Source organism: Orcinus orca, chromosome X (genome assembly GCF_937001465.1).
Source record: "Orcinus orca chromosome X, mOrcOrc1.1, whole genome shotgun sequence".
In the NCBI taxonomy this organism is placed as follows: domain Eukaryota; kingdom Metazoa; phylum Chordata; class Mammalia; order Artiodactyla; family Delphinidae; genus Orcinus; species Orcinus orca.
The window spans coordinates 130,683,701-130,806,838 of record NC_064580.1 but is presented as its reverse complement, the minus strand read 5'-3'; the positions used below and the strand labels follow the sequence as shown (position 1 = coordinate 130,806,838).

Sequence of the window (123,138 nt, the reverse complement as noted above, 5' to 3'; positions counted from 1 at the left end):
TGCCCTGCAGCTCAGGGAGTGCCCTAGCGCTTCTGGAAGGCACAGGCTTCCTTCCCTGTTTGGGGACCCCACAGTGCCTAGCCCTCAGAAGATGCAAAGAAGTGTCTTTTGACCAGATGAATACCAGGCGGCTGCGGGAACTCCCAGAGGTTCCATTCAGCACAGCAAACCACTGGGCATCTGCTCAGTGTCAGGAACCCTGCTAAGTCCTGGCTGGGGCCAAGGCCCCAAAGACAGCAACTCCAGGGGTACCGTCTGTGCGGTGAGCCCTTGAGTAGGCGCTGTCTCCTGAAAAGACACAGGATGCTGCCAGCACATTAAGTGGGTGAGGATACATTTAAAAATTCTCTTGAAAGAGCAATGTAGACCTCTTGTTAATTTTGCTAACTTGCCGAGATTGGCGTGAGCAAGAAACCTGAGCCTGTGTTCCCAGAAGCGGAGTGCCCTGCTGTCTGAACAGCTGGGAGGGAAGACCCAGCACGTCACACAGAACACCAGTGGCTTCAAGGGAGGAAAGGGCTTGTTGATGAAAAGGGGCAAACACGAGACACCACCTTCCTCTTGCCCCTCAGAGGCCTCTGGAGCGGGGGGCTAGGAACATCAACTCGTGACCGGCCCCGTTCCTTGGGAGGGGACACTCCACATAGGCCCCTGTGAAGGATGGGTTCCCAGGACCCAGCCCCTCGCAGAAAACTGGCTGCGGTTGGAGACTAAGGCCGCCTGCTCCCTGAGCACCCCTCTCTGGCTGCTGGGGGCTCACTGTGATGGCGCTAGAGGCACCTTGCTTTTGCTCTGGGGTGGGGGCCAGGACAGGCCCGGATCCGAGGGTCCCTCGGCTGTGTGAAGGCCGGTGCTGGGGCTTGGCTCTCACTGGCTCCGGGCAATGTTGACACCAGGAGATCTGGAAGCCCTTGGCAACCGGCGCACTGGACCAGGAGTGGTGGAGCTGGGATCAAAAAGAGCCGCTGGGTGGCCAACAGCTGCCACTTTCCCCCTTAAAAGGAGGAGGAGCGGTGCTCAGCCAGCAGGCGCCACCCGAGCTCCCACCAGCCCTGTCTGGGATGCAGAAAGCGCCTCAGCCAGCAGCTCGCGCCTGGCCTGGTCTTCAGGGGCCCCATGGTTCCTGTTGTGCCCGTTTTGGGAGCGAGGACGGGGCTCTTCCCTAGAGCCTCCCTATTCCTGCCAGCCACCCATGCTGACCCGCTTCGCTTGGACTGAGGGTGCGGGGCAGGGAACAGCTGGCGTCCCCTAGCCTGGAGAAGGTCCCCAGGCAAGTCCCTCCACACTCCCGCGGAGGACAAGGCCCAGAGGAGAGCCCCACCCACTCCCGTAGGCTCTGGGCCTCCTTTGGGGTGCAGCCTCCCTGGACGCTGATCCCAAGGACCCCTCACGACAGCCTGGAGGAAGCCAGGTCACCCTAGGGCCCCTCACCTCTGCAGTCACCAGGTGGCAGCAGGGACGCTGGGCTGGTGGGAGGGCTGCGGGCTGACGTGGAGCGTGGAGCCTGCACAGGGATGCCCGCCCGGTTTCTCGAGAACATCAGTGCTCAGAGAGCGGGTTCGCTGGAGGGAAGGGACACAGCTGAGCTGCAAAGGGCTAACGATGAGCTCCTGGGAGGCTTGGGGGTCCAGGTCCTCTCTTGTGCCTTTCTCCGTGCCCCACCCGACACCAGAGGTGAGAGCATCCTGGGAGGCACCACGCTGGAGCGGAGAGCTTGGAAGGACCACCCCCCTGGACAGCTACCTGGAGTACTAGCTTCGACCGCATAAGCGCCACAGGGACGCCTGCAGCGCCCCCCAGGAAAAGCACAGGAAGTACTTCAGTGTGTGGTTCCTGCCCAGGGCCCTTGCGAAGGCCAGGAGGGGCCGTGGCTACGTGCACTGCTGACTGCTGGGTTTCGGGGAAGCTCCCCACGCCACCTGCCCTGGGCAGTCGCCCTCAAAATGGCAGGTGGTCAGAGGGTCCTTCCCTAAGCGGGCCCAGGCAGGAGAACAAGGCCACTCTTTGCCAGAGATTGGGGGGCGGAGGGGAGAGACAGCCCCGTGCCCCGCCCGGAACCAGGCAGGCAGCCCTGGGAGACGGTGGGCACTGGGTATTAGGGGGCTGAGAAGGGAGCGCTAACAATGGCCAAGAGTAAAGCAAACGTACACAAGGAGGAAGGGGACCTCCAGACCTGCCCCACTCGGTGCCTGTGCCGTCTAGGCAGGCAGAGGGATGCCGGCCACCCAGCTCTGCCCGTGTGTGTGACACAGTCCTGGTGCTTGGGATAGCTGGTAACTGTTTATTGGAAGAAGCAGGGGGGCGGGGGGGCATCACCCTCAGGCCTGGATGTGGCTCTTGGCGCTGAAGGCCAGGTAGTAGATCACTAGGCCGATGGCAGCGGCCAGTACCTCGGTGGAGACCCAGGGCCCATTCCAGGTGCCCTGCAAGAAAGGAGACCAAAGTCATTCTCGGGGGAGGGACAGGCGAGAAGGCCGGCCGCTCCAGCCACCCTCCTCCTGGGGCGTGAAGACACACTGGTCCACTTGGCTCAGCCCCCAGCTCTCGCTAAAACGCGAGGCTTGCCACCGGCTCCCTCCTTCCCCTGTGCCAGGCCAGCCCCTTCTGGCCACTCACCCGATGGTCCACGCTGACTGTGAACAGAGGTGGGATGATGGAAATGTCCTCGTTATTTCTCTGAGCCTGTGAGGGAGGTGCTGGGGTCAGGGGGTGATGCTGGGTGGGGTGGGAGAGGAAGGAACACCGGCCAGAGTCGTGGAAGGAGAAATGCGGGTGAAGGAGCGACACGGAAGGCACAGGGCCAGGTGGGGTGGGTGAGCAGGAAGGCGCCCACCGGCCGTCCTGCTCCAAGTCAGGGTGGAGCCAGCTGGGGCAGCGGCTATGCCCCCCCTACCGCAGGCCTGGGTGGCCTTCGGGGACACTCACCTTCCTCAGGAGGCTGTAGGACTCCTCGTCAAAGAATCTGACCTCGTAGGTGCCTGCGTGGGCGCTCTTGTGGTCTAGGCTCCAGGACACCTGGGTGGGGTGTGTTCGGCAGGGGGTGGGCAGTGCACATGGCGCCACGGCCAGCGCATCGAATTCAAGAACCCCAGCCCTGCTGGCCCGGCCTTCAAGCCACACCCGTGAACGGGTGGCCTCCCGCGAAAGTGACCACCACAGCATCCCTTACCTGGTATCGGCCCACGTCCTGGCCCCGGGTAACAGGAAACTGTTTTCCACTGACGTCAGCATAAAGAGCCATGTTCTGGGGGAGGGGATAAAAGGAGAGTCACCTTCTCCCCTCTCTGGCTGCAGGTGAGGCCCCGCTCTGCCACCCGGAGTAGCACCCTCCGCCTGTGTGTGGGTATGGAGGCCGCCGGGCACAGCCGGGGACTGCGGTGTGTCTGGCGGGGGTACTCTCCACGTCTGTCTCCCTCCTTGGGGGCCACATCTCCCCTATGCCTGGCCTCCCTAACGCACGGCAAGCCTGTTAACTGGACACGGGCGGGATGAGTGAAGTGTTCTTGTTTCTTCTCTGAGCCTGGAAGGGGGTATCACGGTCGCGGACACCCAATGAGCTGCCTAAAGCAGACTGTACCTACAAAGGCCCAACTTCCTTCCTTCTCTGGGCCTTTAGGTTGCAGAGGCTGAGGCCAGGGCTGCTTGGTCTTGAAATGACGAAACACACATGTGGACACACACTTCAGCAAAGAGCAACCAGTAAAGGGACGCAGAAGCCTGGGGGCTGACCCTGGCTGTCTCTCCCTTCACACGTATACTCTTTGCACACACAGCAAGATGCCTGTCTATATCACCGCACATAGATGCAGCGGAGCAGGCAGGTGAGGGGAATGTTCTTTAAATATCTGCTAGAATCTGGCCTGGCTGTGCCCTGATCTCTCCTACACCTGGGAATCAAAACCCTGATTCTCCCTGTCCACACGGACCCCCAGGTCTGACCCCATCCACTGCCAGTGAGGGCCCCAGGTCTCAGCCTCACTGCTCACCTCTCGCCCCCGCACCCTCCTGGCTGAACCCCCGCTGCCTCACCTGGACCCTGTTCTTGCAAGTCAGGGAGATCTCCACGATGAAGACAGTCTCAGTAGAAATGACAGCATCCGAGGTGGTATAGTAAGAAGGGGTGATCTGGGGCTCCACACAGGCCTCTGCTGCGGAGAGGCAGAGATGAACGGCTAAGGCCTGGCTTGTGCTTGCTGGGTTAGGGCCAGAAGGGACCACCCTAACCCCACTTCCCAGAGCTCATCAGCTGAGCACACAAAGGGCCCTTTGCACCCTGCCAGGTGGGGTCTGGGAGACAGATTCAAATGATCAGTCAGAACTACAGTGGTCTTGAAGGAAGGCAGGGGAAGGGAGACACGAAGGCTTTGTACAGGTGGAACCTCAACGTACAGGCAGAACAGGTGAGTGTGTGTGTGTGGGGGGGCGTGCTGCATGAATTCACTGCACGACTCGAGTCTGTGCCTGGACCTGCAGACAGGGAAGCCGTGCAATGGTTTAGGGATGCAGTCTGCCCTGGAGCACCCTAGAAGCCCAGGGGGTGGCCAGGCTGACCTCAATCCAGAGCCATGCATGGCTCTGGACAGTTTACCGAAGGCATCTTCTGCAGACACAAAGCATGGTGCTGCTGGCAACCTATGGGGCTTTTGATATGAAGGAAAGGGTCTCTGCCCCAGACAGTTGACAGAAGACCACGACTGGCCCCAGTGTTTCCGGAGGGAAAGAAATGGCAGAGGGTCTGGGTCCATAAGCATAACCTGTCCCCTTGAACAGGGCTGCACTGAGAAAAAGGATGCTGCCGTAGTCATCTCCACACTGCTAGAGGCTAAAGGGAAGGAAAGGTGCCACCTAAATCACAAGGCGTCCACTGCTCTCCAAATGTGGTGTCCGGGCAGGGCCGTGACTTAGGCTGAAGCAGTCAGAGGCCGTGGGACTGGAATGGCGGGAGGAAGATGCCTGGGAACATGGGTGGGAGGCAGTTCTCAGGAGCCACATCCCCCAGATCCTTCCACGCTCTGCTAGACTTGACCTTTTTCCTATGGCCACGGGGGAGCACAGAGGGGCTTTATAGTTAGGTCTGTCCTTTCCAGGCATCACTGACTATAGCGTGGGGGGGTTCCTGAGGAGCAGGTGAGCAGGGTGCAGGCGGGGAGGCCAGTTAGGCTGGTGAAACACTGCAGGCATCAAGGGCGCTGGCCTGAGGTAGGGCAGGTAAAGTGAATGCACTGAAAGTGGCCCTGACCCAGTCCAGGCCCCCAGGCCCGGGTGGGGGCTCCTGCAAGGACCTCCTCCTAAACAAACTTCTGGACTCCAGTCTGAGCTCAGCCCTGCCACTAAGTGTTAACAACCTCTCAAGAACGTGAAACCATCTGACTCCGCTGAAAAACCCTATAAAGATATGGCAAGGCCTCGGGGGAAACAAATCAACCGCCTGATCTAGGCACTCTAGGCCCACTCATCTTTCCCTCTTCAGTTCCTTTCTAACTCGCCCGCACTCCGGGCCCCTCTGCCTGGACCGTCCCTGCTCCCTCTTCACTCAGAGCTCTCTTCCTGGAGAGGCCTGGCCCCACCGCACCGGGTCAGGTGGCTCCTCTCCACCGGCCCAGTTTCTCGCTCCGATCGCCCGGCGCTGCAGAGCTTTGCTCCTGTCCGACCCCCCTCCGGGACCGGGAGCTCCTGGAGTGGCAGCAGGGACGTGTGTCATTTTTCCTGCTGGAGCTGGGGCCAGGCGCACGGGAGAGGCTCTGGGACTCTTCCTCGCGGAAGTAGACGAGGGACAGACTAGGCTGTTTCTCCCAGCAGCCCAGCTGCTTGGTAAACGTGTGTGATGCAAGAGCGCGTGGTGGGCTCGGCTGCCGCGACCAGAGACCACCTGCCTCTCTCAAGAAGAAAGCCCAGACCCCCGCTTCGCCCGCACCCCTCCTCCCCCCACGCACCACCAGTCGTGGGTGAGAGGCTCGCCAGAAACGAGCTCCGGCCAGGCCGCTACCTGAGCAGCAGGAGAGGCCGGACAGCAGGAGTAGCGCCAGGGCGCCGAGAGATGCCAGCGCCGCCATCGCCTCTTCTCTGCCGAGGGAAAAAGAGAGCGACTCCCCTGAACACGAGGAGCAGACGAGGAAGCGCGACGCGTAAGCGGCCGCAGCAGCCAATCAGGGGCCGGCGGGCCGGGCGGGCCTGTGACGTCGCCAGCGGCACTGACGTGTCCCCTCCCCGGACCAGGGGCCCAGCGGGCCGCCCTCCCCCGCAAGATGGCGACGACGATGGCGACGGCGGCGGCGGCGGCGCCGCTCTCGGCGCCGGAAGAGGGCGTGAAAACCGGCGCGGCCGTGTGCGTGCGCACTGCGGGACCACGCCCCCTCCCGGGACTTCGCGCCCCGCCGAACTCTCGCGAGAGCGGCATCTGCGAGTCGGAACCTGCGGCAGTTCTCACTTTTCATCATGGCGCTGAAGGTGGCGACGGCCGCGGGCGGCGCTGTGAAGGCAGTGCTCAGGCCGGCCCTCCTCTGCCGTCCTTGGGAGGTGAGAAGCAGGAGCGGGCCACGGGAACAGCCGCGGCGATCGCTGAGGGGTGCTTGCACCTCGTCAGGGTTAGGCCGGCGGCCGCCGCTCTCGGAGCGTCCTGGGGCCCGATTGGCTGCGGGTCCCGTGAGGGGAGGGGAGAGCGCTGCGGGCCAGGGTTGATTGGCCACCTTCGCTGTCACTGAAGGGGTTAGCCAAAGTTGATTCTGGTCTGGCTTCTCAGGGGTCTGCATCTTGTGGCGGGGGAGCTCCCAATGGGCGGGGAGAGTGGACCCCGGGGGGCAGTGTCAACTCCCTAGTGTCCTTGTGGGAAACCCCTCCCCTAAGGCGGTCACGTGGCCGGCCCGCCTCGCTCTTGCCCTCTTGGGAATCGGTTCCTGGCCGCCCTGCCTCTTCAAGTTTCCCTTTTGTGGACCGCTTTGCCACCTCTCCCAGTGGAGGTGGTGAATCGGCCTTTGCTGGTGCCCCAGAGCCTCCCCCGCCCCCCCACCGCAGGCGCCTGGAATGGGAAGGAGCTAGGATTCTTGAAGCTGGCGGGTTGCGAGGCCGCGAGGGCTTTGCTTCCGTTGTTCTCTGTTTAGGATCTTGGTTATTCAGGTCTGATTCCTCTCTCTTGACACGCTTGAATGAGGATAATTTAGTCCCTGGGTGGGTTGGAAGCCATCTGAAGCGTCATCGAGTCAGGACTGGCCCTGAGGGACGAGAGGTCTGACCTCTCTGGGTTCCAGTTTCTCCTCTGTCTCAAAGGATCCACCCAACTCTGACCTTCCAGAACTCTGTGACTTTGCTGACACTACTTGTGGACATGTCTTCAGCCATGCTTCCCCCCTCTGAGCCCTGGGGAAGACTGCCCTGTAACAGCTTCTGGTTTATGAAATTATGTTTAAAATGCTGACTCCTCCCACTTGCTCGCCAGAGGCTTTCCAGAGGTCCCTGGCAGCTAGGCTCTTGCAGGATCTTGGTGGGGACATCTGTCTCCTCCCTGACTTCCCCTGTGTGTGTGCTTGTGTCTATATTGGGGCAGGGATGGGGGGCAGTGAAAGGTTGCTAGCTGGGCGATGCCTTGCCCTGAGACTGGTTGTCCTGGGTATGGGAACCTTTAGAGATGAAGCCCAGATCTTTGGTCCCACTAATTGGGACCTCGTGGGAAAATATGCCGCCACCATTGGTACTTGATCCAACAGAAACATGCTGATGAGAGAACCCTCACTAAAATGTGGATCATGGGAGCCCTTAGGCTGGGACACGTACCATTCTGAACTCCTTTCTTTCTGTGGCACTATCAAAGGACGAGGGTAACAGTCCACCTTCCTGCTTGATGAACAAGCTGGAGACCAATGCATATATCCCATTCTGCCTCATACTGGGCTCCTTTGATAGGTAGCTTCACAGAACCTTTGTAACCTCCTGAAGGAAGGTGCCTGAATGTGTCCAGAGCAAGGTCAGGGAAGTCACTATCCTGAGAGCTCTCCGGGTCTTTGGCCAAAGCTGGATGGAACATCTAGCATTGGGACCAGGTGAGAGAGACGTTCGGCCCTGGTGGTAGTGATGGGGTCCAGGGTCTGGTGGGGTGTGGTTGTGCAGATGCAGAGCCAGGCCTGGTGTGAGCGCTGGCTCACCGGCACAGCCAGGTTACCTGCCAGGTGCCAGTAGACCTCAGAGGGCTGAAACCCAGGAGGAGTTACTGCACAGAGCTGTAGGGGTCAGCCCAGCATCCCCTCACTGGCCAGCAGCCTTGAACACTGGCCTGAGGGGCTGGTGGGGTAAAGGGGGGCGTATGCTTTTGCATAGCCCTGTGTGCTCTTCTAGCGACTGAACAGCTTGCATACCTCTTCTTGCTTAATGTTTCCAGCAGTCAGATAAAGTAGGCACCTCTATTCTGTGGATTTCAGGTAAGGGTGGGAAGCTCAGCAAGGTTAAGCCATTTGCCAGCAAGAGTAGTAGATGGAGGATTTGGACCGAGGTCGACCTAGCCTCAAAGCCCGTCATATCTTCCTTCATTTTCTGATATGCTCATTCATTCAGTAAATGTTTTTTGTGTCCCAGCTCTGGACCAGGCATTCTGCTCGGTCTTGGGGTGACAGTAGGGGATCAGACAGACATGGTGTCCACTCTCAGGGGCTTAGGGGTAGGAGAGGGAGCACAGCAGTGATAACCTAGTGAGACTGTGGTTGAGGGGAAGGGAGTGGGGTGGGTAGGGCTTTGGGAGCCCGGGGGACCAACAGCTCAGCAGCCTTAGGGCATCAGGGAAGGCTTCCTGGAGGAAAGGCAGTCTCAATACAGACACCATCCACAAGTTTGTATTGAGAGCCTACAGATAAGATGAATCCAGATACTGACAATTGCTAGAAGGAAAACAGAAAAGCCCCAAGTATGCGTCAGACTGCAGACCCGGGGGCCCCATGGATCAGCAGAAACCCCCAGGGCCTGTTGTCCTGTTAGTCACCCCCTTCCTAACCCCTGTGCTGCCAGAGTTCTGTGCAAGGGGGAGCCTTGTGAAAACCAGCCGGGGAGACCCAGATGGGGCGGTCAGCCTCTGCGTGAGCTTTCTAGACTTCTAGCAGGAAGGCATGGCTCTTTGGAAAATGGCCACAGTGACTCTTCCATTGGCTGCCCCAGCAGGCAAGTGGCAGGGCATTCCCAAGCGATAAGGAGGACCTTGGCCCTGCCCCTGTCTCTGGATTGAAGGGCACCCAGGCGGGGCACAACAGGGAGGAAAGTGTGTGGGCCTGTAGCCCCGCTGCGGTGGGAGCTGGGACATGGGCTGCTTCTTCCAGGAGAGTGTGGGGACTCCAGATGGGTCACTCTGAGCACCTGTCCCATTTGACTCGGGTGGCTTTTGCTCTGAAGCTGTCAGGCATGGCACCGGTGTGACCAAGTGCGGCTGTTTCAGGTGGGGGGTGGGGACATCTGTCATCCATGTAGGCCACAAAGCAGTTTTGCAATCCTTCATGAAAGCCTTCTGAAAGATTGGCGTCTGCTATTCTTCTGCAAATGGTTGCATTTTTAGATTTCTGATTCTAGAGTGCTGTTCCGCATGGTGCCAACAGTGCTTATCTCTGGGTGGACGGGGCTGGGTGCTATCTTCTTCCTCCCAATCTTCGTGTTCTGTCCATATGCTGCTTTTGTAACGAGAAAACATGATCTTTAAAATGATGTAAATGATGGTCGTGGTGGCCCAGTGGTTTATCACGATTTCCCTATTGTACTACGTTTGGCGTGCCAACTTCTCCAAGTTACAGACATCACTGAGCAGGAATAATTGGCTGAAGAAGACCAGAAACAAGAAAAGGTGGGGAGGGGGATGTAAACATTTTTTAAAAAACTGACCAGGGACCTGAAGGAGGTGTAAAGCGTTGTAGCGACCGTCCGCGGTGCTCCGACGGGCTGGTCTGTGTGCTGCTGTGCGCTAGACAGCGGTGCACGGGGGAGGCGCAGGGCCTGTCTGGGCACGGTGAGGACGCTCGCCTTCCCTGCCAGGAGCTCGGCTGGCCCTTTTGCCAAATTGGCTTTCTGGGCTAGATGGCAACCACTAGCGTCTGGGTTCTCTTTGCCAGGTTCTAGGTGCCCACGAAGCCCCCCGGAGGAGCTTCTCAGTAAGTACCCACCCGAGTGTGTGCATGCACGTGCGTGTGTTGATGTTCACGTGTGCCCGCCTGTGTGTGTGCGGAGGCGTGTGTGTACAGGTGCATGTGGATGCACTCACAGGCAGGCGTGGGTGCAGAGGTGTGTGTGTGTGCGCGCGTGCACGCGCGTGTGTCGTGCCTCTGGGCTCCCTGCCCTTCTGTGTCTCTTCCCCTGAGGTGCAGTCTCCAGAGCTCGCCCACCCCTTCTCCCCTGAACCGTGCTAGACGGCGCCCCAGGGAAACAGCCCCATTCCCCAGCAAAGCTTGTTCCTCCAGCCTTGACTGATCTGTGTCTTCTTCCTTCCTGTCCCGCCTCTAGCAACAAACAATTGTGAGTGTTTTTCTCATCTGCCTGTTAGGTTGGGGCTTTTAGTTGCTTTGGGATTGACCCGGGTCCAGGTGGGGACGGGGCCTGTTTCTGCTGTTGTCCTCGCGACCCAGGAGCGCCCCCCGCCGTGAGCAGCCCTGTCTGGGGTGGGTGGGGCAGGGTGTAGGGGTGTGGTACCCCAAGCTGGCGCCTCCCAGTGGGCCTTCCCACTGGGTCAGTGCTGGAGGGGGGAAGGGAACTGAAGCCTCCCCGTCCTTCTAGCCCCCGTCGGCTAAGTATGGTGGGCGGCACACGGTCACCATGATCCCAGGGGATGGCATCGGGCCAGAGCTCATGTTGCACGTCAAGTCTGTGTTCAGGTACAGAGCCCCTGGGCCCAGCCAGGGGGACCCTGAGAACTTTGTGCCAAGAGGGGCAGTGAGCCAGTGGTGGGAGGCCTTTTGTCCCAGTGTCTGCGATCCTAGCAGGCCGGCCCGGGCACGGGGAGGGTGGAACCAGGCCCACTGACAGTGTTGTGGAGTGTAAGTGCATGCCTGTCAGCTGGCGCAGGTGGGCTCAGTCTCCCCTCAGCCAGAGCCAGGGCAGGGTGGGCAGCAGCAGGGGAGAGGCCTCTGCACCCAGTGGTCCAGGCAGGCTTCCCAGACGGAGGCCTGGGGCCGCCGCCCTGACCCTGCTCTGCCCCAGGCATGCGTGTGTGCCTGTGGACTTCGAAGAGGTGCACGTGAGCTCCAACGCCGACGAGGAGGACATCCGAAACGCCATCATGGCCATACGGCGGAACCGCGTGGCCCTGAAGGGTGAGCTCGGGGGCCAGGATGGGGCACCGCACGTGATTCCTTTCACCTCCAAGCTGACACTTGTCCCTGGGGCCCCACTGATGCTGCGATTCTGAGGTCTCAGTGGCACTAGGCTCTGCGGGAGCCTGTCCAGGGATGGGCCCCCTTCCACCCCCTTCTTCCCTCCTGAGGCAGCCCTCTCTGCTGGAGTCAGCTTTGACCCTCAGAGTCTTTCTTCACAAACCACGTGTCACAGAGATGCAATTGTAACCCTCTGCCTGCCGCCTTGGTTCCAGTTGGCACAGCTGTGCATGTTACAGACGGGAGCTTTACCCTTTCTGAGTTTGCCTTGGTTTGCTCCAGGTCCTTAAACTGTTTCCATCACTCATTCTGCAAACTTTAGACCATTACCTGCTCTGTGTGAGGAGTGAGTGAGCAAAGATGAACCCAGTTAGAGCCCCAGGCCCTGGCAGTCACGTGGAGGGGCAGCCATGTTAACTACAGGGTGCCCAAGGCACTGTGGGTGAAGGAAGTCCAGGCAGGGTGTGAGTTGGAGGGCCGGCGGCCCTGGTGGCCCTGAGAAAGCCCTCCTCTACTTGGCACTCTCTGACTGCCTTCTCTCAGCAGCTGCTGGCCCTCTGGGTGCCCTGGTCCCAGCCAAGGTAAAGCTGTGGTCTTTTCCAGGCAACCCCTGCCTGCCTCTGAGCTGCAGCTCTTGTGCTTCCTCGACGCAGGGCCTGGCACTAACCGTGGCCAAGGTCCCCTTGCTGGTGCCAGCCTAGCCACCAGCCTGTTAGTAAGCAAGAGTGGTCACTTTCTGTCCATTCCCCACCCAGGGTCTAGCAAGACCTGGCCAGATGCCAACCCTTGTTCATTCATTCATTCGTTCAGTATTTATTGAGTGCATGCTACGTGCCAGGAGCCCATCAGTGAACCAAACGCATAGACACACATGCCCCTCTGCCCCATGGGGCTTACGCTGCAAGTTACGCTAGAGTGTTCCATGAAACACTTCTGCCGCCGGAAGCTGCTGTGTCCTTCTGTTGGAGTCACCCTTGGCACACATCCCCTGGGTCAGAAAGGGGGATATGGTGGTACAGCTGAGCCTGGGGTGCCCTCTCCAGCCTGCTGGTCTTGTTTCTGTCCTGCAGGCAATATTGAAACAAACCATAACCTGCCGCCATCCCACAAATCCCGAAACAACATCCTTCGGTGAGAGCCAAGTGCATGGGCTGGGGGCTTGGCGGGGGTGGGGATGCCAGCAGAGAGATGTTGCACTTGCCGGCTGCTTCTCCCTCTGTGCCCCTAGCACCAGCCTGGACCTCTACGCCAACGTCATCCACTGTAAGAGCCTGCCGGGAGTGGTGACGCGGCACAGGGACATAGATATCCTCATCGTCCGGGAAAACACGGAGGGCGAGTATAGCAGCCTGGAGCATGAGGTGGGGGCGTGTTGGCGGGCGTGAGTTCGGCTAGGGCGCTGGTCGGGGACGCCGTGCCCGAGGGGAACCTTGTGCTAGAGGGCAGGCTCGGACAGGCCGTGGGCCTCTTCTCCCTCGTCCCCTTCTCAGAGCGTGGCAGGGGTGGTGGAGAGCCTGAAGATCATCACCGAGGCCAGGTCGCTGCGCATTGCCGAGTATGCCTTCACGCTGGCCCGGGAGAGCGGGCGCAAGAAAGTGACGGCCGTGCACAAGGCCAACATCATGTATGCCCCCCGCCTCGCGCCGCCGCGCTGCCGCCTGGGCCTGCTCTCTGGGACTCGGGGCCCGGGACTACGCCCTGTTGCCCGTTTCCCAGCTGTGGCCTCACCGCAGTGCACACCTAGGGGAGGTGGAACGGGATTCTGCCCGTCCCGCAGACGGCACTGGTTGTAGTTTAGAACCCAGCCTTCTGTGGCGTCTGCGTGCCCCGTCCCTCCAGCTGACGGTTGCAGTGGCCAAGCTGGTGTCCTGCATCCCCCTTAGGAAACTGGGCGATGGGCTCTTCCTCCAGTGCTGCAAGGCGGTGGCAGCCCGTTACCCCCAGATCACCTTCGAGAATATGATCGTGGACAACACCACCATGCAGGTAGTTAGGCTGCCATGCTGCGTGGCCCCTGCCCTGGGCTCCCGGGGCTGCCTGTGCTCCAGGTGCTGGCCGTCCCCTCCTTGCCCCACAGCTGGTGTCCCGGCCCCAGCAGTTCGATGTCATGGTGATGCCCAATCTCTACGGCAACATCGTCAACAACGTCTGCGCGGGGTTGGTTGGGGGCCCCGGCCTCGTAGCTGGGGCCAACTACGGCCACGTGTATGCCGTGTTTGAGACGGTGAGTGCCACCAGCAGTGCCAGGGCCACTGGCTTTTGTGAACTATAGCTCACAAACTTCCTAGGTCACCCATTGAAAGTGTACGATTTATTGGTTTCTAAGATATTCAGAGTTGTGCAACCATCCCCACTCTCTAATTCCAGAACGTTTCCATCCCCCCAGAAGAAATCTTGTACTTGTGGCTGTCACTCTCTGTTCCCCCTTCCCAGCCCCCGGCACCAAAGTCATCTGCTTTCTGTCTCTGGATGTGCCTGTTCTGGACGCTTTGCACAAATGCAGTGTACACTCGATGTGCTTGTGTTTCCCAGCCCCCTCCTTTGCGTCTCGCCTCTTCCAGGCTACGAGGAACACAGGCAAGAGCATCGCCAACAGGAACATCGCCAACCCCACGGCTACGCTGCTGGCAAGCTGCATGATGCTCGACCACCTCAAGTAAGTGGCTTCTCGATGCCGGGCCCTGGCCCCCGGCCCGCGCCCCAGGCCGCGAGGACCAAGGTCTGCCCTTCTTTCTCAGGCTCCACTCCTACGCCACCTCCATCCGCAAGGCCGTCTTGGCGTCCATGGACAATGAAAATGTGAGGCTCCCACCCCAGCCCGGGTTGAGGGGCTGGAAATGGCGACCTGGCACCTGTGCTGCCCCCAAGGTGGGGGGGGTGTATCAGGCAGAGTGGGGGCCTTTGGGGCCTTAGCTGGTATTACTGCCCTCCTGGTGGCGCTCCCAGCCCCTGCAGGCCACGGGGCGCTGTGGGCAGCCCTGGGCTGCCTGCAGGCTAGGGCGCAGGTGTTGGCTGGGCCCCGCTGTGTGCCCAAGCTTGCCCGTCTCCTGCAGATGCACACCCCAGACATCGGGGGCCAGGGCACCACATCAGAAGCCATCCAGGACATCATCCGCCGTATCCGCGTCATCAACGGCCGGGCCGTGGAGGCCTAGGCTGTCCCCGGGACTGTCTCGGCCCACCCTGTAGACCCCCTTCACGCCCCCAGCACCCTGAGTGGCTCGGTGGGGGGACCCAGAATAAACCCACTTCTGCCCCAGCCCTTGGCCGCGTGCTTCTGTCGCTCCAGGACGCGGTGTTTCAGCCACACTTTATTAAGAAAACAGGCAGCGCGCTTCCCATTCAGAGGGCCCTCTGCGAGGGTTGGGGGCAGAACGAATTCTGAAAGGCAGGCCTGGCCCTGGTATCTGTCTGCCCTGCTGGGGGGGGCGGTGTGAGAGGGCGGGCGGGCGGTGTGAGGCACTCAGCAGGGTGGGTGGGGCGGAGCCGTCCTGCTTTCCCTGAAGGCACTGAGGGCTGGGGGTCGGGGGCAGCCAGGACCGTCCCACGCTGCCCAAAGCACCAGCCAGGCCTAGGGATTGAGCCAAGGGTGCTGGAGGCAGTCGGCCGCGCTGGCCCGCTTTTCGGGGATGTACTCCATCATGGGCAGCAGGAAGGCGCTGAACTGCGTGGCCTGCTCCAGGGGCCACTCGTACTTCTCCATGAGCACCTCGTACAGGCCCCAGTGCTTGAGGTTGTGGATGTGCCGCAGCTCTCCTGGGGGCAGGCCGGTGGGCCTTAGGTCAGGCTCCACCAGGGAGGACTCTGATCTGGGACCCCTTGCTCCCCCTATTTCAGAACCCAAGGTCCCTGCCCCGCCCCTTGCATCCAGGTGGCCTGCGCCCGCTCGGCCCCACCTCTCCGGTTGAAGAACTCCCGGGAATAGCGGCCCGAGAGGGCAAAGGCCGGGGGGATGTCTCCCAGCAGCTCCACGATGTGGGCGATGTGGTCTGTGAATAGACAGGGGGCTGGGAGGAAGCCGGGCGGCCGGGAGACCCCGAGGCCGAGCCCAGGGCCTGCCTCCCCCTACCCTCGTCACGACTGTAGTCTTCTCCGGAGTGTGGCTCGAACAGGTAGTCGCCAGTGGCCAGCTCGAAGGCCTGGAAGGGGGAGAGGGTGAGGCTGCGGCCGGTGGGCCAGCTCTGGGCGGGGGTAGCCCAAACGGACGTACCATGCACGCCGTGCTCCAGATGTCGGCCGGGGGCCCGTACTCGGCGCCGATCAGCACCTCCACGGCCCGGTACTGCCGTGTCTGGATGTCCTCGGTGAAGTGCTTGTGCTGCAGGCAAGGGGAGCCCTGGGGAGGAGCTGGGGCCATGGCTGGCCTCCCCTCACTGCCCCCCTCTCGTCTCCCACCTCCTCTGGGCCGTGCACCCGCGGAGCACAGTGGGGCTCACTCTGAGCCTCAGCGTCCCTGGGTGTCCCGAGGGTCTGGCCAGACGACCTGAGGCTGAGGCTGGCCACTTCCCTGTGGCCCCCCACCCCCTGCCGTGGGCCCAGCTCTGCTGACCAGGCGGGCCGGTGCTGGTTTCGGCTCAGGCCTGTGCCGCCTCCTTCATAGCAGGGCGCCCGCTCGTACCACCCAGCAGGCGTTGCCCAGGTCTGCGATCTTGATCTTGATCTTGTCTGCATTTTGGGGCTCTAGGGGGTTCACCAGGAGGTTGGAGGCACCAAATGGTGCTGGGGAAGCAAGAGAAGGGAGACAGACTGAGCTGGCCTGGACCTGCCCTGCCCGGCCCCGCCCACCTGTGCCTGCCGCTGCCTGACTTACTGCTGGGTGACAGGAGGCCCCCGGTCTCGCGTTGGTTGGAAGAGCCTGAGAGGATGGAGCACGAGGCGGGGGAGAAGAGGGAGCCCGAGAAGCCTGAGGTCTGGGAGCTGGGGCTGAGGCTGCGGCTGCCCCCGGGGGCAGGGGAGGAGGAGGCCGGGGAGGGGCCGGCCGCGGCCCCCCCAGGGTGGCAGCCGGAAGAGGAGGTGGAGCCGCTGCCCCCCTCTAGTCTTGAGCCAGAGTCTGGGGAGACGGGCAGAGGTGGTGTGTGAGCAGACGCCGCTGCGGCACGTGCCAGGCGGCCCTGCGCCCCCCTGGCCCCTCACCCTCGGCCTGGGCGGCTGCCTCCATGGCCTCCAGCCTCTGCAGGTCCCGAAGCCGCTCCTCCAGCAGCCGCTTCTGCTGGTTCCGTTTGCGCCTCATCTTCTTCCTCTTGTTTTTGGACAGCTTACCGGTCTGCCGTTAGAGCCAGGGTCACTCCGGGGTGCCCGTCACCCATCCCCGAGCAGCCCGAGCCTCTGCCCGTGGCCTGCAGGCCCGGGGGCTCCAGGGACACCAGACGTGGCAGTGCCCCCTCACCCGCCTCCTGTCTCCCCTCCTGCCCGCCACTCCCCAGAGCTTGAGGCTGGGGAGGAACCAGCAGGCCTGCCTGTGGGTGCCAGCCTCCCCTAGGGGCAGCTCTGGCCCCTCCCAGCCTCGGATGCAGTGTCCTTCCACTGAGACGGGGGCGAGCCCAGCAGCCACCCAGGGCAGTTTGGGGCACGTGGCCCACTCTGCGTATCATCCGCATCCGGGCCACCCAGCCGCTTGGAAGCACCACTGCAGGAGTGCTGGGGAGGGTGAGGCCCAGGAAGAGGGGCGCCCCCACTTACCAACACCTCCTGGGGGGCACTGCTGACTGGGGGTGGGGCCGGCAGAGCATGGAGTGACAGAAAGGAAGCGAGACTCAGGCAGGGGCTGAGGCCACGGGCCCCGCCCCGCCCCGCCCCGCCCCGCGCAGGCTCTCGGTACCTGTGGACCGGGATGGGGGCGGGGCCCCTGACCGCTGCCACTCCGTGGCCTCCGCAGCCAGGCGCCTGATGTAGGCGTCGCCCACACACAGCAGGATGTTTTCAGGCTTGATGTCCGTGTGGATGACCTTGCACTTGGTGTGGAGGTAATCCAGGCCGCGCAGCACCTGGGGAGAGCCACGCCTGAGCTCCCCCGGCGCCGCCCAGGCCGCCTCGCAGCGCTCTTCGGCCAGGCGCCTGCTGCTCACCTGCCTCACGATGCTCTTCACGCAGGGCACGGGCAGGCCCTGGTAGTTGGACTTGATGATCCACTTGAGGAGCTGGTGGCCTAGGACCTCCAGTACCATGCACACGTCTTGGGCCGGGAGTGAAGGGCGGTCAGTGGGCAAGCAGCTGGGGCACAGGCCCCGCCCACCCTCAGCTGGGGCGGGGGAGCAACGAGCCTCAGGCAGTGCAGAGCTGGGTCTGGGAGGTCCCGGTATTGCTACCATCCCGGTGTCATAGTGTCCCTGTCACTCTAGGTGTGCCAGTTGGGACAGTACCTTCCACGGTCACCCTAGGGAGAGGGCACTGGAGGAATAGGCGGGTTTCTCAGCCCATCCCCAGTCCTACGCCCAAGTCTGCCAAAGAGCCTACGGACAGCCCCCCGAAAGGGAAGGCACTGCCACGGAGGTGGGCCCTCCCACCTGGGGGTAAGCCAGCAACACCCGTGGATAGCCAGTGCCAACCTGGTCATCCGCTCCCTGCCCCCCACACAGAAACACAAATCCCCAAAGTGGTGATGGAGATATTGCGCAGTGTCACTGGAAGGGATAAACCCCCATCGTGCAGATCAGCAAACTGAGGCCCTAGGAGCTGGGAAGGCATGAGCCAGCTGGCCCCTGCGCTGCCACACTGCTTGCTCAGCCTACGAAGGATACGGACTCCATTGACCCCTGAGATCCTGAAGTCGTCGATGAGCTGGACAATGGTTTCTCTTTTGGGGTCACTGGGGTCACTGTCTCGGACCTGGAGCAAAAGCCAAGGGGCCACAGACGGCTGCAACCTGCCCCTCGCCAGCTGCTCCCCGGGCGGCCCCTCCGGGGTGGGGGCCTCCCTCCCGCCCCAGCTGGGCCCCGCTGGAAGAAAGGCTGCCGGCCCGCCCTTGCCCGCTCCTCGGGTCCTCCCACTCCACGGAGCCAGCTGGAGCCTGCCCCTCCGGGAGCCCTGCCCCCACCCCCGCGGAGCCCCGGCAGGCCTTGCACCCACATTGCCAGGCCCTGGGCGGCTCCTGGGGCGCTGGGAGCGGGTAGGGGAGGCGCCTCACACATTTCAGGAGCTTGATCTCATCCACAGCTGTCTCCGTGTAATGCCCTGCGCTCTTCACCACTTTGAGGGCCACGAAGCGCTTGCGCCTGCAACACCGAGACCCGCGTCGGCTGCCGGCACCGGCCAGACCCACGGGGCCGTCACCGTGGCCTCAGCGGTGCCCAAGGGCGGGACCCCAGCTGGCGTGGGGCCTCGGGGGGTGGAGGGGGCACTCACTGGATGTCCCAGCAGAGCCAGACGGTGGAGAAGTGGCCCCAGCCCAGCTTGCGCACCACGTGGTACCGCCCATTGAACAGGTCCCCGATCTTCACGGGGTAGTAGCCACCTGGGGAAGGGAGCCCGTCGGGCGCGGTGGGGGTGTTGCCTTCCCCGTGCCCGGGACAGCGCGGCCCGCCGGCGCCCGGCCCACGTGGGCTGGCCCTGGCCCCTCCCCGCGGGCGGCGCCGAGGCAGGCCTCACCCTTGCAGTAGTCCTTGGCATCCTCCTGCTCCTCGTCGTCGGAGCCCAGTAGCCCCCGTAGTATCCGTGGCGCCGGCGCGGCGGGGGCCCGTTCGGAGCCTGAGGACTCGAGCCCACAGGAGGCCTGCGAGCTGTGGGTGGGGTGGGTGGGCTGTGAGCGCGCGCGCGCGCGAGGCGCCAGGGGCCCCGGGCGCCCAGGCCGAGCCCTACCTGCTGCTGCTGCTGCTGCCACTGTCCCCGCCGCCGCCCAGCGCGCTGGTGCTCATCCCGGCAGCGCTGCCCGCGGCTCCGGCGCCCGGGCGGCTGCTCCTGTGGGGCCCGGCCGCGGCCTGCGCATTTATAGCCTCGGCCGCTGATCTCACCGCCTTTATAAATAGCCTCCCAGCTGCTCGGCTGTGGGCAAGGTATGCAGCGGGGAGGGGGCGGCGGCGGCGGCCCTGGAGGGCCCGGCCCCCAGGACGAGGCCCCCGCCCCCCGGGGCTGGCAGAGGGGACCCCTCCACCGACACGGTGTGACGCATGGCTGTGGGCAAGGTATGCAGCGGGGAGGGGGCGGCGGCGGCGGCCCTGGAGGGCCCGGCCCCCAGGACGAGGCCCCCGCCCCCCAGGGCTGGCAGAGGGGACCCCTCCACCGACACGGTGTGACGCATCCTCCACAGTGAGCTCCCTCGCACCCCAGGGCCAAGGGGGACGCCCACGCTGGCATGTGACGAACCGGGCCCCAGGCTGAGCCCCTGCGCTTCAGGGCTGGCAGAGGGGACCGCTGAGTGGGCCTGTGGCGGTGACCTGGTCGTCAGACTGAACCCCTGTACTCCAGAGCCCGCTGATGGGGACAGCCACACAAGGGCACTGCGGGCATGGCAGGCCGGGCTTTCACCCCTTCTCACATGCCCTAGGGTGCCGGTGACACTCTGGGAACATTCTCTGGCTTCCTGTTTGGCCCTTGGGGGAGCCTTCCCAGAGGCGATCCCTGCATTCCCACGGGTACCTCATTCCCTGCCCCCTCTCTGCTGGGTCCCCGCTTTTCCGATGGCTCCTTGATCCCCAAGACAGGCTGGGGCCCTCCTGTCCCTCAGTGTAGCGTCGCTGGGGGCCCTGGCCAGGCAAAGGTCAGGGGCGTGAGCTGCGGGCAGCTCTTCCCACCACAGGTGCTGGGCCTGAGTGACGGCCTGGGGACGGCCCGCCTGGGACTCTACTGCTGCACCGTCTCTCCCGGCTCCCTGCGGCCCAGCCCTGCCTTGCTTACTGGCTCCAACACGTGCACATATCCACGTAGGAGGCGTAGGGAGCTGTTCTTCCGGGCCCCGCCCTCAGGGGTCCTCGAGTGGGAAGCAAGTAAGCCCACAGCTCTAGTGGGCTGGTGGCAGAGATGTCCGGGTCAGGCAGAGAGCCCTTGGAGCTCGTGACCTTGGGACCCCATCCAAGGGACCAGGAGGAAGAATTGGGTCCCCAGAAAGGGGGTGGGTGGGGAAGCCTCCAGGGAGGCAGCAGGATGGGGTGGAGACCTCCATGGCTGGTGTGGGTGGGGAAGACGAGGGGAGGCCTTGGGCGGCCAAGGAGCCCCCCGAGCCTGTGGGCGCTACCGTGGGCTTCCGGCAGAGACCGGTGGGCACCTTGGCTCTTCAGAAAGAACACCGGCTGCTCCCAGGAGGGCTGGGGGGCGAAGAGGGGAGCCAGGAGGCCAGCTGGGGACTGTCAGAGTCAGAGGGAAGCGGAGGGGGCCTGGCGGTGACTGGCGACGCTTGCTTCTACGTCCCTGTGCCGAGGAAAGGACCGGGAGGATGGGGTGGCATAGCTGGGGGCCTGAGGGCAGGGGCACCTTTCCCGCAGGGGTCGGGGAGGGAGGAGAGCAAGGCCTCGGAGTCCTCGTTTTCTCAGGTAGTAGAAGTCGTAGCCCTGGGCCGAGGGGAGGGCTGTGCTGGGGCACTGAAGAGACTCACAGGCGAAGGTGGGGCTGGGCATTGGGCTTCTTCTAAAGACATTTCTATTTTATTTCCAGATGTGATGCTCCAGCAAACACATAAATACAGTGGGGAAGGGGGAGGGAGAAAGGATGGTTATAAGTTAGAAGCCCAGGCGGGGAAGGAGGGAAGCGGAGGGGGCGGGGGGGGGGGGGCGGGTAGGCAGCAGGGAGCCGCTCCCGCTCTCTGCCAGCCACTCCTGTGTCACCGGCTCCGTCCAGGCTCCGTCCAGGGCATTGAACTGGCAGACCCTGCTGCTGCCCAGCTCACAGGTCAGTCACCTTGTTCTCCACCAGGGCGGCAACCTGCTGCAGGCGGCAGGCCAGTTGCATCTTCTGGCCCACAGGGTCCTCCTCCAGGGCACTGATGATCTACCAGAGCAGAGGAGGCCGGCCCGCCTGAGGCCCTGGCCCTCGGCCCACCGGCCGCCCTGCCCTGGCTCCATCTCAGTAGCAGCCTGGGGAGCCAGAGCTCCCTGAGGAATCTGGACGGATGCCGAGCCCCTTCCCCAACCTGGGCCTTTCCTCTCCTCTGCCCAGATTGGGCCTGGACACTGCCTCTCGCCCCCAGGGAGACTCCTGGGGCCTCCCTGTGGGCTCTGGGCTCCGGGCTCTGGAGGCATGCCCCTCCCCCCCAGAGTGCCCCAGGCCTCACCTGGTCGTAGTACCTGTGGATGTGGGTGTAGAGTTCTTGCAGAGCTTCCAGACAGTGGGGAGCGGAGGTGTAATTCTAGGGGTAGCACGCGGGGGTTGAGGCCCCAGCCCGGGCCTCGAGCCAAGCCTCCCCTTCCCCTCTGCCCCCCTCCCCCGCCCCAGGTGTGGAAGGGTGCACCCTCTGGGCCGGGCCTCACCCCCGAGAGCTCGGCCAGGGCCGAGTTCATCTCCTGGTAGCTCGCCGGAGAGCTCTGGCGAATGTCGGAGTAGTACCTGGAGGAGGGGACGGAGTTAGAGGCAGGCAGCGCCCATTCCCTCACCCGTGATGCCCCGACACCTACCTCTCCACCATCTGCTTGTAGCGAGGGATCTCCCGGGCGTAGAGTAGTTTGTTCACGGGGGAATCCTGTTCTGGGCAGGGGTGGGCGTGAGCGGGAGCTGGGGAGCTCTGCCCTGGCTTTCTGACTGTGCCACTCGTGCCCCCCCAGCCCCACCCAGGGCTCTTCTCCGAGCCCCCGTGGCTCCCCCGCCAGGCTTTCTTCCTCTGCCCTCACCCGGCCCACTTTATGCTCCGAGATGGTGCAGGAGTCCATGAAGGTCTGGGCAATGACGGTGAGGACGGCGTCCACGTTGTCCGACACCCGCACGTCAAAGATGAGCTGTGGGTTCTTCAGGGTGTTCACCCAGAACCTCAAGAGCAGGCTGGGGACACGGGCCAGCCGCGGTGTGAGCAGGCTGCCCCAGCTGGCATCCTCAGCCTGGTCCCCGGCCCTGAGCTGTGCGGGGAGCTGGCCTGCGAGTCCGTGCCGGGGCAGCCGGGAACCCAGGGCGAAGGCCGCCGGGCCTGGGCTTCTGTCCCGGCCCTGCCGCCCCCGCCCTGGCAGCGTCCTCTCTGCACGGGGGCAGCAGGCGAGGCACCTGTTAGTCTTCCAGATGTGTAAGGTCTCCAGGTCCTCAATGCCGTGCTTCTCGGCCAGCTCGTCCAGGAAGTCAAACAGGTACTTGACAGCGATGGGCACAGGCCGGTTCACGCTGAGGATGGCCTGGAAGGCGTCGTCCACAAACTTCTGCAGTGTGCCCTAGAAGGCAGGCGTGGGCGGTATGGGGGGGCAGGGCGTGTGCGCCTCGAAGCCGCGGCCAGCCGCGGCCTGCCTCAGTGGGTGGGGCCGCCCCGTCACCCCAGCTCCCCGGCCCACCTACCTTCATGGACAGCAGGCGGGTGAGGTAGATCTCCGGAATGGCCTTGGCCCGCGTCCGCTCCCGCTCCGGCTCCCTCAGGCTGCTGCGCCGCGCCTTCGCTGCTTCTGGCTCATCGGCGACTTTCACCAGGTGCCAGAGGCGGACCCCGCCGTCCTCACCGTCCTCCAGCGCGGGGACGTCTGAGGGCACAGAAGCCGGCCCTCAGTCCTTTGCACTCTCATGCCGCTGGCCGGGAGGCCCAGCCTGCTTCCCTGGTGAGGTGGGGCAGGGTGGGGGGCGCCGAGGGCCGCAGGGTAAGAGAGATGTGGAGGACAGGGTGGCAGCCCAGGGGCTCGCTCGGCCCAGCACCCCACGGCCCTGGAGCTCCCCGACCCGGACGCACTGCCGCCCTCGTCCACCCCGGGCCCCTGGCTCAGCCTGGAGTTGTGGCTTCCCCGCTGGCGAGGTTTGGGGAGACCCGGACACGGCAGACGGCATGACCAGGACTCCGGCCTGCCCACCTCGAACTCGGGGGCAGGTTGGTGCGGCTGGGCCACGGGACTCACTCTGCCCAGAGGGGCAGCTCGGGGCCGGGCTCTGGGAGATGGCGCCTCCGTTGTGCAGCTGGGGAATGAGCCTCACCGTGGCTCCATCCGGGACCTGGCGGGGAGGGGAGCAGAGGCTGGGCTCCCTCCCTGGCTGACCCCGAGGCGGGAGCCTGCCCCCAGCGCCCACCTGCCCGGCACCTTGTAGTGCTGCAGGGTGTTGAGTCTCTTCCAGCGGTTCTGTGTCACTGAGGTCAGGTCCTCGTCCGACAGGGTTAGGTGACCAGCCAGGCCTGAGCGCCACTCTTGGGGGGACCCAGGGAAGCCGGTCAGCCCACGGCCTGTTCCCGTAGGGCAGAGCCGAGTGGCCACAGGTGAGAAGAGCCTCGGGCGGGGCGGGAGGGGTAGGTTCTCACCGAGGTCTAGGGCGTGCACTGAGGGCCTCTGGGAGAAGGGGGTGCCCTTGTAGACTTGGTCCAGCACCTTCTCCTTGACCTGGGTGATTGTGTCCGTGTCGAGCACCCGGGCAGGCACGCGCTGCACCATGCTGCCCGCCGCAGCCCCGCCAACCCCCGGGCCAGCCAGCACCGTCAGCGTCAGGGTTCGGAACTCCACGTCCTCCCGCAGCAGGCGGCTGTCGTTCAGGGTCCGTTTTGCCTTGCCTGTCACGGCGTCCACAGGGCCCTTGTCCACCTGGTACTGGATGGCCCGCAGGAGCACGTAGAGCGGCTCACCCGCTACCTCCTGCAACCACCAGGAAGGGCTGGCGTCAGCTGGGGGGCGGTGGGCGGTGCGGGCAGGGAGGGGCGGCCCGCTGCACGGAGCGAAGATGGACGGCAGGCAACGCCAGCGGCCTCTGCTTCACATCCAGCCGGGCAAATGTTCGTAGCCTGCCCCTCACCGACACCCCGCCCTCGAGCCCAAGGCCCCTGGGCGGAATGGGGGCGCAGATCAGTGAGGCCAGAGGCAGCAGCCCCAGAATGGCGTGAGGGGAGAGGGGCCCTCACCCTCAGGAAGGTGTAGAGACAGATGGACACCCAGTTGGTGAGCAGCTTCTCCACCATAGTCTCCGTCCTGCAGGGAGCAGGCCCCGGGTCAGAGGGGCTGCTGCAGGGCCACCCTGTGTCCAGGCTGAGGCAGGCGGTAGCAGGAGGGCAGAGCTGCTCCGCCTGGCCACCCTTTGTGCCCGGCTCGCCGCTCAGGATGCCCATCTGCTTCCCCACCAGCGGCTCCGGACCCAGCCCGCATCCCAGGGCTTCCCAGCCCCACCCACGCCAGGACAGGGCTGGGTGGAGCCAGCTCCCCTGCTGCTGGGACCGGTCAGGCCAAGGCCAACCTGCGTAGCATGAGCTTGGGGTTCTTCTGCACGTAATGGGCAGCCAGGTCTCCGAGCAGCGTCCTCACGATGTCGGTCAGGTACTCGAGCTTGCCGTGCAGTGCCAGGGACAGCAGCGAGGCCACGAGGCAGCGGTCCCGCTGGGAGAAGCTGGGCTGCTCCTCCAGGGTGTGGATGAGCTAGGCGGGAGGAGGGGGTGCTGGCACCCACCCCGGGAAGCCCTGCGCCCCACACATCCTCCCACGCCTGAGCCCACGCCTGCTGCCTGGCCCGCCCCCCGCCCCCGCGGCCCTCACCGTAAGGAGGAAGGGCTTGCTGTTGAGCAGGTTGGAGAGCTGCATGAGGCCCTGGCGCACCGGCGCGCGGCGGCCCTCTTCCCCGGGCCCCTCGAGGGCAGGCTGCAGCGGGCAGCTGCCGCACCCGGGGAAGAAGACGCGCTCGGCGTATGTGCGGTAGTCCAGGAAGGGGATCCCGCTGGCCTCCAGGTCGCTGCTGAGGTCAGTCATCTCCGTCATCAGGTCTGTAGGCCAGGAGCCACCGAGGTGTGAGCTCAGGCCCAGGTCCGCCCTCTACCCCCTCCCCACCGCCCTCTCCCGACCTGTGAACTCCTTTCGGCACTGGTCGCCTACGCCGATCTCCAGGTTCTCCAGCTGCACCAGAACCTTCTGGTAGTCCCGCAGGGCCTGCTTGCTCTTGTGCCTGCGGCCCAGGGGCCAGGTGTCAGCCATGGGACCAGAACTGCCTGGGCCGAGGCCACTGAGCCAAGATGGCCGCCTGTGCAGAGGCCCGCCGTGGGCCACCCTTTCCAAAGGTGAGGAGGGGAGTTGGCGCGGGTGCACGCGTGGCAGGGCGGCCCCCTCACCTGTACACGAGGGTCAGGAGGAGCACGGCGGCGATCGGCACGGCCACGCCCAGGCCCAGGCCCGCCTGGGCCTCCACGGGGAAGGCAGAGAGCGCGGGCTCAGCCTCGTACTGGACGGGGCCCAGTGGCAGCCGCACGTTGCCCATCTGCACCTGCGGTGGGGACGCAGGGCTCTTGAGCGCCGGCCTGCAGCGCTCCGCCCGCCCAGCCCGGCACCCGGGGCCCAGCCTCACCACGAACTGCGGCAGGGGTCTGGAGCCGTTGGTGGGCTGCGGGGCCCGCGCGGGCGGCTCGCAGTACAGGTGGGTGAGCGTGAGAGTCTTCACCAGGCACTCGCCGTCGCCGATGTGCACGCGCACCTCCTCCTTGCTGATGCCCAGGTTGAGACCCTCACCCTGGAAGCCGGATCCGGGGCCTGAGTCGAGCCACCCAGCTGGTGCCCGCAGCCCTCGCGCAGCGGCGGCCGGCAGAAGGCCTCACCTCCACATCCAGGATGTGGCCTGGCTTGAGGCGGTAGGGGCGGGCGCGGCTGAGCGGGGCCAGGCGGGGGTTGGGCTGGTACAGGAAGTCCTGGCCCCCACTGGCACGGGCGAAGTCCACATGCACGTTGTCCAGGGCGAAGAAGACGCGCCGAGGGCTGGCCCCGTCCGGCACTGCAGGGCTCCGGCACAGGAGGAGGCTGGACGAGTTGATGGAGCAGACGGTGGAGCACTGTGAGGCGGCGGGGCCAGGACGAGGCAGGGTGAGCCAGGGCTGCCCACTCGCTCCCAGGGACGTGGGGGCCACCCCACCCCCTCGCGGGGCACGGCGTCACCTGCTGGTGGGGCCTCACCTGCAGCAGGCCCCCCTCAAGCTGGGTGCAAGCCTGGGGCGCTGCGGCGGGGGCCCGACAGCTCCCCCTGGGGGTCGGGTCCCGGGGCTGCACCGCCACAGCCGTCTCCTCCGCGGCCTCCAGCCACACGGACAGCAGGGGCCGCTCTACCACGTCCAGGCCCGTGCCCCTGACTCGGATCAGCCGCCCGCCCCTGCGCCAGGATAGCACTCAGCAGGACCAGGGGCGGCGGGCAGCCCAGTCCAGTCCTGGCTGCCCGCCCTCCCGGCAGGGTGCACAGGTTGCCCCAGGTGGATCAGGTCCTCACCCCCGGAAGCTGACGCTGGGCTCCGCCGCCACGAGCTGGGGGTCGGCGGTGTAGTGGAAGGGGCTGGCGAGCAGCGTGCGCTGGGCACGGCCGAAGACCACTCGAACCACAGCTTCTCCTGGGCTGGCCTGGGGCGTGGTGTGGCACACGATGGCCTCAGGACACACTGGCTCCCTTCTGCAGGGTGGGGAGGTGTCTGGCATCTTGGGCTCTAGCCTCAGCCCGGCCTCCCCACCAGAGGCCTGCTTTGCCTCCCTCACCAAGGGCAGAGACCCCTGGGGTGGGCACGGCAGCCGTGGACCTGGGACTTTCACGGGGGCCTTGGGGAGCCCTGAGCTCATCGCCCGCATTGTACGCAAGGGGACGCTGGGGCCCGTAGGGAGTATCCCCAGCTGACAGCGACCAGCTGGGGCCAGGAGGAGGGACTCACATACGACAGGGCTGGCTGCCCACAAAGGCACTGATGTTGCCTCCCGTCTGCAGGTGCTGCCCATGGATGGTGAGCTGGGTGCCCCCTGCCTGGGGGCCCCACTGGGGACTCAGGCTCAGCAGGACGGGGTCCTGGGGGACAGGGCAAGCTGGGGCACGTGGAGGCCCACTTCTCAGCTCTGCCTCCTGGGCCACGACTGACCCTGCTCTCCCTCCGGAAGCCCTGTGCCCAGCTCCTGCAGCCCCGCAGCTCTCCTGCCAGCCGCCCTGCCCCACCAGGGGGTGCTCTTCTCTCCTCGCTGCGTCTCCTCGTCCTCTGCCGCGGCTTGCACCTCCCAGGCCCCCCTCCCCGCAGCTCTAAGCCCTAAGATCCAGTCACCTCCTTGGGGTGCTGCCCCTGCCCCTGCACCCACTGCTCCCACCCCGGGCTCTCTGGCTCCAGCAAGTCTCGAGGGCTCAGGCTGGCACCTGGAGGCATCCCTGCTCTCCCCCATCCCCTTGCCCGCAGGCATCCGGGTGGGCAGCAAGTCCTGACAGGTCTGCGTCCCCGAGTGGTCCCCCTGGCCATCCGGCAGCCGCTGCACTCACTGCTTCCGCTGCTTGCCTCCCTCCTGGACAGCGGCCGGTGGGCAGCGTCCTCACCATCCCGCCGCTGCCCACAGCCCACCGTCCACTCAGTGGCCAGAACGATCACTCGGATCGCGTGGCTTCCCTCCTGGACATGAGGTGACGCTTCCCACTAACCTTAGATCAGGTTGGAAATCCTCACGTAGGTGTCACTGCCCTCCTGTCCCTTCTTTCTACTGCCCCCTCTGTGGGGACCGCCCTGGGTGGGCACTGACCTGGTAGGTGAAGTGCTGGGTTGAGATGCCCGGTGGCCGACTCTTAACGGCCACTTGGATTGGGCCCACGGTGCCGTTGGGGGCAGGAGATGTCACACACACAATTCTGCAGAGCGAAGGCCCGATAGCTGCTCAGGACCCCCGTGGGCCGGGCCCTCGTCTGTCGGGAGCCACAGGCCGCCTGCCAGCCGCTGCCCAGAGCCCACCCCCTCCACTCCTCTCGCTGCCAGCCCCCCCTCCCTTCCCCCGGCCTCATCTTCCTTCGGCGCATCTGACCCGGGCCCACGTTTCTTGGCTGCGAGCCTCCCTTCTCTCTGGGCGGCCAGTCTCTGAGGGCCTCCTTGGGAGGGCGTCCCTCCGCCCCCGGCTGCCAGGATGCCTCACCGGGCAGAGATGCGGTAGAGAGAGGGGTCAGGGCTGCAGGGCCGGCCAGCCACGCTCACGGCGTCCTGCACGTCGGCAAAGTCCCGGCCCAGGTTGGAGCCCAGGATGGTGAGGGCCAAGCCGCCCTCAGGAGGGCCGGTCAGGGGCTCAATCTGCAACAGGGAAGGGTGGTGATGGGATGCCCCCAACCTGCTCCTCCTTTGCGGTGTCGGGGGGTGCCTGGCCAGCCAACCAGACTGAGGTGGGACACAGCTGCTAGGGTTTGGGGGCCTGGGGCAGGGCTGCGCTGACCCTGGTAAAGCTGAGACAGTGGGGGGCAGGGCGGGGCCAGGCGGACCGCGATGGGGGATGGCGGATGAGTAAGAGGCTGGGCCGTGGGGGAGGGCTGGGGGCTCACCGCGTTGATGCTGGGTGCGGGACACAGCAGCTCCACGGCCCCCGGCGGGCACAGCGGCCCGTAGCGGCAGGTGGGCCGGTCGTGGCTGCACCACAGGCAGCCCAGGCTCCCGCTGGCCGCCTGGCAGTGGCTGCAGTCGGGGTGGCCCACCGCGCAGTCGTACAGGGTCACTAGGGAAGGCCAGGCGGTGCGCTGAGGCGCCTCCCCCAGCTGCACACCCCGCCCTGCCTGCTGTGCCGCCCCCAGGCTCACCATGAAGAGTGCGGGCATTGTCCAGCCTCTGGCCCTCGCCCCGGGTGACGTAGATGGGCACCGGGAGCTCCCGCTGGGCCATGGAGGGCTGGAACTGTGGGTGGAGGGCGGGGTCAGGCCCGACCCAACTCGGGACACCCCCTGACCGCCCCCCCCCCCCCCCCCGCCTCCTCCAGGACGCTCCTCCCAGAATGCGTGCCATTGTTCAGGCCCCCCCGCCCCCCCCCCGCCCCCGCCACCGCCGCGTCTCCCAGCAGGGGCTGTGGGCGCCACGTTCCTGTGCACGCCCAGGCCTGCCCACGGCAGGCCTCCTGAGTGACGACAGGCTGAAGGGGGCGAGCCCCTGAGGGCCCGCGCGTCCAGTGGCAGGTGAGGCTATGGGGCAGCTGCCCACCTGCTGGGCCTGGCAGTGGATGAGGCCGGCGTCCCCGGCCACCTCCTCCAGGGAGGCTGGCAGCCTCTGCAGTTCTCCGGGCAGCTCCAGCCAGCAGTGGTAGGAGGCAGGCAGGCCCTGGGGGTGGGCTCTGTCAGCATCCTGGACGCTGTCAGCCGCTACCACTGCTCCTCCCCCACTGTCGCTGTCCCCCACCCACCGGAATGCTCACCCGGAAATGCTGAAGGTTCCGCACGCGCAGGGCCAAACGGCTCTCCCAGCCCACAGGCACCAGGAGGGGGCCTACCAGGCCCTCGACCCGGGGACAAGCCCCTGGGCCCCGCACCTGGATGTCCACCTGGGGGAAGGAGACCCCTTAGCGCTTCAGGAGTCGAGGGGCCTAGGCGGGCCCGGGGTAGGGCGGGCGCACGGCGGAGGTGAAGAGAAGCCAGCAGGCTGGGCCCGCCCACCTGTTGGGCACTGTAGATGGTCCTCTCGCCCTCCGGGCAGCGTTCCCCGTACACACAGCGGCTGCTCTGGGGGCACCAGTGGCACCTCCAGCGGCTGCCCACACAAGCACTGCACCTGGGGGGACGGGGGGACGCTCAGGCGGGGCGCCATCGGGACTCACCACCCCCACCCAGCAGCTGGGCCCGGCACTCACGGGGCAGCCGCGTCCAAGGCCTGCACGGCACCGCAGTCGTAGAAGGAGAAGTTGGCGGTAGCCACGACCACGTCCTCGAACATCAGGGCCAGGGGCAAGGTGATGTGCTCTGGGGGGCATATGGTGGTGGCAGGGGCGGCCATGTGGCTCCTGCCCCTCCAGCTCCCCCCTTGCCCCTCGCCCCGGGGGCCCCTCACCTGTGCCTGGAGGGTTATGCGGCAGCTGGTCTTGGGGAGGGGTGACGCAGGCCGCGTGGGTCCCTTCCACGTGAGCCAAGCTGTCATAGTTCCCAAAGGCACAGTGGAAGTATTCGTCCACGGTGAGGGTGGGCAGCCGGGGCACAGACAAGGTGACCTGCGACGCATGCGAGGAAAGCACAGCAGGCGGGGGCCTCCTGGGGGGCCCAGCTCGCTGAGGGAGAGGGATCCAGGGCAAGGGAGGGCTGGGAGCGGAGGCAGCGGGAGAGGAGGAAGACGGGGCAGCCCCCGCCCCGGCAGGTGGCGGCAGGCGGCGGCAGGCATCTGACCTGGCCCTGCTCCTGGCGGGGATGGTGGGCCGGCAGCAGGCTCTGGATGTGCAGGCAGCGGCCGTCCTCGTAGCTCCATAGCCACTGGTTGGGCTGGGCTGCCCGCCCGCATTGGCCCTTGCGGGTACACCTGTGGGGCAGGGGCCCGTTGGGTCCCTGTGTGGGACTCAGGCTCCCTGGGTGATTTGCGGCAAGGGGCTTGGGAGGACGGCCCAGCTGGAGCGCAGCAAGCAGTGGGGGTGAAAGGGACTCTGCTCAGAGAGGAAGGGGCCAAGTGCATGAGCACGTGAACCTGACTTAGGGTTGCCGTGAGGGATTCCTGAGGCTGCTGTGAGGAGCGTGGGCTGGAGAGGAGCTGGAGTGGGCCAGGGGACACCTGAGAGAGGTGACGGAGGCCTGGCCCAGAAGGGGCTGGGGGGAGGAGAAGTGGACAGGCTGGGCAGTGGGGGGAAGGAGATGCCCACCAGATTCTCGGTTGGGCACGCAGGGCAGGATGGGGGAACTCAACGACGGCCCTGCATCCCACCTCGGGGACACGACCCGGCCTCCTGGCCCACCTAGAAGTGCTCCGGGAGCGGCCCCCACTCACCTGCCCTGCAGGACGCACCAGCCGCACAGGGGGTCCCGGGCCTGGAGGCAGCTGCTGCAGTCGGGGAACTGGGGGCAGGCTGCCACGGGTAAGCGGTCCACCTGGACAGGCGGCGGGGTACGGAGGTGGTGGCTGCGGGGCCTCGGGCCTCGTGTGCTCACCCCCCACCCCCGGGACAGCCCTCACCTGCTGGGAAGTCAGCACGTAGAGGTGGCTGCCGCTGCTGTCCACCAGCAGGTCGGGGCTGATGGCCGAGCCCGGGGGCCCCACTTGTTGTGAGTGGTACACCTGGCCTCGGGTGCCATTGAGGAAGACCTGGGGGGATGACAAGGGCAGGGCTGGGCCAGCCCGCCGAGCCAAGGCCCGCTCTCAAGATGGCCGCAGGCTAACCGTTCGGAGGAGGTGCTGTCCCGGCTGGGGTTCCCGGGGAGCATCCCGGCCCACAGAGCTGTCTCCCCTTCTTGCCGGCCCAGGGCGGCCAGGCTGTGCCGTGGAGGGTGGGGCAGGCCCACGGGCATCCAGCCTGCCCATGTCGCCTCCCCCTTCAGCCTCACCCAGCTAGGGGGGCAGAGCCACCCTGGGTGGGGCCCTTGGGTGCCAGGGGAGGAAGGGCAGTTGTGGAGAGACAAGCAGGTCATGAAAAGGCAAGAGTCTCCTCTTATCGGCCGGAGAAGTGGGGGCCGCCTGGGAGGCGTCCTGAGCCACACATCTGGGAAGCAGCCCTCAGTGTGTGGCCTGGCTTTCCGACCTGCCAGCAGGGTACAGGCCGAGAGGTGTGGAAGGAACCCGCGGCTCACGGGGCTCCTGTGAGCCACCACAGGGCAGGAGCGCCTCCAGTCAGGCCACTGAGGCCGGGCCCGGCCTGGCAGCATTGAGGCTGGGACCGGGGGTCTGGCCGAGGCCCGCCCTGCCTTCATCAGGCCCTTACTTTATGCAGCTGGCCCTGGACGTCCCCCAGGAACGCTATCGTGTGTCCGTCTGCCTGGAGGGCTGCGACTGCGCTGATGGAGTTTCTGAGCTGCAGCAGAGGCCCCGCCTCCAGGGGCTGGCGGCCCGCAATGGGGCTCGGGGTGTGTTCGTCGCCACAGGGGTATGACTCGGGGGAGTCCTGCAGGGGCGGAGAGGGGGGATTCAATTCCTGGAAGAGGCACGAGTTACCTTCCCTGGGCCCAGATCTGCAGTCAGCCCAGGATGGCAAGGCAGCAGGCGAGAAGGGCTCAAGGTTGCACCGCAGAGAGGGAGAGACTGGCCAAGGAGACTCAGACAAGCGGGCCCCTCCTTGACATCCTCTAAAGCAGAGGTCACAGGCGATTGTCACATGAGAGCGTCCAGCTGCCCTCGGCCAGGACTACGTGTGGCAGCCCCGGCCCTGGTCAGAGAGATGCTGCAGGTCCACAGAGGGACAGGGCCGGGGTGGCAGGCCGGGCAACACGAGGCCGCGGGAGAGGCGGGAGCCGCTGCCAGGTGGCGGTGCGGAAAGCCTCAGGTGAGAGGGCAGGGGTGAGGCCCGGGCCCAGCCACTCACGGGCGGCAGGGTGACGCAGCGCGATGTGACGCCGTACTCCACGGTGGCTTCCTCCGTGCCGCCGGGGCCCCGGCCGCCCGTGGTGTAGCAAAGGCGCCGGGCCCGCTCCATGGTCGCGTCCAGGTCGGCCAGGGGAAAGGCGCACAGGGCCGCCTGCGCCCCCCTCGGGCCGGCAGCAAACGCTCCCAGTAAGGCGCCTGGGGCGAGGGAGGCGGCCTGGATGAGGCCGTGGCCCCGGCAGGTGAGGGGCACCTCCACGTAGGAGTAGAGGTTGGCATCCCCCAGGCAGACCCGAGCCACGTAGGAGCGGTACTCGGCCTGTGCCCGGGCCCCACGGCGGCGGAAGACGAAGTAGGCCGAGCGAGCGTCAGCGAGGGCCGCCACGTAGCTGTTGTTGTAGTCGGAGAGGTCGCCCACCACCAAGCGGCCCAGGCCCTCGCTGGAGAAGGGCTGTGGCCCAGCCAGCTGGCGCACGGTCAGGGGTGGCACCCCGCCCGACAGCTTGCCCGCCAGGCCCCTGGCCACCAGCAGGAGGTCCTGGCCTGGCCCGGGCACCACCAGGCCCACCGTAGCCACGCCCACGGCATTGGCAGCCACGAACTGCCCGTCGCCGGGGTCCTCGGCCCGGTACAGCAGCTGCGCCACATCCTCGAGGCGCCGCTTCTCACACACTCCCTGCCGCACCTGCCCGCAGGCCACCAGCTCCCGGGCCCGGCCGCTCACCAGCAGCAGTTGGTTGGCGTTGTCGGTGAGCCGGGCCTGCGGGCACTCGGCCGGCTCCCGGAAGGGCACGCAGTCGGGGCTGTCGAGGACCGGGCCTGTGACGGCCACCGACTCGAGCCGCAGCGCGGGGCTGAGCTGGAAAAGGCGGTTCACCGCGCCCACGTAGAGCGCGCCCCGGCCTGGGGCCAGCGCCAAGCGGTTGAGGGTGGTATTGGGCGCTGGGAAGCGGTGTGCCCACGTCGGGGTGAGCGGTGGGCACAGCAGCGGCAGCACAAGCAGCAGGCAGGCGCCCAGTGGAGGCCGGGGCGCCATCGCGGGGCCCTGGGGGAGACCAGGCAGGAAGGCATGAGTCAGGGCGGCTGTGGGAATGGAGGATGAGGGGGCAGGAGGAAAAGGAGAATCCAGGAGAGACAGAGACAGAAGGGGGGGAAAGAAGGACGGAGAGGCAGAGAGACAGCAGCAGAAAGCGGGGGCAGGGAGCAGCAGGGGAAGCGGAGAGGGAAAGAGTCAGAGGGAGACAGGGACAGGGGGGTGGGGTGGGGGGGTGGTGGGGTGGGGGTGGACACGGAGAGTCCCCAGGAGGTGGGGGCGGGGTGTATGCATGCGCGAGGAATTTCCTTCGTCTACTTTAGATGCATCTAGATTGTGGAAGGGGGCAGATCCTGAAAAGCCACAGGAACACCAACAGGACTGAGTGGCAGAGAGAGGAGAGACCACAGAAAGGAGAGCAGCGCGGAGGGTGGGGAGCGCCTTTCCCCGGGCGGCGGCGGAGGACGGTGGAGGGCGAGGGGAAAGGGGACAGGAGCCCGGAGACCAGGGCCTGAGGGCCAGCGAGGGTGGGAGAGGAAAGCTGCCCTGGGAAGCCAGCGGAAGAGAGGAGAGAGCCAGACACCCCGCTGCCTGCCCCAGAGAAAGCAAGGGGCCGGTGGCCAGGGCCGAGGCAGAGGAGAACAGAGGGCTGGGAGGGCCCCAGACTGAGCTGGGGGTGCTCAGAGCGGGGATGGGGGAGTTGGGGGGCACCAAGAGACAACCCAGGGTGCAGGGGGTTGGGGGAGGCCTGTCCCTTGCCCCATCAGCCCCGGCAGCCAGGGTCCACCGGGGCTGGCACGGGGAGGGTTAATGTGGGGGGGGCGGGTGGAGTGAGAAGAGGACAGCCAGAGAGGGCGGGAGGGGAGAGGAGAGCTTGAAAGAAAGTCCTAGCCAGAAGCTGGGCATGGACTCCCTTCCCCACCCATTTGGGGCCCAAGGCTGAGCCCTGAGAGAAGGGCAGGGCCCTAGCCTCCAGAGGAGGCTCCGATCCCGGGTTCTGCTGCGCCTTCCAGCTCACCTCCCGGCCAGGGGCCTTAGCACCCGCTGCCCAGCAGCCTCCTGCAGTGCCCAGGTGACACGCGCCACGAATCCCTGGGCCGTGATGGCCCCTCACGCCTCTCTCCTCCTGACCCCGGCACAGAGCCACAAGGACGGGGTAGAAGCCAGGTCCTGAGTTGAGCCAAGGTCCCGCACAGCTGGGTGTGTGGGCGCGTGCCAGCCAGGAGTGGGCCCACTGTCATTCAGCAGCCTGCCAGCTCCGGCCCCCGTGGGCGTGCCAGCTGTGGGGAGAGCTCCGAGGACGCCCCTGGGCCCTTATCTTGGGAATACAGACAGGAAGGTCAGGCCTGGCCTGGGGACAGGGCCGTTTCCTCTGGACCCTGGTATCGGTGGCAGTGTCTGCGGCGGGTGAGGGGCAGACGGCCCACAGCTGGAGGCGCAGCGCGTGGGAGCCCAGGCTCCAGGCTCCTCCGCGCTCCTCACCTGCCTTCCCTGCCCCAGAGGGGGGTCTCTGGGGACGCAGGACTCAGGCACTTACCGCAGCGAAGGGCAGCAGCAGAGGCGTCTCCCGGGGCAGTGGTGACGGGCACAGGATGGCTGTGGGGGGCATCGTCCTGAGGAGGAGGGAGACAGGCAAGGCTTGGTTCCATTCACACTCAACCCCGGGGGAGGAGGGAGGCCAGGGGGGCCGAGGCCTGGCAGCCGGGCTCCACCACAGCTGGCAGCTTTGTCAATAGTGGCCGGGCCAAGGCAGCCCTGCCTCCACGCCAACAATGTCCCCTCTGTCCAGAGGCCCAGGCCAGGGACCCGCTATCTGGTGTTCCTATCCCCATCCAGGCTGTTCTGACCAGGGGGCTCCCTGCCACTCCCCACCCCCAGAGAGACACCCCCTGGGATCTGGGGACAAAGGGACAGGGTTTCCTTCAGCCAGAAAAATGAGACCCACACAGCCAGTCCCCCACTCCCGCCCCGTGCCAGCCAGCGTGCTCCTCCCCGTGTCCCCCCGGGGTCCCTGTGAAGGGCGCAGAGTGGGCCACGGAGCCCCCCTGCGAGGGCCAGGGCCCTGCGCCCCTGCATAGCAGGCCTCACCCTCGGTAGCCTTGGCGCCTGGCTGGAGGGGAGTCCTGACCCTCAATGCCTGCGTTTGTCCAGGCGGGGGGCAGGGGAGAGACTGGCCAAGGCAGCCCGCCTGGGAGACCTTCTCCCCTCACGCCCCCCCACCCCCAGGGACTGGAAAAGTCGTGCCAGGTACAGTCTGGTGCCAGCGGAGGATGCTTCTGGAGGGGGCTGAGGCATAGAGGATGCACAGGAGGGGGTGGGAGCCCAGCCCTTAGCCCACCCAGCCCTTAGCTTCAGACTTGGCAACTGGTCGCAGGCTGTCCCCCTCCCGCTCGCTCGGGGAAATACCATCCCAGGATGGGTCTGGATCTCCCCCTTCACGTGTGGGGTGGGGAAGAGAGTGGCAGCCGGCAGCCGGCTCCTCTGCCTCCCTCAGAGGGCACCGTCCGCACACCAGGCGGCAGGGCTCAGGCCGTGACCCGAGGTGCGGGAACAGGTGTGCTTGAGTCAGTCTCCCCGTTTCCTCCACAGGGTGCGGTAGCAGCAGGCAGGCTCCAGGGTGAGGTGACAGCCACAGGGCTCGCTGCCACCTGGCTGGGCCAGTTGGGTGGCTGTAGGAGCGGGGAGCCAGGCGGGCCGCTTCCCTACCCCGTGCCCTGCCCCGTGGCCAGAGGCGCCAGCTCTCACATTTGGGGGCAGCAGCCGCAGCCCTACCTCCCAGCGCCAGGGCCACCCATTGGCCAGGACTGGGGGGATCCGTGCCCTCAGGCATCAGGAGGTGTCGTCGCAGGACTTGGTCTGGCACCTAAGCGCTTTTGCCTGATTCGGGCTAGTCGGCCTGTGGACCCCTGGCTTCTCCTGGCTCCCAGGCGGCGCCCCCCACCCCGACCCGGCGGCCCCTGCACCCCGCGCCCTAGCCAGCCCCGGCTCCTGCCTACCTGAGCGGGCCGCCGGCCGGGCCGAGGAGCAGCTGGCGGTGCCAGGAGTGCGTCCCGGAGGAGCCCCAGTCTCCCTCCCCACAATGCAATGGCTCCCAGCCCGAGTTGTCCTGGGTGCCCCGGGAAGCCCAGCCCCTCCGCGCCCACCCCTTTGCCCGACGGCGCAGGGCAGGGCACTGCTGCCCTCTGCCGGCCTCGGTGGGCATGGCAGAGGGCCGGCCGCGCACCTGCCCGGAGGAGGTGAGAGGGGGCGGTGCCCTCCCATGGGGAGGTGGGGGCAGGCGGGCATTCCATAGCCTTCCATGAAGTGCCCTGACTGAGCGCCAGACTTGGCCCTGGCACTGGCACCGTTCAGAGACAAAGCCCACAGCCACCTGCCCCAAGAGTCTCCCGGGTCTCAGGGGCAGAACTACTTGCCAACAGATGAGACCCCACTGCCAGGACAGCCATTTGTGGAGGGCACTGTGGGTCACCAAGGAGGGGGAGTCAAGTCTAGGGCCGCTCAGGGCATCATGGAGAGCATCACAGAGGAAGTGAAGTTTAAGCTGACCTTGAACCACACCGTGCTACTCCTACTGTCATCCTCCAATGTACCAGGGCTGGTCTAAGTGTTCTGTGGACGTGAACTCATTCAGTCCTTCCAATGACCCCAGAGCGGGTGCAGTTATTTCCCCTGGTTCACGGGTGGGGAGACTGAGGCTCGCAAGGTTAGGAAACTTGCACAAAGTCACAGGGCTAGTAAGTGGTAAGGCTAAGAGTCAACCGCGGGTCCCTGCCCTTAACCATCAGGCACGAGGCCCTGAACCATGAAGGGCAGCAGGCATTGGGCAGGAAGGGAGATGGGGACTGGCCGAGGCCAAGCCTGCAGGTGACACGCCCACAGGGCATTTTCTCCTACCTGGAGCACAAGTTGGTCGAGGTGAGCTTCGAGGCTGCGGAGGGCTGGCAAACGGCTTTGCATTTGAACAAGCGCAAGCTGGTGGCCCAGGGGTGGAGAGCATGGGGGAAACCTGGGTCAGGGGGGGCTGTAGGTGTGGAGAGGGGGAGCAGGACCCAGGAGACGTGGCGGTGGACAGGGTGTAGGCGGCGAACGCAGAAGGATCCAGGAGATCTCTGGGCTCTTTCTGCTGGGGCATCACTCCCTATGGAGCACGGGTGCCAGTGGAGGGGAGGACTGAGGGGCCCACAAGGCAGGAGGAGGTGGCCAATGGAGCTGGTGGGGTCTTAGCGTAAGAAGCTTGGCTCGGGGTGAAGAGCACTGGGGGTGGGTGGGAGTCACAAGAGGGAACTGGGAGACGAGGGGCGTCAGGGGAGGCGAGCGACCCAGAACCTGAAGGCCTAGCAGATCCGGAGGGCTACACCCCCCTCCCCCAAGGGGGAAGGCCAAATGCCCAAGAAGGGGCCAGGGAAGCTCCGGGAGAGGCAGGCTGTCGGGAGAGTGATGGGGGAGGGTCTCTGAACACTAAGACTGGAAGGACTGCCCCCCCCCATGGCCAGCTGGGCCCCTCCCCTCCACCGTGTCCCTCCTCAGCCTCCACCCCAGCACACACGTGTCCTTGGTGGCTTCGGGAAAGACAGACGCCTTCAGTCCCAGCGCTGGGAACATTTGTCCTACCTTTCCACAGAAGAAAATAAATCTGTCTCCAGGCAACACAATTTTTAATAAGTATGTATGTGTATGGCCTGCAAGGGCCGTGTGCACCGGTCCCAGGCAGAAGACAGGCAGCCCCTAGTCTGAAGTCAGTGGCAACGGTGAAGGACCTTTGCAAGCTTTGTGAGTTTTAACATCTTACACAAAGGGAATCGTGTTGTTTTCCTTCTGCCAATGGCTCCTTCCCCTCGCAGCTGGCCTTTGGAGATGTATCTGTGCCGATCCATGTGGATGGCCCATTCGTCCAGCTGCATGGGATCCTTCCGTCAGTATCCCTGCGAGGGGTGGGGAGGCGGCCTTGCTGAGGGCGGGGTTCTCTAGATGCCGGAAGGGGACTCGCCGGGTCATAGGGCACGTGCGCTCCGAGTTTGCCAGGGGTGGAGGAATCGCTTTCCAAGCTGGTGGCCCACACGACACTCCCACTGCCACTGTATAGACATTTATTTCTGTTTCTCCTCACCTTCACCAGTACTTGGACTTAGTACTTTTACTTTGTGTTTCGTACTTTCGGTCAATACAATGGGTGTGAAATGGTGATGCCTTGCTGGACTTCGTTTTGGCTGCGTTGGGTCTTCATTGCTGCGCGTGGGCTTTTCTCTGGTTGCGGCGAGCGGGGGCTGCTCTTCGTTGCGGTGCGCGGGCTTCTCATTGTGATGGCTTCTCTTGTTGCGGAGCACGGGCCGTAGGCGCGTGGGCTTCAGTAGTTGTAGCACGCGGGCTCAGTAGTTGTGGCTTGCGGGCTCTAGAGCGCAGGCTCAGTAGTTGCGGCGTGCGGGCTTAGTTGCTCCGCGGCCTGTGGGATCTTCCTGGACCAGGGCTCAAACCCGTGTCCCCTGCGTTGGCAGGTGGATTCTTAACCACTGTGCCACCAGGGAAGTCCCCCCCGTCTTATTTTTTATTTTAATGTTTTAATTGAAGTATAGTTGATTTACAATGTTGTGTTAATTTCTGCTGTTCAGAAAAGTGACTCAGTTATACACATATATAGATTCTTTTTTATATTCTTTTCCGTTATGGTTTATGGCAGGATGTTGAATGTAGTTCTCTGTCTATCCCTGCTTTACTTACTACAGCTTTAAAAGCAAGCCTTGATACCGGGAGGGGGTCATCATCTTTCAAAATTCTGCCACCTATTCTAGGCCCTTTAGTTTTCCTTAGAAGTTTCAAAAACAGCTTGTCAAGTTCCAGGAAACACCGTTGGGATTTTTTTGAAGAGGTAAATGGAGATTTTGTTGAATTTTGAATCCCTTTGAAGACTAGTCATCTCTAAAATATCATTTCCCCATCTCTGAGCATAGCATCTCTCTCTAGTTATTAAGATCCTTTCAGTACATTTTCCCCTAAGGACTTGAACATCACGTGTTTGGTAGAGCTGTCACTAGGGACTTGCTTTTTAAAAAATATTTACTTATTTATTATTTGTTTGGCTGCGTCGGGTCTTAGTTGCCGCGTGAGGGATCTTTGTTGTGGCATGGGGGATCTTTTAGAAGCGGCATGCGGGATCTAGTTCCCTGACCAGGGATCGAACCCAGGCCCCCTGCATTGGGAGTGCAGAGTCTTAGCCACTGGACCACCAGAGAAGTCCCAGGACTTGCTTTTTTATGGCATTATAAATGCTATCTTCTTCTTAATTCACTTTCTGATTGTGCTGCTGGTACATAGAAACACAACTGACTTTTTAAAAAATTGAAGTACAGTTGATTTACAACATTGTGTTAGTTTCCGGTGTACAACAAAGGAAACAGAATTGACTTTGGCGTATGCATTTTGTCTCAAGCAACCTCATAAATGCTTGTATTAGGGCTAATAATTCTTTGTGGATTCTTTTTATGTTTTTCCAAGGAAGGTGACTTTTTAAAAAAATTTATTTATTTATTTGGTTGCGCTGGGTGTCAGTTGTGGCAGGCGGGCTCCTTAGTTGCGGCTTGCCAGCTCCTCAGTTGCGGCACGTGAGCTCTTAGTTGCGGCATGCGTGTGGGATATGGTTCCCTGACCAGGGATCAAACCCAGGCCCCCTGCACTGGGAGTTCACAGTCTTATCCCCTGTGCCACCAGGGAAGTCCCCTGTGGATTCTTTTTGGTTTTCTACTTACACAGTCATGCCATCTGGGAGGAATGACTGTTTTGTTTCTTCTTTTCCAGTCCTTTTAACTACAGTTTCTTTTTCTCACTTTACTTCCCTGGACAGTACAAGGTTGAATGGAAGCAAAGAGAATATTCTTAAGGTTTCATCATTAATTAAGATGTTTGCAGAGGGTGTTTACAGACACCTTTATGAGATTAAGCCAGGTCCCTTCCAGTCCTAGTTTGCTATATGTTGAATTTTATCAAATGCATTCAGAAAAAGCACTGAGTTGATGACAGAATGTTCCTCCTCTCATCAGTTAATGTGTTCAGTTGTGTTAATTGATTATCTAATGTTAAACCACCCTTGCATTTTCTGGGCTAAACTCAACTTTGTCGTGGTGTATTGGCTGGATTGGTTTTGTTGTTGTTTTTGGAGCATGTCCTCTTTTTCTGTTCCCTGGAACGATTTATCTAAGATGAGGGTTATCAGTTCCTTAAAGGCTTGATGGAATACATCTGTAAAACTATCTAGGCCTTCCTTGTTTTTGCAGCCACCAGCCCCTCTATCCATACATTTTAAATTACATTGCCGATTTCTTTAGTAATTATGGGACTGTTCAGGTTTTCTGTTTCTTCTTGAGTCAATTTTTTTTATTGTGGTCAAAAATACATAACATAAAGTTTACCATCTTAACCATTTTTAAGTGTACAGTTAAGCAGTGCTAGGTACACTCACATTGTTGTGAAACGGATCTCCAGAACTTTTTCATCTTGCAAAACTGAGATGCTATATCCATTAAGCAACTTCTGAGTCACCCATGTTGTAGCATCTGGCAGGATTTCCTTCCTTTTAAGGAGGAATAATATTCCATTTTGTGTATAGACCACATTTTGGTCATCCTTTCATCAGTCAATGGACACTGAGGTTGCTTCTACCTCTTGACCGTCGCGAATGGTGCTGCCATGAACATGGATGTGTAAATGGCTCTGCTTTCGATTCTTTTAGATACATACTCAGAAGTGGGATTGCTGGATCGCATGGTAGTTCTATACTTAATTTTCTGAGGAACTTCCTCACCATTTTCTATGGCAGTTGCACCATTTTACAATCCCACCAACAGTGCACAAGACTTCTAATTTCTCCACATTCTTGACACTATTTGATGTTTTCTGGGTATTTTTGGGTTTTTTAAAAAAATAGTAACCATTCTAATGGGTGTCAGGTAATTTATTGTGGTTTTGATTTACATTTCTTGATGATTAGTGATGTTGAGCATGTTTTCATATGCTTGTTGGCCACTTGTATATCATCTTTGGGGTAATGTCTATTCAAGCCCTTTGCACATTTTTTAAATCTTTTTTAAAATTAATTTATTTTATCTTTGGCTGCGTTGGGTCTTCGTTGCCACGCACAGGCTTTCTCTAGTTGCGGCGAGCGGGGGCTACTCTTCGTTGCGGTGCGTGGGCTTCTCATTGTGGTGGCTTCTCTTGTTGCGGAGCATGGGCTCCAGGCTTGCGGGCTTCAGTAATTGTAGCACGCGGGTTCAGTAGTTGTGGCTCGTGGGCTCTAGAGCGCAGGCTCAGTAGTTGTGGCGCATGGGCTTCTTTGCTCCACGGCACGTGGGATCTTCCCAGACCAGGGAAGATCGAACCTGTGTCCCCTGCATTGGCAGGCGGATTCTTAACCACTGTGCCACCAGAGAAGTCCCTTTGCACAGTTTTAAATCAGGTAATTGGATTTGTTGTTGTTGAGTTGTAGGAGTTCTTTGTATATTCTGGGTATTAACCCTTTATCAGATATGTGACTTATATTTTCTCCCGTTCTGTAGGAGGCCTTTTTACTCTGTTTGTTGTATCCTTTGTTGCTACACCTGTCCCTACTGTCAACCAGAAGACAATATTCCCAATGACTCTGAAGCCCCCATATACCCTGTTCCTCCCTTGACATAAGCAACCACTAGCCTTTCCTTACTTTTCTTACTTGTCCCACATATGCATCATCTCCAAACAATATATTTTATATTTTTAGAATTTATATAAATGGAATCATACTGGATGTATTTTTCTGTAGCCTGTTGCTTTAGTTCCATATTACATTTGCTGAATGGTTTTCCATCATATGACTGCAACATAGTTTGTTTATTCACCTGTTAATGGACACCTGGGTTTTTTCTGGCTTTTGCTTATTATAAACAATGCTGCCTGTGAACGACCTGTACGTGTAATCTGGGGTATTTGTGAAGGACATTCTCTAGGGTGTGCCCAAGAGTGACCTTGTTAGGCCATAAATATGTACATCTTTAATTCTACTAGATAACACCAAATTGTTTTCCAGAGTGGCTGTACAAGTTTGTATAGCACCACAGTGTATGACTTCCTGCTACTCCATATCAATGCTGACACTTACTATTGTCTGACTGTTTCCTTTCTATCAGTCAGTGGATGGGAATAAAAAGATATATCACTGTGGCTTTAATCTGCATTTCCAAAGACCCTCTGTTCTAACTTGCCAGGGAATAAAGTCCGGTCTTCTGCATGAGGTGGGGTAAAGATGTGAGCATCTAGCAGCTTCATATATATAAAGCTGATATATATATATAATTGAAATATATGTGATCTAGCAGCCTCTTGCACAGGTGTCCAAGCTCCCATGCTTAAGCCAGAGTCTCTCATTACGTTGGAAAGGGCTATGGTATCCATGGTTTTACCCCTCTTTTCCTCTCCTTTCATTCTTGCCAGAGCCTTGTGTCTATTTTACTAATTTCAAAGAATCAACTTTTGGTTTTCTTGATCTTTGTTTTTTCTATTTCATTAATTTCTGCTGGCTTTGTGATTTCCTTCCTTCTACTTTCTTTGGGTTTATTCTACTGTGGTTTTTCTAACTTCCTGGGTTGGGGCTCAGCTTACTTTTTTAAGGCTATACATTTACTCTTAAGTACTGCTTGAGCTACACTCCACACGTTTTCAAATGTCGCGTTTTCATTGTTGTTCAGTTCTAACATTTTTTTAGATTTTCATTATATTTCTTCTTGGACCAATCAGTTATTGGGAAGTGTATTTTTAAATTTAAATTTGTAGATTTAAATTTTCAAACATATGGGAGGACTTAATTTTAGCTTTATTATCATTTATGATTTTATTCTATTGCAGTTTGAGAACACGATCTGTATGATACCCATTCTTCTAGCATTTGCTGAGATTTGTTTTGTGGCTGCGAACATGTGGGTTTTATTAAGTGTTCAAGGTGAACTTGAAGTGTGTAGTCTCTAGTTTTGGGATGTCTGTTAATCAAGTGTGTTCAGTTTGTGCTATATTCTTCCTATTTTTGTCTGCTTGAGCTACCTATTGGAGTGAGAGGTAGTGTGATTTACTGTGGTGAATTTACTAATTTATTAATTTTCCCTTTTGCTGCTACTTTTTTTTTTTTTTTTTTGTGGTACGCGGGCCTCTCACTGTTGTGGCCTCTCCCGTTGCGGAGCACAGGCTCCGGACGTGCAGGCTCAGTGGCCATGGCTCACGGGCCCAGCCGCTCCGCGGCATGTGGGATCTTCCCGGACCGGGGCACGAACCCGCGTCCCCTGCATCGGCAGGCGGACTCTCAACCACTGCGCCACCAGGGAAGCCCACTGCTACTTTTTTGTTTGATGTACATTTGAGGCTCTGTCATTAGGCAGCTACACACACATTCAGAATGGTTAATGCTTCTGAATGGATTATTTCTTTAATCATTGGGCAGCAACCCCTTTTATTCCTAATAATGATTTGTGCCGTGAGGTGTACTTTGTCTGATGTTAATTTCTCTCCACTAACTCCCTTTTGAATGGTATTCGCTGGGTATGTCTGTTTCCATTTGTATCAATTAGGGTTTGGTGGCAGACCACAGAACCATTCTAGCTTTGTAAGTTGAAAAAAAAAAGGATTTATTATCAGGTAGGGACGGCTTGCACAATCTTGGGAAGAGAGGGAGGAACACCTCCTAACCCTCCAAATTGCCACTTGTCCTGGATCAGGAACAAATCCTAACCTCAAAACTCAGCTAAGGGACTTCCCTGGTGGTGCAGTGCTTAAGAATCGCCTGCCAATGCAGGGGACACGGGTTCGAGCCCTGGTCCGGGAAGATCCCACATGCCGCGGAGCAACTAAGCCCGTGCGCCACAACTACTGAGCCTGTGCTCTACAGCCTGTGAGCTGAGTGCTACTGAGCTGAGTGCTACAACTACTGAGCCCTGAGCCTGAGTGCTCAGCCTGAGTGCTACAACTACTGAGCCCACATGCCTAGAGCCCGTGCTCCACAACAAGAGAAGCCACCACAATGAGAAGCCCGCACATCGTAATGAAGAGTAGCCCCCACTCGCCGCAACTAGAGAAAGCCTGTGCGCAGCAACGAAGACCCAACACAGCCAAAAATAAATTAAAAAAAAAAAACTCAGAGAAAACGCCGTCTATCTCCCGTCCCCCAGATGAGAGACCAAGCACCTCGCGTCCATGCGTCTCTTCAACCACCAGCTGCCTCTCTGCTGGCCAATGCACCCTCGGACCACCCCCAGTCTGGAGCTCTCAGCCAGCCACACCCTCCTAGCGCTTACTCATCATTTCCGCTGGGGCCAAGGGCCTGGGCCCAGCAAGCACTAATCAGGCAGCACCTTCTCCCCGACCTGTCCCTTCTTCCGCAATGGATGCCATCGCCCAACCGGCCACCCAAGCCAGAACCCAGGGGTCACCTTGACTCTCACTCCACCCGTCCCCTCCCCCAGAGTCTGAGGTACCCCCCGCATGACTTTCTTCTATTCTCTCTAGTGCATCTGGGATTTCAGGCCTCAGCACGTCTGGCCTGGGTTGCGTCAAGCGGTGTGCTCCTTCGTCTATGTCTATCTCTTTACCTGTGATCCATCCATCCATCTATCATCATCACCAGTCTATCATCTCTCTTTATTATCTATCAATCATCGATCACTTCTACCTCTTTATGATCAATGTATCCATCACCTATTATCTATTTTTTGAGGCGAAATTCACATAACACAAAATTAACCCTTTTAAAGTGCACAGTTTGTTGGTAGTTAGCATACTGACAGTATTGTGCCACCATCACCTCTGTAGTTCCAGAACATTCTCATTACCCCAAAAGGAAACCTTGACCCCATTCAGCAGTCACTATCCAGCCCCTGGTACCCACTGGTCTGCTTTCTTTGTCAAGCTGAATAATACTCCATTGTACGGACAGACCACATTTTGCTTGTCCATTCATCTGTTGATGGACATTCGAGTTGTTTCCACTTTTGGTTACCATCAATAGTACTGTTAATAATGTTCATGTATGAGGTTTTTTAAAAAAAAATTATTTATCTATTATTTTTGGCTGCATTGGGTCTTCGTTGCTGCGCGCGGGCTTTCTCTAGTTACGGCAAGTGGGGGCTACTCTTCGTCGTGGTGCACAGGCTTCTCATTGCGGTGGCTTCTCTTGTTGCAGAGCACGGGCTCTAGGCGCGTGGGCTTCATTGGTTGTGGCACGCGGGCTCAGTAGTTGTGGCTCGTGGGCCCTAGAGCGTAGGCTCAGTAGTTGTGGCGCACGGGCTTAGTTGCTTCGTGGCATGTGGGATCTTCCCGGACCAGGGCTCGAACCCGTGTCCCCTGCATTGGCAGGCGGATTCTTAACCACTGCGCCACCAGGGAAGCCCCATGTATAAGGTTTTGATTGAACATCTATTTTCCATTCTCTTGGGTCCACATCTCCGAGTGGAAGTGCTGGGTCACACGGGAACTCTGCCTAGCTTTCCAGGACCTGCCACACTGCTCCCCACGATGGCTGCCCCACCTCTGTCCCAGCAGCAGTGTGTGAGCCAAGCGCAGTGCTCGTGCCTCCCTCCAAGCAACCCTCCACGCAGCCTCCTTTAAGCATGAATCCCATGTTGTTTCCATCCTGCTGAAAACCCTTCAGTGGCTTCTCGCTGCTTCTGAAGGCCAGGCTCTGGAAGTGAGGCCCCTCCCTGCCCCCTGCATCTTGCTCCTGATTTACCCCTGGGCCTCGGCACAAGCGTTCCCCCTCCTAGGAGGTCTGGAAGCACTGTGTCCCCACTGCTCCTTGCCTGGCTGGCTCGGGACTCTTCCTCCTCCGTGTACCCTGCCAGCCCATTTGGCAGCTCACTGGTTTTCTCTCAGCATCTCTCTTGGAGCTCGTCACGGGTGGACTGGACCTCGGTCCTCTCCTCTCCACCCTGGCACAAGGTCGGGCTGGGTCCAGAGTCCCCTTCCGGCTCAGCCATCCTTTTCGAGAGATGTTGCTGATGCCGCCTGCCCACGGCTGTGTCTGCCGGAGGACGCGCAGGGCAGCATCTTCGCCTGGGGGTGGGATCAAGGCTCCTCCCCCCGACGCAGGCCACTGCTGCCCGTCCCGCCTCTCCCCCAAGCCCCGACGGACAAAGACGCTGGGAGGCAGGACTGCACTTTCCACAGGAGGTTTTTACTGAGGAACTGAGGGAGGTTCCCCGACCCGAAAGGCACACGGCGGCGCGGTGGCGGGGTCTCCCCCTCGGGTGGGGGCAGTCTTTGCAGAGACAGCTTCCCCACTGACCCCTCTTTGGCACTGAACTGGCAGCCCCAGCGTCTCCGCCCCCACCCACGCCCTGGCGGTTGGCAGTGTAGGCCGGTGGGGTAGCGGGCTGGCTGGCGGCCCAGGCCACCTCTCCCGCTAGCAGGGTGCTCATGTTGACGATACAGAGGGCTGCAAAGGGGAATCCAATAAATTAGCTTGAAGGAGGGAGGGCTGGGGACGGAGGCGGACAGGGACTACATTCTCGTCATTGCTCGGTAGGAAACGTTGTGCAATTCTTTCTCCCGAAGGCTCTTTGGGATGACTGGTGGGGAGAAGGGGCACAGGTGACGGGCCCTGCCTCATCGCGGGGCCCACTTGGCCGTCTTTATGGCAGTGAGGGTGTTCCGGGGGACGGGAGCCTTGGCGGGCCACTGGGATGATGGCAATAGAGAGATGGACCGTCTGTGATGTCTCCAAGGGACTGCAGAGGAGGGAATGGGGGGACTCCAGACTTAGGAGGCGCTGCGCCGCAAACACCAAGGCTCCTGGGCACAGGCTGGCGCTGTGAGCGGGGCCGCGCCTCTGGCCCCTCTCCCCTTCTACTTGCCCAGGTCCCAGTCTGGTGGGGCTGGGAAGTGGGCACGGGTTTCGCTGGCTGTCCTCTGGGAGGCCTGGGAGGACGGCAAAGCATGCAGGGTGGGCCTGCAGCGGGGCGGTGGGGGGGAAGGCTTGGTGGGCAGGCGCTCCGTTTCCTTCACGTGATCCGAGGGCTTGGTGTGGGGCGTGGGCCAAGGGCTAAGAGCCAGGGCCGTGTGTCAGGTGGCAGCGGCCTGGAGGACTCCAGGGCCTTGGCCCAGGATCTCGCAGAGCTCCTGGAGGCGCCGCTGCATCTTGGGGATGCCCGCCAGCTGCTGCTCAAGCCGCTGCTTCTCCTCGGTCAGGCTCAGGCGGGCGGCCGAGTCCAGCTTCTCGAACTTCCAGCCACCCTCCCCGTCGAACTGTAGTAGGTGTGTGTGGTACTTCCTGTCCCAGGAGAGGGAGAGGGAGGTTGTTTGGCAGCACCGCCCCCTCCCCAGCTGCAAAGCCACGGGCGCGTCGCTCGTCAGAAGTGAGGGCACCTACCACAGGGAGGGTCGGTGGGTGATGGAGAGCAGGGCAATGCCTGCATCCTTGGCCGCCTGGAAGATCTTGCCTTCCACGTCGATGCTCACGGCACTGGTACATTCATCCAGGAGGGCGTACTTGGGCCTTGGGGGTGGGGGCTGAGTGGGTGAGCCTGTGGACCCTCCAACAGCCCCAACAGCCCGGGCCGGCCCCAGCCCCCAGTGGGGGCGGGAAGCCTGATCTGCGTGCTGACCCCATGTCCTTTCGATCCCATCCCTGCTGGGCCCTGGGGGGCAGGGCAAGGCCTCCTGGTGGCGCTGCCCTCCCCGTTTAAGGGGCTCCCAGGGAGCACAGATGCCGAGCAAGCTCCTGGGAGCACTCAGGCAGCACCCTTGTCTCTGCCGCTGGCTCGGAGGACCTCCAGTGCCCGAGGGAGCCCAACCACTCAGGACAGAGTGGCTCACCTGTGGTAGAACATGCGGGCCATGCCAACTCTCTGCTTCTCGCCCCCGGACAGAACGTCCTTCCAGTCACACACGGCCTCCCAACCTGGCAGGAGACAAAGGTCGCTGTTCAGTTCAACAAGGGCCGGGCAGCACGGGCAGAGGGCCCGGGCCCAGGCGCAGTGGCTGTGGTGGGAGGGGCCGGGCCACCAACAATAGCGGAACACAGCAGCGCACGTGACTCGGAGAAAGGCTGTCCGCTGGGGACGTGTGCTCTGGGTACCTGTCCGTCTGTGGGGACACCGGAATGGTTCAAAAGAGTTGGGAGCAGAATTACATCCCCTCCAAGAAAAGACACATGGGAGTCCTCACACGCAGGACATGAGAATGCCACTGCATTTGGAGACAGGGTCTTTACAGAGGTGATCGAGTTAAAGTGAGGTCACAGGGGTGGGTCCTCATCCGATGGGACTGGTGTCCTTATAAAAAGGGGACATTTGGAGACGCAGACACGCACAGAGGAGTGACGGCGTGAAGACACAAGGAGCAGACGGCAACTACAAGCCCAGGAGAGAGGCCTGGAACAGACCCTCCCTCACGGTCCCCAGAAGGAACTGCCCCTGCCCACAGCCCTGGATCTTGGCCTCCCGGCCTGCACAACTGGGAGACGACACGTCTCTGTCGTTTGCCCCACCCAGCCTGTGGCGCCAGCGAACTCACACAGGACCTAACGGGGTGCTAATGGGGTGCCAGTGGGCATCAAACAGTCATGGCAGAGCCCCAAGGATGGCTGCGATGGGCTCTCCAGAAGGCTTCTCACCCACAAGCGCCAGGCCTGTGCATCTCAGGAGGCGAGTGGGCGATTCATCAGAAATGCCTCCTCGCCTGCTCCCTCCACTGCCTTTCCAGAAAACTAGAGGTTTTGGCAGGGCACGTGGCCACACACAAAAGAGACAAAATCCCCCAGCTTGCTTTGATGAGAGGTTTAACCACAGGACTGAATTCTGGCCAATGGGGTATAAGTGTGTTAACACACGTGGCAGCTTCTGGAACTTTCTTTAAAGGAACTTTCTTTAAATCCCTCTATGATTTGCACCCCAACCCCGCCCCTGCCCCTTTCTCCATCCTATGGCCTGGGATACGATGTGATGCCGCAGCAGCCACCTTGGACCGTGAGGTGACCTTGGGAAAGGAAGCCACATATAGCAGAGTGACCTGGGCGCCTTTGTGGAGTGGGGCTCGGCCTCAGGGGCCCCAGGCACTCAGGGGTGTGTGCAGCCCAGGAGGAGGGGTACACTCCCAGGGCGAGCGAAAGAGGCCCGACCAGGCCAGGGGGAAGCTGGGGATGAAGCTTTGCAGGGACCGTGGCGACCAGGGCAGGCCCGGGAGGAACAGCCCCACTGAATCCACTGCCTGTGGCCCCCTTTCTGCCCAGGTGACGACACCTGGGAGGGACTCTCACGAGTCACCCGCCATGTCCTGCAGAGCCCCCATGGGTCCTGAAAGGCGCTCTTTCATTTACTGCCGGCACTGAGGTTGAGACTGGTACCTGGCCCCTTCTACAGGTGGAAAGCATCTCAAGAGGTCAGGTTTTGCTCAAGGTCAAGCTGCCCCTTGGTAGCCTAGGCAGGGCTCGGACCTCTGCCACTCAGCTTTCAGTATAAAAATCCAAACTCTGGCAGCTGGGCCGCACTCTCCTCTTCCGCCCCTCTGGGCACGATGGGCAATTAAAGACCAAGCTGAGAAGTCCCCAGGCGATGCGTTCTCTGGCCATCGGCCTGTCCCTCCCTCCTGCGGTCTCTTCCCAGGAGACACACCTCCCAGGCTCGAGCCAGACACGTGGGTGGGCAGGCGTCCCCTCCACCTCTGCTCCGCACGCTCCAGGCTGCCCTGCCCACACCCGTGCTCTGCCCTCTCGCTGAAATGCATAACTGACCTGTTCCTTCCCTGCCTGGCCCAAGAGGCCCTGCCTGCCACAGAGCCCAGAGCCTGGAGAGGGTGCCCCGTCGGATGGCCCCCGCCAGGCCTGGCTCCCTTCCCGAGTGCAGTGCACTCGGGCGGTCTGGGGCCACGCGCTTCCTGTCGGTCCTCCCCGGGGAGGGGGGGCTCCCCAGGCCACGTAGCACTTCGGACTCGCGAACGTTGGCTGGGGCAGTCCCTCGGGGACTATCCCTCGGGGGCCAGGAGGGAGGCACGGGCAGGGGCAGCAGCAGGTTCCCCAGCTGAGTCTTGGGACAAAGGACGATCGATCGACGGCGTCCCGTATGGCACTGATGAGTGGGATGCCCCTTCCCCTACCTCCTTCCCGCTGCAGGATGTGGTGCAGGTGCACGATGTCCAGAATGGCTTCCAGGTGCTGCTCTGAAAAGCCCTTCCTTCGCATGTCCTCCACAGAGTCTGGGTAGATCACTTGGTCGCGCAAGGAGCCTACAGACATGTAGGGTCTGCGGGAGAGCCACGTGTCCGCCGAGGGAAGGGCGGCCCGGCTTCCCTGCCGATGCCCTGCTCCCGAGCAGGCTCCGCATGGGCCCTGCCTGCCCGAGGGGGGCTGACCGGAAGGCCGCAGACACTGCCGCACAGCGTGCCGCGCCCACCCACTCACACACGCACGCACACTCAGGTTGCACACACGCATCACGGCACACATGCAGGTACTCGCCCACACGCACTCACGCATGCACACGCACCCCCAGCTGTGAAGCTGTTGGGCGGGCGGGGCGGGGTGGCAGCACCTTGCCGTCCTCTGCCCAGGCCTCAGGCCCTGCCATCTCCGGGACGTCAGGTTCCGCAGGTCAGAAGGGGTGGGGGCGGACCTGGGGACCCTGGCTCTCTCCCTCTTCCCCCACCCCCGCCCAGCCGCCGGTGGCCCCAGCACCCCACCGCTCACCTCTGGGGGACGTAGAACATGCGCTGGGGTGGGGGCTTGTAGAGCACGCCACCATAGGTGGGCCAGAGACCGCCCAGGATACGGAACAGAGAGCTCTTGCCGCAGCCGTTGGGGCCCGTGATGAGCAGGTGCATGCCCTCTTCCACCTGTAGAGGCAGCAGCCGTGGAAGCCGGCCCGGGCCTCCCTCCCCTTACCCACGGCCTGCCTGACAGCCTCGGAGAGGCCCCCGCACCCAGCACATGCCATCCTCCATCTCTTGGTGAGGAATGGCAGGGCCCCGAGGGTGAGCTCTGGTATCCGGAGCCCTAACCGGCTGCCTGTTTCAGGCACTGCCTTGTCCCCAGAGAGCAGGGGGCCAGCAGGAGGAGGGCCTGTTCTGCCACAGTCCAGCAAACGGGTACGCGCCCCAGAAGGTCAATGGCAGCTGCAGCCCGCTTCACCTGGAAGCCAAGCGTCAAGCGCCTGAGGCCCGCCATGAGCCGATTACATCATGTCCACTGGTGTTCTGGAAACACCTGCTATAGGAAAAAGGCCGCCCGAGCAGGTGGGGAGCATGCAGATGGCAGGGAGCCCGCCATCCTCGGGGTGGGGGAGAGCATGAGGCACGGAGTCAAGGCACGCGGGGTACAGCTTCCGCTGCCCCCCGCCATGTGTGACATCACAGCAACACTAAGGGCCTTCCAGCCAGTGCAGTCCTCGCGAGATCCCAGAGTGTGGCGGATACGCACATCCATCTGGTTTATCTCGGTCAGTGCCATGGGTTGAGCCGTGTCCCCTCAAAGAGTCCTGTGTTCGAGTCCTAACTCCCAGGACCTCAGAATGTGGTCTTACTTGGAAATAGAGTCTTTGCGGATATAATGAAATTTAGATAAGGAGTGAGGTGGGCCCCTAATCCAGTGTGACCTGGTGTCCTTATAAACAGGAGACATTTGGACACAGAGACACGTGCACAGGGAGAGTGCCATGTGAAGATGGAGGCAGGGGCTTCCCAGGTGGTGCAGTGGTTAAGAGTCCGCCTGCCAATGAAGGGAACAGGGTTTCGAGCCCTGGTCGGGGAAGATGCCACATGCCGCGGAGCAACTAAGCCCGTGCGCCACAACTACTGAGCCCAAGTACCGTAACTGCTGAGCCCGCACGCCTAGCGTTGGTGCTCCACAACAAGAGAAGCCACCGCAATGAGAAGCCCACGCACGGCAACGAAGAGTAGCCCCCGCTCGCAGCAACTAGAGAAAAGCCCACGCGCAGCAACAAAGACCCAACGCGGCCCAGAAAAAAAAAAAAAGATGAAGGCAAAACACCAGAAGCCGGGAGAGGCCTAGACACCCTGATGTGAACTTCTGTTGGCTGAGCCCCTCGTTTGCTGTTCCTCCTTCGTTAGACTGTAAACTCCCCCGGGCAGGGCCCAGGCCTACCTCCGTGCAAATGTGGGAGGGCTGGTCGGTCAGGGCCCGGCTCCTCTGTGTGTCTGGCTCCGGGGGAGCTGCGTGGCCCCAGCCAGCTCCACGGCTGCCTCCCTTGTCTCCTTCCGTGCATCTCTCTGACCGCCCCCAACATCTCCCAGCCCCGGAGCCCAGCTCCACCAGCGGCTCTGCCAGGACAGAGCTCTTGCTCAGCCCCTGGTCACCCGTTCCTCGCCTGACCTTGCTCCCTAACCAGCCACGCCCCTGCTCACCATGGCCTCTGAGCTTTGCCCAGCTGGGCTTCCACTGGGCCTGCCTGGAAGCCATTCACCCTGCAGGAACCGGCCGTCAGTGGCAGCCCCACACCCCAAGGGTGACTACTGCCCGGGGTGACGGGGATCACACCACTGGCCTGCGTCCAGCCTCCAGCTGGCTCTCAGGCCCCCTCTCAGCAGATCAAGGAAAGGTGCTCTAGGCACTGGCCCTTCCTGCCTATTCCCTGCCTGGCCGTGGCTTCCGCTGCCCTGGCTCCTCAGCGGGGCACGCGTGGCCCCTGCAGGACCTGGGCCCGAAGCCCCTGGCTCCTCGTCCCTGCCCTGGGTGAGGCTTCATGTGACCTCTACTCCCCCAGGGATGCAGACCTCTACTCTGCCTTTCCTGTGGCCCTCGCTGCACCCGGGACAGCCATCTAACCATGGATCTTTTCTCTTTTTTATTAAAGTTTAATTTGGCCACACTGGGCAGCATGTGGGATCTTAGTTCCCTGACCAGGGATCAAACCTGCACCCTTTGGCAGTGAAAGCGTGGAGTCTTAACCGCTGGACCACCAGGGAAGTCCCAAATCCGGGACCTCTGTAACGCTTTGGGTTCCCCTGATTTACCTGGGGTTTACAGTGTCCAGCCTGGAGCTCAGGGAACATTAGTTGAATGAATGAATGAATGAATGAATGACTACTGCACCCAGGACTCCCCTTCACTCTATCACTCCCTGACCCTGTCCAAAGCTCCGGCTGGGGACACAGGTCACTGGTGGATGTCTGCCCCCAGGGCATCCTCTCCACAGACAGCTTGCGTAATGGCTGAGAGCCCTCCCAGTGGGCCAGGCTGCACCCGGCACACACCCGCCCTGGGGGCCTCTCACAGCAAATCTGTGGGACCTCAAGCCCGGGTCAGTGGAAGAGAATCTCTTTCATCACAGCTGGAATTGGACCAGAGTCCCCAAGTCCTGGGCTACTCAGGGATAGGGGCGGGCGTGGGGTGCTGCCAATGATAGGGCCAGGAACCTTTGGGTGACTCCAGCCCAGCCCTCTTAATCAGCTCTGACTCCACTGCCCCAGAACTAACCGTCAGTCAGAGACACGCTGGTCTTTCACCTTGAGCTTAGCCTGCCTGCCACATAGACCTGGGGTCAATGGCTACTGGCAGTGCGGGCAGGCTGGCCAGGCTGGATGCTGAGGGCTGAGGTGGGTGCAGAAGGCCAGGCCCCGGGCCCCAGAGCTGGGCTCGGCCCTGCCCGTGCTGCCAGGTTGGGGCTCCCCTCCGCCCTTCGACCTACCCTGATGTTGAGGCTGGCCACCACTACCTCCCCCGTGGGCGTGACGATGGGGATGTTCTCACACACGATCCCCTGCTCCACATCCACCACTTGGCCTGGAGAGAGAACGTGAGGAAGGGAGAGAGGGAGCAGAGCTCTCCTGCCACCTGCCGCTGGGCGCCATGGACCCCCACCCGTGACGGCACGCCACTGTGTGGCCCAGGGGCCCTTGGGAATACAGTGCGGCTGCCCACCAGCTGACTACAGCCCCCTTGCTGTGCTCTGGGCGGCGGAGGGGCAAAGCCGGTTCCCTGGCCTCTGGAGCCCAAGCGTGGCGTCCGCCCCTGCAGCCCCTCAACGCCACACCACCTGAAAGGCGGCTGCGACGCCTGGGGCCTCTTCCCCAGCGCCCCAGCCCCTACTGGAGCTGCGCCCCCCTCTCTCGCAAAGGGAAACCCTGACCGGGGCACCTGGAAGCGACTGGGCACGTGAGCACGGTGGCCAGCGGTGGCCGCTCTGAGAGGGAGGGCTGTGGGGGCCGCAACGTGCCCAGGAAGCCCTCCGTGGGGCGCTGGGCAGCCTGCTGTGGGAGGGCCGGGACCAGGGCGGCCTCTTTGGGGAGGGCTCCCTTACCTCGGATCTGCAGGGACCCCTCCACACGGACACCAGACCTCACCACGGCCCCGGACCCTGCCTGAGTGTCCTCTGGCTCCCCGGGCCTCTTGAAACGGCAGTGCTGGACGTCTTCAAATACCTGGAACATTTCGTGGACCCGGGCTGTGTAGCCAGCCAACTCTGTCACCTGCAGGGAGGGCGACCGTGGCTCAGCCCCTGCCAGTGGGGGCGGAGAGGGAGGGGAGATGGTAGGGGCGGGGGCTGGGCGGGGGGTTACCTCCTTGTAGGACACCATGACCCGCTCGATGGCGTCCGCGGCAGCTGTGAGGAGGTTGCGGGCGATAGTGAAAGCTTCCGTGCGCTCGCTCACCAGCTCCTCCTCCCTCGCCTCCAGGGCCGCCTTCTTCGCCACCTCCGAGTCTGCGGAGCACAGTGGGGTGGGGAGTGGCGAGGACAGTGGAAAATCATAACTGACCCACTGGGGGAGAGAGCAAGTCGGTCCAGCCAATGGTGCTCGGACAACCGGGCATCCACATGCAGAAGAAGGACCCCTACCGCACACCACACACAGAAACTCACTCAGAGTGCAGCACCGCAGCGGCCTGCACGGAAGAGCTAAGACCACACAACTCTTCGAAGAAAGCAGGGGTAAACCTTCGTGCCCTGGGATTAGGTGTGGCTCCTTAAATACGACACCAGAGAGCACAAGTGACAAAAGCAAAACAGGTAAGGGAGCTTCGACAAAAGTAAAAAGTTTGGGGCACCAAAGTAAGTCATCCAGAAGGTGAAAACACAACCTACAGACTGGAAGAAAATATCTGCAGATCATATATCTGCTAAGGGCCCAGGTCCCAGGTCCCAGAATACATAAAGAACTTTTTCAATTCAACAATAAAGAGACAAACGACTCAATTAATCAATGCGCAAAGGACCTGAATAAACATTTCCTCTGCAAGATATACAAATGGCCAAGAAGCGTACGAAAAGATGCTTATTGGTCACCAGCGAAATACAAAATCAAAACTGCAATGAGACACCACTTCACACTCACCAGGATGTGGCTACAGCTGAAAAGACAGTAAAAGTGCTGGTGAGGAGACACCGCTGGTGGCGATGAACGATGCGCAGCTGCTGCGGAAGACAAGTTTGGCAGTTCGTCCAAATGTTAAACAGAGAGTTACCAAATGACCCAGCAATTCCACTCCTAGGTGTACATATATCCAAGAGTGAAGACGGAGGTCCACACAAAAAATGATAAATGAGTATGTGTAGCAGTTATTCCTAAGAGCCGAAAGATGGAAACAACCCAAACGTCTACCGATGGATGAGTGGATAAACACGACGTGGAAGCTATGTACACACAATGGAACGTTATCCAGCCATAAGAAGGAATAAAGTACTGATTAATCCTAAAGCGTGGATGAAACGTAAAAACATGATGCTAAGTAAAAGAAGCCAGATACACAAGGCCACATATTGTGTGATTCCATTTATGTGAACTGTCCGGAAGACGCAAACCCATAGCAACAGGCAGATTAGTGGTCGCTGGGGGCTGCCAGGTGGGGTGGGAAGTGACCACTAGTGGGTCTGGGCTTTCTTGCTGGGGTGGTGACAATGTTCTAGACTTAGATAGTGGTGATGGTTGCACAACTTTGTGACTACATCAAAAACCACTGAATTGTACCCATTAAAAAGGCCGAATTGTATGGTACGTTAATTATGTCTCAGTAACGCAGATGTTGTGTCCTGTACTACAACGGCAGCCCCTCCCGAGCCTCTCAAACAGGAATATCCCCTTTCAGACCTCCGGTCTACCCCGTGTCGCCCTCATCTCTCCCCTTGCTGCCGTATTCTGTGGCCGTCCTCAATGCTACTATTTCTCCCTGAGAGCCTGCTCCTGTCTTGACTTGCTTTGTTCCTTTCTGTCTCAGTTGAGACCCCGTGGTCACTCACTTCAACCCTTTCTTGTCAATGGTCTTGACTCCCTTGACCGTTGGACCCCCTAGAGGGGCAAGGTTTTTACACAAGGAATGTTCTGGAAATGGTGATGGGGAGCAAGGGGGAGGCCAACTCTGAGGGCTAACTCTATCCAGGGGCATAAATGGATCTGAGGTTGGAGCCTCAAGGATGTGATGGTGGGGGTGGGCTGGGAAGGGCCAGGGAGTCAGGTCAGGGCAGGTGCAGTGTGGGGTGGATAGGGCCAGACAGCTGGCTAGAGCACCAGGAGTCCAGGGAACTGGGCGGGGGAGGGCAGTGGTGATTCTGACAGTCTAAGGTCCCTAGGCAGGGGGGACACAAACCCTCCTCCCCGGACATCCTGAGAGCTGGAAAGGGACTGCGCACAAAGGGAAAGGGTCTGCGCGGGGGCCCTGGCAACAGTGGGCCCCTCCCTGGAGACAGCATAACCCTCTGCAGCTTTCCTCGGAGCCTTGGGGGCTAAGATGAGTACCCCAGAGCCAGACACCTGACAGCTCTTCCCGGCCAGGCCGCCATGCCGGCAGGCCAGAAAGGCAAAGGTATCTTTCCCTGTGGATAATCGCTGGCCTCCTCACCCGGTTCCCAGCGCTCTCAGTCTCCAGTTACTGGGGACACAGCAGGGACAAAACAGACAAACCTCTGGCCTCCTTGAGTTTAAAGTGGCAGAGCCTCTATAAGGCAGCCGCAGACGTGGAGTAGACGGCTGTTCAGCACTTTGAAGAGCAGCGAGGCAGGGGAGGGGGAGAGAAAGGCGGGGCGGTGGGCTCACCTAGAGGGTGCCTGTGAGCAAAGCTCCCATAGAGGGAGGGAGGGGCCACGGGGTGGCAGAGGAAAGAGCATTCCTGGCAGAGCCAGGAGGAGCAAAGGGCCTGAGGCGGAAGCAGGCCAGTGAGACAAGCGGAGTGAGCCAGGGGGATGGGAGCGGTCCACGTGTTCACAGGTGACTGGCTATAAGGGCCATGAGGGTGGGGACAGAGCCCGACACAGCAGAGGCGCCAAAAAGTCCTAGGCCTTCAGAGGAGGGAGAGGCCTCGGGGACTAGACAGGCTGAGCTGTGCCCTGTGCCAGCTTCAGAGGGAAGCGGCCACAGGCACTTCCTCACAGAAACCACGGCTGGGTTTCCTCCTGGGTCCGTTCCCATGCTCCTGGCCTAAATCAAAGCCACCCTTAGTGTAGGTCCATTGGTGGAAGCAACTACCCCCTCAATTAGATCTTTCCTCTTGGGGGTCACCCAGAGAGGGACAGACAGCTGAGGGTACGGAAGCCCCAAGGGAGAGACACCAATAGGGAGAGAATCAGAGAGACTTCTGGTTCTGAGACACGCACTTCAGGCTCTCCCTCTTTACATAGATCTGAAAACCCTCTTACTACCAAACTGCATAAAATGCAACACCTTTTAAATCAGAGCTGTGCTTGCAGGAAAGCAAGGGAAATTCCCAGGAGTGAGAAGAGAAGCCAGTAGCCAGGTGCTCCTGTGACATCCCCAGAGATGGAGAAGATAGGGCTCTAGGTGCAAGGACCAAAAGGTCTCCTCTAAGAATTTGTAATTATGTGTCTGGGCTGCAAATTAATATCACCTGCAAGTGCGGGGACCCCTCCTCCCCCAAGCAGAGAAGTTAACATGAAAGTGGCCTCCAACTGGTTCATTACTGGGCAGCCGCTTGGCTAAAACTAAAGCAAATGTGCGCAGGGGAATCCTACCCTCTAGTTAGGCTGCAGAACCCACAACGACCACGAGCAAAGAAGACCGGCAGACGGAAGATGAAGCTGGCTTAGACCCCCAAGAATTCAGACAACCGAATAGCTGCTCAGAAACCATGGAACGAGCATGATTAATATGGCCGCCGGCAGAACTTTACAGAAATAGCCATTGAAATAAAAAACAATTCAAATTAGGGACTTCCCTGGCAGTTCAGTAGTTAAGGCTCTGTGCTTCCAATGCAGGGGGCACGGGTTCGATCCCTGGTTGGGGAGCTAAGATCCCTCATGCCGCGCAGTGTGGCCAAAAAAAAAGAAAATTCAAATTAGATGCAGCCGAAGAGAAAACTAGCAAATGTGTGAGCAGGAAAATCTGAGGAAAACTCCCAGAATTCAGCATAGACAGTGCTAGATGGGGAAAAGTGAAGAGAGACGGACAGTCACAAAGGAGTGAGAAGCCCAACACATCGTGAGAGTTCCAGAAGGAAAGAGTAAAAAGAATGAGAGAGGCAATATTTGAAAAGGTAACAGCTGAGAACTTTCCAGAACGATGGAACAATCTGAGTATTCAACGGCCATACAACAAGTCTCAAGCAGAATAGACAGAAACACACAGGCAAACGCTTCCTAAAGAGACTGCAGAAAAAGAGAAAAGTCTAACCAGGGAGACCACGCAGGCTGCTGAGAGCAGTTAAGCTGGTAACAGATTTTCCAACGGAGGCAACGGGATGTTGTCAATGGGCTGAGAGAAACCGACCGTCCGTCTCAACTCCCTCACCCAACTGAACTTCAGTTCGGGGGTAGGGGGAGGATAAAATAAAGACATTTTCAGACAAGAAAATCATCTCGAAGCTCCATGATGAAAGCATCACAGTAAGGACTTCTGAAGGACGGCTGTCTGAAGGAGGGTCACTGGGCCGCGGGGAAGGGCTGGGAAGCTAAGAAAGCAGAAACTCACAGGTGAATCTGAACACGCACCAACCGGATAAAGCAACGGCAAACCCGTTGCTGGGGACATCAGCACGTCAGGCGGGCTGGCCCTCCAGCCCATGTGTTCTAAGTAAGGGCCCAGAGGAGGAGGAGCTACTGATTAACCCAGACTGTTCTCAAGTGAGCACGTTAACCTTCGAAGGGCAACCATGAAAAGACTGCAAACAGAATGAATTCCTTGCAAACCAGTAGAGGAACAAAATGCGAATCCTTCCCAGTCCCCCCAAGGCCTTGGGGAAGGGGGCTCTGCCCTCGACAACCTGCAAGAGCTATTGTAGGCGTGGGTGGGAAAGCCAAAGCCCAAGCCAGGAAGGGGCTCCCTCGACGTACTTCCCCACCCTCCCACTTCCAAGATGAGCCGAGGGCAGGGCCAGATGCGCAAGGGTGCACGCGCCTGGTGAAGGCTGTTCCTGACTTGCAGTCCCTGGGCCTGGCCAAGTGGGACCAAGAAGCATGAGATGCTGTAAAGGGGAGCCGCACACAGGGTGGCAGGCAGCGAGGAGCTCCGGGAGAGTGTGACCTGCCGGGTGCCCCCCGACCCCAGAAGTAGAAAAGTCAGGTGGGCCGGCTGAGCACTGGGGCCCCCCAAGCCTAGCCCAGCGGTGCAGGAGGACAGGCCCCCACTCACCTGACTCCGCGTGTCCGGTGGCGGTGATGATGGGGACTGCCACCATGAGCAGTCCCGAGGCGCTCCACACGTACTTCATGAGGAACTGCTCCAGCATGACGTACCACAGGCGTTCCAGCAGAATGAGGTTGATCTGCGAAGCCAGGTCCTGGTAGGAGTGCTGCAGCAGGGCCAGCTCCACCTGCAGGGATCGGGCACCGGAGACCCAGAGGCCTGGCGGTCAGTCCCACAGGGGGGACAGCGAGAGTCCCCAAGTGTCGCTCACACAGGCCATGCTGTATGATGAGCACGACAAGGCTGAGAGCCGGGGGTTAGGACCGGGCCACGTTTACAGGGGACAGGTCTCAAACTTGGGGGAGGTATGGGATCGACATCACAGCATTGGGGTACAGCGGCAGTGAAGGGGCTCACCCCCCCACCTCCCGAGGCCCATGCTCATCTCCTTTCCGTTACCTCTTCAGTTGGAGTGCTCACCACACCCCTCTTTGCCCTGGACAGCTTCTCGACATGGGCTGAGGGCAGCCACCTTGCCTGTTTCTTTGGGCAACTACTGGGGGGCTACCCTGAACTAAGCGAAGGACAGCACAGGAAAGCAAAAGGCGGTTGTTGGTTTTGAAGAACTTGGTTCAATAACCTCTACCTGCTTAGGTCCCACCTCCCTCTACTTTCCCACAGTTCCTCTGGGTGACACACTTGCACTGCATTCTCCCACCAGAACCTGCAGGGCACACTCCCAAGCCAGCTCGTGCAGGCATCGCCCTCAGTGGACAGCCCCATGCCCAAGCCAGCTGAGGACTCTGGCCCACCCGCTCAGCAGAGAGTGGGCCTCCCCTGCCCTCCCCCTCCTGCACTGGCCACTACCTGCCATCTCAGGAGAGGGACCTATGCAGGGCCTGGAGAAGAGAGAGGAGGAGAGGGAGTGGGAGAGAAAGAGGCTCCCTGTGACAGCAGCAGGTAGACGGGCGGGGGGCTGGAGTGGTCAGGAAGCAGTCACAGCAAGGTGGCCACTGGGGCATAGATTTCTTGTGGGGGGGGGGCACATGCCCGAGCCCCGCCTTCCCACCCCTGACCGACAACAGCTGCCCAGCCTGGAACCGTTTCCTCCGCCAAGTGGTTTCACAGCTGACTCTCCATTTGATTCTCACCACGTCCCACTGTGTGTGTATTCTCATGTCCATTGCAGCCCAGATAGGCAAAGTGACCTGCCCCAGCTCACCCAGCCTGGAGGTAGCAAGAGGTATGGAATTTGGATCACATTGGCTGAGCCATTAGGAGGACCAAATTCTTGTAAATGATGCTTCATGCTTCCACTTATGAAGAAAGGTCTACCTAGGCACAAGCCAATAAGAGGTTGTGTGTTTGTATGTGCGTGTCTAAATAAGCCTCCTCGAGATCCCAGCAACAGCAGAATACCCTGCTGTCTGCCCTCCAGCCAGTCACCTCCGCCCTAGCCTGTTGATCTGAGCCTGGGCATGGGGACGTCTGCCTATGGGACTGGGGTGAGCCACCTGCCTATACAGTAAGGGCAATCAACCCACCCGTGAAGGCCCATCACTCCACACTGCTTTCAGACCTTTGGCTGAGGCCCTAACAGACAGGCTGTGGACGCTCACAAGGTCCCTCCCGCCCTGGCCCGTGAATCCTCCCGGTGAGCATGCGATTTGCTGAGGCTAGCCCAGAGGAAGTCCTTCAAGGAGCCAGTGATCTCTCTTCTACCCCCCACCAACCAGGTCTGCAGCACCGCTCAGTGGCTTTGCCTCAAGCCCATCTCCTGTTCCTGAAATGAGCACCCGGGCAATCCAGGCTCGTGCTGGGAGCTGGCAGGAGCTGACAATGTAGCTACGGGGAACGTGCCAAGTGCCTCACCCAAGGCCACGGCTGCCTGCCAAGGCCCTGCGGCCCAGAGGACAGGAGAGGAGAGGGGGTTGCAGCTGCAGACCAGGCACTTTTTCTCCAATCTGGAGCCCAGCCCATGCCCGGGATGCCCCCTATCTGCTCGGGAATAAACCCTTTTTAAAAATCAGAGACAAGCCTGCCTATCTGCCTGATGTGATGCGCAGCCAGTGAGACAAGGTCTGGGGCACAAGGCCACCTGACCCGGGGACGACACATGGGCCTTCACGAGATGGATGCCATTGTGCCCCTCCCCCGAGAAACACTGGGAACTGAAACCAGAGTTGCAGAGAGCCTAGCCAGAGGCAGCCGCAACCCCAGGCGTGAGGAAGGGGAGGGGCCGAGGCGAGATAAAGGGAGCATTGGCCTGGAGTAACCTTTCCTAGGCTGGCCGTAGCTGGCCCGGCCCCCCCTGACCCGGCCTGCCGGGAAGCTGCACGACTGGGACCCAGGCGGAAGGGCGGCCACGCTGGGGGCAGGGTGGCCGCCGGGCAGGCAGGAAGTGCGTCCTGCCGCAGTGGCGGCCTGGGCCCAGCATCCTGGGCCGGGGCCTCGGAGAGGCGGCCAAGCCCACAGCCAGGCGGGCCTTCGGGCTCCAGATGGGGGAAGCCTTGACCTGGAGCGCTGAGCTCCACCACCGCTGCGGCCGGCACGCTGCGCGCTGCTCGTTAACCTCCGCTTGGGCTGAGTCATGCCCATACTGCCCGCCTGCCCAGCCGGCCAGCTGGGCCAGAGGCCAGCCTTCAAAGGGTCTGGGGGCCCAGGCATAAGGCCACGTCCCCAGATGGCAGGAGCCTCCTCTCTGTTGGCTAGAAGAATGGGGCAACCAGGGAACTCTAGCCTCAAATCGCTAGGGTCCACAGCCCTAAGGCCAAGACAAGTGAGGCGGAGAAGAAGCAGAAGTGGCCCAGGGCAGTCCCCACCCAGCCTTCCTGCCTCTTCATTACTGTGCCATCTGAGCTGCCCAAGGCCCTGGTTGGCCCACACCTCTGGCATCAGCCATAGGCAGCCCTGGCTCTCCGGCCCCTGAGCCCCCAGCTACACGCTTTCCGGTGCCCCAAGCTGCCCCACCTCGTGGCCCCCATAGAAGGCAATCTCCTCCGAGTTGGCCACCACCCGGGAGTGCATGTAGCGCAACTCCCCCTTCCGCCGCGCCTCCTCTGCCACCAGCTCCCCGAACTTGGGCGAGAAGGCTTGCAGCACGTTGGCCGTGAGGAACACCACAAGGCCAGCGATGGCCGACGGCCAGGCTGTGCCGGCCCCGCGGGAGCGGGCCACTCGAACCAGGGTATAGGTGGTCACAGCCACGTCCAGGAGCGGCTTGGTCAGGTTGGAGTAGAGGTGGGCCACGGAGGCGGCAAAGGCCACCACATCCTCCGTCAGGGACTGGTCCGGGTTGCGGAGCCGCCCGTCCATGTTGCTGACCCGGTAGTAGGTCTGCTGGGAGAAGTAGAGGCTGTAGGCGTGGGCCACCAGCCGGCTGCGGAACGCCAGGGCCAGTCGGCCCTCTAGGTAGCGGATGGCACTGTTGACGAAGGTGGCGGGGAGCGCGATGAGGAGCCACTGCAGGAGCTGCCAGCCGAAGGCCCGGGGGTCCTTGCGCACGATGCAGCGGGCCAGCCGGCCGTCCAGGCGGGCCACATACACCGACAGGAAAGTCCGGCTCACCAGGGCGGCTGAGTGCAGCGCCAGCAGCCCCGTCTCCCGGCACAGGATCCTGGGGAAGAGCAGCCGCAGGAGCCACAGGAGTCGCTGGAAGAACACCCGGTTGACACCGGCCTTGGCCGCTGCGCCCACCGTGGCCCCGGAAGCTTCCTGCGCGGACTCCCCAGCCGGCGTCTGAGGGCCCCTGGCCGGAGCCAGGCACTGCCGCACCAGGGGGTAGATTTTGTGGGCTCCATAGGCCGTGAGGGCCAGGACCACAGCTGTGCGCTTCAGCGTGGTCACCCGCGAGGGCCGGGGGGTCGAGAGCACCGTCATGTCACCTGGGCTGGACTCACGGGTCTGGGACTGGTGCCTGAGGCAGCAGAGGAGGCAGGTGGCTGGAAGGGTGGAGGCTCTGACCCCAGGCTCGTTGTCTAGGCAACTGGAAACCTCGCAGTGGTCCCAGATACTGTCGCTTTAGGCCACCCGGGTGGTGCTGGGCCCCCTGGTGCGGTGGGCTCAGGGGCCTCCAGGGTCGCGGCCTCTTCAGGCAGCCGAGGTGGAGGAACTTGTCAGTCCCCTGGCCCCTGGGGTCAGAGCCTCCAGAGGTCTCGGGCAGAGAGGGCGTCTTTTCCTCTCCACCTCCTCCTCCCCCGGGGCACCGGGCGCGTCCGTCCGCTCCGCAGCCTGGCTGAAGCGACTGTGACTCCGCCACCCGCCGGGAATCCCCACCTACCCACCCACTCTTCCCCAGGGGGAACTCGGGGGAAGGGGAGGAGGCGGAGGAGGGGTGGGAGGCGGAGCCAGGGCGCGGGGCGCCCCACCCCGTTCTCGCCCCACGGTTGGGCCCCGCCCCCTCCCCGGACCACAGAGACGTGGGAGGACCGCGCGGGCTAGAGAAGCTGCACCTCGCCTTCCCGCCAAGGCCTCGCCCCGACTCCCCGCGCGCCCGAGGCGCAGCTTCTTCCCCAGTCCTGGGCGTCGGAGCCTCGGCTCGGGGGCGGGGCGGAAAACCGCCTTGGGAGGGGCCTCCGGGGCCTCGCGGCGGTTGGGGGCGGGGCGGGACCCGGCGGGCGCTTCCGGTTCCGGCTGCGGGGAAGGGGCGGGGCCGAGGTTGAGGTGGGAGAGTTCGGCGGCGACGGGGCGTGACGGTTGACTGTGGGAAACTCGGTGAGCGAGCCCGCGCTCCCGGCCGGGTTCCGGGGTCGCCGAGGTGCCCCGGCTCCTCGACGAGGGGGGGAACGGCGGGCAGCGCGGCGAGGCCCGGGGCGCGGGGCCAGTGCCGAGCTGGGAGTGCGAGGGCAGGGCCGGGCAGAGGGAAGTCGGGGCGGCGGCGGGTGGAGCCGTCTCCGGGGGCGGGGGGCGACGGCCGAGTCCATCCGGAGGAGCCGCCGGGGTGGGGCTTGGGAGGGCGTGCCGGGTCGGGGCCACGTCGGGGTTTCTCTGGAGCGGGGTGGACGCCGTGGCCGACCCGGGCGGCCGGGAGGGGCTCCTCCGGCTTTTGAGGAGACAGTCTTCTAGAAGTTTCTCTGGATGGGGCCGTGAGGTGCAGGGTCGAGACCCGCGTTTGCCCTTGGCCCCGACTCCCGTTCTCTAGGAGTCGCTCTCCGGGGCTTTCTGAGGTACCCCGAGCCCTTCCGCCCCTTCGGAGGCGGACGCAGTGGTCGGGAGACCTTGGAGCCCCGCTCCTACCCCGGGAGGGGCTGCTGGTTCTCTGTGGGCCCCGATGGGAGGGCCGCGGGCGCCAGGGCCCCTTGGCTTCCCCGGGGGACGGGAGCGCCGCAGCTTCGGGAGAAAGCGCGAGGGCGTTATGGAGACGGGGGCTGGGGTGTGGGGGGCGGGAGCGTCTGGCGCAGCGCTCCCCTCGGCGGGCGGGGCGGGCCCGGGCCCGCGGGGCTGCGAGGACGGCCTCCGGGCTCCACGGGTTTCCGATTCCAGACGCTGCCCCGGTTCCGCAGGCGGGAGCAGCCTCCCGGACTCCACCGGGAAGGAATTGTCCGAAAAGGCGGCTCTGGGTGTGTTAGCGCCCAGACTGCCGGGGCTCGAGCCCGTGTCAGCCAGGCCTTGGAAGGCTCTGAGGTCGGGTGCGGGGGCCGCCCAGCTGTCACGACTCCCGTTTTTTCTGTGCTCCCGCAGGAACAGGCTCACATCTCCCCGTTTGAAAGCTGCTAGCAACACGATGAGTCTGCAGTGGACTGCAGTCGCCACCTTCCTCTATGCAGAGGTCTTCGCTGTGCTGCTTCTCTGCATTCCCTTCATTTCTCCCAAAAGGTATGGCCCGTGGAGCGCGCAGGCGAGCCAGGGAGAGTTGCTCCGCAGCTTATCCCTGCAGAGTTGGTGGGCCCTGGAACTGAGGCCGGATGGAAACAGGTAGAACTTGTCTGGGGTAGGGGTGGCAAGGGTTGCGTTGATTATCGCCAACCTTCCCCACAGTTCTGCTCTGTCACATCTTGCCGAGTTCCTTTCCTGTGCGCCCTGCCTTCTGGTCTTCAGAATGTCCCAGAGGGGAGAAGACCTAGTTATGGTTCTGGGAATGATGCCCTCCTGCCACCCCCTCGGGGGCCCTGGCGTTCAGGGGATGGCATTGTGGGATCTGCAAAACTTGCATCACGGGGTCACGTTGCCATTGATTTGGTGACTTCTGTTCTCTTGACTAGTCTCACTGGCATTGCGTAGTGCCCTCATGAGCATTACTCAGCCTATGAAGGCTGGAGCCATGTTTCTTTTCAATGAACAGAGGACCTGTAGAAAGTTAACTGGAAATTAATTTTAATTACATTTATTATATGAACACGTTTGGACTTAAATTGGGGCATTACAGATGAGGCTGTGTTTTTATGGATGTTTTTTTAAAAGCTCTTTTTTAATGAAAAAGTGAAGGCCCTGTTGTGATGTGATAGAAAGTATACAACATTGCTTAAGGAATATTCTTGACAAAAGCGAGATGTGAGTCACCTCGTACAGTTCACAGGAGATGCAGAACAGAGGCCCCCTTGGAGCTGCAATCTGGGAAGCTTTGTAGGACAAACAGTCTGTTTTCTGCAGACAGTAAACTGGGAAAGAAAAAAGAGCAAGGGAAGAGGGAGCCTATAGAATAAGAGAGACTTAAGATACTTACCAACTAAATGCAGAATCAGAATCTTGTCAGGATTCAAACAAACCAACTAAAAATAATTGTCTCAGTTGGACTTTGGCGTTCTGGCTCTGGAGTTCTGATGATGAGAGATCTTGTTGATATTTTTGAGGTCTGGTGATGGCATCGTGATTAGTATTTTGGAAGGCTCTTCTCTGATAGAGCTGTATCCTGAGGTATTCATGGAGGGAAACGAAGAGAGGTCTGCGGTCTGCTTCATGGTAATGTAGGGTGGTGGGAGTCTAGGTGAACCACGATTGGTCAACGGGGGAAAACAGTTTAAAGAAATGTGTACGTGGCAAGCATTTTGATACTACAGAGGGGAAAGTAAGTTTCCCATTTCCCTCCCCAGAGCCTACCAGTGTTTAAGACTGGTTTTCTAGAAATTTCTATACACGGACATGTATCTTTTTTTTCTTTTTAACACTCTTGAATGGATGCCATAAATTGGAGAATTGCAAGTGGCTGAGGCTGAATCTGTATGGGATATTCAGCCGCTGGAGACGAGTGCAAAACTGTATTTCTGTTCACAGGGCCCTGGATCCCCGGCGTGCGTTCTTTCTCTTCAGGCCTTAGCCTTTTTGTTTTCTTCACAGATGGCAGAAGATTTTCAAGTCCCGTCTCGTGCACTTGGTAGTGACCTATGGCAACACCTTCTTTGTGGTTCTCGTTGTCATCCTTGTGCTGCTGCTCATTGGTGAGTGAGCTGTGGCTGAGGGCAGCTACCTGACCTAGACCCTTTGACCAAAGTAGCCTCTGCTGCAAAGCCCCGTGCCATGTTCCGTAAGCAGTGTACAGCTTTGGCTTCTCAGAGACAGACCACTGAAGGGCGCCTGTCTTTCTCTTGGGGGAGGAGGCTCCTTTCATGCACAAAGACGGCGATGCTGGCTGCTGGCAGGGCCCTCACTTTGACCGGCGGCCTTTGTGTACCTGGCGATGACCACCTCATGTCTCAGGCAGCTCCTCACGCCCTTCCAGAGCTGAAACCAAGAGAAGCTAACTGGCTCATGCTGACCTTGGTCCAAGTAGTGCTGCTCCTTGGGCACTTAGCAGCGTCAGTCTCTTCCTCAGTGCCTGAAACAGGCCTCAGATAGGGGACTGAGCTACCAAATAGATAGGGAGCCAAGCTGGGAAAGAAGCCGCCATGTCCTGAAGTATACGGGGGGCAAGAGGTCTGATAGCATATCTAGGGGGCAAATCCCAGACCTCTCTGGATCTGGGTCAGACTTCAGGTTCCTCGAAGTCCTTCCAGTTCTGAAGTTCTATAAACCCTGCATTGAGGTACACACCAGCAGGGGCTTGAAAGATGAACAGGGGTGGGGCCTGAGGCCAGGTGGTGGCATGATTGTTTGGAGACCCGAGGAATCAGTATAGCTCTCATCTGTCTGTTAAATGTGCCTTTTGCTGCGGTAAGTGATCAGTACATCCCCCTGCTTGGTCTCCAAAGTATTGGCTCACCTCTGCCATAGACAGTGGTCCTGTCTCCAAGGTGCGATGCCTGCTTAGACTCAGAGCACTTCTGTCTCCCTGAGTCCCCAGCAGAAATGTGGCAGGGGGTGGGAGGCCAGGGAGCCATAGTTCAGGGGAATGTGCAGGGCTCCACCCACCAGCTGCAGCATTAGGCGTGTCTCCTTCCTGATGTCTCGGGGCCTGATGGGATAGGTTCAGGCAGGACTGCCTCTGGACAGGTGAGGTGCAGCCTATCCATTCCCAGCCGTGGAGGGTGGGTGCCAGCTGCGCACAGACCTCACTGTTCTTGAAGTACTTGGTAAGGCCCCAAGAGGCAGCTCTTTCCAATCAGGGTTCTCTCCCTGAGCAGCCTCTGAGTCCAGAACAGGTAGGGATTATGCGTGTCTTCCCGTGAGCAGGAAAGGCCAGGCTGCAGGGTTTTGGAATTGGGTGTGTGTGCTTTTGCTTTTGGGTGTGGGCTGGGGGCAAGAATTGGGGTGGGGAGGGACCGTGCTGAGGGTGTTCACTTGGGGCCTTGCCCCTCTGCAAACCAGACTCCACGAACTCTCCTAGTATGGCAGAGTGGGCCGGGGGGGCCCTTTGCAGAAGGCAGTAGTTGGCAAAGGTGCCATTCTTCTTTTTTGGGGGTCAGGGAACTACCTGGATGTTCTAGAGAGACGTCCTGCTATGATGATAGGCTGCTTTCTATCCTAAGGGTAAGAAGCATAATCTAGAGAGGCCTACCTAAATAAGTTGTTAGCTAGTAGCAAATACTGATGACATAACATAACCAGCTAGAAGCTGCAGGCCTGGCTGGCCCCTAGCCATCACTGGGAGGGGCCTAGGGCACATCTCACTGGGGGAGTGGGCTTAATGAGGGTCCAGGGTCAACTACCCTGGGCTGGAGGCCTGAGATAGAGGGCAGCACTCTGCTGCGTGACTTGGGCTAGTTTGGCCCAACGCCCCCATCCCCGGTCTGCTCTCTGCCATCAGCCAGAGGTGGTCCTGGAGGTGCTGGGGTTTCTGGATGCAGAAGACAGTGTAGGAAAACATGGTTTTTGTTTGTTTAAATCACAAAAATAACACATCTTTAAAAGTTCACAAATTCAACCTAGAAAGGTAAAGTCCCCCATAATCCCATGTCTCACAGGTGAGTATTGTTAAAAGTTTATGGTATGTTTCCACAGGCATTTTCTATGCTGCCGTCTTTATTAAACTAGTACATACCCTTTTGGCTTGGATTCAGATCACAGTACACACTGTTTTGGATTGTGCTTTTTCCACTTACTGTATCTTAGGCTTTTTTTCTTATACCAGTCTCATTCTTCTTAAAGATTGGGTAGTATTTTATCATATGGTTATAGTGTAATTTCTTCTTTATAGGCATCCTCATATCATTGCACATATATGCAAAACTTTCTGTAGGGTAAATTCATAGAGGTGGAATGGATGAACCCAAGGGCATGAACATTTAAAATTTTATGTCTTAGTTTGGGCTGCGATAGACCATAGACCGAGTGGCTTAAACAAAAGACATTTATTTCTCAAAGTTCTGGAGGCAGCAAGTCCAAGATTAAGGTGCTGGCAGATTCAGTGTCTGGTGAGGGCTCTCTTCCTGGTTCATAGGTGGCTGTCTTCTTGCCATGTCCTCACATGGAAGAAGGGACAAGGGAACTCTCTGGGGTCTATTTTATAAGGGCACTAATCCCATTCACGAGGGCCTCGTGCTCACTTCCCAGTGGCCCGTCTTCCTAATACCATCTGGTTGGGGGTTAGGATGCCAACTTAGGAATTTTTGGGGCCAGGAACACGCAGTCCATAAAAAGCATTGTTGTCCTGGTTTATATCCCTGCCAACAGTGTTGAAAGAGGGCTTGCTTCATGGTACAGATGTAACACAAAAACACCAGTAAAGGAGGACAGATTTTTATAATGTAAGATCAGCTTAAAAAACAAGCAGTCTCAAACCAGAAATTAAGAACCAGACAATAGCCATACAGTGATACTTTAACCCTCTCCCATGGGGGTCCATTAAGAGCCCTCTTTAGGTAGCTCTTTACGTACTGACTTAAAAAGATGTCTCAGATGTTCACTTTGGCAGCACATATCCTAAAATTGGAAAGAGAGATGATTAGCATGCCTCCTGCACAAGGATGGCACACAGATTCATGAAGCATTCCATGTTTTTTAGCACATTGTAGGGTATACAGAAGTAGAAATGTTGTACACATGAAATTTACATAATGTTACAAATCAGCGTACCTCAAGAAAAAAGAGATTTCAGGGTTGAGGGAGAAAAGCGGTAGGTATGGGATGGTTCCATTTCTTCTTTTTTTTTCTTATTTTTTTTAACGTCTTTATTGGAGTATAATTGCTTTACATTGTTATGTTAGTTTCTGCTGTATAACAAAGTGAATCAGCTATACGTATACATATATCTCCATATCCCCTCCCTCTTGCGTCTCCCTCCCACCCTCCCTATGACACCCCCCCATCCCGCCCCCTAGGTGGTCACAAAGCACCGAGCTGGTCTCCCTGTGCTATGCGGCTGCTTCCCACTAGCTGTTGTACTTTTAGTAGTGTGTATATGTCCATGCCACTCTCTCACTTCGTCCCAGCTTACCCTTCCCCCTCCCTGTGTGATGGTTCCATTTCTATTCCACAAACACATAGATGTGAATACACGGGTGAACCAGAGCGCTGTGTGGCCAGCAGCAGCTCTCCAGAGCAGAGGCTGTTCACCATTCAGCAGGTGTTTGTGTGCCCCCTGTGCGCCTAGCACTATGCTAGGCCCTAGGGGTGTAATAGAAAAGATTTCTGCTCTCGTGGCGTTTGTAGTCTAATTTGGGGGAGATGGACAATAAACCTGTAATTGGGGTAATTTCAGATGTGTGTATTGCAAAGAGAATGACATCAGGTAATGGGACTGAAAATGACTGCTTTTTAGCTAAGCTGGCCACATGTAGCAGGTCCTGCTGGAGGTGATTATGTTATGGGATTCTTACTCCTTCTGCATTTCTGCTATGTTTGAACCTTTGATAAGTGTGAATTTCTCTTGTAATCAGAATAAAACAGTTTAAATAATAAAATGGGTTATAAAGCTTAGAAATGAAAACCCTTGAATCTCTAGCACGCATGCTTCAGGTCTTGACTCCTAGGCAGCTCATGCCTCCCTAGCGGGCATTTCCATAAACAGGAGTACCCCAGCTTATCAGTTGGATGGCCCATGACCAGCCCAGTTTGAGATAAACAGAACCAAACATTGGGGGCACCATGGGAAAGGGGAGCTGCCTCTGTTGCTGGCGATGTCTCAGATTCGATGAGCATCTTGACGCGGAGAGCAGGCTCATGGCCTGTGTAGAATGGGTCCGGGGGTGACGTGAGAAAAGCTGGAGGAGAGAGTAGGTCCAAGGGCAGCGCTTCTGACAAGGCATCCCCCAAGGTGTGTACAGAAGGGGGATAGCAGGGGAGACAGATTCGAGGGAAGCAAGACTGCCCCAGCTCATGCCGCCTGTCTTACCTGGACAGGCCAGCCTAGTCTGAGCGGGAGCTAAATGCCCGTATCTCTTCTCTGCTCCGCCACAGATGCTGTTCGCGAGATTCGAAAGTACGACGACGTGACGGAGAAGGTGAACCTCCAGAACAACCCCGGGGCTGTGGAACACTTCCACATGAAGCTTTTCCGTGCCCAGAGGAACCTCTACATTGCTGGCTTCTCCTTGCTGCTGTCCTTGTGAGTGGGGAGGGCTGGGGGACTGTGAAGGGACCTAGCCCATGACTGCCTCCTCAGTCTGTGGCCTTGAACTGGAGGCCCTTTCTGTGTTAGGGGAACCACACAGTTTCCCCAGAGGCCTCTGATTTTTCTCCTGACCTCCAGAGGCAGCATGGAGGGTGGGAGCGGGCTGACTAGAAGGTCAGAAGACCACGTTCTGGCTCTGCCGTAATCTGCAACACGTTCTTTTAGGACAAATGTCTTATCACCAGCTCGCTTTCTGTACACAGAGTGAAGTAAATGACAGGCGTTACCCTCTTCTGGGAGAGGCTCTTTGGAGCCCAGCTTAAAAGGGACCAGTTGAGGGCTTCCCTGGTGGCGCAGTGGTTGAGAGTCCGCCTGCCGATGCAGGGGACGCGGGTTCGTGCCCCGGTCCGGGAAGATCCCACATGCCGCGGAGCGGTTGGGCCCGTGAGCCATGGCCGCTGAGCCTGCGCCTCTGGAGCCTGTGCTCCGCAACGGGAGAGGCCACAATAGTGAGAGGCCCGCGTACTGCAAAAAAGAAAAAAAAAAGGGACCAGTTGAACAGGGGCTTTTTGTGTATGGGGTCCTGTCCTGAGAAGAGTGGGCAGAAATGGCACGAAGGGGCTGAGACCGACCCTGTCCCCAGGGCCTTCCCAGATGTAGACCTGTCTGTCACAGGAGCATGAGGCCTATTGGAGCCTGGGGGCCAAGGGCTTCCGGAGTTATTGGGAAGAGCCTACCGTGAGGTTACTGAGAAGTAGGGTCAGTGTATGGATTCTTGGGCATTGGAATGACTGGGTTTCAGTGTTTCAGAAAAAAAGTCACTTTCCATAGTTGGAAAGTGCCGGGTGGTGGAGCTGGAAAGGGCTTTTCAGGGGGATACATTTGATCACAGGAGTGATCTGCAAGGCTGCTGTCTTCCAACTTCTGAGAGTCAGGAACTGAGAAGGCTGGGAGGAGTTGGACACATAGCTTAGAGTTTTAGGGTTTCAGGAAGCTCCAAAAAAGAAGTATGATCTTGTGGACTGAGACTCTCCTGACTGCTCTGCTTTTGTGATCTCTTCCAGAAGGAGATCTCCAGGGCAGGTATTATCTGACAAGGCCAGGGGACAGTGGGTAACCAGGTGTACCAGACGAGTGAGTGTGTGCTCAGCTCTGTCCTCTCTGCGACACTGTGAAGCGAGGTGTTCCAGCTTAATTCCTGCAGTTGACTTTAAAAAATTGACATATAGCACAAATGGGCATCTGGTTCTGTGAGTGTTTGACAAATGCAGAGTAGGATAACACCACCACCACCGTCAGGGTACAGAGTAGTTGGCAGTCTCCTAACCCAAACAGGTGAATTCAAAGAAGAGCAGTCCTCATTTATACCTCAGCTGTTCCTGAAGGGACGCGCGGAGACTGAGAGAGGAGAGTGAGATTTGGGCCCACAGGTCCCATGCTCCCTCACAATCCCACTCTGTGCTCTGTCGTGTCAGCTGCCTCCCTCACTTTGCTCTGACCTCTCCATTTGACAGGCGTGTAAGGAAGGCTTCATCGAATTCCCTTTAAAACATGTCGGGCATAGTAACTTCTTGGGCCTGGTTGTTCCAGCAGCCATACATCTGTTGCCTGTCCATCTTAGCTTGCTGTGCCTGCCATACCCTCCCGTGTCCCTCCTGGCCAGTAGCTGATCAAAAAAAGGATGTGAGGTTGGTCTTGTGTGACTTCTTAGAAAAGGAAACAGTGACCCCAAGGATCAGTGTGGATTCATCAGTTGCCCACAAATGAGCTGTTTAATTGTTTCTAGAATTTTCTGAGATGATATACTCCTCCCTAGTCTAGGGGTCAGATCCTGTATGGCGGCCGTGGCCCTTGAGGAACTTCTCTATTTGCATGACATTAACCATCCAAGAAGAAAAAAGATTACGTGTGAATTCTCTGGCCGTCCAGTGGTTAGGACTCTGCGCTTTCACTGCCGAGGGCCTGGGTTCAATCCCTGGTCAGGGAACTAAGATTCCCACAAGCCGCGCAGCATGGCCAAAAAAAAAAAAAAGAAAGAAAGAAAACAAAAGCTTATCGTGAAGACTGGATGGCCAGGTGGCCTCGCCTGTGTGCGTGTGAGCTGTTTGGGTTCTGGTTCTGCTTGAAGTCAGTAAGGACTTTAATAATTCTTCATAATTCAGTGGGCCTTTATAAATGGAAAAGGGCAGCCCAAGAGAGATGGAGCGGCCTGAGTTGCACAGGTTCTAAGTGGCCAGCCCGAGCTCACGCCGAGTTCCGACCCTCTGTTCAGATGCCAGCTAGTGTGCATCGGAGTGAGCAATTGGTGCCAGATTGTTGGTGTATAGCCTGCCTCAGACCATAGACTGGATAGTGGGCTGCTTTTTTCCCCTGGATTTTGGTAGGAAGGTGCCTGGATCAAGTACACGATCTGTACATCAGTCTTATTAGTCTAAGTTTTAGGAGTCCAACGACTTTAATCTCTTAGCTCCATTTGTACATCTGAGGATTATTAAGTAATCTGGTAGTCTAAAACCTTTGGAGGAAGTTGAGGCTTTAAATAAACATAAGAAAATACATCCTCTAAAATGCTATCATAACCACTGTTGACACATACGTTTGTTAAATATTTTTCTAGACTTTTCTATGCCTAATAGCAGCTACCACTGGTTAAGCGTTCAGTATGCCAGGCACACATTAATTTTTATAGTAGCTCTGTGAAGAAACAACTGGGGTTCAGAGACCCCAGTTCCCAGAACTAGTCATCAGCAGAGCTGAGAATTCAGACTTGAAGTGATGGGACCTCAGCAGCCACATGCTTCTTCAAAACAGGGTCAGGTTGTAACTACCACGTGGGAACATGGGTCTTCCGTTGAGTTTGTCATTAACATTGTTCTAGGACACCCCATCTGTTGCCAGCATTCTTAGGTGTCTACCAATTCCCCGCTGGTGAACATCAGGCCGATCTCCCCATTTTTCTGATATCATAAACAGGGAAAACCCCTCTCAATTGTCACTTTGCGTGCCTCTCAGCTAGACCGCCTGGTACTCTTCAAAGTGTCTCTGCCCCTCTTACTGTCTGTCTCTTTCTCATCTGTATTTGTGCAAGTCTCACTTGCAGGTACTGGCTCAGTCCCTGAACCCCTGTAGGCTGTTTGGAAAAGAGCACGTGGATCAGGGTGGATGGGTCAGGAGTGGCCAGAGAGAGGGTGGAGGGTTTTGAATGCCAGTTTCAGAGTTTGTACCCGAACTCTGTGTGGTACAGCACTGAGTTTTTCCAGTGGCGCTGCGCCATGGTCAGAGTTGCGTGTTCATACTTGGCGCCTGGGGTGGAGTAGAGCAGGAGAGCCTGCAAGCAGGGGGACCAAGTCAGAGGTCGCCGAACTGAGACATGCTGGTGGCCTGAACCTGGTTTCAGAGGTGCTGGTGGAAGAAAGGGGAGGAACTAGTGGGGATGCCAAGCCTCTGAGGTTGAGGTGGTGGTGGGTTCTCCTGTGGGCGCCCACAGAGTGGCAGCACCCAGAGGAAGGCTGCACACCCACCCGCGTGGAAGGAAGGGAGCCGGTGAGGCCTGCTGGAAGGAACGAAGAAGCCGGGGGAGAGGAGGGCGATGACTGCACCAAGGGGTCGAGGAATGGGCGACAGGGAGGTGCTGGCCGCTCCCTGGAAGTGAGATGGAGGGGAATGAAAGCAGATGCAGGGAGAGGCAAGACAGGGGGAGAGACAGCAGGTTAGTGGGCGAGGGGACCACAGAGGCAGAGAGCAATGCTCAGAAGAGAGGCTGGGGGTGGCGCTGGTTCCTCATGGGGCTGGGGTCAAGAGCACATTGGGGGAGAATTCCCTAGCTGTCCAGTGGTTAGGACTCTGCGCTTTCGCTGCTGAGGGCCCGGGTTCAATCCCGATTGGGGAACTAAGATCCCACAGGCTGTGCAGGGCGGCCAAAAAAAAAAGCACCTGGGGGGAACCTTGAGCAGCCCTCATGATTGAAAACAGGGGCCCCAGGCTTAAAGGACGCATCACGTCCTTAAACAAGTCTGTACTTCCCTGCAACAGTCTGCTGGGGAGGGGCAGGGGGCAGGGTCTGGGCTTTTGTCTTGCGTCTGCTTCGTGGTCGCCCTGACGTCGGGCAGCTTGCTACCTTCCCATGTCCTCACGCTCCTTTCTCTGTGGGCTGGGCCCCAAAGTCTGAGAACAGCTGTCTCTACTTAGAAACCTGGGGGTGCTCTGCCTCTTTTTTTTTGTCCCATGTGATCCCCTGCTCCTGTGTTTTCCTTTTTTAAATTGCGATAAAATGCATTAACATCAAACTGGCCATCTGAACCATTTTTAAGTGTACGGCTCAGTAGTGTTGGGCCCGTGCGCACTATTGTACAGGCAGCCTCCAGAACTCTTCATCTGCAAAACTGGAACTCTGTCCCCACTCCACAGCCAGGGATCTCACCTCCTGAGCCTCTCTTCCTCGTTCCCCGGGGAAGTGCTGCCACAGTGGGGCTGCATCATCCCAAGTAGGCTTCCTGCCGCTGGCTTTGGTCTCCCAGCCTGTCCACCCTGCCCCAGCCAAGTGACCTTTCTGGCATGTAAAACCGACTCCACCACCCCCTGCTTCCAGTGCCTTCAGAGCACCTTTGGCATCAAGGCTTGAAACCTACATCCTGCAGCCCTCTGCAGTCTCTGCTTCGGCTGCCCGTGTCGTGAACCAGCCTCGTGGGTCCCCTTCCCTGAGTATTTCTGTGGCCTCTGCCTGGAACCCCCCAACTCTTGTCTGCTGGTCTAGCCAAGACCTCCTCTTCATGCTTATTTGGGCCTTCCCTCCTGATTCTGCCGTGCAAGGCCCGTGCTGTGCTGTGGGCTGGCTTACAGAGCTGTCCTCCAAGGGCCCCAGCGGCCTGTGAGGGGCAGCGTGGGGACCTGGGCTCACCCCCTTTAGTCTGGTTGGCTCTGTGCCACCTTCACCTTAGGGACTGAATGGAGTGTCCTGGGCACACAGGGACAGCTTCAGGCCCATGTCCAGGTTGAACTCATCGAACTGCTGTGTCGAGTGTTTTAGATTGGATGCCCAGCTCTTCAGGTCTCCTGAGCTCTGGCAGCAGGAACGCCGGGGGGTGGGGGCGGTGCTCGTGAAGACACATGTCTGGGTGCCCCGAGGATGTGGATGTGGATGCCGTTGGTCCCAGCATTGCGTAGCGGGCCTCTGGTCTGTGATGGGTGTGGCGCAGGGCACTGTTTAGTGTGGACTCGGCAGCGCGGGCTCTGTCTCGCGGGCTCTTGCTCATCCGTTGCCTTAGTGCCTACTTCCCTGCTCTGGGAGCGCCTCTGGCGGGCATCCCTCTGGAGCTACAGGTGTGGCTGCACAGCAGCTCTTGCTGGGCTGAGTTTTGCATGTTCTGAGAGCAGTGCTCTGTTTTCTCCGCTTTTGCTAAAATGTTACTGGTCAGGACCCAAGTAGTGGTCGCCATCCAGACCCAGGAAGGTCCACCGTTGTGCGTGAGGCCCCTCGATCTGTAGTGACCTGAACTTGGTCCACAGTTAGCTCTTGTTTTCTGCCTACCTCTCTGGGGCTGGGTTGTGTCACCACAGTCAGTCCAGATGGAGCTGCCCGTGCTTTGCTACAAAGTTCCTCTGCTTAACCACCAGTGACTTGGGGGCTGGGTTGTCTCCTGGAAGGTGATCGTGCCCTTTAAACTGCTGGTGAGGCGGAATCCATCCAGACCCTCTGGGGTGAGCGGGACGTTCTGCTCTGCTTTCTTTGCTTTTGGGTCAGCCCTGCTTGCTGCCAGCGTTCAGCTCTGCAGATAGTTGGTGCCCAGGCGGCCGCTGGGGCTTGTGTTGATGGCGAGACAAGCCAGAGCCACCGTGTCCACGGAGGCCACGTGGGTCCAGCAGGCGAGGATGAACGTCCAGCCTGGGCTCTGCCGCCTGCAGTGGCCACGGGGCGCTTTCTTCCCTTGCCCAAGGGAGTATAACAGCCCATGGTGGTCCTGAGAGACAGTTGGGCGTAGTGAGAGTGGACTTTGGAATTGGCTGGGTTTGGATTCTGGGTCTGTTACTGTCTAGCTGTGTGATCTCGGGTAAGTCACTTAACTCTCCGGAGCCTTTTTCCTTACCTGTTGCGCAGGGGTTGAGGATGCCTCTTTCGAGCACTTGGTGTGAGGGTGGAGGTGACTTGGGTTATGTTCTCAGCATCATGCCTGGCACGTGGGGAGTGCTTAATAAATGGTAGTTGTTACCGGCATCACCCCAAGTAGTGAGAGAGTTTCGTGGGATTTTTCCCACTCACGTGGTAGGCTGTGCTGGGCCTGGGTAGGGAGTTGAAGAGAAAGCTGGTGTTGGCCTTCAGGGGTCTTACATTCCAGGCTGGGCACAGGGTGGGGAGAGTGGGGGCGGGAGAGCAGAGTGGGACAGAAGGACAGAGAGGACGGGTACTGCAGCCAGAGCAGAGGGTGGGGGGAGGGCTGCCCCAGGGAGAGGCCAAATAAGGGTTGGAGGCGGCCAAGCCAAGGAATCCTCAGGGCCCTGGGCATCCGGTTCTCAGCACTGGAGGCAGCATAGAAGAGCCAACCCCCTGTGGTGTCACTCAGCTTCAACATGAGTGTCTCCCTGGCCAGTCTCATTTGATTGCCCCCTTCCCCATTATTCTCTGGATTATTTTGAAATGAATCCCAAATATTATGTTTACAGGCAAAATAATATTTTGGATTATCGCTTGGAAAAGAGAGGGACTTTATTAAAAAACCGTAAGCATACTAGCATCTTGCTTATTACAAGAACCTTACAGTAACTCCTTAGTAACCAACTCAGGAGTGATTGCTCACGTTTCCCAGATTACTTTGCAGGTTTTGTTTATGCTTTTTTACTGTTTGTTTAAATCTGTGTCTAGATAAGGGAACCTAAGGGGTTTTTAAAATCTGATGCTCAGGGCCTACCCAAAGATAAAGTGATTTAAGTGGAGGACTGACCTTAGAAGGCCAGGTAAAGGGATTTTTGACCTTTGTTTCCTCTTGATCCGACGATCCATCCATCAGCTGCCATCATTTTCTTTCTTTTTTTTTAAATTAATTAATGTATTTATTTTTGGCCGCATTGGGTCATTGTTGCAGCGCGCGGGCTTTCTCTAGTTACGGCAAGCGGGGGCTACTCTTCGTTGCGGTGCACGGGCTTCTCATTGCAGTGGCTTCTCTTGTGGAACACGGGCTGTAGGCGCGCAGGCTTCAGTAGTTGTGGCTCGCGGGCTCTAGAGTGCAGGCTCAGTAGTTGTGGCGCACGGGCTTCGTTGCTCTGTGGCTCGTGGGATCTTCCCGGACCAGGGCTCGAACCCGTGTCCCCTGCATTGGCAGGTGGATTCTTAACCACTGTGCCACCAGGGAAGCCCTGCCATCATTTTCTAAGACTACAAATACAGTAGTGCTTCACAGCTCAGCACTGGGTAAGAGCCTTTTCGATAAGTCCGTTGATTTCTAGTCCCCCCCCTCCCCCAGCCAAACTCACCCCAGCTACTAGTGTGCTGGTGTCCTGTGGGTGCTGGGCCCAGGAGGGGGCTCTGATAAAGGGGGGACCGTGTTAATGCGGGGGGAGTTGCTACGAAGAGGCCATGGAAGACCATCTGACACGCATTGGCTTCTTTTAAAATATGGATTGTTTGCTCAGCTACTGGATTTTGGCCGAAGAATGCTCTTCATACTCTAAAGGCAAATGGTGAATGACCTCTTTGGGGGCAGGGTGCCAAACTACAGGGGTTCAGTCTTCCTGATTCCAAGGTCATCGGAAGCCTGATGTTCCAGGAGGGCCCCTTTCTCTGAAGGCAGAGGGTAGGGTGAGCGGAGAGCAGGGCTGGAGATGGGAAGGGCGATTGGCTCCTCCAGCCCAGCGCCATGTGACCAGTTGCCTGCAGGCTGGAGACACTCTCGCTGTGAACAAATGGGGCTGGTGTGACTGAGGAGCTGGATTTTTCATTTAATGTAATTTTAATTTATTTGAACTGAAAGGACCTCTGGTGGCCTCTGTATTGGACGGCGTAGCCAATGCCACCTCTCGTTCTTTGCTTTGTTGGTTCCCCAGCCCGGGCCAGGCCTATTTCCTGGGCTTTTTCCACAGCACATCGCCACCGCCTGCTGGTGACACTGCCTTGTTGCCTTTGGACTGGAGTACCACGTGGGGCACATCTGGGGGTCGACAGCTCCCTCCTTCCCATCCCCTTGAAGTAGCCAGGGGGCCACCAGCATATTTTAGCGTTGGAACATCTGTCTAGGTTGTCTGGCCTCTTTTGGTTGCTCTCTGTCCCCCAGTTTATACAGAATCCCTCTGCTCCCTGGTTTCAAGAAGGCAACGTGACAGGCTCGCTCCTGTTCGCTGGTTCTCTTCAGCTCTAGAGGGCCCCCCGTCCCCGCTCCCTCTAGCTGGCCTTGCTGTCCCCAGGGTAGATAGGCACCACCTGGGCTTAAGCTGGAGTTGCTGCAGGGCCTTGGCCTTTCCTCGACCCTGGCCCCCTCCCATTTTGTCCGAACTCAAGGGCTAAGAGGAAGGCCGAGCATGTGTGCTGAGATGTACTCCTGAGATGGATGGGGGCAGCCCTTGAAAGATTTTCCCTGGATCTTTCTGAGTAAACTCTCCTTCTTCCCATTCTGCTGCCTCCTTATTTTCATGACTCCAGACTCTGTAGGGTGAGAGTTTCCTGGGGCGGCTTCCACCCTGTTATTACTGGTCTGCTTTGTCCGAAGTTTTTGCTGGGGCAGCACCTGGCTTTTGGCTCCTCGCCACGGTGGCCACCTCCCCACGCCGCCGCGCCGCCGCCTCCTCAGTGTTTTTTTTGCTGGCGAGCTGGGCCGAGTTCACCCGGAGTCCACCTGCCACCCTGTGGAGCGGCGCCAGAGGCAGAGCTGTAGTCAGCCTGGAGAGTCAACAGGTGGCGCTGTGACACCAGCTTCCCGCTTCCCCAGGGCAGCAGGGTGAGGGGAGTTGCCTGCCCACCTGTCTCGCTGCGGGGCCCTGAGGGCTGAGTGACCCGAGGGCGTGGCACCTGGGAGATGCCTGGTAAATGCTAGTGGGCAGGATTGGCAAGGGGGGGCCACAAGCATAGAATATTCCTTTTGGGACTTGGGAGGACCCTCCTCCTTGCTCTCGTCCCACTTCCTGTAAAGTCCAAGTCTGCCTCCCCCTGTTCGCCCACAGGAGGGAGACAGGATCGGTGTAAATCACATGTGAAACCACGTCTCCATAGCTTGATATGGTTGGCTCTGTTTCTCCTGCCGATCCTTGTTTACTCAACGTTTTATAAAAGCATGAAAGCCCCACTCAGCGTCCAGAAACATCTTACCGAGAAAGCCCAGTTGAATTCAGGTATTTGGGGATGACGTTTGTCTGCCAAGGGCACATCTGGATTCTCTTACGGTTCGTGCACTGACTTCTCTCCCAGTCGCTGGGTGCATTTAACCCAGACCGTGGCCCCTCTACCAGCCCTGAACCTTTGGGAAATCCCTTCGGCTTGTGGCTTCTCACTTGTTGTCCAGAAATGGCTAGAAATAGTTACCTGCATAACAGTACTTGGACAGTGTAGCCGAGCACGGTGGAGGATGGCCAGCAGGAGTGGGAACAGCAGTCCATCAGCCTTCTCTCTAGGCTGACATCTCTGGGCTGTTGAAATTTGGAGATTCTGAAGCTCAGCACCTTCCACCGTATGCCCTGCTCTGTCCTGGGTCTCGGTGGAGACTCAGAACACTGAGGGGACAGACACAAAAAGGGCACATTGATGTGCCTGGGAGAGGGTGGAGGCTCTCGGGGAGTGTTGGAGCTGGATCTTGGGTGAATTGGGGACAGGCACAAGAGCATGGGGCCTAATGTGTGAGGGGCACTAAGAAGTTCTAGAAGGCCAGCTCCTGGGCAGGCCCGGTCGGCCGTGCTAGGGAATGCTGCTCTTGGCTTAGCCGGGGGCCCTGCAGGGGCACCCTTTGGACTTGGGCCGGGGCACTGGGCTTTGCCCCCAGCTTTGGTGATGAGTGTTTTCCCAAGTGCCTATTCAGCTACCGCTGCAGTCACAAGCCTGGCTGGCTCATCAACACGGGTCTGACATGGCGCCTTCCTGCTGCTGTTTCTCGTCACCCTGTTGCTCAACTGACTGGCAAGCCCCGCCCGTGTCTGCCTGTGTCCCCCTCTGTGCGGCTGGGCCGAGGGAAGGCTGAGTTTGGGGAGAGCCAGGGCCCCAGACTCACATTCTGTCCTGGCCTGAGGTGTGGCATCACACACATGGGGGACGGGGGGGGGAGTCATCTGCAGGGTCCCTTCCCAGTGGACCAGGTGGGGGGGCGTGTAGAGGTTGAAGGTGCATTCCCTGGTCTGAAGGCATTTGTGGCTGGGCAGCCAGTTGAGGAGCAAGTGACAGTGTGATGCGGGGAGATGATTGGGAGGAGAAGAGAGGAAGAACCGTGCAACCAGATGAGGGGGCACAGGGGCTGGTGTGGGAACATGTGGAAGGGGGACCTGGGAGGTTCAGGAGAGGCTTTGAGGGGAGAGTGGTAATGGAGCTAGGTCTTTATTTATTTTGGCTGCATTGGGTCTATCGTTGCTGCACATGGGCTTCTCTCTAGTTGTGGCGAGCGGGGGGCTACTCTTCGTTTCGGTGCACGGGCTTCTCATTGCGGTGGCTTCTCGTTGTGGAGCACGGGCCCTAGGCGCGTGGGCTTCAGTAGTTGTGGCTCGTGGGCTTCAGTAGTTGTGGCTCGTGGGCTTCAGTAGTTGTGGCTCGTGGGCTTCAGTAGTTGTGGCTCACGGGCTTCAGTAGTTGTGGCTCACGGGCTTTAGTAGTTGTGGCTCACGGGCTTCAGTAGTTGTGGCTCGCGGGCTTCAGTAGTTGTGGTGCACGGGCTTAGTTGCTCCGTGGCACGTGGGATCTTCCCGCACCAGGGATCGAACCCACGTCCCCTGCACTGGCAGGCGGATTTTTTAAAATGTCCCCTTTTTTATTTTTAAATTTTATTTATTTTTAATTTATTTTTGGCTGCATTGGGTCTTCGTTGTTGCAGGTGGGCTTTCTCTAGTTGCGGTGAGCGGGCACTCCTCTTTGTTATGGTGCGCGGGCTTCTCATTGCGGTGGCTTCTCTTGTTGTGGAGCACAGGCTCTAGGCTCGTGGGCTTCAGTAGTTGTAGCACGCGGGCTCAGTAGCTGTGGCTCATGGGCTCTAGAGCACAGGCTCAGTAGTTGTGGCGCACGGGCTCAGTTGCTCCACGGCATGTGGGATCTTCCTGGACCAGGGCTCGAACCCGTGTCCCCTGCATTGGCAGGTGGATTCTTAACCACCGTGCCACCAGGGAAGTCCCCTGGAGCTGGGTCTTGAGTCATCAGCGAGAGTTCTCAAAGAGAAGGGGAGACACCCCTGCAGACTGGTGGGCTGACGTGCAGTGACAGGAGATGAGGCAAGTGAGGACTGGCGTGTTCAAGAGCAGCCAGTGGTTTGGTGTTAGTAGAGCAGAAGGCCATGCGGGTGGTGAGGGGACAAGAGCCAGCTCGCAGAGGGCTGTGTGCCAGCCAGAACAGTGGGCGTGCGTCAGAGCGATGGAAGCAGAGGAGTGACATGATCAGATTGTCTTGGAGAAAGATCACTGGCTTTCCTTGGGGGCATGGATTGCAAAGCTGTATGGTGGAGGGTAGGGAGGAGGCCACTTAGGAGCTATTAAAGTCACCCAGGAAAGAAGCAGTGAGGCCACAGGGATGTCTGGGGCCCAAGGTGGCGTGCAGGCCCAAGAGCTTGGGTAGCTCAGTGACGGCGTCCACCATGGTGCGGTGCAGGAGCAGTTGGCCTGTCATGGATGGGCTGAGTCAGGCGTGTCTCGGGGCCATGCAGGAGCCACTGGTGAGTCGGCAGCTGGGTGTCAGGATCTGGCTGAGATAAACCCCTGTCGGGGGTGGGATTGGTGGGCGGTGAGGGTTGCTTGAGGCAAGGGTAGGGGAGAGTTCCAAGGGGGTGACCCGTCAGCTGTGCCAAGTGCTACAGAACGAGTGCCCCAAGGACTCCAGGGTGCTCCTTGGATTGGGCGGTTAGGGCACCGGTGATCATGCTGGTGGCATGGCCAGGGCAGGATATAGGTTGTTGGTGGTTGAGGAATGGAGGAAGAGAGGAGGGGCTTGGGCTGGTGGGAGGCAGAGCCTTGAGGGGCGAGGTTCCTGGAGGGAGGAATTACCCAGAATCGTCTGGGGCTGGGTTGGAGGAACAGGTCTAACAGGAAGGGAGAGGAAGGGGATGGATGGCGTGGATGGATGTTGTGAAAGACACGTGGTCGGGGAGGGGCATCTACCCTAGACGCTCTTGCCCTGCACTGAGTGGGAGACCCTGAGGGCAGGCAGGGGGCTGAGCGGGTTGAGGTGGCGGGAGGCCCCCTGGACAGCTCTTGGCGCTGGGTACTGCGTGTTTGCCCGGGCTCTTGTTGGCAACCCTGGTTCTCCATAAGTGGGGATGGGCTGGGACGGCACCGAGGAGAGCTCGGCCCCTGCTGTACTGCTGTGGTCCTCGCTGCCACCACCATCCTGGGCCTGGCCTCCCTGGGTAACTGGGGCGACAGCTGTGGTGGCTCACGGTGCTGCTGGAGTCCTGCCCCATGTCAGCCGCCTGCCCAGCCTCGTCGGGCGGGGGGGGCAGGCGAAGGGGGAGCGTCACCTTTGGGCTTGTCTGCTCCATCTTTGCTGGCTGGGTCTGCCAGGTGGCACATGTGCCCTCCCCCCCAACCCAGTCTCCGGCTGGGCGGAGCAGCCTCCTCCACGTCGTCAGGATCTGCTCAGAGCTGCCTGAGCGCCCTGTGCTTGCGAGCTTGGGGCTTAGTCAGACTTGCCTTTCTTTCTGGGCTCCCCCAGTGACTGCCACTCTGCCTGTGTGACTCAGGCACGTTGCTTCTCTCTGGCTCCTGGGGCACTCGGGAGCCCCCTCCACCTCCAGGGCTTCAGCCCGGTGGGGGGCAGGCTGGTGGGCAGTTGCGGCTGAGACAGGGAAACCTGAGCCCTGGGCCACGAGGTCTTGGTCGCTAATTTTAGAGAGCACATGTCACTGGAAACTCTCCCTTCCTGCCAGGAACCAGTAGCCTGGCTCTCCCGGTCCTGACAGGGGCCCCTGGAGCCGCTCCCTAAACCAGGAAGCGTGATGGGTGCCTCACAGCCCCTGCGAGCCGCTCCCCATCCGGGCTCATTCCCAGCAGGGGCTCTGCCAGGGCCTGGCCAGGGAGAGCTGGGCGCCTTGTTTGCTCTCCCATCCCTCCCTAGTCCCCTCGTCCCCTTGGGCCTGATGAGCAGCAGGTGTCCACAGGAGCCCTGCAAAGGCCAGGGAAGACGGCTCGGAGCAGGCGGCTTCAGCTGCTTTGTCTCCTCTGAGCGAGCACTTTGTTGTGGAAACGCCCTACACATGCTGAGTCCTCCCCTCGTCCCCGGGGCCTGCCTATTCTGCACCCTCCTCGGGGCAGTGGCTGGCCAGGCCCGTCCCAGACATGTGGGGAAGTGCCCCCACTGCCCCCCACTGTGAGTCCTCCCATCCTCTCTTCTGCCAGCTAACGTCTCAGGGCAGGGTGGCTGTCGGGAAATGGAGCAGCGTGTGCTCAGCTGCCACGTGCTTGCCTCTCGTGGCTGGCCTGAACCCGAGATGTGTGCCTGGGCCCTGATTTTTCATTTTCTGTCCCCCTTGCCTGGGGAATCCTCAAGGTGGTGATGTTTTCTAACAGGTGTGGTCTGGCAGCTGCCTGTAGACTGCATTTGGGAAGGGGGTGAGGAGAGAAGGGTTGTTTTCATCTCTCTCATTTGGCCCAGCTAGTGGTTCCCTGGAAATCAAGAACATGTAGTGGTTGGCAGCTCAGGCCTTGGGGTCAGACAGGCAGGAGTGCGGATTCCAGCCACATTCGTCTCTGGCTCTTGACCAGTTGCTTCAGCATGCTGAGCCTCCACATCCCCTCTGTGAAACGGGGGCAGTGGCAGCAACTGTCTCACAAGGCGGGCTGGAGGATTCGGCCGGCCCTTTGGAAGCCCCCACAGCACTGGCTGCTCTTGTGTGGTGTGTTTGTTTGTTTTGCTGCATGGCATGTGGGATCTCAGTTCCCCAACCAGGGAACTGAGATCCACGCCCCCTGCATTGGAAGCACGGAGTCTTAACCACTGGACCACCAGGGAAGTCCTGGGCTGCCCTTGTTTATCAAGGCGAGCCCAGCCTCGCAGCGAGGAAAGTGGCAGCATGGCTGCTTTGGCACGTCCAAGCCCTGCCCTGTAAAGTGCCGGGTTCGAGGCCTTTAGGCTGTATCTAGGCGTGGCCCCTTGTGTCCTATCAGGCTCCTGCTTCCTGTGCCTTCTGGGCTGGAGGAGAGCCCCAGGGCTGTGAGCGGCCTTTTGGGGGCACTAGTAATCCTTCTGGTGGCAGAGGACAGCTCCTGGCTCCATCTTTCCCCTCACGTTTGCTTTGCCTCCCTGGCAATCCAGAAGGACAGGTCTAGGCTGCAGGCAGGTATGGGGTGGGAGCAAACGAAAGAAGTTCATGCTAGCCATCTTTCCCTCTTTCTTTTGCTCACTTCTCCCTTCTTTTTGTAAACAATTACAGCTTGCTTAGACGCCTGGTGACTCTTATCTCCCAGCAGGCCACGCTGCTGGCCTCCAATGAAGCCTTTAAAAAGCAGGCAGAGAGCGCTAGTGAAGCGGCCAAGAAGTACATGGAAGAGAATGACCAGCTAAAGAAGGTGAGTTTGGCCTTCCCGACCCCCCCACGTGACATTCTTTATGGGCCACAGCAGCTGCCGTTAGCCTATCAGGCTGGGAAACGTGCAACACTGCTGTTGTCTGAAAAGCGGAGGAGTTGGGTGGAGGGACGAAGGGGGTGGGTACTGGAGGGGTCTGGGGGACGCGATGGGAAGGGGGGCGCCCTTGCTGCTCTCTTGCCTCTACCCGCTGTGCATCCAGGCCAGACTCTTCCCTGATAAACTGAATCCCTAAGGAGCCGAGCCCTGTGCTGTGCACATTGGGCAAGTTAGCACAGAAGAACACAAGATAGGATAGGACCAATCTTGGTCCCCTGAGGATTGCTATCATCTGGGGACGAGGCGGGGCAGTCCTAGAAGGCTTGTCAGAGGAGGTGAGGTGTGAGCCAAGCTGGGAAGGAGACGGATGGACTTGGATTCATAGGCAGGATAGAGTTGGATGGGCAGGGGTGAGTTGGGGGCTCCTCGGCTGGAGTGAGCTGTGGAGCTTGGGGAGAGGAAGCGATGGCATTGGTCAGTTGGGGGTCACTGGCAGCAATCCCCAGATGACAGCAAATGGAGTCGTTGGATGGACTGGTCAACTTGGAGGAGCTGCCGAGAAAGGAGGCAGGGCTGGGGGCCAGGGCAGGCAGGGCGTGTGGCTTGGGAGCTGTAGCAGGTGGCCCTGCTGGCCTGGGCTTTGCCTGGTGGCTGGGAACAAGCAGTGGCCCAGTTCTGTGCTGACATTTCAGAAGGGGCAAGTGCCCAGGGCAGCTTGAGGAATCACAGCTCAGTGGGGAGGACGGAGCTGGACTCCTTCCCTCCTTCCCTCCTCCCTCCTCCCTCCTGAGTAACCCAGGCCCTTGGCACTGTTCCTAGGAAGCTGCCGGTGGAGTCAAGTTGGATGGCAGGGACGCTGAAGTGAAGGTGGAGGAAGAGAACAGGAGCCTGAAGGCTGATCTGCAGAGGCTGAAGGACGAGCTGGCTGTCAACAAGCAAAGTGAGCACTGTCGTCGGGTTGCCCGCGGCCCCCAGAGCTCGGGAGCCTCTGCCAGTGGCTGCCACACCTTTCTTGCCAAAGTATTAATAACAAGCTCACACGCAGGCTCAGGAGCTGCGTGAAAACAAACAAATGGCTCCTTGCTCGTCCAGCCCAAACACAGCCGGGCTTGGCCCCAGCCGGTGGGGCTTAGTGGTTTAGCAGTGCACTCAGGGTCCAACCGAGGAGGGCCCAGGAACCCCAGAGGCCCATGGGCTAACTCCAGAGCATCTCATCCAGCACCAGGCATGGGGAGTGGCGCTGTGTGCCTTGTCACCAGGGGCCTGGTGGGTGGGGAAGGAAAGGCTGCATCAGAGCTGCTTGAGATGTTCCCATCTGCTCCCTTCCTGAAGGCCTCTCTCGACACACCTCTCGTTCTCAGCTTTGAGGCTGGGGTTCTGCTCCCTGCCTCCTGCTCTTACCCCCAACCTTTTCAAGATGTTTACCCCATGCTGTCAGCCTCCCTGCAGTCACCCCTGCTGAGAGCCATGCAGGGTCCCTCCATTAAAGGGGTTGGGGGGCGATCCTCAGTGTTCTCCCAGCTTTGTTGGCCAGCCCTTCCCCACTTTTGGAGGCTTTCAAGGCAGCTGGCAGAGGAGCTTTCTTGAGAGGAGTGGTCTCCCAGACACCCTCACTGGGGACAGATTTGGGGCGGCTGCATCTGCTGTCTACAGCAAATGGTGTTTTTCTCCCTAATCCTCATCTTTTAATTTTCCTTCCTTCACCACTTGCATCATCCCCAGAACTGGAGAAAGCTGAAAATGAGGCTCTGGCCATGCGGAAGCAGTCTGAGGGCCTGACCAAGGAGTACGACCGCCTGTTGGAGGAGCACGCGAAGTTGCAGGTCAGCACGCTCAGCTCGCTCTGTTGGAACCGAGCCCCCCGCACCCTGCGCAGGCGCAGAGCAGGCCTCCCACTCGCTTAGCCTCAGGGCCAACGTGTCCCCTTTGAGAGGCCTCGGCAGCAAGCTGGCTGCTTTCTCTCCCAGTCCCCCTTTTTTCCTTTGTTGCCGCTGAGTCTGGGGCCAGCATGGGCCCAACAGCCGGAACCCCTTCTGGAGCAGGAGGGGTGTGGCCTGGCAGATGGCAGCCACTTACTAAGGTCGCCTTGGCAGTCGGGTCAGCCCTCTGCATTGTGGGCCTGCCCAGCCTTGTGCCCAGCATCAGTGCCCTTGAGAAGAGCTCCTTCCCTTACACGTACCCCTGGTCCATGGTGTGGTTTACTGAAGGGCCCCATCAAGTACCGGCCAGAGACGTGCAGGGGAAATTCCACTGCTGGCTGCTGGCCTTCCCTCCGTAGGGGCTGCGGGGTGATGTGAGGCCGAGAGCTGGGGACATCACAGCCAGCTCCCACCCAGTAGGTCCGAGTCATTGCCACCACCTCCGCCCGCAGGCCCGGTCTGAGTCCCCAGGCTACCTGCGTCTGGAAGCTCAGGTGGCCTGGAAATTGGGCATGAGGGCTAGGAAAACACCCCTAAGTTCTGATGGTTTGATTCAGTGCTTGGCGGCCTGAGTTTGGGCACCGTGGAAGGTGGAGAAGGAGGGCCCAGCCCCCAAAGGGGGACCAACAGCTTCAGTGCAGGGCGGGCTCACTGGCAGGACCTGTGGAAGGTGTACAGAGTTGGGAAGAGCCTGAACTGGGACTTGGAAGGGACTCAAGTTCGGAGGCAGCCGTGGGCACGAGGGTGGGTGTGAGTGAGGCCCAGGAGAAGGTGGTGCTGCGGGGTTGGTGCTCTGAGAAAAGAGCGACAGCAGAGGCTTGTCTCCCCTCGCCCCCTCGCCCCACGCCCCCGCCCGGCTGGAGTTAGGGTTACAGCCCTCGTGGAGTGGGGCCACTCCCACCCTGGCAGACTGTGAGGTGCTGCTGGTGGGGGGGTCCCTTGCTCATCTGACCGCCTGGCATCTTCAGAAAGGGGCACCCCACTGGGCCTCTGGGGTGGAGGGGCTGGAAGGCGAAGGGGAGGAGTATGCCTGCCAACCCACTGCTTTGCAATTTCTGTCCCCTTTGCAGGCGGAGGTAGATGGCCCCACGGACAAGAAGGAGGAGTGAGGGCCCCTGCTCCCCGCCCGTGGCTGGCTGCTTCCCGAGAGCCTGGTCTCCCTCGGTACTTCGGCTCGCTCCCTTCCGCTTCCGTTCCCTCATGCCGCTTGCAGTTCACGCTCTCCCAGCATTCTGTAGGGAACTCAGTTCCCACCCAGGATGAGTAAGGCTGTGGCAGGTCTTGCTTCCCGCTGGGTTAAGCCCCTTTGTGTTGCGCATTGATGCTCGGGGCTCCAAGGCCCCTTTTCTCTGGTCCTGCAGGAGGGCAGGTGGAGCAGAAAGAGTAGAATTTCTCTTGGGGCAAAATAAACGTTGTTGTGTTGTGTCCGTGGTGCGTGCGTATAACTGAGGCCGCAGGGAGACCTCCTTGTGATCCCTTTCTCTGGAGTGGCTGGGAAGGTGGCGGCAGGCAGCTCGGACAGAGACCCCCGCTCCAGTCTTTGCCCTGGAGGCCTTCCAGACATTTTGTCTCCATTTGTTCAAACCCCTAAAGGCTCCCTCATCCCAGGCTGGGCGCAGGCTCACACTTGCCCTCTCTGCCACTCTGCCTCCTGCTCCCTAGGCCAGGCCCCGCTTTATGGCCACGTGGGGTGTGTCCATCCTGTCGGTCTTCCTGGGGGTTGGCTGCTGGGCCCGGGGAAGCTTGAGAGGCAAGGTAAACCGCTGGGGCTTCCGGGTGGCAGACTCGCCTGCCTCCTCTGGGTCCTGTTCATCACATTTAGGACAGATAGAGCATGGCAGAGTGCCACCAGTCACTCCCTGCCCCACCCCCTCCCGAAGGTTTGCAGGATGACCTCTGACTAATGCTGGCAAGAGAGGAGACTTGCCCTTGGCAGTGACCTGCGACTGGCCCAGGGCAGAGCGAGGCAGTGGGGAGGGCCTCCGGGCGGGTAAAGTGCTCCTCTGCCACCTGCGGCCCGTGAACATGTAGGTGCACCGCCCTGATCGGACAGCCTGCTCTGGCAGCGGGCTCCCCCTTGGTGGCCCCCTGGGCTGGCTTTGGCAGGTGGCCGCCATTGGGCAGGCCGTAGTGCTCATCCTCTGCTGGCCCTGAGGGCTGGGCGAGGGGAATTGGGGTAAGGTCGGAGGTGTTTTCTCTTGGAATTAAGGGGCCCCTGAAGATGGTGCTGACACCCAGCCTTGCGCACCTGCTCCTCCTGCCAGGCGCAGGCTGGTGGCTCCCTTCAGGGCTGTCGTTTCCCCACGTTCTCATGAGGAATGCCACCCCTTTCTGGGCAGCCTTCTAGGTGGTGTTTGCCGGGGAGGGAGCCCACAGGTGACGCCCTCTGGTTGCTAGGCCGAGGCTGAGGGCCAGTCCCACTTTTCCAGGAAGCGTTCCCTGACAACCTCGGCCTCCCTGAGCTCGCTCTTCTCTGAACTTCTACAGGCCAAAGTCCAAACAGTGTGCCTCTAGGTTCTTCCCTGTTCAGTCCCAGGTGGTCCCTGAACCCCCTTGGCATCAGGCCCTGGGCTGGGGACGGGAAGAGACAGTGGCAGGGGCAGCAGACTCTGGCAGGTGAAAAGCCAGGTGCTCGCCCAGCCTACACTGGAGGGCTGCCTGAGGAAACCGGCCCCCTCTGGCCCATCCTGAGGGCTGTTTTCCTCCGGCAGCCTCCATTCCGAGTGGGACTGTGCCCGACAGTATCCCCTGTCTTGCCTCCAGCTCTGGTAACCCCGTGGGCTCCACGGGTCTGGGCTGTTCCATTTCCTTGCCTGTCTCCCCCGCTAGGCTGCTGGTCACTGGGTTCTCAGCCCCTACTGGACGGACAGATTCCCAAGTGAATGGGGCCAGCCTACTGCTCTCAGGGCCCTGGCCAAGCAGCATGACCTCTGTCAAGTTCCCTTTTTTTTTTAAAATTTTTAAAATTAATTTATCTGGCTGTACCGCATGGCTTGTGGGACCCTAGTTCCCCGACCAGGGGTCGAACCCGGCCCCCCTGTGGTGGAGCACAGAGTCCCAACAACTGGACTGCCAGGGAATTCCCTAAGTTCCCTTTTTTGTGCTGTTGATGTCTTCTGAGTCTTTCTTGGCCTGTGGCAGGTGGCTTGGAGGCCATTTGGTAAGAGGTGATGAGGATCTGAGCCAAGGCATGGCGGTGGTCGGGGGAACGGAGACGTTAAGGAGTTGGTATGAGTCAGGGTGGGGAGTAGCGAGGGCCTGGGGGGTGACAGCAGGCCCAGCCGCAGGGGAGGCAGGGACTGTTGATGGAGGAGCGGATGCAGGGTGGGGGCTGGGCACCATGTGAGGGGCCTGCTCAGGAGAGCCAGGCTGCAGGTTTGGGGAGCTGCCAGCACACGGGGTTCTTGGAGTTGTGGGTGTGGCGAGAGCAGAGGTTTGTAGGGTGAAAAGTCTTTTAAGAGAAGGGTGGGACGGGTTGGGTCAGAAGAACGGTCGTCAGGTGTTGGGCCTGCAGGGCCCGGGCCACCGTCGCACCGCCGAGGCGCCTCTCCACGCCAGCAAAGGCCCAGGTCGAGTTGGGGTTGGGCCCGCTCGGCCGATGTTCCTTCCCAAGCTCTGCAGTGACCTGTGCTCTCTGGGTTCTTCTTGGTGATCATGAGAGCATGGGCTGATGGCCGTGTCACAGGCGGAGCCCATCTCCGGCTGTACAGTTGAGGGCTAAAGCCCCCTCCTCTCTAAGGGGACTGTGCCTTGCTAAAGAGAGGGACTGGCCTGGGAGGGACTGAAGAGGAGCAAGTTGTCACTTTTCTCTGAAGGGCCACCCCCTCCCTTCTGCCCAGGCTGGCATTCAGAGTGGGCAGCAGGTTCCCAACCTTGACCCCCACCCCAGGCCTGCCTCAGATGATGACCGGGCTGGTCCTGGCCACCCCACGTCTATGCCTCGTCATGCTCCTCCTCCTATCACTCGGGATGGAGCCAAGGACCTGAATGGGTTCACTTTCTCCAGGTCTTCCCCACCCCTTCCCTTACACTGGGCTAAAGTATGTGTAATCTCAAACTCTGCTTTAACCATTTTTAGGATTATCGTTGAGTGACATTAAGTACACTTACACTGTGTGTGGCCTCTCTCGCCATTAAACATTAACTCCCCTTCCCTCTCCCCCCATCTGCTGGCACCCACCGTTCTGCTTTCTGTCTCTGAATTTGATTCCTCTAGGGCCATCATAGAAGTGGAGTCACACACTATGTCTTTTTGTGATTGGCTTCCCTTCCACTGAGCGTAATGTCTGAGGTTCATCCGTGTTGTAGCAGGTGTCAGAATTTCCTTCCTTTTTAAGGCTGATTTTCCATCGTGTGGATGGATCACATTGTTTTCATCTGTTCCTCTGTCGGTGGACACTTGGGTTGCTTCCACTCCTTTTCTAATACCACTCCAATCAGACTTTGGCCCTTCCTCCCACACCAGACCTCTCTCATCCAGGTCTCCGCGATTTTGTCACCTATCTTGTCGCCAAACGCAGCTGGCGATCTCGGGCCTCACTTCCCGTGACCGTGGGCAGCACCCGACAGAGCCCATTGCTCCCTCCTCCCTGACGCCCAGGGCGGGGTTGGGGGGGTCCTCACATGTGTTCCGGGACCCGTCTGGCACTCGAGGGCCCCTCCCGAGCCTCCTCAGACTCTGCAGCCGGTCCCCCCTCTTCTCTGCCACCTTTTTTTTTTTTTTGCGGTACGCGGGCCTCTCACTTTCGCGGCCTCTCTCGCGGAGCACAGGCTCCGGACGCACAGGCTCAGCGGCCATGGCTCACGGGCCCAGCCGCTCCGCGGCATGTGGGATCCTCCCGGACCCGGGCACGAACCCGTGTCCCCTGCATCGGCAGGCGGACTCTCAACCACTGCGCCACCAGGGAAGCCCTCTGCCACCTCTTGAGTGTCCCAGGGCCACTCAAGTGCTTGGGCCACGTCTCCCTCTCCAGCTGCCCGTGGCCCCCCCGCCCCGGCCTTGGGGAGCTCATTCCAGGCTCGGGGCCATCTTTATGTAATGAGAATTTCCAAAATTCTGTCTCCAGCCCAGACTCTTTCCAGAACTTCAAACTCCTTGTCCACCTGCCTACTGGACATTTCTACTCAGTTGACACCACCGTCCCCTCCAAACCTCCTCGTCTCCCTGGTGCAGGACCTGGCAACTGCCATCGTCCCTGGCATCCCAGCCATCCAAAAGCCTGTTGGCTCTGCCTCGCAAACAGGTCCCTAACCCAGAGACTTCTCACCTGCACTGCTAGTGCCCTGGTCCCACCCAGTGATCTCCACCTTCCTTCCGGGGGCTCTATCGGAGCCTCCTCCCCAGCCTTCTCCCTCGCCTGCCCTCGGAAGGGCACCTGTTCAGTGCAGCATTTGGGCAGCCTTTGCAAACCTCAGCGCCCGGACTTCACACCCACCTTCCCCGCTCGGCGTGCTCCTCTTTAGCACGCCGATATCCTTGCTCCCCAAGTATGTCAGCTCCGTGGGGAAAAGGCTTCCTGCCGGATTCCTTCCCTGTTCCGTTCCGAGATCCCAGAACAGTGCCGGGTGCAGAGACCCTCAGGGCGAATACTTGCCCAAGGAAGCTGCTCGAGGTGGGGAGGCCTCCACCCGCAGCTCTGGCACCTGACAAACAGAGTGGGGGCAGGAGCCAGCTTTTGGAAAATGACATGTTTTTATTGCTATGTTTGCAGTGGCTTTTGAGCACAGTAAGGGTGTCCCCGCTGGACCGCCGCCCTCACCCGCCCCCCACCCCTCCAGCCCACGTCAGGGTGTGAGGGAAGCCTTTCTAGGGCCCCCTCGGCTGTCTCGGGATTGGACGTGACACAGACGTGGGTTAAGTGAAGCTGCTACGCAGAGGACTTGAGACGTGGAAAGTGCGTCAGCCTTAAGCTCGCAGGTGGGAGCCGCGCGCAGGATCCCTGGGGCGGGGGACGGATGCCCACCTCAGATCCCTGCCGAAGGGGCGCCCGGCCCAGGGCGCAGGGTGTGGGTCAGCCTGAGCATGCTGGGTGAGCAGCCCCAGGTCTGGATCCCCCCACAGAACCCTGCGTCGGCTCACCCTGCCGACCTGTGGGTAGAGCGGGGAGTGTGCAGACACCCACTGAGGTCCCCACCATGCACTTTTCCCACCCCAGTCTGGGGCCAGGGACTACACGTGCATACCCACACGACAGACTCACACACTCGACAGCTTGAAGCTTCTGTTTTGCCTATGAAAATGAGATCTATAAATTCACACTCCTTGGCTGGGGCAGAGGTGTAAGAGGGGCTGAAAGGGATGGGGCGTGGCAAGGAGAGGGACGTTGGGGTGTTTCTCTTAGAAATATACAAGCAGAAATCTCCTCAAGTTTTTATAAAATGTGCAAAATACAAGCCTCATTTGCCCACAGGCGCAGTTTACACCTGGCATTCACCGTGGCTAAGAAACAGATCTACGTCTATACCCTGTGTACTCACGCACACATGCACTCAAGCTCACACAACTGCCACTGGTGGCAACTGGCTCAGGAACTGAAGGTTCCCTTGCTGGCTGGCTCTCTAAGCTTCTAGAGGAGGGACGGGGAGAGGGGCCTAGCCCAGCTGAAATATTCGCCTTGGTTCCGCGGCCCCCCCCCCCCGCCTGCCCCCTCTGCTCTCCAGTCCCCCTGTTCCCCGAGCTGCCACTGCTGCCCCTGGGGTGAGGGGCCGCCCAGGGGTGTGCTGGGCAGAGCCTGGAGAGAGGCAGGCAGGGCCTGGTGGGGTCGGGCGAGACGTGACGGTAGCGGGCACTGGAGGGCGGGCGGCAGGGCTTGGGAAGCAGCGTGTGCACCAGCTTGCTTAAGGGGGGTGGGGGAGGCATCTATTTTTGGTGGGTTGTGATATTTTTGGCATTTTATTAAAAATGGAAAAAGTTATTTTAGTTATAAGCACTCTGGTGCTTCCTCCCCTCCCCCCCCGGCAGACCCCATAGGTGTCAGGGAAAGGCAAGCCCCCTGCGGGGGTGGGGGGCTAGAGCAGGGGCTGCTATGGCTACGAGAGGGTGAGCTGGTGATGTGAGCCGGGGCACCTGTCACATGACGCTCTCCACCACCACCACCTTGCTGCTCTCAGACACTGGGGTCAGGGTGGTCAGGCCCCTGACATCCGAGTCCTGAGCTCTGTACTCCAAGTGGTGGAGGCCCCAGACGGGCTGCGTCAGGTGCTGCCAGCGCTGCGGGAGAGAGGGACACCTTGAGTCCCTGGGGAGGGGCACCTGCTTGTCCCTGGCCTCTCTCCGCTTCCCGCCACCTGCCACCAACCTGGGGCCCGGGGCCGCGCCCCTCCTGACCAGGCCCCGCTCCCTACGCTAGGGAAATAGGGGTTCAGTGGAGGGCCGAGTGGCTGCTAGAACAGAGGCTAGGGACAGGCCTCTCCTCCGCCGCCACCCTGGAGGGCCAACTCTCCTCCCGTACACCCCCCTCCGAGCTGGCCCAGAGGCTCCGGCACAACGGTCTGTCCCTCCCGGCAGGTGGGAGAAGGGGCAGGGCGCTCTGGAGGTCACGTCTCCACCCAACGGGGGGGAGGGATGGTGTGCGGGAGACGGGGCGCGGGGAACTGACCTCAGCCACGGTCCCCTTGGCCCTGAGGAGGCAGCCCAGGAGGTGGAGGGGCACACACAGCATGGAGGAGAGCGCGAAGCCCCAGCCCATGGCCTCGCCCCACCACGGGTACACGTAGGTGTTGTTGTAGACCAGCGGCTTGTAGTACACCGTGTTGAAGATGAAGATGCCCTGCGGGCGAGAAGCCTCGCGCTCAGCCGGCAGCCACCACCGCGGGCCCTCGGTGTCCCTCGCCCTGCCCAGCCTCTCCCGGCCCTTACCATGCACACCAGCGGGGTGAAGAAAGACCAGCACCATTTCATCCAGGGGCAAGGTCGGTACCCGATCATGCAGGCCACGTCGTCCATGAAGCGGTCGGCTCCTGGGGTAACGTGAGGCCGGAGGGCCAGGGCTAGAGATGTACCACCCCTGACCGTGCCGCACCCCCGGCTTGCCTGTCGGCCCAGACCTACCATACACCCAGGCGATCACCACGCACTCCCAGAAGGCCTGCCAGAGCAGGGTGGTGCCGCTGGCTGAGTAGTAGTCAAACAGCTGGAAGACATACATCCCGCCCTGGGGATGGAGCCAGGTCAGGGAAGGTGGCAGCCGGCAGCCTGAGGCCAGGGGCATCCCTCACCCTGCCCCCACTCACATCGGTCACCATGGAGAGATCAATGACAAAGCAGAGGGCGCAGCAGAGGGCCACGGAGATCTCTCTTTGGAAACGGAAGTAGTAGGAGGCCGGGAGGAGGTCCAGCAGGCCGGTGATGAAGCCTTCCACACCTACAAACTGTGGCCGGGCAACTCAGGCCGTGCCCCTCCCCACCCACCTGCCATCTCCCGTTGCCCAGTGTGCCCTCTGCTCGCCAGTCCCCCTCCCCCCCACCTCCCAGCCCCCTCTCTTGCATCCCCCCCTCTCAAACCTGGCTGTCAAGGCCAAGCAGCAGCAGCATGAAGAAGAACAGAGCAGCCCAGAGCGGGGCCACAGGCATCAGCGTGACGGCCCGGGGATAGGCGATGAAAGCCAGGCCAGGCCCTGAGGGGGAAGGGGCAGGGTGTGGACACCTGGAGCCCCCCACCCACGTCCTGTCCCCCTCCACCCTGCACCACGGTACCAGAGGAGTGGACGATGCCAGGGCACCCTGTGGCCAAGGGCCTTTCCACTTCTGTCAAGACACTGCCAGGCCACTCGGGCCCTCGTGTGTGTGTGTGTGTGTGTCTGCACGCGCGCGCGCCATACCAGGGGCTGGAAGGTCCCCGCAAGCCCGTGGTAGACCTGTACTCATGAGTGGCGTGTCTGGCTCAGCCTTCTGTACCTGGGTTCCGGCAGCTACTGTGGTCGCAGATCACCACTGACCCAGAAAAGGCCGACCTTTCCCTCTACAACACTCAGGCAAGTGTGAGGACATACCCCGAGGCCCCTGGATACAGATGGATGGGGGCTCGGGGCTCCACGTGGCCTGGCCTGAGGTGGCTGCACAGCTGTGCCTCGCAGCTGCTCAGCCAGGCCTCCTGGCCCAGAGTGATGTGACAAATTGAGTTTGAATTGTTCTCATTTCTCAGAACGTCATTCTGTGTGCGTTCGCGTACACGGTCTGTTACGACAGCAGCTGCCGCTGCTCCGGAGGCCGGGCTGGGGCTTGGGGCGTCTTTACCTGATTCCGCCACCTTGGAGATGTGCACGCCCTGCTCTGTGGCCATGAAGCCCAGGATGGAGAAGACCACGAAGCCAGCAAAGAAGCTGGTCCCGCTGTTGATGAGTGCGAGGATGATGGCATCCCTGGGGGCAGAGGGGACCGTGTGGGCTGGTGAGACTGCCTGCTGCCCACGGGCAGGCAGGGCAGGGGTGGCAGGGCTGTAGTGCCTACTTGTAGCAGTTGTTGTTGAAGCGATTGTAGCTGCCCAGGGCCGTGAGGGCCCCCAGGCCAATGGCGTAAGAAAAGAAAATCTGGGTCCCGGCATCTATCCATACCTGGAGATGAGCGAGGGGAGAGCAGGTGTGAGGAGCGCTGCTAGGCCGGCCTGCTCCCGCACAGTGTCCCCCCACCCGACCTCCGCCTCACCTGAGGGGACGCCAGCTTCGACCAGTCAGGCTTGAGATAGTAGATGATGCCGTCCACGGCTCCAGGCAGCAGCACTCCACGCACGAGCAGCACAACGAGGACCACGTAGGGGAATGTAGCGGTGAAATACACGACCTGGGGGGCGGGGGTGCTCAGAGGGGTCCTGTGACACCCACCTCCCCCGCCTGCGCAGGGCTGCCAGGAAGGCCACCGTCCCTGCTGGCCGGTGTGCTCAGTGGTGAGGAGGGAGGCCACCCAGTGGCACCCCCTTCTACTCATCAGAGCCACGACTCCTCCCAAAGGAAGCTGGGTGCTTGGCTGGGGCACCAGCAGCCCCACGGCGAGCACAGGTCAGCTGCAGAGGGAGGGAGAGGCAGGGCCCTCCCCTGGCAGGGAGCGAGGCCGCAGCCCGCACGCAGGTCCCACGCCTCCCGTGCCGACTCCAGGTCCTGGTCTGCAGAGAGGCGGGGGTCCTTGGTGCCGGGGATTAGAACTCAGCTAGCCAGAGACAGAGGCAAGATCAAGACGGCAGCAAAGGCCTCTGCCTCCCACGCAAGCAGCGCCAAGCGGCTGCTCTGCGGACCCTGCTGGAACGCTCCCGCCCTCCAGAGACCTGGCCGTGTCCTGCGTGTCCCGCAACCACCGGCAGGCTGTCTTATTGTGTGTCTGTTCACACAGTTGTGCCCACAACCTGACAGGGAGCCCCTGAGGGAGGGATGTGTCCACGCTCCCCGCTGGGTCCCCGAGGGCAGACAGGCAGGTGAGAGAGACAGATCGAGAAGGTCAAAAGCTGACGCAGAGCCAGAACCGAGAGGAACTGGAAGGGAGGGAAGGCGAGCCAGGGAAGGCGAGCCAGGGATGCCCCCCACCCCAGGGAAGGGGCAGCCGCTGCCGGGGCCACTCCACCTCCACTCGGGAGGGAAGGCTGCCGGGCCTGGAGGCGCAGGGTGGGGAGGACTCTCCCGCCAGGGGGTGGGGATCAAGTGGCCCGGACTGAAGTCCCTGCCCCTCCTCAGGCTCTGGCCCTGGTGCCGTCTCCTCCCTCCCGTGGCAGCAGTGTTTGCTGGCAGACACCCACACCCCCCCAGGCAGTGCTGCCCCCAGCCCTGGCGTCACCCTGGCTGTACCTTTCCTGTTGACTTGACCCCCTTCCAGACACAGAAGTAGACCAGCACCCAGCAGGCCAGCAGACACAGGGTCACCTCCCAGTTGAGGGCCCCCGGAACCTCCAGGCCCCCGGAGAGCCGCAAGACTTTGTTCCTGGGGAAGGGAAAGCCCATGAGGTCTGTGCCAGCAAACGGCCAGGAGACTGGGGGTGGTCCTGGGGTGGCGCCTCCCGCCCTCCCCCCACCCCCGCTGCCTCAGCCCTTGCGTCCAGCCGGTCTCCCTCATGCACCTGGCCAGCCCGGGCCAAGCCTGCAGCCTGAAGTCGCTGCAGTCTGTGTCCCCGGAGCCTTGGAGCCCCTGGCGGTCCGGCCCCACGCCGTCCCCAGCAGGCCCAGCAGCAGCCCCCCGCTTCCCTCCCTAGGTGGGCAGGCACCGCCCGCTCCGCATCCCTGGCCTCATCCCCCCAGGGCGGGCCCCGACACACGCGCGCGTGCACACGCACACACATGCAGACTTGAGCTACGTGTGGGAGACCAGAGAGACAGGCGGGGCCTGGCCCAGAGGTGCCTGACTCACTCCCAGAACTCGATGACAGGGGACCGGCGGTCAGCAAGCTGGTCACAAGTGAGGTTGGCCAGGGTGGCATTGGCACAGTCTTCGTGGCGGAAGATCTCCACACAGTCGGGAGTGTTCCAGGTATGGCCACACGTGGCCCAGGGCAGCGTGGTGGTGAAGGACTTCACCAAATAATAGAAGCCCCAGGCCAGCACCATGATGTAGTAGGTGTTGCAATAGAAGACGATCACCATGGAGGCGTAGCCCAGGCCTGGAGAGGAGCAGAGTTTCCATGCAGGCTCTTTTCTGGCCAGTTCCCCACCGTCCCCACTATCTACATGGCCAGGCACTGCCAGCGGTCCCTGCTGGACCCCAACATCCTGCTCCCTGCATCTGCCGTCCTCCCCCTCCCCCGCCATCCGTGCAACTAAATCCTTCTCTGTTGCTGTCCAACCAGACCTCTCCAAGTCCCCTTGGAGTCTCCCTTGCACTGTGTCCCCAGCGCTAGGCTAACTCCTCAATCTGTCCCCCCAAATCAGCCCCTGCTCCCTGCCCCCACCCTGCTTCACCTCCTGCATCCTCCCCAGCCCCAAAGCAGAGCACACATCCTGCCCCCGTCTGAGAGTCAAGTCCTCTTGTTTCCCTAGTCTCACATACCTGTCCCCTTCTGGGTCCCACTGCCACCATGACGGTTGAAGGAAGGCCATGCCTCCACCTGCCCCCCACCCAATGGCCTTCCGTACCAGCAGCTGGGGGTTTTCTGGGGACCTGGGGCAGCGTGGGAGACAGTCACCCTCTCAGGAGGCAACCTTGGCCAGTCACTTACTTCACCTCTCTGTGCCCCAGCCAACGAGGACGGTAACAGTAGGACCTACCTCCTAGGGCCTTGAGCTGATGGGGGAACACTGCTCACACACAGAAGGGGCTTGGTGGTAACCCTGCCCACTGGTCCTTCCCTTCAGACCCTGAACTTTCAATGGCTCCCGTCCTAGCTCCTTAGGCTGGCCCTCTGGCTTCTCCTGCCATCGCGTCTCATGCCCAGCCACCCTCTTTTCAGCCCCAGCGAGCCAAGTATACTCGGCAGGGCCTGTCCCGGGTGCTGCTGGGACTGGGCTTTCTCGCCCTGGTGGAGAGGTCCATCCCCCACTCTAGTCTCCACCTCCCCAAGGTCAGCCAGGTGGTCTGCATGTCCTCCAGGTTCTCCCTCACAGCTTGGGGGGCATCCCAGGCCTGGTGCTCAGACAGGAGATGCTCAGACTTGAGGTTTCTCAAGTGGGTACCAGCTTTGCCCCAGTGGCGGGAAAGGGGAGAGGTCCCGGAGGGAGAGGGTGAGAGGGGCTGCCTGGGGCTGCTCACCTTTGAACAGGGGGCAGATGTTCCACACGTTGATGCTGCCGGCCTTCATGAACTGGCCCAGCGAGATCTCCAAGAAGAAAATGGGGATTCCTCCGACCAGGGCGATCAGGATGTAGGGAATGAGGAACACACCTGGGGGATGAAGCTCAAGGTGGCCACTTGCACAGGGTGGCCCCTTAGCCAGGTGGGGACTTGACCCAAACTCCTCAGCCAGGCCAGGCCAGCCAGCCTGGCTTTCAGAAGCCCTGGGAGGTGGGTGGAGCCCCAGATTCAGGCTCCGCCCAGAGCCCATCATAACTTCCCACTGAGTGAATCAGTGCAAGGGGTGGCTGCTGACTCAGGGGCCCAAGGTGAACAGTCTTGGGGAGGTGGAGTGTCGAGGGGCCTACGGCAGCCCCTGGGCCTTAGAGCCCTGTTTCCTGGGCTGGGGGTCCCCTACAAGGCTTCTGCCCCTACTCACCTACGGTGACCTAACTAACGGGCACGGAGGACACATGCACTTGTGGACACAAGCCACTCCGTGGCCGGCGCTCAGGCCCGGGGACGTGCTGAGCTTGGGCGAGGGGAAGGGAGCCCTGGACTGTGCCGGCACCCAGACTCTTTCCTGCAAGTGTGAAGGTGCAGGGGAGCAGGTGGGTGGGTAGGTGGGTAGCAGTCGTCTGCCAGTGGGCAGAGTGGAGGGTGTCTGAAAGGGCATATGAACAAGGACAGGAGACAAGGTTGGGGGAGGCTGGCAGGGACTTCAGGCTGGGGGTGGGGGAGCCCTTCTCCTCTCCAGGCCCCCTACCCTTGCCCCCGCTCGGCACTCTCCACTACTCAAAAGCTGAGCTTGGCTTCAGGTCTCAGCATCCTTCTTGCTTGTGACCTTGGGCAAAGGCCTTCTCTCTGGGCCTCAGTTTCCCACCCGTCCGTCATCTAGTCCCTGCGGCTTCCCACCAACCCTGGTGCTGCTTTGCAGTCACAGGACACACGCGTGCCCATCGCTGTTGCTAAGCTGGGCTGGGGCGGGCATGGGGTGTGCATGCAGTGTGTCCAGCGGCGGCGCCAGGCGGCCCAGGCTGCAGGCTTCCCAAGCCTGGCTCAGGCACCCAGTGTTCCAGGCCCAGGCTAGAGGGGAGGGAGGGGAGGGGAGGGAAGGGGAGAGAGGGGAAGAGAAGAGAGGAGGGAAGGGAGGGGAAAGCAGAGGGAGGGACAGAGTGGCCCATTGTGTGTGTGTTCGTGTGTGCACACGTGGGGGGCCCACACAATGTGCCACTTGTGTGCCTGACCTGTGGGGGCAGCCAGGGCTCCTCACCTCTGGAAGCCCCCCCAAGGGGGAGGCCTCGTCTTGCCACCTCGGTGGCCAATCACTTCGGGCCCAGAGTCTGTGGGGGCAGCTCGGCGTTTTCGGCAGGAGGCTCGCCGGCCCCCTCCCCCCACACGCTGCCAGGCACATGACCGGCCGGGGGGGGGGGGGGGGGGGGCGGAGACCGCCCGGCTGGGCCACCGCGCGGCGACGGCGGGCGAGGGGCCGCCCCCGGCCGTCCCGGGGGGGCCTCCCCACCCCCTGGACTTCGCACGGGCGCCCCGGCGGGGCCGGCGGCAGGCGGGGGAGGGGCCCGCGCTCACCTCCGCCGTTCTTGTAGCACAGGTAGGGGAAGCGCCACACGTTGCCCAGGCCCACGGCGAAGCCCACGCAGGACATGATGAAGTCCATCTGGCGCGTCCAGGTCTCGCGCGGCGGCACGGCCAGGTGGCCGCCAGGCGCCCCCAGGCCCGCGGGGCCGTCGGCCTTGGCCGGGGCCCCGTCGGGCCCGGGCGCGATCAGGGGGCCCTTCTTCTCGTCGCCGGACACGCTGTAGATGCCGTTCTTGGCGCTCTTCTTCGCCATGGCCGGGGGCGCGGCGCCCCGCGGGAGCGGGCGGGCGGCGGGGGCGCTGGCGGCACTGGGGGGGGCCCGAAGGCGCGGGCCCGCCGGGGGCCGGGGGCGGCCGGACCGGGGGTCGGGGCGGCGGGCGGGCGGCGGGCGGGGTGCGGGACGGCGGGGGCGGCGCGGTCAGAAGCAGTCCACGAAGCACTTGAAAGTGAGCCTGAAGAATCTCATGTGTGTCGGGGGCCCGAGGGCGCGCGGGCGGCGGCGGGGCCCGGCCGGGCGGCGGCGGCGGCTCCCGAGGCTCCTGCCCGCAGCTCCCGCGGCGGCGGCGGCGGCGGCGGCGGCGGCGGCGGCGGTTGTTCGGCCGGCCCGAGGCTCAGCCTAACGGGGCGCGGGTGGCAGCCGGAGCCCACCGGAGCCCACTGTCTGCAAGCTGCGGCCGGAGCAGGGGCCTACGGCCCGCGCCCCCCGCCCCGGCCCGGACCCGCGCGGCTGCTCGGCTCGCCCGCGGCTCTCCCGGCGGCGGCCTAGGCGCGCTCGCCCCTCCTTCCTGGCGGCGGCGGCGGCGGCTCCAGCCGCTCTCGGGGCCGCGGCGGGCTCAGCGACTCGCCACTGCGCTGCGATCCTGCCTCTCCTCCCCGGTCCGACCGGCTGCCGTTTAAGAACCGACTTCGGGATGATGTCACTGTCGCCCCACCCCCACGACTGGACTGCTCCCCCTCCCCCTCCTCCGTCCCTCCCTCCCGCCTGCCCTCCCCGTCACTCCGCCCACCTCCTCCCGCCCTGCTCCCGAGGAGGCGACGCCGCTCCAGCGGGAAGCTGGATGGCTGCTACCTGGGGCGCCGGCCAGCACCTCCTTCCCAGGAGCCGAACCGCCCCTGACCCCAGGTTCACCCGGGCCTGGTTCACGTCGACCCTCCTAACCTGCCCTTCCCGGTTCTAGGCCAGCCACTACCCTGGCTGCCTTCTCGACATCCTTGCCCCACCTCTTCCCTCCTCCTCCTTCCAGCCTGTCCCATCTCGGTCCCTTCTCTGACTCCCAGCTGCAGCTTGGGCCACTGTTGGGTACCAAGGCCTACAGCTTTCCGGCTCCCCTGCACCAGAGGGGGTGCAGGGTGCTTCCGCCTCCTGCAGGGCTGGGCCCAGCTGGCCAAATCGGGGAACGGCTGGGGCGGGGGTGTGGGTATGCCTCCAGGTGTGTGCTGTGGGGCTTTGCCAAGACCCTGTCTCCTGCCATTCGGCCCTCCCTGAGGGACACAGCACTGGTAGCTGGGGGTCAGGGTCCCAGCTCTTGGAGTGACAGGTCTCCGTGAGTCTCCTAAGCAGGCAGAGGGGAGCCTGCCCAACCGAGGGACAATGCTACACCTTTTCACCAAAGTGGAGGGTGGTAGGGATTCCTGCCACCCCTACCCCTGCCTGATTTATGTGAGACTCTGGCAGGAGTAGGGTAAGGCTGCCCCCTGGTGCTTGGTAGGTGCACAGACCCTCCCCCAGAGGCCTCAGCTAAGAGGGCCCAGCTCCGCACCCTCTGTGCTTCTCTCCCCAGGGACCTGCAGGCCTCCCCGGCAAGGGCAAGGTTGTTCAGCTGCTTCCCCATCAGCAGCTGAGCAGCCTGTTCGGAATTTCCCAGGGCCAAGAGTAGCCATAGGATGGGGAAGGAAGGGGTCATTATCCCGGCTGGAGATGTGAAGTGTGCCCGCCCCCACCCCTGACCCCAGTCCCAGGCTCCCCAGTCGCCACGCTGCAGTCCCCAGATGGCTCATCCCGTTAAGCTAAACCCTCAGCCATCCGGGCGGCTTTAGGAAGAAAAGCAGTTCCGGCCTGAGCCAGCTTGAACCTGTTAGGTGAGGGAGGGGCAAGCCTTAACGGGCCTGGGCCTGTGTGGGAGACAGGCGGGGTCTCCAGTGTTTAGGTGGAGCGGGGGCACTGGGGGCTCGGGGACCCTCGAGGGGGCGGGGTCCCGGTGCTCCTCGGGAGACCCAATCTCGAGTCTTCCCTGGCCCAGCCTACGAGTGACCCGTAGATGGCCTGGGGAAGCAGGGGCCACCCTCAGGGCGAGGACTGAGGGGGAAGGGGCCTGGCCCAGTGAACCGCAGGCACCCCTATGCAGTCTGAGAGGGGAAAGAGGATCCGGTGGAGTAAGTGGAGGGGAAGGGGCAGGGCGTGCTTGCGGCCGAGGGTGTGACGCCTGCAAGGGGAGGGCGTTCATTAGCTGGCGGTGACCTGGGTGAGGGCTGGCTTCGATGGAGAGGCCGGATGGCGCCAGGGGAAGCTCAGGGAAGTGAGGCCGTGGCCGGGGGCAGGAGACTCAAGAATTTAAGAACTTGCCTGTCCGAGGAGCTCGGTGGGGAGAGAAGGCAGGGGCTGGGGAAGGACGTGGTGAGCTGATTGCACTTTGGGAATGGCACTTTTGAAGACGGCAGAGGGTGAACCGAGCAAGGCCGAGGGAGCTTGAGAAGCAAGGGTGGGGACCTCGGCTGCCGTGCCCAGGACGGGAGGGGACATGTTCCAAGGCCAGTGGCAGGACCGGGGGGGGGGGGAACTGCCACCTGCGGCTGCCATTGTCTCTGTGGGCTCAGAGGCTGCTAAGAGCGAGGTGGCTTCGCTGGAGGTGGCTGAAGAGAGCTGCGAAGGGCGAGCCGGCTGCAGAGAGCGGCTACCGCCGCTCCAGGGACCACCAGCCGCTCGGAGCACGGGCCTCCGCATCTGGGGGTGCGACAGGGCCACACCCTCGCTCCCTCCCCGTCGCCAGTCTGCCCCAGTGGGCGATGAGACCACCCCCTGCCTCCCCAGCCCCCGTGTGGTCTCCTCCTGTGGCCCGGGCACCACGTGCTTCTCTCAGCAGCAGAGATCTGACCGGTTCCTCCCCTATACGCTCTTCCCTGTGCTTTCCTCTCTGCTGAAGATCAGCCTACAATCTCCTCCAAGGCGTTTGCGATCAGGCACGAGCTGGCCCACGGGCTCTCCAGAGCTGGAGGGCGCTGCGCCTCCCCGCATCTCCTTCCGATCCTGTGGGATTCAGCTCACCCGCCACCTGGCCCAGGAGGCTAAAGAGGGAGACTCGGGAGCCCTCGACCCCTGCACACAAGCTGCACCGCCTCCCGTGTCCAGACGGGGTGAGCTGGGCTTTGGAGATGCATGAGGTTCACGAACACATCCTCGCCTCTGGCCGGATGATCAGGCAGGAGTTTCTCAAAGTGGGAGCTGGGGTCGGAACTCTGGCCTCTGATGTGTTGACCCGAGCAGTCCTTAGGAGTGTCTCAACTGATAGGGACGTCTACAGTGTTCCAACAGAGGCAGAGGGGTTTCCAGCCCTCGGTGGGTTCTCAGGGCTTCGCAAAGGTGTATTTGCCAACACCCCCTACCCCTGCGGCAGACCCTCAGCTGAGGGCAGGAGGCTGCCCCGCGCCGGGCCCCGGTATTGATGGCCCTTCGAGGCTGGTTCCCAAGCACGTGCACGAGGGGGTGGGTGTGCCCTACCGCCGCTCCCGGGTGAGAAGCAAAGCGTTGCCCAGGCAGAAGCCACAGTTAGGCTGGGGGTGAGAGTAGGAGCTGAGGAGGAAGGGGAGGGGAGAGCTGGAAGGGGGGCGGGGAGGGAGGGCTCCCATTGTCCAGGGAGGCCTGGGGATTTGGGCTGGGGATTGGACCCAGTGCCTGCAGCGACCGTGGACCTCGGAGTGGGCGGGGTGGGAGGGCGTCCGGCCCCGGGTAGACTGGTTATGCCTAGAGGACCTCGCAGCTGGAGATGGGTGCGGGGGTGGGGGGGCCTCTTTGGAGGCTGCCAGGCTTGGGGAGCTTTGCAATTAGAATTAGCTGGGAACAAAGGGACGGCTGGAGTCTACCTTGAAGGGCTTTGTGCTTCCAACCGCTGGGAAGGGGAGAAAGGCGCAGGCTGCCCGGGAGGCTGGGGGGCGGGCAACCTGAGAGGCCCGGGGCCTGCTCACCGCGGCCCCTGCACAGCACCCCTGGTCCGCCAGCTGTGTTCATCCACGCAGAACCCCCAACAGGGTTCTGAAATTCGTTTTCTATGTTTTTCTTTTTTAAGATTTTTTTGGATGCGGACCATTTTAAAGTTTTATTGAATTTATTACAATATTGCTTCTGTTTTTTTTTTTTTTTTTTTATGTTTTGGATTTCTAGCCGCGAGGCGTGTGGGATCTTAGCTCCCCGACCAGGGATCGAAGCCGCACCCCCTGCATTGGAAGCGCGGAGTCTTAACCACTGGACCGCCAGGGAAGTCCCCGTTTTTATGTTTTAAATAAACTTTTTCTAACAGAATAGCTTTAGATGCACAAACTGCAGAGATAGGAGTGAGAGTCCCCACACACACACAGCTTCCCGTTACTAACACTCTCCATCTTGTGGTCCCTTTGTTAAAATAATCAACCAATAGTATACATGATCAGCAGCTAAAATCCAGAGTCTTTTTTTTTTTTTTTTGCCCTGTGTCCTGGAGCTTGGAAGCTGCCAGTACTGAAGACATGACACCAAGGGGGCCAGAGTCCTTACATTACGTGGCCCAAGACCACACGCCTGATCCCTGCCAACAAAAGGAGGGTTAAAGTCCAGAGTCTTATTCATATGTCCTTGACTTTCCCCTCACCTCTTTTTTCTGCCCCATGATCCCACACTGCATCAGCGTTGTGTCTTCTTAGGCTCCTCTGGGCCGTGACTGTCCTCGTTTTTGGTGTTGTGGCGAAGGTCCTGCAGGACCCCTCAGGGTTTTTCTGGTGTTTTCTGTCATGAGTAGACAGGGTGATGCTTACTGAGAGGAGGACCACGGAGGCGAAGTGCCCTTCTCATCACATCCCAGCAAGACTCCGTGCTTTGAACACGACTCCCACTGTCCGTGTCGACCTGGGTCACCTGGCTGAGGTCCTGTTTGTTCACCAGGTGTCTCCACTTTGAATTTAATCTTCCCCCTTCCCATCCTGTCCTCTTGGGAACAAAGTCACTAGCCATGGCCCACGCCTGAGGAGCCATCGAGAAAAACAGGATCCGACAAAAACTGGTTAGAGCCAGTTAGGCCCAAGATGGTGGAAGACTCACTTCCAGTAGACCTCGAGCCTCATTGTAATGCATTAACATGCTAAATGACACCCCACAGGTGCCACGACAGTTCCCAGGCTGACCATAAAAGGCCAAAAAGAGGGCGATGGCCCAGTTCCTGTTGCTCTCCACCCCTTCTCCAGAATAGTTGGGACAACCCTCCCACTCCCAAAGAGCTCCCCACTAAGATGCATATTAGATAGCTGGGGAAAATGTAGACAGGATGGTTTAAGAAAAATAATTAATTTTCTTTTGCAATATTGCATGGCCCCGTACAAACTAGGGGACCAAGAGATCTGGCCAGAAAATGGGTCATTGAATGACAATACCGTCTTGCAGCTGGACCTGTTCTGTAAAGGAAAGGTAGATGGGGTGGGAGTCCCATATGTTCAAATGTTCATGACCCTATTCTAAGATCCAGGTCTAAAGAACTCCTGCCGGGTGTGCCTGGCTCACATCCCTTCAAAGTGCCTTCTTCCCCCACGGGAGCCTGATGTTTTAGGTGATGCCCTTATGAGACCACCTCCCCGAGGTCCACAACCAGGAACTCCTACCCGGCCCCCCCCACCAATTCTGAGGAGGGACAGTCTTCCGGCCTGTTTACCCCTAACGCCACATCTGGACAGCTATGGGACCCCAAACACCCCTGAATCAGCCCACGGATTTGGCTTTTGGAGTATTCAACAATAGAGATAAGGTTGAAGAGGTAAAAAGGATTCAGCGAAAAGCACAGTTATTGGCGGCAGCCCTAACCCCTGCACCACCTCAGGGTTACCCTCCCTTACAGAAGCCCATGACGGGGACAGGATCCAGGAAGCCTGGATCAGGGCCACCGTCTCGCCAGGAAAGGATCTGTTTTAAGTGTGGCCAAGACGGCCACTGGAAGGACAAATGCTCCCTGTATGGGAAAAGTCCACTGGGATCCTGCCTGACATGCAAACGAGAGGGCCACCGGAAGTGGGACCACCCCCAGTCCCGATGGGGACTCTGAGCCCCCAAACCAATGATGGCCGAGAGGACCTAAGACTGTTGGGGCCCGGGACCCTCCCTGGCTCCCCAAGGACACCTGGTCCTTTCTCTGGAGGAGCTGAAAGTGAGCGGGCCCTGTGGGGCTCCCGGGCACGGAGGCACTTTTGTCCCCCGTTTCTTGTAGGCAAGAGTCCAGCCTCCGTGACCTTCCCTGGGTTCCAAAGGGCAGAGCTGAACAGTTGCTGATCAAGGGAGAAGCGGCCAAGAAACCACCTGAGACGAGATTAAAGGGACCCGAGAAGCTCCTCCAGATCAGGACACACCACCTGAGGTGAGATTAAGGGAGTGAAAGCCCTACGCACACCCCGATCTTGTCAGGAACCCTGACTTTGAACCGTTGTTATAAAACCCCTCCTCAAATCCTCGTGGGCGGGGGACACATAGCTTTTCGAGGCAGGAGCCCGCTGTGCCCCCCTTTGTCTGGCAGAGCAGTAAAGCTCTCCTTTTCTACTTCCCCCAAAACTCTGTCTCCAAGATTTGATTGGGCACCGGTGCACAGAGACCGAGCTTTCGGTAAAGAGCCTCTGGTAACCTTGACGCGGACGGTAGGAAGGTTATTTTCTTACCAGCTATGGGGGCCGCCTAGTCTGTGCTGACTGATGGCTCAGGCCCCGCGTCCTCCCAATCGTGTATGATAAGACCAAGCAATTCAGCGTGCCCCCCCCCGCAGCTGCTTGCTAGGAAGTGGGACCTTCACACATCAGCTCTGCTCATGCCTGAGTGCCCCGTCCCTCAGTGCCCCGTCCCTGAGTGCCCCGTCCCTGAGTGCCCCGTCCCTGAGTGCCCCGTCCCTCAGTGCCCCGTCCCTCAGTGCCCCGTCCCCCTGCTGGGAAGGAACTTGCTCACTGAATTCCAGACAATAGTCCAAGCTGGAGACCCTCACGGAGAAGGCACCCGCCAAGAAAAATGATTGCTCTTGCCCGTGGGAGCCTGCCTCAATCCCAAGCCAGAGGGGGTCTCCCCTCCACCCCAGGTTGTTTCTCAAGTGAACCCCGCTGCCTGGGACGCAGAGGTCCCTGGCGGAGCTGCTCTCGTCAGGCTACCTTTAGAAATGGGACCACGTGAAGCTGTAGGCCAGCCTCGAGGGCCACGATCAGAGAGCTTCTTAAACCCAGGGAGGATCCTCAAAAGTGTTTATAAATAAATTACCAAAATGGGAGGCCACTGGTCTGACTAAACTAACCATCGCCGATAGGAATTTGGGGTGAAGGAGGCCTTCTCCCCTAAGCTAGATGAGGGCAAGTAAAACATTCCAACATAGGTGAATGAGGTGAATGAGTGTGTCAGTCTTTTGATATCACTGAGGTGGCCACTCAATTCTTTGAGGAAAAAAAAACCTCCTTGTTTTATAACTCTAGTCTGTACAGGATCAGAGGTGGAGCTCCAGAAAGAATCCACATCCCACCAGCCTTTACCACTCCTCAAACCTCCCCTCCTTATCTTAAGAGGCTTGTAAGTACGGAGGGAAAACAATTTTTTTTTCTGGCCTTAAGGGAACAAAGTCATCCTAGAAGGAACTTGCCTTTTGCTCCTCAGGCCTTTGAGATACAAATGCTCTACCTGTTCTTCTCCAGGAGCCCATAGCTCTGCCATCTCTTTAAAATGCACATTTTGAGCAGCAGAAACGAACACATTCACCTAATGAAGGACATCTTGGTTGCTCCAGTTTTTGCCCATTCTGAAAAAGCTGCTATGAACATTTTGTGCTCGTTTTTCTGTGGACATAAAATTTCAAATCCTTTGAGTAAAATACCAAGGAGCGCGGTTGCTGTATGGTAAGAGTATGTTTAGTTTTGTAAGAAACAGCCAAACTGGCCGCACCATTTTGCATTCCCTCCAGCAATGAATGAGAGTTCCCGTAGCTCCACATCCTCGCCAGCATTTGGTGGTGTCAGTGGTCCAGATTTTGGCCATTCTCAGAGGTGTGTAGTGGTGTCTCATCGTTGTTTTAATTTGCAATTCCCTAATGACATATGATGTTAAACCTCTTTTCATATGCTTATTTGCTCTCTGTATTTCTTCTTTGGTCAGGTATCTGTTCAGATCTTTGGCCCCCTTTTTAAAAAAATTTTTTTTTGAATTTTATTTTATTTATTTTTTTATACAACAGGTTCTTATTAGTTATCCATTTTATACATATTAGTGCATATATGTCAATCCCAATCTCCCAATTCATCCGACCACCAGCCCCCCTCCGCCACTTTCATGCCTTGGTGTCCGTACATTTGTTCTCTACATCTGTGTCTCTATTTCTGCCCTGCAAACCAGTTCATCTGTACCATTTTTCTAGGTTCCACATATATGCATTAATACACGATATTTGTTTTTCTCTTTCTGACTTACTTCACTCTGTATGACAGTCTCTAGACCCATCCACGTCTCTACAAATGACCCAATTTTGTTCCTTTTTATGGCTGAGTAATATTCCATTGTATATATGTACCACATCATCTTTATCCATTCATCTGTCGATGGGCATTTAGGTTGCTTCCATGACCTGGCTATTGTAAATAGTGCTGCAATGAACACTGGGGTGCATGTGTCTTTTTGAATTATGGTTTTCTCTGAGTATATGCCCAGTAGTGGGATTGCTGGGTTGTATGGTAATTCTATTTTTAGTTTTTTAAGGAACCTCCATACTGTTCTCCATAGTGGCTGTATCAATTTACATTCCCACCAACAGTGCAAGAGGGTTCCCTTTTCTCCACACCCTCTCCAGCATTTGTTGTTTGTAGATTTTCTGATGATGCCTATTCTAACTGGTGTGAGGTGATACCTCATTGTAGTTTTGATTTGCATTTCTCTAATAATTAGTGATGTTGGGCAGCTTTTCATGTGCCTCTTGGCCATCTGTATGTCCTCTTTGGAGAAATGTCTATTTAGGTCTTCTGCCCATTTTTGGATTCGGTTGTTTGTTTTTTTAATATGGAGCTGTATGAGCTGTTTATATATTTTGGAGATTGATCCTTTGTTGGTTGATTCATTTGCAAATATTTTCTCCCATTCTGAGGGTTGTCTTTTCGTCTTGTTTGTAGTTTCCTTTGCTTTGCAAAAGCTTTTAAGTTACATTAGGTCCCATTTTTTTATTTTTGTTTTTATTTCCATTACTCTAGGAGGGGGATCAAAAAAGGTCTTGCTGTGATTTATGTCATAGAGTGTTCTGCCCGTGTTTTCCTCTAAGAGTTTTATAGTGTCCGGTCTTAAATTTAGGTCTTTAATCCACTTTGAGTTTATTTTTGTTCATGGTGTTAGGGAGTGTTCTAATTTCATTCTTTTACATGTAGCTGTCCAGTTTTCCCAGCACCACTTATTGAAGAGGCTGTCTTTTCTCCATTGTATATTCGTGCCTCCTTTATCAAAGGTAAGGTGACCATATGTGCGTGGGTTTACCTCTGGGCTTTCTATCCTGTCCCATTTATCTGTATTTCTGTTTTTGTGCCAGTACCATATTGTCTTGATTACTGTAGCTTTGTAGTATAGTCTGAAGTCAGGGAGTCTGATTCCTCCAGCTCCGTTTTTTTCCCTCAAGACTGCTTTGGCTATTTGGGGTCTTTTGTGGCTCCACACAAATTTTAAGATATTTTGTTCTAGTTCTGTAAAAAAATGCCACTGGTAATTTGATAGAGATTGCATGAAATCTGTAGATTGCTTTGGGTAGTATAGTCATTTTCACAATATTGATTCTTCCAATCCAAGAACATGGTATATCTCTCCATCTGTTTGTGTCATCTTTGATTTCTTTCATCAGTGTCTTATAGTTTTCTGCATACAGGTCTTTTACCTCCTTAGGTAGGTTTATTCCTAGGTATTTTATTCTTTTTGTTGCAATGGTGAATGGGATTGTTTCCTTAATTTCTCTTTCTGATCTTTTGTTGTTAGTGTATAGGAATGCAAGTGATTTCTGTGCATTAATTTTGTATCCTGCAACTTTACCAAATTCATTGATTAGCTCTAGTAGTTTTCTGGTGGCATCTTTAGGATTTTCTATGTATAGTATCATGTCATCTGCAAACCGTGACAGTTTTACTTCTTCTTTTCCAATTTGTATTCCTTTTAGTTCTTGTTCTTCTCTGATTGCTTTGGCCCATTTTTAAATTGGGTTGTTTGTGTTGTTATTGAGTTTTAGGAATTCCTTATATAGTTTAGGTGCCAGTCCTATATCAGATATGTGTTTTGCAAAGATTTCTCCCCAAGCTGTGGCTTGTCTTCTCATTCTCTCTCGTTTTCTCTCATTCTCTTAACAGTGTTGTTTACAGAGCTAACATGTCACATTGTGATACAGTCCAATTTATCATTTCTTCTTTAATGGACCATGCTTTTCATATTGCATCCCCAAACTCATCACCAAGCCCAAGGTAAGACAGATTTTCTCCTATGTTTTCTTCTAGAAGTTTGGCATTTTACATTTAGGTCTGTGATCCACTTTGCGTTCATTTTTCTGTAAGGCATCCCCTGAAAGGATTTTGAAAAGCTCTGCATCCACCACCCTCTAACACACACACATGTGTTTTTTGAAGTTGACATCTACAGTATTTCAACGGATGTTTCAACAGTCGTGAAGGGTGTCATTTCCAGTGTATTGTAAACACTGATTTAAAACAAAAACTGTGAGATCACTTTTTACACTTCCACTTCCTGATTTTGATTCCACAGGCTCACTTTGGAAGTGGGTCCTTTTCCTCCTGCCTCCACTTTCCATCTGCTGCCCCCCAGAGCAGTCTCCTTTGCTGTCCTTCTCCACGTGGGAAGCCTTTTATTACTCATGCATCATCGTACTTCTCCAAAACACCAATTACATTTCTTGTTAGGACCTGTGACCACAGGGCAGTGGATTCGACATGTGGATGCATAATTATGAAACAAGCAAATAAGATGGGGCTTTGGTTTGTGTCAATTTGTCCAAGTGTCCATAAACAAATAGGACTTACCGCCAGCATGAGATGGGGTTCACTGTCGGTTCCATTCCTATCTTTTTTTCTCTTTTAGATGTAAGATCTAGGAAACCCTGTTCACAGATTTGAGCAGTTGGGAGTGGGGCCCATGCTTCCGAGTGCTGAGGCCCCTGGAGCCTTCTCGAAGGAACTGGGAGGGGTGGTTGGGAAAGGGAACCTGAGGGGGCCTTCTCAGACCCGCCATTTTGAACAGAGGACACGTAGGAGCTGAGGTCTGGAGAGATGATTTTTAAAAACCTTTGCCTGCCCCGTAGACCCTCTTGAAGACTTTGTGTCAGGCCGGGGGCCTATCGACCCCTGCAAAGATAGAGCCAGCAGGTTACTCCCGGGCCCTGAGATTCCATGGAGCCCCTCCAACAATGGCCTGTGTGGATGTACTCTTGGTAACAGCCAGGACACCTGTTGCCCCCATCCTTGGTGGGACCTGGACTCCCTGGGAGGGGCGCCAGAACCGAGATGAGACTGGATGGGACAAATCCACTAATTGTTGGATGAAGGATTGGATTCATTCACCAAGCACTTATTTCCTGAGTGATTCTCCTGGGCCAAGTTGACAGAGACACTCTCTGGGAGTGGATGCTTTGCTGAGGAAAACAAGCCAAAGAAGGTGATTTTGCAGAGGTGCAGGCTCTTCAGACAGGGCAGGCGGGGTGATTACTATATAGAATGTGTTGGAGGGGGACAGCTGAGGCCTCTTTGAAGAGGTGACATTTGAGTTGAGACCTGATGGAGTGAGGGAGCAAGCCAAACAGATACCTGAGTGAGGAGTGTTCCAGGCAGAGAGGCAGTGAGTGCAAAGGCCCTGGGGCGGGTGCATGTGTGGTGTGCTTGAGGACCAGTTAAGAAGCCAGTGTGGCTGGAGCTGCTTGAGCAAGGGGCGGGGGGAGTGGGTGGAGAGGGGCCAAAGCAATGATGGGGAAGAGGGACCAATCACGCAGAACTCTTAAGCCCCTGTAAGGACTCATGCTTTGGTTTGGAGTGACACGAAGAGCCGTGGGAGGGTTTGGAGCTCAGGGGTGACATGATCTCAATAAAAGGAAGCTCTGGCTGCTCGGTGGGGAAGAAACTGCCGGTTGGAGAGGTTAAGGGTGCAGGCAGAGGGCAGGGGGAGCCCAGCGAGGAGGCTTTTGCTGTCCTCCAACTGAGTGCTGATGGGGGTTCAGGCCAAGGTGGCAGAAGTGGCAGTGGCAGGGCTGGGGCTAGGGAAGGAGGCTGTTTTAGGTCAAGTGGCCTGGATGCCCTGTCTGCGGAGAGGACATTAGAGCAGAGACCCGAAGGCACCCAGAGAGCCAGGTCAACATGTGGGTGAAGAGACTTCTGTGTGGAGGACACCGGTGGTGCAAAGGCCCTGGGGCCGGCCCAGTCAGGCCGCCGGGAGGAGCTGGAGCCGGCGGGAACCCGCACGAATGACAAAGGAGAGAGGCGGGGGCGGCCGGCGCCGGCCGATTGCCTTACAAGGCGCCCTGCAGTGCCGCGGCCGCGCTCGGCCACCGCGTGCTCGGCCGCCAGCGGGCGGCGGGGGCGCGCGCGGAGGGGGGCGGGGCCGCCGGGGCGCGGGCGGGGGGCTCGGCGCGGTGGCTACTGCGCTAGGCGACGCTGCAGCTTCGCCTCGGCTCCAGGTCCGCACCCGGCGCTCCGGGGCGCGGGCGCGCGCTGGCGGGGGCGTGCAGTGTCCCGGGCCACGGCAGGCCCGGCGCACACCTGTCACGCCCGGCGCGCCCCCGGCCGCCACGCGCGCGGCTCACGCAGCTCGGGACGCGGGAGGCCCGGGCTGCCGAGTCCCTCCCGCCGCGAGGCGCCGAGGGCTGGGCTGAGCCGGGCGGCCGCGTGGGTGGCCGTGGCGGGCGGCTGTGCGCGGGGGTCGCAGGTGCATCTAGGGCGGGTCGGTGGCCTGGGGGGCGCGTGCCTGTGGGCGCTGGGCCGTGGGTGGCAGGTCTAGGCTTGGGGGCGACCGGGGGCGCCTCTGGGCGCTGCGGATGGGAGTGAGCCTGGAGGGGCCGGGGGGGCGGGCACGGAGCCTTCTGGAAGGCGGCCAATCGCGGCTGACTAGGTTGTGTGGGGGCGGAGAGGGGGTCTCTGGGCGCTGATCGTCGTCGGGGTGCCAGGTCGCGGGGCGTCGGATCGTGGCCGTATCTGGGAGGGGGAGGAGTTTATGCGGCGGCCTCGCTGGAGGCGTCCACCTGGGAGTGCGGACCTGGACAGTGGGGGAGGGGCGAGATGTAACGGGCTGGGGGAGGGTGTGTGGGACCTGTGTTCCTGAGTGGGGCTGTGGCTGAGGGTGGCTGAGGCACTGCCGGATCTGGGTTTTGGGGGACGGGGCTGCCCCTCGCTCAGGGAGCTTCCCTCCACCTCTCCCTGCACCCCCAGACATGCTGCTGCTCAAGAAACAGACGGAGGACATCAGCAGCGTCTATGAGATCCGGGAGAAGCTCGGCTCGTGAGTGTGTGTGTGTGTGTGTGTGCGCGCGCGAGAGTGAATGTGTGTATCTGTGTGGGGGGATGGGTGGCATGGGACGGGGAGGGCTTCCCCATCTCCTTCGGCTAAGGGGGCCCTTCTCCCTCCCCGCCTCTGCTCTCGCGCCCCGCCCTCCTCCTCGCCTTTCCCCTCCCTTCCTGCCTCCCCCTCTGCCGCAGGGGCGCTTTCTCCGAGGTGGTGCTGGCCCAGGAGCGGGGCTCCTCACACCTTGTCGCCCTCAAGTGCATCCCCAAGAAGGCCCTTCGAGGCAAGGAGGCCCTGGTGGAGAACGAGATCGCGGTGCTCCGCAGGTGTGCGCCTCGCAGTGGCTGGGAGCCTCCTGGGGTGGAGCGCCCTGCCTCCTCCGTGTCCCCAGAAAGGCCTGGCCGGGGGCTCTGCCTTGCTGGACCGGCAGGGGCGGCCCATGGTAGGGTAGGGGGCAGGGGCGGGAGGAAGAGAAGAGGGTGAAGGGCTTCCCTGGGGGTCCAGAGGGGGCCGTGGCGGCCCGTAAGGGGCTTTTTCTTGCCGTTGCAGGGTCAGCCACCCCAACATCGTGGCTCTGGAGGACGTCCACGAAAGCCCTTCCCACCTCTATCTGGCCATGGAGCTGTGAGGAGGGCGGGGTCAGGCGGGGGTGGGCGGGGCCGGGGGGCCGGGTCAGCTGAGCCCCTGCCCCCCCAGGGTGACGGGGGGCGAGCTGTTCGATCGCATCATGGAGCGCGGCTCGTACACGGAGAAGGACGCCAGCCACCTGGTGGGGCAGGTCCTTGGTGCCGTCTCCTACCTGCACAGCCTGGGCATCGTGCACCGAGACCTCAAGGTGCCTCTGCCCTCCTGCCCGCCCACCCAGGCCTTGCCCCGCGTCCCTGTGCACCACGGGTCTGGGGGACTTGCGGGCGCCCAGCCCCGGGGACCACGCCACGGCTGAGCCGGTGTTCTCTCTGACATCGGTGTGTCACAGCCTGAAAACCTCCTCTATGCCACGCCCTTCGAGGACTCCAAGATCATGGTCTCTGACTTTGGCCTCTCCAAAATCCAGGCTGGCAACATGCTAGGCACCGCCTGTGGGACCCCGGGCTATGTGGGTAAGTGAGGGGGGCGCCCCGAGGCTCGCCGGGGGCCGGGGTACCCTGTGGGAGCCGAGGTGCCAGGGGCAGGGCAGGCGGTGGGCCACTCCTGGGGTGCACTAGGCTGAGCCCGGCAGCACTGAAGGCGTGCTGTGCGTGTGCGCGGGCGTGCGTCTGTCTGTCTCTGGCCCCCAGCCCCGGAGCTCTTGGAGCAGAAACCCTACGGGAAGGCCGTAGATGTGTGGGCCCTGGGTGTCATCTCCTACATCCTGTGAGTGACCACTGGGAAGGCTCTTCTTCTGCCTGCCTGCCCCCTGCTGGGTCGGGGAGGTTTGGACAGCTGGGTGATTCATCTGTGGGTGCCAGGCTGTGTGGGTACCCCCCCTTCTATGATGAGAGCGACCCCGAACTCTTCAGCCAGATCCTGAGGGCCAGCTACGAGTTTGACTCTCCCTTTTGGGATGACATCTCAGAATCAGGTGAACTTGAGGCTGACCCCAAGCTCAGGGAGCGGGGAGGGCCGTGGGGCCGTGGGGATGGGGCGGGCTGACCTGGTTTCCCTGTCCCAGCCAAAGACTTCATCCGGCACCTTCTGGAGCGAGATCCCCAGAAAAGGTTCACCTGCCAGCAGGCCTTACAGCATCTTTGGTGAGCGGGACCCCTGCTGAGCTGTCCTGGGACCAGAGGGTCCACACCCTCAGAGACCCCCACCCCTCACTGACCTTTGGCCTTGCCCTAGGATCTCCGGGGATACAGCCTTTGACAAGGACATCCTGGGCTCAGTTAGTGAGCAGATCCAGAAGAATTTTGCCCGGACCCACTGGAAGGTCAGTGTGGGGAGGGGCCTGGGGACCCGGCTCGAGGCTGCCCGCCCCGTCCGTCAGCCTCACGAGGATGGTCTGGGCCGCCAGTGGTCTTTACGGTCCTCGAAGTCTTGGGACCAGGGCCGGGACACGGCCTGACACCCCTCTCCCTGCAGCGAGCGTTCAATGCTACCTCCTTCCTGCGCCACATCCGCAAGCTGGGGCAGACCCCGGAGGGGGAGGACGCCTCGGGACGGAGGGTGATGAGCCACGGCCACCCGGGCCTCCGCACTGGCCAGCCCCCCAAGTGGTGACACCCAGGTGCGTGGGGGTGAGCCCTGCGCCCGCGGGGACCTGGCTCCTCGCTGAGCTCAGGGGGTGGCAGGCCCCGTGTGGCCAAGAGCTCAGCAGGGTGGGCCCCACAGAGTAGCGGGCTGAGGGCGGAGAGCACCGAAAGAGGGGAGGAGCCGGGGTCCCCAAGAAGTGGATGAGACAGAGAGGTGGGGGGCAGGCCGTGCCGCTGGCGTGAGGGTCCTCGAGGGGCCCAGTGAGCACCTCTGCTGAGAGCCTGGGCCGGGAGCAGGGGGTGCAGGGCAGGCCAGGGGCGCCTCCTGACTGCCCCCTTCCCTGTGCTTCTCTCTTCTCCACCCCAGGCTGAGCGCACGGACCCCCAGACTCCCTTCCAATGGACCCTTTCAGTCCCCCCCACCTCCCCCTCCCGCCCCAGGGCACCTCTGCGGTACAGTTTGAGCCCTGTGGGTGTGGTGCAGGGCACTGGGGTGGGCGCTGTTGTGGCACGTCCACAGATTTCCCTCCCCTGTCGCTGCCACACCCCGTCTAGAGACCAAGAGGCCCAGGGGCTGTCCTTCCCGTGCTGTTCTGTGCTTTGCTGACCGTGGGTGGTCCTGCTTGTGTCGTGGCCCTCCAGCCTCCCTCCAGTCTTCCCCAAATCAATAAAGACAGACAAGAGCAATGGGCAGTGGTGAGCTGGGGGGAGGGATGAGGGCTGGGAAGGAAACCAAGGAGGCAGGCCACCTCGCCCGTCACCACCCGAACTTCTGCTCCCCCCATCACAGCAGACAAGCTCCGGGTTGTCCAAGAACTTCCTGTCCCCACTCCCCGACGTGCCGGCAAGAGGCAGCCGAGCTGGCCAGCTCTGCCACCCTCGAGGTTGGCCTGCGTGTGGCTCTGGGGCCCTGGGCCGGGCTCAGGGGCGAGTGGAGCCCCGGGTGCTGTAGCCAGGAGGGCAACCAGAGTTCCGGGCTGTCTTCACCCCCCTCCCCGCCCCCCCTCCGTCTCCCTTCCTTCCCCTGCTTCCCGTGGCCGTGGCCGGACAGAGCATTCCCAGAGCACGCCTTGCACCGAAAGGCTCTGCAGCCCGTCTCTGAGGCTGGAGGAGGGGCCCCTCGTCCAGGAGGGGGCGCTGCTGGGGCCTCAACCTCTGTGCTGGGTCGTGGCTTTGGCACCGCTGGGCTCCAGGCCCTGGGGACCCCGGGCTGGGTGGGTCGTGGCTTCCGGTGTGAAGAACGGTGGCTGGTGTTCTGGTCTGTGCAGCCCCTGCCCCTCACACCCCCATTCTGGATCGGGTAGGGCTCCAGAGCCCGGCCTTGCTGGGCACCAGGCCTTTACTGGCTCCGCTTGGCCTTTGTCCTGCGCCCATGAGGGGAAGGCTCCTAGGGCCTCTCCTCGGCCCCGGTCAGGGCAGAAGCAACACCCTCACGGTTCTGGCTGAGCTGGCCACCCCTTTGTCCCACCGTCACCCCTGCCCACTGGTCCCTTCCAGCCTTCATCGCAGAGCCTGCTGGAGAAGACACCTCTCCACGTCGACCTTTGGGATCTGAAGGGAGATGGCGAGGCCCAGAGCAGGGCTGGCCTGGGTCTCGGGGGTGGGGCTGGAGCAGGGGCCGGGCTTCCGCTGAGGAGGGTAGCCACGCACAAGTCCCTCTCCGGAGTTCTCCTCCCAGCATCCTCCCACCCCCTTCCGTGCACAGCCGCGCAGGCCCCTGAGCCCGGGGCAAGTCCCGAGGGGTAGGCAGCTTCCCCCTCTGTCCCCACGGCCAATTCTAGGCCATCCTTTGCTCTAGGCTTTGGTGTCACACAATGTGGTCCCACCACGCCAGCTCCCCTTTCTCTGTCCATAGCCCGGGGGACCTCAGGCTGCCATAACCTTGGCCCGGTCTCTACAGCTTGGCCTCTTCACCTCCAACGACCTGTCCTGCCTCCCCTTAGCCCCCCACGCGGGGCCTTGTCATCTCCTGTCCTGCCACCTCAGACGTCCCCTTCTCTGGCTCTCCTCCCCTCTTTTGGTTGTTCACATTGGCCTCCCAGCACACTCACGTTTTCTCGCTTTGCCATCAACATTGATTGGGCCTCTACTCTGTGCCAGGCGCTGAGCCCACCGGCCAAGGTGCCCACCGTCACGCAGGAGGTCCTGCAGTGGAGGGAGTGGGCTTACTCAGGCGGTGGGAATGATCCGCCCGGGGAAGGTAGCAGCTGGCTGCTCAGGGAGGCCTGATCAGGAGTGCCAGAGCCAGCCTTCCAGAAGCAACCACACTCCTTCGGAGACAGCCAGCTCTTCCAGCCCAGGCTGCAGCCACATCCTCGCTGCGGAGTCAGAGTCCGGCCCCAGCTCCGGCCGCAGTGACACAGGGCGCAATTTGATCTTCCGCCAGCAGGAGGCGCCACAGTCACATTTTTCCACGTCCATCAGCCACCTGTTGATCCTTCAGCACCTGGGGCAGCTGCTCAAAACCATTTCTCCTCCCCCCTCCCAAATCCTGCCCCACGGATGTCCTAGCCTGGGGGAGAGGCCTACCCTGCCCGTCTGGGAGCAGGGAGACGGGGGACCCCCAGGTCGGGCAGCGGCGTCGCCGTTCATCCCTCCGAGCCCTTCCCATCTGGGGGGGGCAGTTTGCGAGAAGAAAGCTTTGGGTGACCCAGGCCGTGGGAGCATTTCGGGCTCAGGGAAGAGCAGGTGCTCCGGTACTGAGGCTGCGCCGGAGGGACGGGTCAGACTGGAGCCTGGTGAGGTGAGAGCTGGGCCTCAGTCTTTGAGCTGCGATGAGCCGCTGGCGGGGTGGGGGCCTGAGAGCGCCCTTGTCCGGGCTGGGGAGGTGCTGAGCTGCTGTTGAGTCTGGAGCCGGGGCCAGAGGACTGGCCTTCCCAGGTGTCAGGGACCAGACTGGGTTTGAGGGGGGAGCCCTGTGGGCATCACAAGAAGCTGTCTCCCTCATTCTGGGCCACACAGGGTGGGCCACACGCTCTGTCCTGGAGCGAATCTGTGGCATGCGGGATCTAGTTCCAGACCACGGATTGAAACCCTGCCCCCTGCAGTGGAAGCGCGGAGTCTTAACCACTGCACCGCCAGGGAAGGCCCAGTGGTGAGTGTTTATTGAGCACTTACTGTGTGCCAGGCACCCGTATCAACTCCAGCCTCGACTCTGAGGTAGCGACTCTCATCATCGTCATCCCCACTTTGGATACTGGGAGGCGGGGCATAGAGGCCGCATAACTGAGCCAAGGCCGCGCAGCCTTGGGCTCTGCCTCCTGCCGGTCTCTGTGTAAGTGAGGAGGGCTCGCTGGGAACAGGAAGGCCGTGTGGGGACTTGGGGAGAAGGCAGGGGAGCTCTTCTCCACCCTTCTCTCTCTGAGCGCAGCCTTGCAGGACACTCCCTGTGCCTCTAGCTCATTGAGTCAATTCCCTGTGAAACGGGAACCTGGCTGATGGGGCGCACCCTCTGCGATTCAGTGTGAGGGCCTGGGCTGACGGCAGGGGCACGTCTGGGGGCCATGTTGGAGGGCAAGTGAGAGAGATGTGCTGACGGAGGGAGCTGAAGAGGGACTGGAAAGATGGACATTGGTCGTGGTGGACTGAGCAGGGGGACTGTGAGGGAGTCTAGGAGAGAAGCAGGCCTATTCAGGGCCCATGGTAGCCATGTTCTCCGTCCAACCCCACCTCCGCCCAGGCACCCCTGTCTCCATCCCTGTCTCTTCAGGTGGGCAAGACACGAAGTACGGAGTGTTTGGGAAAAAACCGAATAACCCGATTTGGTTGATTGAGGGTTGTTGGGACAAGTGGTTAGAGATTGCCCAGAAAGGTGAACTTTCTCAAGACGGCACTGGGGAGCCACTGGAGGGCTGTAGGGAGGATGGTGGCCAGATGAGATTTTTGCTTTAAGACAGTTTCCAAGTATTTTTCAACCGTATCTGGCCCCTCTTGATAAATACAAAAATCTCATCTCTAGATGCCGCCCCACCCAAGCCCGAGAGAGATTTCAATAGTTCCCCTCATGCCAGGGAGCCCAGCCTGCCTCAAGTGATGTCCCGAGTAGAGGCCCAGTTGTTTTTTCTCAGTTTATCCTTCTAGTTCTTTCAATTATTGCCTTATGTTGTTTTTTTTTTTTTCTGTACGCGGGCCTCTCACTGTTGTGGCCTCTCCCGTTGCAGAGCACAGGCTCCGGACGTGCAGGCTCAGCGGCCATGGCTCACGGGCCCAGCCGCTCCGTGGCATGTGGGATCTTCCCGGACCGGGGCACGAACCCGCGTCCCCTGCATCGGCAGGCGGACTCTCAACCACTGCACCACCAGGGAAGCCCCTGCCTTATGTATTTTTAAGTTAGGTTATTAAGTGCAGATGAGTTTAGGATTGC

At 60.0% G+C, this 123,138-nt stretch overlaps 8 protein-coding genes, 1 non-coding gene and 1 pseudogene across 27 annotated transcripts; 4 read left to right on the top strand and 6 right to left on the bottom strand.

The window, feature by feature from the left end:
• Nucleotides 1-2,267: 2,267 nt before the first annotated feature.
• Nucleotides 2,268-6,145, bottom strand: SSR4 (signal sequence receptor subunit 4). Of its 5 annotated transcripts, none has more exons than XM_033417675.2 (6): nucleotides 5,987-6,145; nucleotides 4,030-4,148; nucleotides 3,170-3,244; nucleotides 2,926-3,015; nucleotides 2,617-2,715; nucleotides 2,268-2,423 (listed from the first exon to the last, which is right to left on the bottom strand). In XM_033417675.2, the coding sequence occupies exons 1-6, from the start codon at nucleotides 6,051-6,053 to the stop codon at nucleotides 2,319-2,321; spliced, it is 555 nt and encodes a 184-aa protein (XP_033273566.1). In that variant the 5' UTR covers nucleotides 6,054-6,145; the 3' UTR covers nucleotides 2,268-2,318. The 5 variants fall into 5 exon arrangements, with proteins under 5 accessions (XP_033273566.1, XP_004286473.1, XP_033273567.1 ...); XM_004286425.3 differs by having other exon boundaries at nucleotides 2,617-2,682; XM_033417676.2 differs by having other exon boundaries at nucleotides 4,030-4,145; nucleotides 5,987-6,139.
• A 131-nt stretch (nucleotides 6,146-6,276) lies between these two features.
• IDH3G (isocitrate dehydrogenase (NAD(+)) 3 non-catalytic subunit gamma) lies at nucleotides 6,277-14,586 on the top strand. 3 transcript variants are annotated; one of them, XM_004286422.3, is made up of 13 exons: nucleotides 6,277-6,516; nucleotides 10,074-10,112; nucleotides 10,462-10,473; nucleotides 10,732-10,829; nucleotides 11,155-11,267; nucleotides 12,398-12,458; nucleotides 12,556-12,688; nucleotides 12,818-12,951; nucleotides 13,211-13,313; nucleotides 13,405-13,551; nucleotides 13,889-13,983; nucleotides 14,066-14,126; nucleotides 14,381-14,586. In XM_004286422.3, the coding sequence occupies exons 1-13, from the start codon at nucleotides 6,436-6,438 to the stop codon at nucleotides 14,480-14,482; spliced, it is 1,179 nt and encodes a 392-aa protein (XP_004286470.1). In that variant the 5' UTR covers nucleotides 6,277-6,435; the 3' UTR covers nucleotides 14,483-14,586. The 3 variants fall into 3 exon arrangements, with proteins under 3 accessions (XP_004286470.1, XP_033273563.1, XP_049561023.1); XM_049705066.1 differs by having other exon boundaries at nucleotides 6,417-6,516; nucleotides 10,320-10,473; XM_033417672.2 differs by lacking the exon at nucleotides 10,462-10,473 and having other exon boundaries at nucleotides 6,359-6,516.
• A 39-nt stretch (nucleotides 14,587-14,625) lies between these two features.
• Nucleotides 14,626-19,448, bottom strand: SRPK3 (SRSF protein kinase 3). The gene is made up of 15 exons (XM_049705062.1): nucleotides 19,128-19,448; nucleotides 18,912-19,045; nucleotides 18,669-18,777; nucleotides 18,451-18,538; nucleotides 18,065-18,152; nucleotides 17,393-17,499; nucleotides 17,146-17,311; nucleotides 17,007-17,032; nucleotides 16,461-16,590; nucleotides 16,138-16,377; nucleotides 15,946-16,046; nucleotides 15,538-15,645; nucleotides 15,397-15,466; nucleotides 15,224-15,316; nucleotides 14,626-15,083 (listed from the first exon to the last, which is right to left on the bottom strand). The coding sequence occupies exons 1-15, from the start codon at nucleotides 19,175-19,177 to the stop codon at nucleotides 14,899-14,901; spliced, it is 1,695 nt and encodes a 564-aa protein (XP_049561019.1). The 5' UTR covers nucleotides 19,178-19,448; the 3' UTR covers nucleotides 14,626-14,898.
• Nucleotides 19,449-19,485: 37 nt separating this feature from the next.
• On the bottom strand, nucleotides 19,486-36,703 carry PLXNB3 (plexin B3). 3 transcript variants are annotated; one of them, XM_049705057.1, is made up of 36 exons: nucleotides 36,595-36,703; nucleotides 35,136-35,211; nucleotides 32,567-33,610; nucleotides 31,970-32,149; nucleotides 31,228-31,356; nucleotides 31,042-31,142; nucleotides 30,453-30,582; nucleotides 30,124-30,280; nucleotides 29,927-30,035; nucleotides 29,733-29,847; nucleotides 29,495-29,620; nucleotides 29,284-29,400; nucleotides 28,890-28,983; nucleotides 28,638-28,807; nucleotides 28,241-28,392; nucleotides 27,857-27,962; nucleotides 27,016-27,146; nucleotides 26,586-26,762; nucleotides 26,279-26,471; nucleotides 25,927-26,157; nucleotides 25,680-25,841; nucleotides 25,447-25,598; nucleotides 25,183-25,283; nucleotides 24,881-25,104; nucleotides 24,585-24,763; nucleotides 24,256-24,322; nucleotides 23,665-23,992; nucleotides 23,450-23,553; nucleotides 23,225-23,363; nucleotides 22,725-22,903; nucleotides 22,443-22,603; nucleotides 22,079-22,226; nucleotides 21,866-21,930; nucleotides 21,722-21,797; nucleotides 21,526-21,600; nucleotides 19,486-21,242 (listed from the first exon to the last, which is right to left on the bottom strand). In XM_049705057.1, exons 2-36 carry the CDS (start codon nucleotides 35,205-35,207, stop codon nucleotides 21,138-21,140), a joined length of 5,799 nt encoding a protein of 1,932 aa, XP_049561014.1. In that variant the 5' UTR covers nucleotides 35,208-35,211; nucleotides 36,595-36,703; the 3' UTR covers nucleotides 19,486-21,137. The 3 variants fall into 3 exon arrangements, 2 of the variants coding, with proteins under 2 accessions (XP_049561014.1, XP_049561015.1); XM_049705058.1 differs by having other exon boundaries at nucleotides 23,270-23,363; XR_007474911.1 differs by lacking the exon at nucleotides 19,486-21,242 and having other exon boundaries at nucleotides 21,539-21,600; nucleotides 21,866-21,935.
• A 10,048-nt stretch (nucleotides 36,704-46,751) lies between these two features.
• On the bottom strand, nucleotides 46,752-64,583 carry ABCD1 (ATP binding cassette subfamily D member 1). Of its 2 annotated transcripts, XM_004286419.4 has the most exons (10): nucleotides 63,086-64,583; nucleotides 60,122-60,302; nucleotides 55,106-55,248; nucleotides 54,847-55,015; nucleotides 54,235-54,329; nucleotides 51,279-51,424; nucleotides 50,690-50,835; nucleotides 48,413-48,497; nucleotides 47,967-48,092; nucleotides 46,752-47,867 (listed from the first exon to the last, which is right to left on the bottom strand). In XM_004286419.4, exons 1-10 carry the CDS (start codon nucleotides 63,992-63,994, stop codon nucleotides 47,660-47,662), a joined length of 2,208 nt encoding a protein of 735 aa, XP_004286467.1. In that variant the 5' UTR covers nucleotides 63,995-64,583; the 3' UTR covers nucleotides 46,752-47,659. The 2 variants fall into 2 exon arrangements, 1 of the variants encoding a protein (XP_004286467.1); XR_004480306.2 differs by lacking the exon at nucleotides 46,752-47,867 and having other exon boundaries at nucleotides 50,690-50,818.
• A 115-nt stretch (nucleotides 64,584-64,698) lies between these two features.
• Nucleotides 64,699-90,046, top strand: BCAP31 (B cell receptor associated protein 31). 4 transcript variants are annotated; one of them, XM_004286416.3, is made up of 8 exons: nucleotides 64,699-64,828; nucleotides 65,795-65,929; nucleotides 67,388-67,488; nucleotides 71,825-71,972; nucleotides 86,510-86,645; nucleotides 87,522-87,642; nucleotides 88,425-88,525; nucleotides 89,692-90,046. In XM_004286416.3, exons 2-8 carry the CDS (start codon nucleotides 65,838-65,840, stop codon nucleotides 89,728-89,730), a joined length of 738 nt encoding a protein of 245 aa, XP_004286464.1. In that variant the 5' UTR covers nucleotides 64,699-64,828; nucleotides 65,795-65,837; the 3' UTR covers nucleotides 89,731-90,046. The 4 variants fall into 4 exon arrangements, with proteins under 4 accessions (XP_004286464.1, XP_049560302.1, XP_033273570.1 ...); XM_049704345.1 differs by lacking the exon at nucleotides 64,699-64,828 and adding an exon at nucleotides 64,830-64,951; XM_033417679.2 differs by lacking the exon at nucleotides 64,699-64,828 and adding an exon at nucleotides 65,082-65,204.
• Nucleotides 70,327-70,427, top strand: LOC117199127 (uncharacterized; annotated as a pseudogene).
• A 4,248-nt stretch (nucleotides 90,047-94,294) lies between the features above and the next one.
• Nucleotides 94,295-103,791, bottom strand: SLC6A8 (solute carrier family 6 member 8). Its single transcript, XM_033417632.2, has 13 exons — nucleotides 102,891-103,791; nucleotides 101,283-101,414; nucleotides 99,948-100,197; nucleotides 99,392-99,524; nucleotides 98,265-98,399; nucleotides 98,070-98,173; nucleotides 97,857-97,981; nucleotides 97,125-97,237; nucleotides 96,854-96,991; nucleotides 96,672-96,774; nucleotides 96,480-96,580; nucleotides 96,220-96,390; nucleotides 94,295-95,831 (listed from the first exon to the last, which is right to left on the bottom strand). Exons 1-13 carry the CDS (start codon nucleotides 103,150-103,152, stop codon nucleotides 95,691-95,693), a joined length of 1,908 nt encoding a protein of 635 aa, XP_033273523.1. The 5' UTR covers nucleotides 103,153-103,791; the 3' UTR covers nucleotides 94,295-95,690.
• Nucleotides 103,792-105,109: 1,318 nt separating this feature from the next.
• Nucleotides 105,110-120,702, top strand: PNCK (pregnancy up-regulated nonubiquitous CaM kinase). Of its 7 annotated transcripts, none has more exons than XM_049704339.1 (16): nucleotides 105,115-106,250; nucleotides 107,275-109,483; nucleotides 111,053-111,134; nucleotides 112,497-112,573; nucleotides 113,457-113,567; nucleotides 116,532-116,601; nucleotides 116,799-116,930; nucleotides 117,154-117,228; nucleotides 117,301-117,439; nucleotides 117,581-117,704; nucleotides 117,882-117,957; nucleotides 118,053-118,165; nucleotides 118,256-118,334; nucleotides 118,426-118,513; nucleotides 118,666-118,810; nucleotides 119,143-120,693. In XM_049704339.1, exons 5-15 carry the CDS (start codon nucleotides 113,525-113,527, stop codon nucleotides 118,801-118,803), a joined length of 1,077 nt encoding a protein of 358 aa, XP_049560296.1. In that variant the 5' UTR covers nucleotides 105,115-106,250; nucleotides 107,275-109,483; nucleotides 111,053-111,134; nucleotides 112,497-112,573; nucleotides 113,457-113,524; the 3' UTR covers nucleotides 118,804-118,810; nucleotides 119,143-120,693. The 7 variants fall into 7 exon arrangements, with proteins under 7 accessions (XP_033273547.1, XP_033273548.1, XP_049560296.1 ...); XM_049704340.1 differs by adding an exon at nucleotides 114,555-114,771 and having other exon boundaries at nucleotides 107,275-111,134; XM_033417656.2 differs by having other exon boundaries at nucleotides 105,110-106,250; nucleotides 107,275-111,134; nucleotides 117,659-117,704; nucleotides 119,143-120,701.
• Nucleotides 107,578-107,691, bottom strand: LOC117199128 (small nucleolar RNA SNORA57). Its single transcript, XR_004480308.1, has one exon. It is a non-coding gene; the product is annotated as a small nucleolar RNA SNORA57 (small nucleolar RNA).
• Nucleotides 120,703-123,138: the final 2,436 nt, after the last annotated feature.

Coding starts and splice junctions, on each gene's coding strand:
- SSR4 (XM_033417675.2), bottom strand. CDS start 6,053: ATGGCGGCGCTGGCATCTCTCGGCGCCCTGGCGCTACTCCTGCTGTCC. Junction 3,245..4,029: donor CTTGCAAGAACAGGGTCCAG/GTGAGGCAGCGG, acceptor CCCCTCCCCCAG/AACATGGCTCTTTATGCTGA. Junction 2,424..2,616: donor CAGTCAGCGTGGACCATCGG/GTGAGTGGCCAG, acceptor CCTTTCTTGCAG/GGCACCTGGAATGGGCCCTG.
- SLC6A8 (XM_033417632.2), bottom strand. CDS start 103,152: ATGGCGAAGAAGAGCGCCAAGAACGGCATCTACAGCGTGTCCGGCGAC. Junction 98,400..99,391: donor GGGTCAAGTCAACAGGAAAG/GTACAGCCAGGG, acceptor CCCGCCCCCCAG/GTCGTGTATTTCACCGCTAC. Junction 97,238..97,856: donor CTCCAAGGTGGCGGAATCAG/GTAAAGACGCCC, acceptor CTTCCCCCTCAG/GGCCTGGCCTGGCTTTCATC.
- IDH3G (XM_004286422.3), top strand. CDS start 6,436: ATGGCGCTGAAGGTGGCGACGGCCGCGGGCGGCGCTGTGAAGGCAGTG. Junction 11,268..12,397: donor GAACCGCGTGGCCCTGAAGG/GTGAGCTCGGGG, acceptor TCTGTCCTGCAG/GCAATATTGAAACAAACCAT. Junction 12,689..12,817: donor ATAGCAGCCTGGAGCATGAG/GTGGGGGCGTGT, acceptor TCCCCTTCTCAG/AGCGTGGCAGGGGTGGTGGA.
- PNCK (XM_049704339.1), top strand. CDS start 113,525: ATGCTTTTCATATTGCATCCCCAAACTCATCACCAAGCCCAAG. Junction 117,958..118,052: donor GGTGTCATCTCCTACATCCT/GTGAGTGACCAC, acceptor TGTGGGTGCCAG/GCTGTGTGGGTACCCCCCCT. Junction 118,514..118,665: donor TTGCCCGGACCCACTGGAAG/GTCAGTGTGGGG, acceptor CTCTCCCTGCAG/CGAGCGTTCAATGCTACCTC.
- SRPK3 (XM_049705062.1), bottom strand. CDS start 19,177: ATGAGCACCAGCGCGCTGGGCGGCGGCGGGGACAGTGGCAGCAGCAGC. Junction 18,153..18,450: donor AGATCAAGCTCCTGAAATGT/GTGAGGCGCCTC, acceptor CTTTTGCTCCAG/GTCCGAGACAGTGACCCCAG. Junction 17,312..17,392: donor TGAAGAGCATCGTGAGGCAG/GTGAGCAGCAGG, acceptor GGCTCTCCCCAG/GTGCTGCGCGGCCTGGATTA.
- PLXNB3 (XM_049705057.1), bottom strand. CDS start 35,207: ATGCCCCCCACAGCCATCCTGTGCCCGTCACCACTGCCCCGGGAGACG. Junction 29,621..29,732: donor CCATCTACAGTGCCCAACAG/GTGGGCGGGCCC, acceptor TCCTTCCCCCAG/GTGGACATCCAGGTGCGGGG. Junction 29,401..29,494: donor GGAACCTTCAGCATTTCCGG/GTGAGCATTCCG, acceptor GCCCACCCCCAG/GGCCTGCCTGCCTCCTACCA.
- ABCD1 (XM_004286419.4), bottom strand. CDS start 63,994: ATGACGGTGCTCTCGACCCCCCGGCCCTCGCGGGTGACCACGCTGAAG. Junction 60,303..63,085: donor CCTTCTATGGGGGCCACGAG/GTGGGGCAGCTT, acceptor CGATCCCTGCAG/GTGGAGCTGGCCCTGCTGCA. Junction 54,330..54,846: donor GGGGTCCCTGCAGATCCGAG/GTAAGGGAGCCC, acceptor TTCTCTCTCCAG/GCCAAGTGGTGGATGTGGAG.
- BCAP31 (XM_004286416.3), top strand. CDS start 65,838: ATGAGTCTGCAGTGGACTGCAGTCGCCACCTTCCTCTATGCAGAGGTC. Junction 65,930..67,387: donor CCCTTCATTTCTCCCAAAAG/GTATGGCCCGTG, acceptor TTTTCTTCACAG/ATGGCAGAAGATTTTCAAGT. Junction 87,643..88,424: donor GCTGGCTGTCAACAAGCAAA/GTGAGCACTGTC, acceptor CATCATCCCCAG/AACTGGAGAAAGCTGAAAAT.